This window comes from Schistocerca serialis, chromosome 2 (genome assembly GCF_023864345.2).
Source record: "Schistocerca serialis cubense isolate TAMUIC-IGC-003099 chromosome 2, iqSchSeri2.2, whole genome shotgun sequence".
In the NCBI taxonomy this organism is placed as follows: domain Eukaryota; kingdom Metazoa; phylum Arthropoda; class Insecta; order Orthoptera; family Acrididae; genus Schistocerca; species Schistocerca serialis.
The window spans coordinates 444562857-444684752 of NC_064639.1; the positions used below are offsets into that span (position 1 = coordinate 444562857).

At 42.6% G+C, this 121896-nt stretch overlaps 1 protein-coding gene across 3 annotated transcripts; it reads right to left on the reverse strand.

The window, feature by feature from the left end:
- Positions 1-6373: 6373 nt before the first annotated feature.
- Positions 6374-118689, reverse strand: LOC126457325 (esterase FE4-like). 3 transcript variants are annotated; one of them, XM_050093521.1, is made up of 12 exons: positions 118517-118689; positions 92484-92694; positions 81995-82132; positions 74086-74217; positions 73806-73956; positions 66792-66977; positions 57318-57517; positions 46723-46888; positions 40444-40625; positions 35341-35473; positions 13120-13240; positions 6374-6734 (listed from the first exon to the last, which is right to left on the reverse strand). In XM_050093521.1, exons 2-12 carry the CDS (start codon positions 92550-92552, stop codon positions 6581-6583), a joined length of 1632 nt encoding a protein of 543 aa, XP_049949478.1. In that variant the 5' UTR covers positions 92553-92694; positions 118517-118689; the 3' UTR covers positions 6374-6580. The 3 variants fall into 3 exon arrangements, with proteins under 3 accessions (XP_049949478.1, XP_049949480.1, XP_049949479.1); XM_050093523.1 differs by lacking the exon at positions 118517-118689 and adding an exon at positions 107538-107628; XM_050093522.1 differs by lacking the exon at positions 118517-118689 and adding an exon at positions 107452-107583.
- Positions 118690-121896: the final 3207 nt, after the last annotated feature.

Sequence of the window (121896 nt, forward strand, 5' to 3'; positions counted from 1 at the left end):
AGTTTGGTCCCATAGGAACTTACCACAATTTTTTTCCATATATAGCAAATAGAGAGACATAGACACAAGTATAACTGTTGAAGACTCTAACAAACAAATGTAACCAATTTAGGAAATAGAGTGGTTGGTAAGATCAGCGGGTGGAATGCAGAGCACAAACTATCATTTAACTGCAACAAAATGATGTCTATAGATTTTAATACAGAATTCCCTTACAAAGTAAATTTTATTGCCACTAGGTAATCAAATAATCAATCAGTCGAAACGGAGTGATGCTGTCTTCATTGTAAGAATGATCATCAGTGTCACTGACACTGAAACACGAAAGCTTGTTTACATTGCTCAGCTGCATATGTTTGGCATTTTGCAACTTTTTACATTAAATGTGAATATTTTTAGCAAAAGAGAGAAGTCAGAACGATCTCCAGAATAGTTCACAAACTTCATTTGGTCCGTTGCTCAAGAGACTCGGAATTTTGACGCTGCCCCTCCTATGTATATGCCTCCTCTTGGAAATTCTCGTTACCAAAATTAAATCATTCAGCAGGATCGCAGTATCCACTAAGTGAACACTGCTCTTACAAGAGGAAATTTCGCATGAGTAACACTTCCTTAACCACTATATCGAAATATTTGACTCTGAATCGCAACTTTCTTTCTCTAAAGAACCGAAATAGTGGAAATATAAGCTGAAAGGCTACCTTGTGACACTCTTTTTTATTTTCTTTGGAAATTTTTCACCACTCTACGTAGTTTTACTCATATCTGTACAACGTCAGAAATCTATTACCTTAATTGCTTTAATTTTTTAAAATTTTTATCATCGTTCCGCAAGTTACGTAGGCTCACTTGGCACCACGGAATATGAGAAAGAACGAAAAAAAAACAGAAATATTACTGTGAATGTATACGAGTATGTGTGGTGCTGATAGTTTTCCAACTTGTGCTTGTGCTCCATCTCCAATGACGCCGGCGTTGACGGGACATTAGCGTATGATCCACCTTTTGAAGAGTGGTATCAGTTTTACCTTCAGTTGTAACATTGCGCCCTATGACTGTAGCCTACAATTGCCAACGTGTGGCTATAGTTTCAAACATCGTTTGTCAGTACAGTGAATGTTTTGAATAGCTGCAAAAGTTCAGGTGTTGTATGACGGTTGTTTGATTCATTATTTAAACGTGGTGTTCCATTGCGTTTGTGTACTATTGGAATGCTTAGTCTTACGAATTGTTCAGAATCTACGTCTTTAGTTTCGGAAGAATAATGTACGGTCAACAGAGAAAATGTCAATCCTTAAATGAGCAGACTGTTCGCCTCGAAGCACTGTAGGTGGCGTAGAACTCGCAGCGGAGAGTCACGTGACCCTCCACTGCGGTCGCATAAGTCATTGCGTTGAAGTGCGTGTTACAGTCGATTGCATGGAACTGGTGCAGTAAGACAGGTCTACTTGGAGACACAACAGAATGACAGAAATAAACTGCCGTTTTTAGAGGTGTCCGTGACAAAACTGTGAACGAGGTCGCCCGCTCTGTTGATACATCGAGACGCTCCGTCCAACGCCTCTCCCAAGGAAACCAAGAAAGGGTGTTCAAATTGCAGCCGCATAACACGGCGTGTAAGGGCAGTGGTCACAAAAAAATGTCACTGACAATTGGTTTCAGACAACACAATTTTACCTTCAGTTGTAACATTGCGCCGTATGACTGTAGCCTAGAATTGCCAACGTGTGGCTATAGTTTCAAACATCGTTTGTCAGTACAGTGAGTGTTTTGAATAGCTGCAAAAGTTCAGGTGTTGTATGACGATTGTTTGTCAATGAATGCAGGTACATCTCTGTCAGTTTCGAAGCGAACATAGCGAACGTCACTATACGCAATGTATATATGAGGTCGAGAACCTCGTAGAAGGCTACTGTCCACAGTGTAATATAAAACTGTACGTTTTAAGTGGGTGAGCAACAGAAACTGGAGAGCAGGTGTCTGGAAGCTCGTGGCCCGATGCGATGAGTTGTGATTCTGCCAGAGTTCGAACGATGCAAAGGGTCGAGTCCAGCGACGGCCCAAGAGGGACGTTTAATCAGCAGTGTGTGCAGGTTGCAGATCAGACCGGATGTGGTTCTGTGACGTTTTGAGGCTGTATCTTGTAGCATGACTTGGGTCCGTTCATTCAGGTGCTAGAAAAATGAACCACGATGTATATTGCAACGTCCTCGGTGACGTATTGTTTACCCTTTCACATATATTTCTGTGATGAGTATACTGTGGACATACAGGTATTTCAAGATGACAACAGCTGTGCTCCCAGGGCTGCACTCACAGGACTGCAAGCATACCTTCTTGGTTGACGAGCACTCAGGCCCGTCGACTGTATCATTAACGCCTGATCTTAATCCCATAGAAAGGGTCCAGGTTATTTGGACAATGTGGAACAGCGGTTGAAACGTATCAGCATCACTACAATTTGGCATCTCTAAGGGTTATATCCATCAATGAGTGTCTAATAGCGGATATGGTATCTGAAAAAACTTACGGGTTCTTTTTCTCTTCCAATTAAGGCTGTCATCAAAGCTAGGGTCGGTATTACATGCATCAGTGTGATATCTGCTGAGAATGACTAATTTTTGTCCGACGTGCTTACATAACAAGGTTCCGACAGGGTGTAAGTACCATGCTGCAGCGTTGGACGACACTAAATAACTGCATAGTTTGCTTCAAGCAGCAAGCTATACAAAGGATAGCCAACGAATCTATGTTCAAATGTTCGAATAATGTAGGCTAGAGCCGAGTCCAATTTTAACTAAGCCGTTCGACGTATTTTTGGGGTTATCGCATGTTGTAGACTCGTTTTAACGATAATTAGTGTCAATTAGCTAATAGCTCGCGTTTGAGAAGAAACCAAACGATTGTTCATAACACAGTGAAAAAAAGAACATGAACGTTGGCGAAGCGCGATACCAGATGGCAGCTGAGCAGTTCACAAAGCCTTGTGACATTATGTTTGCAGATATTTTCCTCTTTCACTTTATGTCTGTTGCTTTGTTTAAATGCAGGCAGCAATAATGCGAAAAACGTTCGAACGGCTACTAAACGAGCAAAGCTATCTTTTACTGTTCGACAGCTGCCAGGTTATCATTAAAAATGTTTTGCAAACACCGAAAGGTAAACTTTGCTGAGTGATTTAGAAGGCTACTATGAGACACATGATTCGAGCTGAAGAGAACCGGAAGAGTTAAAATGTAACAAAGTACGTTATCCGGTGATATCCAAGTGGTCTGAAATTTATGAATGTACCATATAACCATATATGAAGCAAATCTTAATCGATGATGGAATGGTAACTTCTTGTCTAGTCGTATACCACACAGCCACATTTCTTTGGTAAGTGACCACGGTCGAGAGATCGGCGTGCTAACCGCATATCAAAGACGCTATTCGCAGATAATGACACAGCGACCGGTTGCTTCTGAATGACCTATCATGGCCAGAACGTGGAGTTGGTTAAAATTGATTTATAAGCTATTTTTTGTACGGAAGTTTATTTTATAGCGATAAAAGATGTGAAGGGAATTATGTGTATATGCAGCCAGTACCAACAAAACCTACAAAACAGACAATGCCGTGAAACAAAGGAAGGAAAAGGGAACCACGTTGTTCGCTCCATGTACCGCCGCTGCGCAGTTACAATACACGAAATAGCGTACTAAAGCGCAAACACAAATAAGAAACAATACTCCATCCACATGCCAAGCAGGAGTCGCTCTCGTGACCGATATGTTTACACGCGTCTGCTCCGTTGTAGTAGCAACCGGAAATTGAGAGGGCAGATTTTGTAGGGTTTCGAAGCCGTAAACGATACCCTTGGACTTATTGCAAGCGAGGAGCATCAACAACATGGTACTCTGTCTTTACTGGTGGCTAATAGTGCTTTTGCATTTTTCGCACAGTTCACGGATTAAATAGATTTATACAGTTTGGACTGTAATCCATTTCCGTTTTCAACGAATGTACTTCTGAAAAATAGCAACTGAATTCATTTGTTTCAGTGTCTTATGATTGGCCTATGTGATTTCCGCTGGTCTTGTTCATGATTTAAATTTGTCGAAGCACAGGCTGAGCTTTCAGCGTCAAAAAATAGTGGAACCTTCTTGCGTTCCGAAAGTAGATGTATCGTATCTCGATGCTCTGTTTTTCTTAGTGTTCTTCCGGGAAGGTGACATGATCTTTTGTAACGATGTCTAGTTCTTAATGGAGACTTTCGGTCATGACTTCAGTGTAAATGAGCGGCTCTTGCATGTAGTTTCTAGCAAAATCATTCTGAAGGAAGTACTTCTCCGCAGTGGGAACAACTTTCCTTGTGGTCCGACTGCTCCTAAGTTAACCTGAAGGAGACGTATGAGAACTATGAGTATAAACTGCTACTGACACTTATCCAGTATTAGAAACACGATGACCTGTATGAGGAGATCTCAAGGTCTTCTTGGCTTGCAGTTCGGCCACAGAAAGCACTGATACCTTGTATGCGACTGGGATAGAAGAGAGAGGAACAAAATACTGTTATGAGAGAAAGATGACCTACTCGGAACGAACTACTACTTGGATGGAATAATGTAAATATTCCTCTTGTTGAACCCAAATAAGTGTACCTACCACCGCTTGACATTAAATTGGAACTCGTCAAAAACGTTGTGAGGACTATGGACAAATCTTCACCTAGATTCATGCACTTGCGAGAAAAGTTTCCACTGATCAATTAAATAAAGCTGTAGGAAAGAATATTTGTAGGATCGAAAAAAGCGAAATAATGTCTCATGAACATTTCCTTGATTTGTTCAGTAATGTTGAAAGAACTGCACGGCTGTCCTTAAGAAATTCCTCCTAGATCTTCTTAGGCGAGAGTAGGGTAGATAACTACTGCGATATTGCACCAGAACTACTGAGACCATACCAATTCATGGAATTTAGCACGTCACTTTAACTACATTTCTTGATTGATCATTTCGACTTCTTCCTGGTAAATCTTGACGCCGCTATTAACGAACACGGAGATCGGTTCCATCAGGACGTTTCTCAGATGTACTCTGATATGTTGTTCTGAGAAGACAGACGCGTTGCTGACGCAGTTACTTATCTGAAGATGATCCAGGGTGATCGAAACGTGTAATCGAATTAAAGTGGTGTGCAACTGATACGGAACAATAAATGAGTATTATCTTAAATATCTCTCTAATGGTAAACCGTTGTCAAGACAAATGGAGTACTGCAGTGTCGTCCGACTGCTGCTAGTTTTACGAAGCGATGTTCTTAAAGCCAAATATCTCAGGAAACCTGGAAGTAAATTTTTTACTTTCTTCCTGTACTCTTGCGTTACTCGTATATATTATTTCTTTGTGTTTGCGTTTGGAAATCTTGTCCCGGGCGAGTGTCATTTTCCGTTTTTGACGCTCGTGTAATCCTTTATAAAATTCATTACCATAGGAAAACCGAAATCAATACAGAAATTCCAAAATTACATTTCAATCAGAGCCGAATTATTTTCTAGAGAAACGCCATATTGTTCTTATAATTTAAAATAAGATTTTTTTATTGTTCACTGCAACCAGAGACTTCTTCTTGTAAAGGAGATATCGATATCTATACATAGTGTCTTTTACTGTTCACGTGTATATGTATCATGTATTACAATTTGCCGATACACTATTCTGGCATTAATGTAGATAAAAATATTTCAAAGCTCGAAAATCTATAACCGTTCTCTTTTCTGTGAGACATGATGGTATGTGGAGTAAATAAACTTTGCAGCACTTACCAGATTCACTACGCAGTTGATGATATATTCATGTGTTCATTAACGACCAGGAGAGCAAAACCCAGAACGAAGAATCATTATATGTCGTGTAAATCATCAGATATGAAGAGGTCCTGTATTTGTACCTATCAGAGTCATCAGTAATGATTTTAGTTACCAGAATGCATGTTTTACGTTTGTCGTGTCGAAAAAATTTTGTTACAAGATTGTAGTAATACATAAGATGTGAGTTGAAGCTGTATTTCTTATCATGTTTACCAATACAGGTATCTCAGTAAATCTACAGTTAAAATTTGCTTTTCCCAGGGAATGTAATGGCTCTATTCTGGCTAGATTTCTCATGAGAAATGTTTTATTGGCTACCAGTATCAATAAAAACGATAAAGAGATTCAGGTACGCAGCACAACTATTCCTCTAATATCGAAAAATCGGATGGGCTCTGTTGTCGCAGTAATGATCAGGCGTTTGCAGTGACAGATATTGATTTTAGCGAGCGTCAAGTGCTATTAACGTCATTTCACACTACGCCAGAGGAAACAGAGGATTGAGGAAACGAAAATAAAACGTATATGTAAAGTAATATTTAATACAAATTCATAATCTTCAACCACAATACATTTGTACAATTTCTACATATGAAGAAAAGTACAATTAAATAATGACGGAAAACTTTGTACCCACTTCCGATAATACGTTGTCCTTGAGGGCTCCAGTGTGATTGGTGGCAGTAAGAGGAAACATACTTCACAAAACTAACTTTATAGTGTTTGCATTCACGACAGTAAGTCGTGCCAGAAGCTCATATAGGGCTCATCCATGTTCGTTCCTGTGCTTAAAGGAGATGTTATCTTTAAATAGAAGGGCGATGATTCACTGTACGTCGACCAAGTCTCAGTCAGATTCGATGCATCCTCTGGAGTTGGGTTACTGGAACAAAAATAATAGCCGTCAGCTTCGTCGGCCCATTGGGGAGCTGCTTGAATAATGATGCAGCAGAATCACCAGGATGGCTCGAGGTTTTGGCGACATGATAATCATGTGGCCCACCATCATAGATCGCTAACTTGTAGGCGGTAGTCGCCTAGTCCGAACGGGAATAAAGCATTACTCGTGATTGTTCGCTCGTTTTATGTCCCAAATATTGTATTTTTGTACAATTCATGGCACAGACATTCGTGGAGATGTGTGGTTTTGTAGCACTGTCAATTTATTACTTCAGCCAAAATTACGTATTTATAAGTTCTGTACCAACTTAAGTTATGCTAGACCGAAAAGTCACGAAAACTCTACGCTCTTTCAGACTCTACATTTTCTCGAGTGAATGAAACGCAATGAATATTATAAACTGTTTCTCGTGCAGTGTCAACACATATAACCGTGTGGCAGCTGGAATGTTTTCGTAAGAAGGAAGTTTAATTGAATTTTACGTTTGCAAGCGTTCGCTTTAAGGCGAGCTAATAAGTGAGTTTTTCCGACATAATTCTGGACTTCTCCGTCGGTTTATAAATCTTCTGTTGATGCAGCCTCTGAATCACAACAGTCAGAGAAGAGCTCCGTTATAGTACGGTTGTTGTAAAATAATCAACGTATTGCATATTTTTTAAGCTTTTTTTATTTTTCAGAATATATCTAGTTGTCTGCAGAGCATGTTTTTCTTCTATGTAGTCAGTCGCTAGCCCACTAACGCTACCTCATAGCTTTTTTTTAGTTTTAATTTTATTTATTTATTTTTTCATCAGGGAAAACGCCTCAAGGAAACAGCGGGTGGGGAGGTAGTACGGGTCACAGCTTCTCCCATTAATATTCTTGTAACAATATCAACCATCTCTATTGCCCCTATAGAGTAGAGTGGTGAGTTCACATTGCCGACAATAGAACCGTGTGCACTAACGCAAGCTGTTCCAAGATTTGTCACCGTTGCGGTAGTGCCCAGTATAACCAGGACGCGTGGCGGGTTAACGTTTCATAGTTACAACATGTACACACGACGATTTGTGTACCGCACTGGTAAGACAGTTAATGTACCTTATCATGGTCGTGTAGGAATGTTATACACAGGGTGTGAGGAAGCATCATTTGCTGCTGCTGTGTTATTGTTCCCCTAAGCTTTTCTTGCAAATATCTTCAGTACCGTAGCATAATTTATACAGCAGCTGCACAGAACCAAAAATATTGAATATTAACTCAGGGCTTATACAGCCTAATTGTATTACCAATTATATTCGTTTGGTTAATTAGAATTCGTTGATGTAATTACACTACCTAAAAACTGTACTAATTACAAAATACAAATAATATAAAACTTCCTTATTTATGTCCGATTAGACACTATTGGAGCACGCAAAGCTTCTTGATTCTTTTTCCTTTTTTTCCACACTTTTGTATGTATTTTAGAATATAGCCTGCTTCGGACAGCAGTCCTTTTGAAGAGGGAGGAAGGATGATGGTGATCCCTGTCCTCAGATCACTGAAAGGGGGAGCGTAGGTGGCGATTCATCTCTTCATCATTGGAGTGGACACTTTACGGGTGCAGCACGTTGATGGGGGTGTGCTGTACACAAGGCAGGAAGATGTCGTGGTGTTTAGTCACCAGTGGGCATTAAGGTTGGTATGGAACGTATGGGAAATGCGGAATGAAGTAAGGAGGCTTGATTAAGTGTTCGAAGAACTTATGCAATGTGCAGAGGGCAACGGAATGCTGAAAGAAGTTGCAGGGGGTATAAGAAATCGCATGAGGCTTATAGGACGCTACGAAAGCAGGTAGGACAGATGGAGAAAGCGGTGCCATGAGTAAGACAGAAACGAGGATGGCTGAACGCAGGGTCTAGGCGCTCAGTCCGGAACCGCGAGACTGCTACGGTCGCAGGTTCGAATCCTGCCTCGGGCATGGATGTGTGTGATGTCCTTAGGTTAGTTAGGTTTAAGTAGTTCTAAGTTCTAGGGGACTGATGACCACAGATGTTAAGTCCCATAGTGCTCAGAGCCATTTGAACCATTTTTTTGAACGCAGGGGGAAAAATTTTAAAGGCAGTTTTTGGAATTGCAGATGAAAGCGATGTAAAAGAACTGAACAACACGGTGGAAGCGGTGAGGCAACTCGCAGAGGAGAGTAGAGCAACGGAAGCTTGGCATGCATCTCAGATAGGAACATCGGAAGGGTAAGTCCTGAACAACTCACGGTTTACAAACATCGGCAGGGCAGGTAGTGGAATCCGCTAAGGCATCGGAAGACGTAATAAATCGTAACCTGGGAACCCTACAGGGGCATCTAGAGGTACTAGATAGCAGGGTGGTGTTAACCAGACTTTTGTAAGGGGTAGCTGACAGTGTGTGGGATGTGGAGGGAGTAATAATGAATCTGTAAGAAGCGCTGCATTACGCAGTGCAAGGCCAGATAGGTACCGATTTGTTACAGCCGGACCAATATTTACCCGGGTTGCGCAAGGCGCAGAAGGAACTACCGTCAGGGTTATATTTAGTAATGGAGACCAGCGTACAAAATTTGCCATTTTTCTACCCTGCTGCAATAGTAAGGGTAACAACTGACCACGCACGAGTGTATATTTTGTTCCAATTCCCGATTATGGGGAAGAACGTGAGGTTTCAGTGTTACACAGTGCACCCATGTCCAGTGAAGTAGGGAGCGTTTAGCAAGTTTGTGGAAGTGAAAACTAAAGAGGTGTTGCTGATCTCCGCAACCAGAAACCGGTACGCCAAAATGGCAAGGGAGGAATTACGAAGCAGCCATAGAGGGAAGGTAATGGTATGTCCAGCCATTATGGTAAGTACCAATCCGGACACATGCACGATGTAGTTATTTTTATCCAAGGGGAAAGTAATAGACTGTCCAAGGGACATAGTGGAGACAGAATTGAGCTTGCGACAGGTCGGAATGCATTGTATCTTCTCCACCTACGAGAATTTGGTAGCAGCAGCAAGCTGCTCTGAGCAGGGAATATTTGCAGAAGCGAAACATGTAGAGCTCGACGGGAGCGGAATTTCAATCAATGGAACTAAGTGTAACATAACAGGACCAACCTTACCCCTGCCAGCGTCAATTTTAGAAGTCACACAATTGAATGTTAAACAGCCACAGCTGGAGCAATGTCTCTTGAGACCCATAAACTAGTTCATTTTACAGCAAGAGGGGCGCATGTCAGCTGAACAGCTTGTGCAACATGTCACTCAGTATAGGGGAAGGCAACGGCAAACAACGATCATTTTGAGTACCTCTGTGCCAATTGTCATCACAGCCTTAACTTTGTTATGTGTTATTTTCTTTCTGATCAGGCAGAGGGCTAATTCCAAGAGGGAACCAAGGGTAGTCCAAGTCCCAGTGGATTGGATACCGAGGACGTGGGACGAGCAGGTAAGTTGTTGATCGAGCAGTGGTCGTTCAGTAAGGAATTTTTACTTTTTGTTTCATGTCATGGATTTAAGGGGCACTAGGACACATTTAAGTTTTCTAATAGTAAGGAAATATGCCATAGGTGCTGACCCAAACAAGTTAAGAGCTAGTTATGGGTCTACCTGGGGCCAGGTCTTTCTGAAGAGGGGAATAATGTAGCGGCAGTACCGTTTAGGATAGGGAAAGTTAGTTTTGTGCAATATTCAGACCACAAGTTACAGCCAGGTGTGGGCCAGATGGCAGTGAGTTACGAATACCAACAGTTGCGAAGTAGAATAGAGACCACAGGGCCATCAAATTGCTGAAAGAGTATACATAACGGTTTTGCATGTCGCAAATCGCAGTAAGAAGGGGCCCACTGACCAACCTAACGTGTTATGAGTATGTGACGCGAAGCGGTGCATATGGAAAATCAGAGGTGCACAGCTGCTTATAAATAGGTGCGGGTTTCTAACGAGATTCATTTAAGTGTGACAACTCTCCCGGATAGTGGGGCATGTCACACCACCAGCTATACGCAGCAGCAGATGGGGCGCCAGCGCTCTAGTCGGTGGATTGACGCTGGTTTGACCCTCTGAAGCCAACGCGGTGTCCGTAGTCAGCCAGCGGTGGGCCACTCCATGGCTCGCTACCACGGGCAGTCGTCCTGGCTTCCAACACATGCCGGAGGCATCCCGAGGCGAGGGCCACAGATTCGGACGCCAGATCGCGAGCTCTTGTTGTTGCTGCAACCTCAGCCATGCCAGTGAGAAGCCCGCAGCTGGCCGCCTGCGGCTCACACTGAGCAGCGCTGAGTCGGCAGTGATACAGACCGCTGAGTCGACAGTTGGCATCCTGACGATACCGCAACTCAGCTGGCGTAGAAGGTCGACACACAGTAGATGCATGGGTCACTGAGGCAGCCATTGTGCACCAAGCAGTATCGCACACAGTGAAGTGGTGTCCTCAGCATTGCAGGACCCAGCGACACACACCAAAAGAAACACGGCACTGTAGTTGGAAACAATAAATCACTAGGAAAACTCAGACAAGTGTTAGTACAGTGCCTTCTACTTCTTCCCGATACATTTGGTCATCCTGATACATTCGGTGGCAGAAGTAGCTACTGCAGATCTATCACAAGTTATATAAACTAACAAAGTAAGAGCGCTTACAGAAAAATGAAACTTGTGGTGTCGGTAGCTTTTCCTAATGCATTCGACTATGGTGGCACATTAGTATTTGGAGATGGAGGTACAAGGAAAGCGACCGATTGTGAGATCTAGTTAGAGATGGGCAGACCAAATTAATGAAGATCACAAGAGTACGAGTAACGTTGGATGCAATGGTGAGAAAAGCTATTCCAGGACAGAAATAAATGGAGGCAGATCTTTCAGTGAGTTCCTACGCCGCTCAATGGAAGGAAATCTTGAAGTAGTTGTTTTTGTTGTGGTCCTCAGTCCAGAGACTGGTTTGATGCAGCTCTCCATGCTACTCTATCCTGTGGAAGCTTCTTCATCTCCCAATACCCACTGCAATCTTCATCCTTCTGAATCTGCTTAGTGTATTCATCTCTTGGTCTCCCTCTACGATTTTTACCCTCCACGCTGCCCACCAATACTAAATTTGTGGTGCCCCAGAACATGTCCTACTAAGCGATCCCTTCTTCTAGTCGAGCTATGCCACAAATTTCTCTTCTCCCCAATTCTATTCAGTACCTCATCAATAGTTATTTGATGTACTCATCTAATCTTCAGCACTCTTCTGTAGCACCACATTTCGAAAGCTTCTATTCTCTTCTTGTCTAAACTATTTATCGTCAACGTTTCACTTCCATACATGGCTAAACTCCATACAAATACTTTCAGAAACCACTTCCTGACACTTAAATCTATATTCGATGTTAACAAGTTTCTCTTCTTCAGAAACGCTTTCCTTGCCATTGCCACTCTACATTTTATACCTCTCTACTTCGACCATCATCAGTTATTTTGCTCCTCAAATAGCAAATTTCATCTCCTACTTTACGTGTCTCATTTCCTAATCTAATTCCCTCACCATCACCCGATTTAATTCGACTATCTTCCATTATCCTCGTTAAACTTTTGTTGATGTTCATCTTATATCCTTCTGTCAAGACACTGACCATTCCGTTCAACTGCTCTTCCAGGTCCTTTGCTGTCTCTGACATAATTATAATGTGATCGACAAACCTCAAAATTTTTAATTTTTCTCCATAGATTTTAATTCCTACCCCGAATTTTTGCTTTGTTTCCTTTACTGCTTGCTCGGCTTACAGATTGAATAACATCCGGGATAGGCTACAAACCTGTCTCACTCCCTTCCCAACCAATGCATCCCTTGTATGTAACCCGACTGTTATAGCTGCCGTCCGGTTTCCGTAGAAATTGTAAATAGCCTTTCGCTTCCTGTATTTGACCCCTGCCGCCTTCAGAATTTTAAAGAGAATTTTCCAGTCAACATTGTCAAAAGCTTTCTCCAAGTCTACAAATGCTAGAAACGCAGGTTTGCATTTCCTTAATCTATCTTCTAAGATAACTCGTAGTGTCGGTATTGCCTAACGTATTTCAATATTTCTATGGAATCCAGCCTGATCTTTCCCGAGGTCGGCTTCTACCAGTTCTTGATGTTGATTACTTTAAAAACGAGTGTTGGTTCGGATGATGTAATTTTATATGTAACCAATTAAAGACTTATTAAATCAGAAAATCATGACAACAGTATTTCATATAATAGAAGTATTTTGCTGTGTATTGAAAACTGTTGATTCAAGTTTTGCACCAACAATGGCTTGTTACTGAGCACACAGTATGGACTATATGGTCACTAAATTATACTCAACAGGTAAGGTGATGACCTCTAATACAACAAGAGCAAAATAAATTTAAGAAAATACATACTTACTCGTATTTTGCAAAATTTGCAAACATTTCTATCATTTGATCCCTGATCATACTTCCATCTGGGTCTGCATCCGGCGTTTTAGTTGTGAACAGAATAGCCACAGTATCATCGTGAGCCGCACCTGGAAACGCATTGTAGACGATCCGTTAAGGTACTCTGTGAATTTTCAGCAGTAATATTCTAATCTTGTTCTATTCCCTGCCTATCTGTGGACAACGTTGTCGTCCAATACTCTCCACAGGTTTAAAGACAATACAGATAGTGCAGTTCTTCCGTCTTTCTGTCCCAGTTTTTCTTTGTTCTCCCTGCGCCCGGCCGTAAAACGCGTCACTACATTACATGAATCGGATTCCATGTACCCCATTAAGAATGTTCCCTGTAATTTAGAAAAAATACATGCATGTGAATTTTACTTAGGTACAATCGGTACGCATAAGACAGAATGCGCTGCCTAATATGCTCCAAAATGCGGCGCATAATAACCAGATCCTTCTGGGGCTCATACCTCTGTTTCTATTGGTGTGGGGTGGTGGCATATTCCTTGGGCTAGGGACAATTTGTATACCCAACATAAGTCGAATCTCTCCGACAGGTATATGGAACTAAAGGTGACCTTTAGAGCAGGTCAGACTGGAACACAATGGTTCGGAAGTGAACAGCCTCTGAGCACCTTAATGCAATGTTTAACAACTATTTTTATATTACACAGGCATACATTGACATGAATGTAACAGAGTTCAATGAGATTCTCTTAGACAAGGGCCTTAAGCCACTTTGTAATCCTACAAATATGCAGCAAAATAGTAATTAAATATTTCGACCAAAATCTTTGGCTAAACTTGAGTTAATCAAAAAATCTTTAAAAACATTTAACATCACTACAAATTTAAAAGAGAAAATTATTAAAACTTCAGCAGATGCTATTAATTCTGAAACGGCCGAATGTAGCTCCATAAGAATGTAAACCAGAAATCGAGAATTGCCCCTCGATGAACTGTCTATACAGTAAACATACAAAATACAGGGAAACATGCAGAATTAGCAAATATTAGGCTTTTCTTAAATTATACGACCATCTAACCATTGAAACTTCTTAATCTGCAATATAATAAACGACTAAGGGGACGTTGCTCTTTCTTAGAATACACAGTCCACATTGAGTCAGGTTGCGGCACTGCCCAATTTTACATCAATAAATCACAGTATGACAAACTGCCGATTGGCTTCTGTCTCGGGTTCTTCGGCCGGCGTTCATCTAATGATTTCACTGACGTTTCGCGAGCATGGGTGGCTGACATTGTCAAAGCTTGACCCTCCATTGCCGGTGGTGAACTGGAGCCGAGCTCGCGGCCGCAGACTGTATGCACCTGGCGCGCCAACGTCCGAGGGCTTCTCCTCGGTCATTTCTGGTGCGGTTCTCCTCTTGCTACCATCGACGGTCGTTTGCTGCAGTAGGGGAAGCCACGATACGTTTACCTTAAGGCTTTCCTCTTTCTTGTTGAAACTGTTCATGTGTTTTTGTATTTCTACAGCTTCTCTGAACAAGCGCGTGTGATAGTGCTTCTCTACAGCCAGAACTTCGGTGTCGGCGAATTTTATTACGTGGTCGGTCTCACTCAGTGCGTGCTCTGCCACGGCCGATTTCTCCACCTGCCCCAACCTGCAATGTCGCTTATGTTCTTTGATCCTGGCGTTGATTAATCGTCGGCCGGCCGAAGTGGCCGTGTGGTTAAAGGCGCTGCAGTCTGGAACCGCAAGACCGCTACGGTCGCAGGTTCGAATCCTGCCTCGGGCATGGATGTTTGTGATGTCCTTAGGTTAGTTAGGTTTAACTAGTTCTAAGTTCTAGGGGACTAATGACCTCAGCAGTTGAGTCCCATAGTGCTCAGAGCCATTTGAACCATTTGAACCATTTTTTGATTAATCGTCCTGTCATTCCGACATAAACTTTTCCGCATGTGCATGGTATACGGTATATTCCCAACATTGCAAGTGGGTCCCTTTTCTCCTTTGCCGATCTAAGACACTCTTTGATCTTTCTTGTCGGTTTGAAAATCGGCTTTACGCCATGTTTGCGCAATATACGGCCGGTTCTGTCCTTCACTCTGGGAATGTATGGCAGAAATGTAGGAGCCTATTCACAACATCCCAAGCACATCGTAACTACGACAGAATGGAACGAGCTTCTCTTCGTGAGCGAATACATACAACACGGAGAGACTTTTCAAGAATGGATCAGGAACTTCTGGACATTTTCTATCAGCTAAGTAGCAGAATGCATCGAGACGACTGGTACAAGATCGACAGCATCACGCACAGGAGCATGCAGGACGAATTCGAGCGCTGCACCGAGCGACAGAAGAAAATGTTTGAAAGATGCCGGAAGCAGGCCGACAAGGCGATTCCCGACATGTCACACACTGTGGTCAACCTCACTGAACGACAATTTACCGAAGAGGAAGTGTCTGTTCTTCAAAAAGCAGGAAATTTCGCTTTCATCCCGAGAACTATACCTATAGAGGACATAATTTCCAACACCGAAGTGGCCATTCGGGCCATTCCTTATGAAAGGGCAGAGGAAATGCGCACTGAAACAGCCAAGGTACTGCGCCGAACAAAACCACCAGCTTGCAACGTGAAGAAAGAAGACGTACAAGCCATTAAGAATCTCAACGCCGACAGGGGTATATTGGTACTGCCTGCCGATAAGGGGAATGCGACCGTCGTAATGAACACCGAAGATTATGTGCAAAATGTCCGAGACCTATTAGATCCGGCGACGTACCGAAAACTAAGCGCAGATACGACGCAGCGTGTCACACGGAATATGAATCGATTAATCAAGGTGTCTTGCCTGCCGGCGGACATACAGAGAAACCTGCGCAACACAGAAGCCCTACCACCTCGGCTGTATGGCTTACCCAAGAAGATCCATATGAACAACATTCCACTAAGACCGATTGTTAGCGCTCCTGGCTCACCGACGTATAAACTGGCAAAACACTTGGCCTCTCTGCTCCAGCCACACGTGGGGAAGACCAACACATACATAAAGGACTCAGGACATTTGATTGAGAAGCTGGAGAAACTGAAACTTGCACCAAACGACATCCTGGTCAGCTTTGATGTTGTTTCTTTGTTTACGAAAGTGCCACTTAGTGACGCTCTGGTGCACACCGGTTCCATTTGCCCGCAAGACATCACAAAGCTCTTCCATGCATATCTCACCACGAGCTATTCCACATAGAAAGGCGATTTCTACGAACAGCTGGAAGGCGTCGCCATTGGTAGCCCTCATAGTACAGTGATGGCCAATCTCTTCATGGAACATTTCGAAGCACAGGCACTGGACTTGGCGACTTGCAAACCTAAGGTGTGGTACACATACGTCGATATACTTTCGTTGTGTGGAGCCCAGATGAAGAACAGCTCGGTGACTTCCTAAGACACTTGAACAGCCTCCATGGCAACATAAAATTTACCATGGAAGTAGAAAAGGACAAAAAACTGTCATTTCTAGATGTGCTGATCACAAAGGATCGCGAAAACGTGGGACACAGCGTGTATCGAAAACCGACACACACGGACCGATACCTGCACAAAAAAATGGTTCAAATGGCTCTGAGCACTAAGGGACTTAAAACCTATGGTCATCAGTCCCCTATAACTTAGAACTACTTAAACCTAACTAACCTAAGGACATCACACAACACCCAGTCATCACGAGGCAGAGAAAATCCCTGACACCGCCGGGAATCGAACCCGGGAACCCGGGCGTGGGAAGCGAGAACGCTACCGCGATACCTGCACAGACTATCAAACCACACCCGAGCTATCAAAGAGGCATGATTAATACACTCGTAATGCGAGCAGGACGAATATGTCAGCCGCAGCACCTCAGACGCGAAATGCAAAACCTGAAAAGTGTACTGAGGAGCAATGGGTACTCCACAAATTATATTAGAAGTGTAACAGAGCCAAACACTCGGCGAAGTTAGGAATCAGAAAAAGAAATGACGGGTACGGCCTTTCTGCCATACATTCCCAGAGTGAAGGACAGAATCGGCCGTGTATTTCGCAAACATGGCGTAAAGACGATTTTCAAACCGACAAGGAAGATCAAAGAGTGTCTTAGAGTGGCAAAGGAGAAAAGGGACCCACTTGCAATGTCGGGAATATACCGTATACCATGCACATGCGGAAAAGTTTATGTCGGAATGACTGGACGATCAATCAACACCAGGATCAAGGAACATAAGCGACATTTCAGGTTGGGGCAGGTGAAGAAATCGGCCGTGGCAGAGCACGCACTGAGTGAGACCGACCACGTAATAAAATTCACCGACACGGATGTTCTGGTTTTAGAGAAGCACTGTCACACGTGCTTGTTCAGAGAAGCTGTAGAAATACAAAAACACATGAACAGTTTCAACAAGAAAGAGGAAAGCCTTCCCGTACTGCAGTAAACGACCGTCGCTGGTAGCAAGAGGAGGACCGCATCAGAAATGACCGAGGAGAAGCCCTCGGATGTGGGCACGCCAGGTGCATACAGTCTGCGGCCGCGAGCTCGGCTCCAGTTCACCACCGGCAATGGAGGGTGAAGCTTTGACAATGCCAGCCACTCGTGCTGGCGAAACGTCAGTAAAATTATTAGATGAACGTCGGCCGAAGAACCCGAGACAGAAGCCAATAGGCACTTTGTCAACAAGTGGCCACGAAAGCTTTAACAATTTTGTAAATCACAGTACATAAAATTCCTAATATTTTAAGCTGTTATCGGTTATTTTAAACAAGTATTTAATATGCAAGTAAGCAATGAATTTTAACGAGCGTCGCCCAGTTAAAAATCAGCAGCTTCCAATAAATTTCACAAACAATGAGTTAAGCACAATGGTAGGCAACTCAAGATGATCAGAACATATTACAGAACGGGCTTTACCAACCCGTCGCTGAGTACACACATACGCTATTTGGTAGAAGCTGTCCTGCAGCTAGGCAAGGACTTGAAGCAGCCTTAAGGTAAATTTCCTTGGCACCAACAGTCTACAAGGATATACATAAACCCTGCCTATTCTCTCACACCAACCAAACTTGCACAGGCTTCTACAGCAGATGACAGACGCTGCCTTACTGTTCCCCGAGTGCAACTCAAAACGGCTACCCAAGGCGCACACAAATAACTGCCGCTGATAATTCCTCTGTGCGCACAGACCACTTGAGCCAGTTTCAAAAACCACGCGAGCGAGCGTACGTAATCCTGTAGAGTCACGAGGAATCCCCCAAATAAACACAGTCTGACGGTCAGTAACCCAAGAAGCCTCAGCCCAGAGAGACGGAATGAATACGCTCACCGAAGTCAGAAAGATGTACAGCGCGCAAGTCCACGGGTGCAGCTTGTCACATCACTCCCGAGCAGGCAGCAAAGCAGCGACCCGCCCATCCACAAGTGACTCCACATTCCCAGCGATCCACTAAGCGGCCTCAGCGACACCAAAATGCTTGCTGCAGTGCGTTAATCAACGCTTCCTGTGTGCTGCGATCGACCACATTTGCTCGATTCGCGGTGGTTCAAAATGGCTCTGAGCACTATGGGACTTAACGTCGGAGGTCATCAGTCCCCTAGAACTTAGAACTACTTAAACCTAACTAACCTAAGGACACCACACACATCCATGCCCGAGGCAGGATTCGAACCTGCGACCGCAGTGGTCGCGCGGTTCCAGACTGTAGCGCCTAGAACCGCTCGGCCACCATGGCCGGCGATTCGCGGTGGCTTAAGAACTTTCCGCACCGGTGCGAGAGCGTACCAGCCGGCAGGAGGATAAAATCCTTGTATCAACGATCCGCTGCTAGGAAGTATCGATGGGCCGTATCAAGAAGGATCGTGTTAGTACCATTATCTTACAGTACAGTGTTGAAATACGAACATTACACACTTGCTCCTGCTTAGGCAAATAGAGCATATCGCTTGGCATTGGCGATTCCTTAAAACGACCCCCTTCCACAAAAAAGGCGCTGTCTTTATATTTTTTTCGTACTAAAACCTAGCCGTGGATTCTAAGACGGCTATGCACAGACAGTGGCTGCAATTTTTACGACATATTCCAAATACCCGTATCACGAACAAGCTTGAAAATATTATTGATATCTTTGTCCGTATACTAGATAAAGAAGTTCTAAATTCCCTATTGTACACTTAAAATACGCACATGAAACCTGGTGTGTGGCGGAAACGTAGGTAATAAAGTGGCGTACCACGGAGATATATGCTGTTAAATGCCTTCTTTATCATCAGTAGGATTCTGAGAACGCCATATGTTAGTACTGAAACACATGCAAAATTTTTGTACACCTAGAATCCGATCTGAAGAGTAAAATTAGTTTTACGTTATTTCAGTTTCACATTAGTAAACTATCAAAATTTTACTGACTCATAAAGTTCCTTTCGTGATGAGTGATATGTCCTGTTGTGGGACGGAAAAGAAGGGAATCATCGACATGTTATTCCTGTCTATTTTCCTTTGCACCTTCAAATATGTTCAGAAGAGTTTCGACATGCAAATAGTTTCTCGCTTTTTTTGTGCTCAGAGAGAAGGGTACAAAGGAAGTGCGAAAGAGAGGGAAAAGTAATAAGTACTGGCACACAGTGGACAGTGCTTATGGTACAGAAAGAACGAAGGAGACAACAGCAATATGAGAGAAAGAGAGGGACACAGTGGCAGTGAATCGTATTTAAAAGTACACACTATTTTATATGTAGAGCGACCACAGCCGAAATATTCCATGATTGGAGAAGAAAATACCGCTGCGACTGTTAGAAATCTTTGTTGGTGAAGAACACCGGTTTCGCAATTTAAATTTGCATGTTCAGATGCTCCAAGTAAAATAATTGAGGTTCTATTAAAACCGAATAAAGCCATTCCCAACATTTATATCCAGGTATTTAAAACTTCTGACTCACGAATGTGCAGTCGTCTATGACAAAATGTATTGGGGACTAGGGCCATCCCCAATCTCCGTTGTACACAGCCTGGGGAGGAAGCGTTGCAGTTGCCGGCGCTAACTACTAGCTGCCGAGCTGATAGGTATGAGCGACTTACAGCGATGGAATAGTGCCGATGTGGCCGTGCGGTTCTAGGCGCTTCAGTCTGGAAACGCGTGACCGCTACGATCGCAGGTTCGAATCCTGCCGCGTGCATGGATGTATGTGGTGTCCTTAGGTTAGTTAGGTTTAAGTAGTTCTAAGTTCTAGGGGACTGATGACCATAGATGTTAAGTCCCATAGTGCTCAGAGCCATTTGAACCATTTTTTTGAATAGTGCGTTGGTCATCAAACTGTGGCCTGTGGGCCACATGCGGCTCGAAACAAGTACTCGTGCAACCTGCGGTTCTCAGTCGAGTCTAAAAACGTCAATAAACCTTAATAGCTACTTAAGAATATAGTTTTCGTGCTCATCAGGAAAGAGATATACCTACAGAGACCGTCATATTTTCGAATGAGGGTAATTTTAATTAACGTTCGCGAAATCGGCAGTGAGCTAAGTGAAGTTGGCCGCTTGTGTCAGGGACAGAGGTGTAAGCAGCACGGCCGCAGGAGGTTTAGAGGATGTGTCAGGGGGAATACTTACTTGTCCGTCTTTAAGTGCTGCCCACACACGTGCGTGCTTGCCTGGTACCGATCAGTTGCAATGGTATAAATTTCAAACGGAAGCAAAGTGGATTCATGAATGATTATTATAGAGGCGGTCATTTTCCAATGTGGTACATATGTGTAGCACGGCATATGAAATTAAATTAAGGGTGTTGCAATACATCGCAATGAGTAGATGCAAAATCACTCTCAAAATCTTTAATAAACATTAGTGATACTATTTCATACTCGTACTGCATAAATCATTTAAATATAAGTACAATTACTGTTTTTAATCAATTAATCAACCGCTCACACAGAAAACACAACCCTTTGTCCTGAAATTACAGTGACGTAGCTGGGTGATAGCAGATGGTGGCAGCAATCTGAAATACGGAACACTTGACACAAAATATTCCGATAGGTGCCGACTTTTAAGGATCATGACCGGTTCTCGGGGCCGGCGGCCAACTTGTCGCTTTCTTACTGTAGCTGGTCTTTTGGCGGTTCAGGGCATACTAACTGATGTACACGCCCGGATAGCTGTGCGTGCCAAAGAGTTGCCCCAGGACGGGGAGGTGTGCTGACGCAGATCGGATCCACCCGTTGGCTTAACGACGAGGGTCGTTTGCCGGCTGACGTAGATGTGGTTATTAGGCGGTTTCCCACATTCCACTAGGTGAATACCAGGTTGGTACCCAAGTGCCGCCTCAGTTAAACTGTTCACAAATATTTAAAATACTTTTGCCCGCTTTAATGTAAATAACACTGCACGCAGAGAGCTGGCGTGCACATGTTCCGTCCCGTGGGTAACGTGGAGGCGACGGGAAGTGTACCTGTCTGTCTTTTGAATTAACCGTGCCAAACCCGTAAATAACGATACGGACCCTGCGCCGATGCGGGACAAAGACACAAGAAAAAGGAGAAGACGTAGTAATGTATGTAGGTTATCAGTAAATAATAAGATGGGAACATATGTGGCCCAAGATGCCACCCCACAATGTCAGTATTGGCTCTTGAGCAAATAAGTTTGACGACTAGTGTGTGAAAGCGATTTACAGTTAGGAGATTTCGCGGAAGTAAGAAGTGCGTTGCATGTTAAAAAAAGGGCGAATGTGTTCTAATACAAAAATTTTTGGGAAAATTTTTAAAAATGTTGAGTAAGGTAGATTGAAGTAGCTGGCACCCCACTTTTCAGTCAATCTCTTAAAGAAGAACATAATCGTCTTTCATGTGTTCCGATAGGAGCATTTTGCCGCGGGTACAGTAAACTGACTCAGCTTTGTAAAATATTCTAGTATTACAATGCTAATATTAGGGTAAGGTGTCATAAAGTGGTCACTGCCAATCCTTTGACCTGAATCATACTGTTGCCTGCCGCGATGTGCTGATACTAGCGCTAATATACTCGTGCATTATCATTCTTGTCAGTGAGTTTGATAGTGGAAAGCTGTTCCGTTATTTCTTAGTAAAAACTTTTCTGATTTTCAGTCGCCTGACATAAGGTAAGTTACTTATATCTCTATTGTTACCTCATTCACACGTGCAGTATTATTATTTCACAATATCAATCTTTAAAAAGCGTTTTTTGGCCTGCTAATGTAGTTCGTTGTTGTTTCTTTCGGTCTGATATAGTCAGTTACTTTCATTATCATACATAATTCCGTAAATCAGAGTGACTTCTAAACCCTTTTATTTACAAAGATATCATCCGGCATTCTGTCCATTTGTTAGCAATTTGAATTAATTAATGTATCTAATGAAAATGGGATATCGTTTACGCGTAAACAACAAAGCATCCAAAATACAGTCCTGTGTTACACCGCGTCAGTTCCGAGCACCTGCTGCTACGTGATCAGTATGGTAATCATACACGCTGCTTTCTGTCAGGCAGATAAAGTAAAAGCCAGGGACAGGCTATATGCACTATTCCATTTTATTTTCATTTTAACACGAAAAAACACACAAGTAATCGTTTTAGCTAGATCACAAATTGTTCTTAACGGCAACAATTTCTTATTTATTAATTCTAATCGATCGTCTGTCCGCCCCAGTAGCTGAGTGGTCAGCGTGACGGATTGCCGTCCTCTGGGCCCGGGTTCGATTCCCGGCTGGGTCGGAGATTTTCTCCGCTCAGGGACTGGGTGTTGTGTTGTGTTCATCATCATTTCATCCCCATCCGGCGTGCAGGTCGCCCAATGTGGCGCCGAATGTAATAAGACCTGCGATATGGCGGCCGGACCTGCCCCGCGAGGGGCCTCCCGGCCAATGACGCCAAACGCTCATTTCCATTTTCCATCGATCGTCTGTGGACAGAACTATAGCATACCCTATCGATAGCCGTTTTCGAACTGTAATTATTTGCTACCGCGAAGTTTTTCTCTGTTGCTCTTTTATAATGTTACTGTGTATAATTTTACCGAAATAATTTGAAAATGCTGGCAAAATGAAGTGTTTGGTAATTCCCTACTGTTTTAGTTCGCCTCTTTTCTGTAAGGGCCTAGTATTATTATATTTATGTCTGAGAGGATACCACTGTGAAGAAATCGTAATACAAACTCAGTTTAAGAGCATTTGACCATGAGACCAGTGATTTTGTCTTAATCGCATCAAAATTTCTTTTAAGGCAGTCTATAACGCTTAATACATTTTGTAGACGTAAGATGCGGATGAATTTTATCAAACTTGTTTTGGAGTCCTTTTCTAATAAATGAAAGATATGTTATGTGTTCAAACCTAAGTTAGTAACCACTGGCAGAAGATGTTAAGCGTGCGTCCATTTGGGCTCTATGTATGAGTAGCCCATTACTTACTTTTAATCACAGGCCATCATACACTTTTCAAAACTTCGTGCAAAAAGCAAGGAGGATATATGTAACTGAAAAGTACTTCAAACTAGATTTTAGTTACCGTACATGAAATTACAAAGATGATCAGGAATATAGAACTGTTCAGATCATTGACTTCAGGAAAGTAGTAGTGTGCAACGGGGCTATGTTTTATGATCAGAATCTCTAAACATATTGCTGATAATTAATCTTAGACGTAGTTTCTGTCTGAGTCGTAAAGGGGTCAACACTGGTTGGTAAGGAACTTAACGGCCAAGTTGCTAACGAAATATATTATAGGTATATCCTATGAGTCATGCCAACATGGCGGCCTCTGAGTCAGCGGTATCCATCATTTTTTGAGCGAGTTGCATACTGGACGCGAAATGTGATCCGCAAACGTCTAGCACAAGTATAGAACATAGAGTTGCCTATAAAACTGGTACTAGATTTATGTCTTCACTTTGTCAAAACTGAGCACCTTGTACAGTTGTTTAGGCAATTGAATCAATCTATGGAAATATGAGGTTCGAATCCCGGTACAACCATGCAGATTTAGATTTTCCGTGGGTTCTCTAAACAGATTAAAACGAATGTCTGGATGAACTATTAAAAACCATTCGGAAAGTTTCTCTTTCCATCCTTTGTAATCAGAAGCTGCTCTCCGTGTCTAATAGTCTCGTCAATTTCGCATAGTTTCAACTGCGAGAAAATCAGTGTGGAAAAATGTAAAGAAAAAAATATGAGATCAGGAATGTGACACTTTTAAGTTGTTAATTTAGCCAGACCTAATTCAAATTATTTCCTTTTAACTGTATCTTATAAAAATATATTCATGCTTAACATCTCCTCCTACACCACTGGATCAATTTAAACCAAACTTGGTACACGCAACACTGTGGGAACAAGAATCTCTTACCTCTCAAAGGAGGGTAGCTCACGTCGCTCAAATAGCCAGCCTATATACATCCAGTATTTGAGAATGAGAACATTTAGTGACTTGCAAGAAACTTTACACATAATTTCAGAACTTCACTAACTCTACTGGCTCCGTTCGCAATATCTTTTGGAGACAGTATCTACATATACTATTGAATGCAACTGCTAAAGTGTATCAATGTACGACACGAAGTTTAGGAGATATGACGTCATAAATATTGACCTGCATGAAAAGGAAACAGCAGGGCACAATTCGCTAGAGAGACACGTAAAATACATGTACAAATATGTATGAAGTGTGATAAATATGAGTCAAATATACGTGACATGTTTGAACCTGAGCAAAGCTCCTCCTAAACTCTGTGATCAATTTCAACAAAACTTGGAACAATGTTACTCACTATCTGGAAAGAAATACTGTGGGGGCGAGAACCACCAACTTCCTATTGGGGTGGGGATGATAACGTGGTGATGGAGAGAGAAGGTGGAGGAGAAGAAATGGACAGACAGTGGGGGGAAGGAGGAGATGGGGGGGGGAAGGTGGTCATGGACAGAGAGAGAGGAAGGAGGAAACAGACAGAGAAAGGGAAGTGGAGGAGCTGGACAGAGAGAGGGGGCAGGAGAAGTTCGAAAGAGAGAGGGGGAGAAGGTGGCGAGTGATATTAGGGAGGAAGATATGCACAGGGGAGGAGGAAAGGGGGAGGAGGAGATGGAGGTGAACAGAGAGAGGGGTAGGGGGAGGCGGAGGTGGACGGATAGAGGGGGAGGGTAAGATTTATTTAGAAGGGAAGGTGACGATGGACAAAGCAGGGGGAGAAGGAAATAATAGCTCTGAGCACTATGGGACTTAACTTCTAAGGTCGTCAGTCCCCTAGAACTTAGAACTACTTAAACCTAACTAACCTAAGGACATCACACAAATCCATGCCCGAGACAGGATTCGAACCTGCGACCGTAGCGGTCACGCGGTTCCAGACTGTAGCGCCTTTAACCGCTTGGCCACACCGGCCGGCAAGAGAGAAGGAAATAGAGAGGGGGGAAGAACCTATGGAGATAGAGAGAGAGAGAGAGAGAGAGAGAGGAGAAGATGGACAGAGAGTGATAAGCGGAGGAGGTGGACAGATAAGATAGAAGGGACCAGGGAGATGATCAGAGAGGGGGGGGGGGGGGGTGGCAGGAGATGGACAGAGAAGGCGGGATGGAGGAGAGGGCCTAATAGAAGATTGGAATAAATACACACCCGGGCAACGCCGGTTACTCAGCTAATCATGGTATAAAATAGAGGTACTGCTGAGCCATATTTGCAGCAAGATTATGATATGAAAATGATGTAGCCTTCAGTCGTACATTATACATGTTACTGACAGAAGTACGTGGAAACTGGTTCTCATTATGTCATTCTAGAAGGAACTCTGAACTGTAGAACGATATTACCCTAGACGGACTTTACTCCTATTTGACTTTCGAAGCACTGTCGCCAGAAATTAGTCGTCCATACAGTGGAAAACGTTGAATAGGATTTCATACTGTGAGATGTAGTCACAATCGGATGCTCACCGTTAAATAGATACGAGAAAAATTGCAATAATTCAGAAACAAGCCCTAAAAGGTTTTACGATTCCTACAGCCCAACCATTGTATGCATATGCTGGTTATTTGTGAGGATTTGAAACATTCTCCAACTCAGCTACACTGATGTTCAGTGGATCAGATGAGAGATGGGGGATGTGCCACATAGTCGATGCTGATTTCGATTTCGTCATCGACACCTAAACATCGATGACCGATAATAATTAACTACAAAACATCGATGTTAAATGATGAATTTTTAAAACCGCGGGAAAAGCAGTTGGTTGGTCGGTTACGTTTTTCATAAACAGCCTTTTTCAATCCACCCCAGGCTTGTTCTATAGGGTTCATGTCTGGAGAACATGCTGGCCACTCAAGACGAGCGATGTTGTTATCCTGAAGGAAGTCATTCACAAGATGAGCACGATGGGGGCGCGAATTGTCGCCCATGAAGACGAATGCCTCGCCAATATGCTGCCGATATGATTGTACGAGATGCATTCAAGTTCTAAGGCCTCCGATTTTTTTTCCAATTAACTATTCACCCGAAATCGATGAAACTGGCGTTACTTCTCGACGTAATCGCCCTGCAGACGTACACATTTTTCACAACGCTGGCGCCATGATTCCATGGCAGCGGCGAAGGCTTCTTTAGGAGTCTGTTTTGACCACTGGAAAATCGCTGAGGCAATAGCAGCACGGCTGGTGAACGTGCGACCACGGAGAGTGTCATTCATTGTTGGAAAAAGCCAAAAGTCACTAGGAGCCAGGTCAGGTGAGTAGGGAGCATGAGGAATCACTTCAAAGTTGTTATCACGAAGAAACTGTTGCGTAACGTTAGCTCGATGTGCGGGTGCGTTGTCTTGGTGAAACAGCACACGCGCAGCCCTTCCCGGACGTTTTTGTTGCAGTGCAGGAAGGAATTTGTTCTTCAAAACATTTTCGTAGGATGCACCTGTTACCGTAGTGCCCTTTGGAACGCAATGGGTAAGGATTACGCCCTCGATGTCCCAGAACATGGACACCATCATTTTTTCAGCACTGGCGGTTACTCGAAATTTTTTTGGTGGCGATGAATCTGTGTGCTTCCATTGAGCTGACTGGCGCTTTGTTTCTGGATTGAAAAATGGCATCCACGTATCATCCATTGTCACAACCGACGAAAAGAAAGTCCCATTCATGCTGTCGTTGCGCGTCAACATTGCTTGGCAACATGCCACACGGGCAGCCATGTGGTCGTCCGTCAGCATTCGTGGCACCCACCTGGATGACACTTTTCGCATTTTCAGGTCGTCATGCAGGACTGTGTGCACAGAACCCACAGAAATGCCAACTCTGGAGGCGATCTGTTCAACAGTCATTCGGCGATCCCCCAAAACAATTCTCTCCACTTTCTCGATCATGTCGTCAGACCGGCTTGTGCGAGCCCGAGGTTGTTTCGGTTTGTTGTCACACGATGTTCTGCCTTCAATAAACTGTTGCACCCACGAACGAACTTTCGACACATCCATAACACCATCACCACATGTCTCCTTCAACTGTCTATGAATTTCAATTGGTTTCACACCACGCAAATTCAGAAAACGAAAGATTGCACGCTGTTCAAGTAAGGAAAACGTCGCCATTTTAAGTGTTTAAAACAGTTCTCATTCTCGCCGCTGGCGGTAAAATTCCATCTGCCGTACGGTGCTGCCATCTCTGGGACGTATTGACAATGAACGTGGCCTTATTTTAAAACAATGCACTGTTTCTATCTCTTTACAGTCCAGAGAAAAAAAATCAGAGGCCTTAGAACTTGAATGCACCTCGTACTATCGGCCGGAGGATGGCATTCACATATCGTACAGCCGTTACGGCGCCTTCTATGACCGCCAACGGCGTACGTCGGCTCCACATAATGCCATCCCAAAACAGCAGGGAACCTCCACCTTGCTGCACTCGCTGGACAGTGTGTCTAGGACGTTCAGCCTGACGGGGTTGCCCCTAAACACGTCTCCGATGATTGTCTCGTTGAAGGAATATGCGGCACTCATCGGTGAAGAGAACGTGATGCCGATCCTGAGCGGCCCATTTGGCATGTTGTTGGGCCCATCTGTTCCGCGCTGCATGGTGTCGTAGTTGCAAAGGTGGATCTGGCCTTGTACGTCGGGAGTGAAGTTGCGCATCATGCAACTTATTGCGCACAGTTTGAGTCGTAACACGACGTCCTGTGGCTGCACGAAAAGCATTATTCATCAAAGTGGCGTTGCTGTCAGGTTTTCTCCGAGCCATAATCCGTAGGTAGCGGTCATCCACTGCAGTAGTAGCCGTTGGGCGGCCTAAGCGAGACATATCATCGACAGTTCCTGTCTCTCTGTATCTCCTCCATGTCCGAACAACATCGCTTTGGTTCACTACGAGACTCCTGGACACTTCGCTTATTGAGAGTCCTTCCTGGCACAAAGTAACAATGCGGACGCGATCGAAACGCGGTATTAACCGTCTAGGCATGGTTGAACTATAGACAACACGAACCATGTGCCTCCTTCCTGGTGGAATGGCTGGAACTGATAGGCTATCGGACCCCCTCCGTCTAATAGGCGCTGCTCATGCATGGTTGTTTGCATCTTTGGGCGGGTTTAGTGACATCTGTGAACAGTCAAAGGGACTGTGTCTGTGATACAATATCCACAGTTAACGTCTATCTTTAGGGGTTCTGGGAAGTGGGGTGATGGAAAACTTTTTTTGATGTGTGTATATCCCACCCAGTTCATAGGTAAAAATTATTTATAGGAAGCCTAGTGTCTTCGGCCTACAGTTGAGGGTTACGTTTTAATTGAACGTACAGTTGTATACTGAACTCCACATATCGAATATACCCTAGTACTTCATATCTCAGTTAAGCTTTTTTTTTTTGAGTCGTCAGTCTTCGAATTGGTTTGATGCGGCCCGCCACGAATTCCTCTCCTCTTCATCCCAGTGTAGTGCAACTCGCAACCGACCTCCTCAATTATTTGGTTGATGTATTCCAATTTCCGTCTTGCTCTACAGTTTTTACCCTCTACAGCTTCCTCAAGTAGTTAGTTAAGTATGTCTGAACAAATCATTTCGTGTTCTAGTTTATAGTGCATCTGTTCCACATATGATTACCATACATAGTCGTATGAGCACAAGTTTGAATTAGGGGAACAAAGGGGAAAACTACATTTCAGTCAGATCTAGGCATGAATCTAACTATGGCGTTTTGAGAGAAGTGGTTTATGGGTAGAGTCCATCTTATTACATATTATTTTCAATACACGTTAAAAGTGAGGTAACATTAACTCTTTTGGGAACCCCGAACGTAAAACGAAAAAAATTACATGTTTCATATTATTCCTGAGTGCTGTACTGAAATGTTTCTCTGACTCTACTCTCCAGTGAGTACCTAGTAGTGTTGAGTGTACATAAGCAGGCGTCAGTTTAAGAATATTAAAGAGGAACTTCGTGATAACCACGTTTTTCCTTGGAAGACATGGAAGACAGTAAACGCGCTGAGGGCTATAGTGATACGATGTAAGCAGAAACTGATGTAGTGGTGAAACATCAGAGGGGCCACCCTGTGAATACAGAGAACTAGCAGACAAATAAAAGCACTTTGATTGAAGGAGGCTGCACAAATTTGCCTTTACGGTCGATCTACTCAAAGTCAAAGAAATAGCTATTCATATTAAAACTTGAGGCTGCACGAACTATTGGATCTGTCTTGTGTGTTTAGCTACAGCACTTCTTCTTGTGTAATTATAACTTTATTTCCTGCGCAGGTCCACTTTGTGTTCAATCCTTCTCTCATATTGGAATATGTTTCACCCAACAGCTAAATAAGAATATTCTTTGGTGTACTGGCCGCCCACCAGCAGGCCTGCTACCCCTCCACACGTGTGGTATGCGAGCGTACTGACCCGTATGACCTAAATCAGCGGAAGACTAGAGTTGCGCTGTAGCAGAACAATGGTTCGGTAATTTTGGCTCACGACATGAATATAGTAGGAAACGGTAGGATTACCGGTGGCATTGGTAGCATTGGTAGGGAAAGCAACATAAATGAATGTGTAAGAAACTTGAAGCAGTCGGTTTCTCTCTGTTTTATTTCACTCCTTTTTTATGCACATAATTACCACCGCACATCATTCACTGCTAGTCCATTCTGTATTCTGTATCCTTACAGAATAAAAATTACATTTTATAACACAAATTTGTTGATCGCTTAGCTTCTACACCTTTATGTAACCAAAGCAATTACTTTTGCTGTAAGTACAGTTTACATGCACGAACATAAAAAATATGTAGAATTATCGTTCTTATTTTGAACTCAATAGAACTTTCTTCATCGTGATCAAAGGCAAGAGTTTCCCATTATTACTGATAAATGTGGAAGTTTTTTTATGAATTGCAGAAACATGTTTGATATAATTCAACGAAGTATTGAAGCGATGTTTGATATGTTATTGTTTTGTGGTTTTTTATGTCATTTTACAGTTTTTGTGAGGAAATTGGGTTTTGTAGCGTTATGTGATAAATCAGTAGTGTTTACTTGATTTTTACTTCTGATTCACGTTAAAAATCGACGATTTTCTTATAAAACCTGAATCAAACATCGACAATTTCAATTTTGCTATGGATACTATTTACTTTTCAGTAATAGTCAGGAGGATAGCCACGTAAAACAAAAATGCTCTGTAGGTTACCGTCCCTGTATACAGGATGGAGAAAAATTGTGTCACGAAATTTTAACCCTGGATAGCTGATGGCAGTAGGAACCAAAATTAATAATGTCGTGTAGGTCGACAACGCATCATTTTTAAAGTACGGAAACTTGGCGCCACTCGCTCCGATTGGCCATGGAATTGCCCTGCTGCCGTTCGTCTGTTTACGGGCAGCGCTATGGTTGTCGGGCACACATACAAACGTCCCTCGCCCCTTAAACTGCCCCAAAGTGTTACGCACACGTGTCGAATAGGGCTTGTTGTTTGTCTCCACCTCACGTCAGAGGCATTCACACGTAAACTTCGCTTCGGAGCACACACACCACCTGCGATTTAGTCATACAGAAAGCACAGCGGCACCGTACTCGTTTGGTTTTTGTTTATGGACAAGTCGACGGTAATGCACATGAAGCTCGACGGTTGTATGAGAAACCATACCCAACAAGACGCCACCCACACGCGCAAACGTTTACAGCAGTTCACCGGCGACTTGGCGAAACAGACTCGTTAGTGGGATATGATGGTGATGCTGAAAGACCTCGAACACGACGTGAATCTGCATTTGAAGGGACTGTTCTCGAGCGCTTCGAGGAAGCACCTACGACAAGTACTCGAGCGGTTGGACACGACATGGGGTTCACTCATCGGTTACTCTGGGAGGTTTTGAGGGATGACGGCCAGCATCCATTTAGTTTCCACACTGTCCAAGACGTAAATCCTGTGGTGGACTAATGAACACAGGCTAGGGTTTTTCCGGTGGTTTCTGCGATGTGTTACAGGAGATCCCGACTTCCCCGCCATTGTGTTGTTTATCGACGAATGCACCTTCCATCGGTATGGACTTTAAACACTCGAAACGTTCATTACCGGGCAAGGGGAAATCCTCACGTGACATCACGACCATCTGATTGGGCCGGTCCGCCTATCTCCTCGACTTGCCGGGGCAAATTACCTTCACTTTTTGCAAGAAACTCTACCCGGCCTGTTGAAAGATTTTCCACTGGACATATGGCTACGGATGTGGTTGCAGCATGATGGGACTCCCGCACATAACTGTCGTGCTGTGCGCGGATATTTAAATGAACTCTTCGACGGCCAGGTAATTAGCAGAGGTGCTCGTAGGACATGGCCCCCGCGATTGCCAGGCCTCATGCCATCGAACTTTTTCCTGTGGGGATTCTTCAAAGTTCTAGTTCACACACCGGGACGCGAACCACCTACAAACGAAGAGGAATTAATGGATCGCATTGAACATGCCGCCAATCACATCAGGGCAAAGCCAGGAATCTTTGAAAGAGTTCGGCAAAACATAGTTCGACGTTAGCAAGCTTGTGTCGCGTCAGAGGGTCGCCAGATCGACCACTCGCTTTAAGTAAACAAAGTCCTAGCTACAAAAGAGGCCCTTTTCAGGGCCGACACAATTTGTAAAATATTTTCTGTACGCGAACTAACAGCTATTCACGGGTTTCTTCTTGGTACGTCTTATCATAAAACGTCAAAGGATGTGTCGGGACGCCGGCGGATTCGCCCCCAGAGTGGAAAGCTGGCTCGCTACGACCGAGCGTGCGGGCCGCCTTGGATGCATCGCGATCTGCGACAGGCAAAGCATTCGCGGTCATGCGTTGTCCGGAGCATACGGCAACAGGGCAATCCCGCGGCCAATGGGAGCGAGTGTCACCAAGTTTCAGTAGTTTAAAAATTGTGCGTTGTCGACCTACCCAACATTAGTGCTTTTGGCTCCTACTGGTATCAGCTATCCAGGGTTGAAATTTCGTGACACAATTTGTCTCAGTTTTTAGACAGTTAACCGCTTCCGGTTTTTGGGGAATCTAGTAAGTATGAATTAGGGGAACAAAGGGGAAAACTGATCACAACCGGAAAGGAAGCGATCGTTATCAGCTAACGCCGGCTAGGTACGCAACACATCTAACGTACAGGTAAAACGGTATGATAACCGATCGAAGCTGATAGGAAAATTGACACAGTCATCGCTTACTAACAATAGTGTACGGTAGTCCATGGTAGTTTTACAACTCTACAGATGACAGAACTACATTCGTACGTACTGACTAGGCCAGGTGGAAACAGTGCGATTGCTGCTAGAGGGCGCCAGCCCTTCGGAGACGAATACTTCTGCAAGACACTTCATCTCAAATTGTTCCTGTAGACTAGTATCTCTACGCTGTCTGTGTTTATAGGGCGGCCCAGTATTGCTCTAAACCAGTCTTCTGCCGAGCCCCAAGCTGGCTGCATCTGCAGTTCTTCAATCACGGTCCCAATTGGAAACTTCACTAGGTATGACGCCGTGCCACTTCAGCTGTCGTCAAACTACAGAGCCGTCTGGATCTGTCTTCCCCTTCATGATAACTTTGCACCTGCTTTGGAGATGACCAGGAACTTGTTATCGACTTTGACCTTCACTACATTACTTTTTTCTACTTCAAAGTCAATATCGAACTTCGTGTGCTTCATCATTACGGTCTTCAGCCCAAATTCAGACTTGTGCAAATTCAGTGCTGATCACAAACTTTCGCAAACTATTGTAGAGAAGCTTTTGGTTGATTCATCCATACAAATTATAAAAATGTATTTATGTATGTATATATGTATGTACATATGTTCAACATTTCCTCCTAAACTACTGGACTGATCTAAACCAAGCTTGGTACATGTATCATTTCCTGTCTGGAAAGCATCACCATGGGTATGAACACCACGCACCTGTCAGAGAGGTTGGGATGAGGATGGAAAGCAGCGTAGTCCACAACGTGAGGATACCCATACTTCAGCCATCCAGTACTTAAAAATGTAAGCACCTTTACTCAACTTTTTCTCGCTCAAGACCCCCACAGAGTGATGAAAGGGAAAAAGTTTATCACTTACTGCATTTTCGTTGTTCTTGCACTAAAACTGCCACATGAAGCACGATGTTTTGATCTATTACCTACTTACTACTAATTGTATTCGTAACGCAGTTTTCAGACCGTATTCACATTCACCAATGAATGTACTAGATAAATTACATCATTGTACGACACTTAGTTAAAGAGATACGACGCCATAAACACTAAGATGCGTGAGTAACTCCCGCATCATGCATGGTGTTTTAATTTATTACTTCATTACTATTAACTCTATTCGCAACACATTTCGCAGACGGTATCCACGTATGCCGCTGAATATACCTACAAAAATATATCGTTATACAACATACAGTACAGGATGTATGACGTCACAAACATTGAGTTGCTCGAAAATGAAACTGCAGGGCGACATATGTCTACAGATATCGTGAAATACGCTAAATATGTGTGAAACATATTTGACTTGTGCGTATGTGGGCGAAGCCACAGGCAAATAGCTCATACTAAACACGTGAAATGATTTCAATCAAATTTGGTACACACATTAGTTACAATCTGGAAAGAAATACTGTAGGTGTAAGAACTACCAGCATTCTATTGGGCTGAGTGCCATAATGTGGAGATAGAAGGGGGGTGAACAGATGGACAGACAGCAAGGGGAAGGAGGAGATATGCACAATTAGGTGGAAGAGGAGATGGATAGAGATAGAGGTGGGAGAATGGACAGAGAGAGGGGAGGACGTGGACAGAAAAAGGAAAGAGGATGGGGAGGAAGATATAAGCAGAGAGAAGATGGAGGGAAGGGGGGGGGGGAGAAGATTAACAGACAGAAGGAGAGGAGGAAATTAACAGAGGAAGGGAAGAAGAGGTGATCGACAGAGATAGGTGAGAGGAGGAGATGGAGACAAAACGGAAAGGAAGGAGGTGAACAGGGAGAGGAAGTTGGAGGAGATGGACCGAGAGAGATGAGGACGAGGAGGGGGAGAGTGGGGAGGAGGAGATAGAGAGTGAGAGGGGAAGGTGGACATTGACAAAGAGAGGGGAAGGAAGATCGAATTAGAGGGGCAGGAAAAGATGGACAGATGGGGAGGAACAGATGGACAGAGGGTGGTGGAGCAGATTGACAAAGAGGAGAATGGGTGGTGCAGGTGGACAGGGAGAGGTAGAGGGCTGAGATAGTCAAAGAGATGAGTGGAATGAATACGTACACCGGGTACTCTTCTATTATTAATGAAACTGTTCTACATTGTTTATCTGGGTTGTGTTCTCATTGCACCTCAACCGCCACAAGACGTATCACATTTCTTTGCTGGTTACTTGTACTCGCACCCACCGCAGTGACAACAAATTATATAAAGACTGGAAAGAATGTCATATATTTATTATTTATCCTCGAGCTCCTTTAAATATCAAAAGCACTTTTACTATACCATGCCACCGCAATGCTTTACTCATGTTTTGTATCCGCCATCTGCTATGAAGTAAATAACTACAAGATAAATATTTATTTGGGCCTCGCTATTTTCGAAGCATGAGATTACATACCGACATTTTTGAAATCTTTAGCAAAATTTGTAATTATATAACTATGTTTAATTTACTTATATAGTTGGCGGCTTTAAAATAGTAATTTGCAAAGTATTGGATCTGAGAAGGTCATTTCTTACCTGGACCACCTGGGAACTGAGTAGTCGGACCATTGTAGGCAAACTGGTAGTAGTACAGAGGCTCTGAAGAGTACTGGGCCATGTTTCTGATCGCAGCGTCCACTCCTTCCACAAAAAAGAGATGCGAACTCAGCTGGAAGAGAAAATCGCAGAGACGTCAACGAAATTACTATACGTTTATCTCACGTACTTCTTTCTTCTAGTCGTCGGTTAACTTAATGACATTGTGAGCAATTGGTCGTGAGATAACTTTTTAGCTATCGCTTACTGTAATAATAAACGTCTCTTTAAGTCAGCTTACTAGGTTACAAAACCAAACTTATGATTGTTACACAAGTATTGCGTGTTTTCTGTTCTTAATTCTGCCAAGAACCAAAGTAACAGCCTATTAAAACAAGACTAAACACTGTTTCTTCACTAACCTTACGCGTGTGTGCACTGTGTATAGCGGCCATCAAAAAGGATTGTGTTCTGACTATAAAGCATGAATTACGCCGACTATTCTCTTAGCTTTGCTAATTCGAAGTCAAATTACTAGAATTTTTACCTGCTTTCTTGCCGTACTTTGCTTTCATCGGCATACGATAGCGCGGAGTTAATGACACCTGCATTATTTCGATTTTAGCTGCCATCTTACCCGGAAAGATTTTAAAAGGCTTTTTTCTTCTCTTCAGTGGGACAGGCAAAGATAACAGTAGACATCATCGACGGCAGTCTGAAGAGCCATGGATGCGGCATGAGCTTATAGGGAGTGTTGAGAAGGGAACAAGCCTCAACGTTAAGTGCAATTTCTTTCGTTCCGCGTAAAAATGACGGGAACAAAAGCCAGCATCCAAATGCAACCTTCGTCACTCCTCATGCGGTGGCCTCCGAATTACATATGTAGATGTAATACACCTTGTGAGACAATCTCAGACGTGCAGTATGACAATGATAGGGGATTATTACTTCGCTGCCGAAAACGATACGAATTTGTAACAGTTGCTATTACCTAGTGCACCTGTCCATCATAGCTAGAGAAAAAATTGTTAAAATAACTTGGCGAAACTCTTACCTTGTTCGACGTAAATACCTACTCGAAACTGTCATTATTCGCGCTCATAATCTATGAAATCACTGCACTATAATCTGCCTTAAACATTCAATCACGAAAGTGCAACGTGATCGTACTTCATTCACAACCCGCCGTCGTATTTCATGTGACAGTTTTTAGATCATATTTATGGTTTTTCATCGAACTCAGAGTGCATTGGTACGAAAATTGTTTCAATGTTTCCAGGCGAAAAAAATTGTAACAAATTTCAATTTATTTTTCACACGAATTACTACATGGAGCTGCATTAAAACAAAACAAAAATAATACCTCTCGTGTAACATTTATCACTGTCTAGAAAAATAGCTTTTTAAAAAATTTCATGTGTAAGTAAATAAGTCTTGTTCATATTGCGGGGGAATACTTTTCTTAGTATCCCTCAAGAAAAGATTGAGCAGAATACGGCGTATCTCTCAGAGGAACAAAGTGACCTCAAGGGCTGGTAGATCACGTTCGGATAACATCCACTGTCCTATATTAGCAACTGGAAAGAATAGAGCTAGTAACAGAGAAATGCATATGACTTTTGTGGATTTGAAAAAAGCGTACAACACCATACCAAGCTCTGAGACTGCATCTGCCATGAACAGATTAAAAGTAAGTGATAAGTGAATTAATATAATCATGAGAAAGTACAAGGAGACAGAAGCCAAAGTAAAGATTGGAAAATGAAAAACAGAAAGCTTTAGAACCACTAAATATCTTAAGCTTAGTTGTAGATTGTCACTTTTACTTTTTAAGATATACACAGAGCAAGCGCTAAAGGCATGGTAGAAAAATTGTTAAGGACTAAGTATGTTAATTGGACAGGACGGAATGCATTCACAATTTTTTTTGCAGATGACGCAATCATTTTCGAAAACAGCAGACAAGAGATGGAACACATCTTACACTACTGGCCATTAAAATTGCTAAACCAAGAAGAAATGCAGATGATAAATGGGTATTCATTGGACAAATATATTGTGCTAGAACTGACATGTGATTACATTTTCACGCAATTTGTGTGCATAGATCCTCAGAAATCAGTACCCAGAACAACCACCTCTGGCCTACTAACGGCCTTGATACGCCTGGGCATTGAGTCAAACAGAGCTTGGGTGGCGTGTTCAGGTACAACTGTCCATGCAGCTTCAACATGATACCACAGTTCATCAAGAGTAGTGACTGGCGTATTGTGACGAGCCAGTTGCTCGGTCACCATTGACCAGACGTTTTCAATTAGTGAGAGATCTGGAGAATATGCTGGCCAGGGCAGCAGTCGAACATTTTCTGTATCCAGAAAGACCCGTACAGGACCTGCAACATGCGGTCGTGCAGTATCCTGCTGAAATGTAGGGTTTCGCAGGGATCGAATGAAGGGTAGAGCCACGGGTCGTAACACATCTGAAATGTAGCGTCCACTGTTCAAAGTGTCGTCAATGCGAATAAGAGTTGACCGAGACGTGTAACCAATGGCACCCCATACCAACATCCCAGGTGATACGCCAGTATGGCGATGACGAATACACGCTTCCAACGTGCGTTCACCGCGATATCTCCAAACGCAAATGCGACCATCATGATGCTGTAAACAGAACCTGGATTCATCCGAAAAAATGACGTTTTGCCATTCGTGCACCCGGGTTCATCGTTGAGTACACCATCGCAGGCGCTCCTGTCTGTGATGCAGCGTCAAGGGTAACCGCAGCCATGGTCTCCGAGCTGATAGTCCATCCTGCTGCAAACGTCGTCGAACTGATCGTGCAGATGGTTGTTGTCTTGAAAACGTCCCCATTGTTGACTCAGGGATAGAGACGTGGCTGCACGATCCCTTACAGCCATGCGGATAAGATGCCTGTCATCTCGACTGCTAGTGATATGAGGCCGTTGGGATCCAGCACGGCGTTCCGTATTACCCTCCTGAACCCACCGATTCCATATTCTGCTAACAGTCATTGGATCTCGACCAAAGCGAGCAGCAATGTCGCGATACGATAAACCGCATTTGCGATAGGCTAAAATCCGACCTTTATCAAAGTCGGAAACGTGATGGTACGCATTTCTCCTCCTTACACGGGGCATCACAACAACGTTTCACCAGCCAACGCCGGTAAGCTGCTGTTTGTGTATGAGAAATCGGTTGGAAACTTTCCTCAGGTCAGCACGTTGTAGGTGTCGCCACCGGCGCCAGCCTTGTGTGAATGCTCTGAAAAGCTAATCATTTGCATATCTCAGCATCTTCTTCCTGTCGGTTAAATTTCGCGTCTGTAGCACGTCATCTTCGTGGTGTAGCAATTTTAATGGCCAGCAGTATAGATAAGTTGCAGAAGTAATACACAAGATCAGGTCAAAAAATTAATTCTGATAAGATACAACAGATGCGTTTTTCTGAAACAGGAACTGATTTAGTTCTCGAAGGTTGGAAATTAAAAACCGATAGTTTCAAGTATTTGGTTTCTGTTATATCCAGTGGCGGAACCTGCGACAGAAATGTTGACACGAAATCAGCGATGACTGAACGAGCGAAAAAGCTGAGAACAATAATATTATTTAACAGAATGAAAAAGGATATTCCGTAGTGTCATTGAGAATACAGCTACTTATGCTGCAGAAATGTGGCCACTTAGGATAAAAAATGAGATAAGTTAGGATAATGGAATTAGATTTCATGACAAGATGCCTCCAGATCAACCGTGAAAATAAAATAAAAAAATCTAAAAAGGAGAAAAATGGAAGTGACACAGTCCATAACGAGCAGACTGGAGAATAAAAGTCTGCAGTGGTTTGCGCATGATAAAGGAATGAACAATGACAGGTGGCTTAAGAAGATGGTAATGTGGGTCCAGAGAAGAACTAAGAGTGGAATCGTGGGAATTCTATATTGATTGTACAGTGGTTGAGGAGGGGTTAACAGCTTTCACGATTGGATCACTTGTAGTGGTACAAGTCGAAGAAGAAGTAAAGAAAATAAACCTAGTATAGAATTTTCACATTTTAAGTTGTACTGCAAGGGATAAAGAGCAATTGGCAATACTAGTCGTGGGTTCTGTCCAGTGACACCGACAAACGTGTTAAACAACACGGAGATCATGTGGCGCCTGTAACGTTTCATCAATAGCGATTTATTCAAACGCAAGAGACACAGTTTTGATTACTAGGATTTACTACATCGCGGAACAAATACTTCGAATTACAACTATTATGATTAGTCACATATAAATAAGATGGACATTTCTTGGAAGGAAGAAGAACCGAATATTATAAGAACAAGCTCTACTGCTGTAATGCACATCACGAAACACAGTACAAGTAAAAATAAATATTAGTCATAAATAAACGTTAGCTAGTGTCGGAAAATTCACTTTACTTGCACTATCTTTTACTATCTTTTCAAAAGTGTCTGGACATCTGTTACTGGACATTAATACGTGAGATGTCCAACCTTTGCCTCTACGACGGATTCAACTCTGCTGAGAACACTTTCAGTGAGGGGTCTGAATGTTTGTTGTGTGACGGCAGCATTTGCCTAAAAGCATGTTGGCTTACAGGTGAAAGTACTGTACCGCCCCCGCATGGCACGGTTAGCATCCTGAACGTACGGTCGGACAACATGTCTGGCGTATCGATAATTTTGTCTGCGGGCCATTGCGTATAGTCATGATTAAAATTCAGGGAATAACGTAAGCAGAAAATATAAATTTATATCCTCACTCTATTGTCGCTTTAAACATTGCAAGTAATACTTTGAAAACCCATTTTCAGAGATTTCATCAGCACATTTGAATCATTAGAATTAATTTACATTTTCTCTCGGAGAAGTTTAGATAACGAAAATAACAAATTCTTTTTCAAGGAAACCAAAATGTACTGGATATCTGCAATTTTAAAAGTATCATACATTTCTGATTAAGATGCATGTACGTGCAGTGGTAATTCCTTCAGATAACAGTGTTCACCGCTTAAGTGATTACAACATAACTAGAGAGAAAGATGAGTTTTTAGTATGATACTTAGCGGTCCTGACTTACCAGAGCCGTGGTGTAGTTTTTCTGCAGTGTAATGTCACTGTCGTTGTAATAGAACTGTTTTATTGACTGAGCAGCGCCTAGCTGTTCCTCCCTCGTCGGAAGTCGCAGATCACAAGCTATTGTTTCGTCAAAGCTTTGACTTAGTTTCGACACTTGTTCTTCTGTGGACAACTGCCCACCAGCTGAAATAAATGCAGTTTACTCAGAGCCAAATGATCTGACAAGAGAGATGAAAATACAAACTTTTACAAAAATCGAATATGAATAGTCTCTGTAAACAAACTGCACTGATATGTAAACAAGGGAATACAGCAAGGCCCGACTCCAGCCGTCTGCTTTGAGCCTTGAACGTCATATTTCGAAAAAAGAGCGTAGTTTGGAAGAGGTACGGAGACAACCACAGATAAAATTTAATAATAGGCCAATTACATACTTCAAGATGGTGACCATAAGATACATCACGGTCGATAACAAATATGAAATACGTGCGAAATATTTCAGTCCGCTATTGACATGAGAGTAACGGGACAAAAGCAGGCATTAAAAGGTTCTGGGAAGGGACAGAAAAAGTAGTAAAGCTAAGATTATTCCAAAGTAACGAAACAACCTAAAAATAACGCAGACGAATACGTCTACAATAATCATAACGAAAAAAGGTAGAAAACCCAAAACTGGAATCGAATGATACGACAGCGATACCAAACGTGCCGCCCCCTCCCCCCACCCCCCTCCCACACACACACAAAACAAGAAGATAATCGAAAAACAACACACATGAATTTCTCCAGAACAGAGGGAACGAAAAACGACAAAAATCGCACAATTACCGAACACACCCCCACAAAACAAAGACACAATCTAAAAATAACACGAACAAATTATTCAAGAATATAAGGAAAATAAGTTTAAAAAGAAACCTACACAACTGGAATTGCAGTGTACGATGGATTTCATTAATTTGTTTTTGTGAGTGGTGAGGTACCGCTATCGTCTACGTGTTGGCCCACCCTTATTATTATTAAGTAAATCGCTTCCGTTGCACGGCATTATGGTTTTCTTTAGTTAATTTGCATGAATATATGGGTTGCTTCCCTTCTCTGTAGGTCACCAGAGATCGGACTTCAGCATCTAGGGATGTGCAAAACAGTGCAACCGACACCCCACACCATACCCCAACGGGTAGGCTGCCCTGCACGACAGGCATTTTGTGTTAAGAGTACTATCAGCCTGTTATCACGATGTTTAGCATAGTGAAGGTTGAGGCAGACAGAACAGGCGATAGACTGGGACAGTTGGCAGGATGGGATGGATAGGGAAAGATGGACAGACAGATGGAGCAAGTAGGGGAGCAGCTTCAATAAATCACTGGGAGATGTGCTCTCAATATACACTGATGAACAGAGCGATCGGAATGTAATACTGACCGTCACGACATTCGTACACAACATATCGAAGCAAGGCACAACCGGCTTCTTAACCTCTTTTGCCTCACAGTCAAGAGGCTGGAACGACAAGGATCCATCGCTCTCCTTACAGCCGGACGGTACTCCAGATGACTGTGTGAAACACCTCATCACCAGGCCCAAAGAATTGATACAGTAGACCCGCATACTGACGCTGGACTCCCAGGAGGAACACCGCGAGCGCTGTAGCGCCAAGCAGCGGACAGTGACATGCAGCCCAGGATACTTGGTACCGATTTTTATGCCTGTGCTGGAAGCAGGATTATCGTTAAATTCACCAAAGCGCTAGTTTGGCCCGTTTTGTATCTTCGTCGCCTGTCAGAGATCGCTTATGTATAAAGTCGGGGATTAAAGCCCTTCATCAAGAAGACAAAAGCACAAGGAAATCGTTCACGTCCTCCGTAGAAAGGCCATCTACAATCCAGAGGTACCCGACAGGCGATAAAAGATGCGAGGAAACTGAAGACCTACTCGACGACTGTGAAGCTTCGACGGGAGGGACTACCTTCGGTCCTCTAGTGAAGAGGATCAGCCAGCGCTACCAAAAGTCAAACTACTAACAAGATCTATATCTAGGATGCTGTAGTGGGCTCCAATGAGAACTTTTGAAACAGCAGGTCGTTTTTTCTCCATGACAGAGATCAATGCCGCTAACTGCAGCACACACGTTGTGTCTTGTTGACAAATACAACACAGTGCCGGAAAAAAATTAGTGTGCCTAGAAACACGACGTCGATTTTGATCCGATGACGGCGTATTCCATCTGAAGGACAATAGATACACTGACAATGGTTTCAACTGCATCTGCCAACTGATAGCGCAGTGACATAGCTAACAGAGCACCTTTAACAGGGCATGCTCACAGCTAGAAAACGCAGAGTGGTGCAAACGTGTGAAACAAGCAGGCAACCCTGCAATTGATTGAAAGGGGTCAAATAGCGGCCTTCCGGGAGGCGGGAAGGTGCTTTTGCACAATTACCACACACGTTGGACGCGCTGGATCAGGTGTGCAACGATAATGGTATCAATGGTCATGTGAACATTTTGAGAGCTGTAGACGAGGTTCTGGACGTCCACTCGGCACAGACGCCTGCCAGGATCGTATGCGCAGTAGTGGCAATCGTATCGCTATCACAGTAGAGATAAGAGGACTTGTGAGCGCAGATGTGTCAACACGAACTGTTGCGAACTGGCTATTAGCTGTGGAACTTCGGACAAGCACACCTCTAGCCTGTCTTCCACTCACGCCACAAAATTGAAGTGCACGGCTCGACTGCTGCCTTGAGAGGATCAGTTGGAAGATCGAATGGAGTGCCGTTGTCTTCAGCGAAAGAAACAGATTCTGCATGCACGCAGGTCATGGTCGTTTGCGTCTACAATGTGACCTGGTGAGCGCTGTCGCGTAGAGTGCATTCATTCAAGACACACTGGCGCCACTCTAGTCCTTATGGTCAGGGGTGTGATAAGCCACAAACCTCCTCCACCTGTGGTGTTTCTGGAGGAAACACTAACCAGCGCTCGGTACGTGCAGAATGTTGTTAGACCCGTTCTTTCGCCGTTCTTGCTACAGGTAAGTAATGTGTTGTTCCAACGGATATTACTCGCTCACACACTACCCGTGAAACTTAACGTGCTCTGCAAGACGTGCAGCAACTTCCCTGACCAGCACGATCTCCGGACTTGTCTCCAGCCGAACACGTGTGTGATATGATGGGACGAGAAGTGAATCGTGCGACTCGTCAGCCAATAAGTCTTACAGAACAACGTGAACAGGTCGAGCAGACGTAGCATAACGTATCACAGGACAGTATTCGCCACCTGTCGGCTTGATGCCAGAATCAGAGCTTGCACAGCCGCCAGTGGCGGCCACACCACGTACTAATATGGGTGTTTCAGTTTGGGTCGATACATGGTACCTCAGAGCCACTTGTGCTATTGATCTCTAAATGTAATCATTTCATTTACTCAAAATGGTTCAAATGGCTCCGAGCACTATGGAACTTAACTTCTGAGGTCATCAGTCCCCTAGAACTGAGAACTACTTAAACCTAACTAACCTAAGGACATCACAAACATCCATGCCCGAGGCAGGATTCCAAACTGCGACCGTAGCGGTCGCGCGGTTCCAGACTGTAGCGCCTAGAACCGCTCGGCCACTCTGGGCGGCACATTTCCTCCATATGTACTGTTGTAACAATCAATCCTGAGTGAACTGGAACCTCTTAATTAATGTGCTGATTTTTTCCGGCAATGTATTTGTAATGTTTGTACATTCTGAACTATTCGATGTCTGTATAAATATACTGTTCAGAGGAGTTATCGGAATACGTAAATCAATGTCTGGGACGTTAAATATATCTTGATAGATTAGATAGCATAGCTTGATATCTTCACTTTCCACGTGGGTAACAATTAAAATAATTCTCCGGTTATTGGCTGTGTTATGCATTGCACTGTGAGGTTACTCTTCAGAAGGAAGTTAAGTACCAGTGTCCCAGTGCTTTCTAGTGAGGTACACATGTAGCAGCTATCATTTGAGTCCTTTTCATTCAACCAAGCACATACAGTCTGACATCTAAATGCAAGGGTGGTCTTTTCGATCCAAAAAGGATTGACTTTCGGTCACGTTGGTTCAGATACAGGGACACAGGCGAGTTGGACACGGTCGCCGACGCCTTACAGCCCCACGTGAAGGCCGATATCCAGTCATCTCCGCGCTGTGGTGACCTATGGGTTCCGCCAGAGCACTGCAAGACGATCTAAGAAAGGCTACTGCCGCCGCTGTGTCCGATCAGACTCTAATGAACAGGTTACAAGAAAGGATCTGAGGAACCGGACGTCCTGTTCGACTACCCCGCTTGACACTGTTGTTACATCTTGCAGTTAGCCTTCATTTTTGCCGTTCCCCTGTCAACTGGTAACTTCGTCACTGGCGAAACGTAGTATTCACAGACGAGTCCAGATATCTTCCGATGCAAGGTGATGGTCATGTTTTTGATGCGGAGGCCGGTGGTGAGCGGTACCTGCCAAGTGTTGTCCAGAAAGTCGACAGATTTCCAAGCTTTCGTGATGTTGTTGGGAGGCTTCAGTTTCGATAGCCATACGGATCTTGCCGTTGTCCATGGTCTCCTTACAATTAGGCAGTACATCGAACAGATGCTGTTGGACCATGAGGTGACTGCTGCATACGGCGGTGGCGCTGAATTCTTTCTAATGCGAGCGGAAGCAGGGAGGTCTTGGGAGGCCTGTCGATGGAATAATGGAATGGCCGGTGGTGAGTCCCGAACTAAGCCAAATCGTGTATATATGGGACATGCTTAACAGACGTGTTCGTGGTCGTCCTGTTCAACCACAGACTCTCCAAGAGCTCTCATGGGCTCTCATTGAAGAACGGGAACGGATGCCACACGGTGACCTTCGTAGACTTACATGGAATATGCCATGCAGATGTCAGGCAGCGATGAACGCTCACAGAGGGCATACACGTAAACATCACATCGGCAAACACGTAATTTAAGCTTTCACAGTCTAGTGAAAAGCAGCTCGGTTGACGGAATGAATTATTCTTTCAACTTTGTTTTCGATACCTGTCGGACTTTTCAATTCTTTGTGTGTAAACGATTGAAGATGTAATGATACTTTGTTGTGTACTTGATTTTTGAATGATAAAAGTATAATTTGGCGACATAGCCAGTCCCCAGCTATTGCTCAATAGAGTATGTCAGAATCCAAAAGTTATGTTCATCCCGCCGGCCGGTGTGGCCGAGCGGTTCTAGGCGCTTCAGTCTGGAACCGCGCGAACGCTACGGTCGCAGGTTCGAATCCTGCCTCCGGCATGGATGTGTGTGATGTCCTTAGGTTAGTTAGGTTTAAGTAGTTCTAAGTTCTAGGGGACTGATGACCTCTGATGTTAAGTTCCATAGTGCTCAGAGCCATTTGAACTATTTTATGTTTATCCCATTTTTTCAGCTCTGGAACAGCTATCCGGACTATTCGATATTTGTATAAATAGCTGCACTCTATGCAGTGGAGGTCAGATCTGTTCTGAATTTACAATGGTGTGAGTAATAAATGCGCTTTCAATTGCTATGTGTTGAATTTCATTGACGATCCTGTATACGGACATGGAGCGACGGTGTTTTAGATATAACAGTATTATTTGTTGTCTTACACTAATATGATTTTTATATTGTCGCAATTCATTCTTCCATTTCTCGTTTAGATCTGAAGATTATCTGCTAGTGAGACCGAAAGCGGTTATCATTAATAAATATAGTGATCCAGGGGTTTCTCATATCATTTTCATTCGTTATGATTCTGTCAGTTCTTGAATCTGTAGACATCCTCAACTGTGTGGATTGTCTTACGTAGAAATGAATATAGTATAGTGTAGAATCTTACTTGATAGAGAAGGTATATTTTCATTGTCTCCAATTCGAATACTCATTTATATTTTACAGTGGTACAACAAGGTATGAATTCTGAAACAGTTTCTTTTTCTCTGAAGACGCAGAAGACATTGTAAAAGAATTTAGTATCTCTTTTTTTAAGAAATAATTGATAAGTCTTATCAGATTTTAATACAGATCTATGATATTGATTGAACAAAGAGAAGGCACAAGGGGCATATTCCAGCAGCGTTATGTGGTCTGATAAAGGGCACTTGCCAAAGAGACCAAACGTTGATTTCTTTGAAAATATGACACAGGCTAGAAGCCAGAAGAATTATACTGAAAATTACTCTGGCTCGGAAACCCTATACACTTACAACTATATTCTCCTTGTATGAACATTGAGGATGTCTGTAAGTACTTACGCTGTGTCTGAGAAAGTTGTTCGAGATCAGTCGATCCAGTTACGTACGGGACGAAATTGTATCGACCCTCCTGCACCATTAAGTGCGGATCCTCCACCAGGAACGCTGACTCGTGCTCCGGTTCAACACTGGGCGCCCACACACAGGTGGTCAGACTCAGTGCGTCCTATCACACACCAGGAAACAAAGTATAACTCATAACGAATAAAGCGAGCAGCAGTATCAGAAAATATATGCAGGGTGTAACGGCTATAAGCTCACATATTTTACATGTGGTACCTTAATATGTACACACACGAGTGTCTTGGTTGTTTCTTTCTCTAAGTCAAACAGTGTTCCCACGAACATGTCACATAATTTACAACCTGATGTTTTCTGCACAGTCGTAACTACACCACTAAATGGACTACGCCGAAGTATACACTAACTGAGTCGAAGTGTCCACGCTTCAACACCTGACGTGCTGCCCAGTGGGAATTAGACATTAACAGTTTGCTCTTGCCATATGTACTTGGAGGTACTAACCAACCTAAAAACATACTACCCCTAATAACTCTGAGTATGAGTCTGTATGAAGTAAATACTGATGTTATACAATGTCCACAGTCATTAACAAAAATTTATGCACATTACCCGTTACACTCTGTATATAATTCCGAGACGGTGTAGAATGATACGGAATTTATAAAGGGTGATTATGAGATGTAGTAGCAGACTTTCAGGGCTGATAGAGAAGGGTAAATGTATCAGTCTGAGCTAAGAGACCCTGGTTCAGAAAAGACCGAGTCGACAGCTATAAGTGGAACAGTTCTGATACCTCTGTCAGTGGAATACATGCACCGGTACTGTTGTTCCTAAAATTTTGCGTGTGCAACTTTCAGAGGTGTTAGTATGGACCTAATAAAAAAAAATAGTCTGTTATAAACATAAGCTCTAAAATGCAAATCTCAAGAGCTATGAGCACTTGTTCATCTTTGAGAATATAAAACACTTCTCTTCTAATGTAAGCTCTTTGGTTTCATTATCTTTGAAGAAGGTATTATGGACTAAAATAAGAAAAGTGCTTCAAATATGGCTCTAAAATATATACCTTCAAAACCATTAGCACATCCTTCATCTTCATTAAGCTGTGACACATCTCCTGTATTGAAAAGTATTCTTTTCTCTCAAGCTGTTCATTTTAGGGCCCATGCTTATTACATTTTTTTATTTTTGTCCATAATTACTCCTTCAAAAATATTGAAACCAAAGAGCTTGCGGTAGAACAGATGTGTTTCACAGGATCGAAGATGAACAATTGCTCATAGCTTTACCACGCATTTTTTTCTTGTTTTGGTCCATGCTACAGTTATGAGAGTTAGCTATCCTACAATGTTAGCAACAGCAGTACCGATATATGCACTCCACTCTCAATGGTATTAGAATAATGTTCACTTATAACTTTCCGTACAAGAGCCCATTACCTCAGATTGACACATTAGCCCTTCTCCACCATCTATGACAGTTTGTAACATAATCACGGACTCACCTTGTACGTTAATTGTCCTTCGTTATCTTATTCTTATATCACAATTTTATTTTCCGCCAGTAGCAGATAAAATTTCAGAATTCCAAAAATTCGTCTTTAAGAAACTGGACTATCAGCTGCGCTTCTGAAAATATGTGTGTAGCTTAAACCGTAGTGGAGGCCTCTTTTTTTTTTAACTGCAGCTTCCTGTCAATATCAGATTTTATCTCGACAAATATCAGTATTGCGGAATTACCGTCAAATGTTAGGGCGGTTTCTTAATTTCGGTGCCGGCATAGCGGAACCTGAAAGAAAGAATATTCTTTTAGCCTGTCTTTCAGACGCTGTTGCTTTCATTGTCTCAGAATGAACTCTTTCCCCATACTCGGGTCAAGTGGTTTCCACTCGTCTTGGTTTATCTGCGAGGCTAACTGTTCAGTCGCCAATTTTCGCTTACTCTTTTTCCTTTTTGTATTTCCTATTGTGTTATCCCTGCACCTCTCATGCCTTCCTTTACTGATGCGAACCATTTTATAGTTTCAGTTTCAGCATTACTGGAAGTTTCGTAGACACTGACAACTTTTCTGGTTAATCTGGTTTTTTCGATTCTTATAAAACGCCTGCGTAATTTTAAAATTTGAAAGAATGTTTTCCTTATTTTGAATTCCTTTATTTGGTATTAACCTGTATATCCCTTCTTCAGGGTACTTTTTACCCAAAATTAATTAATTTACTTGGCTTTCTCTCTTTCGGATTTCTTTAATGACTCTCTTTCCGTTCAAAGACAATCTCTCAGCCCACTAAGGACAGTTTGGTTTGATGACAGTGTTGTAGTGGCGCAGATGAATTTTTTGACTGAATATGTCTTCTGGAAGTCTGAAGAATGTGTCACTTTTGTGGCAACGAATTTCACATTCATGTTGAATGTTTTTACATAATTATTAGAATTGAAACACTCGATTTTCCCGTATTTAGTTTTTATAATTTTTGGGGTCAGATAACGTTACACAGGACCTATTTTTATTTTCAAATGATGTTGGGAGACATATTTTTCATGTAGTTCCTTTAAGAATTTCCATTCCTTTTGTGTTATTCGGATACCGTAACGCAGTACTGTAAGGTTGTCTGTGAAAGTTACGAAGTCTAGCTTGACATTAGCTTTTTCAACTTTCTTTAGTTAGTCAGTTTTTAGTACCGAGTTAAGTTTGCTCCACTCTTGGATTACTTTTCCTTAGATATAGTTGCAGAGTACTGAAGATATTCCATCGTCTTGACTGACTCCTGTTCATTTGTGAGTGTACCGTAATTTCTCGCTTGAACTTAAATTTTTATTTCTCTAATAATTCCTGTGGTTTTGAGGTATTAAAATCGTGCAGATGATTTATTATTATGAGTAAAATCTGTTTAAGGAAAATCTGGTGTTATAATGGAACCAAGTATGCAGTAACTGCAAAGATTTATTTGTGGCAGAGCGGATAACTGTGAGGCAACGACTGCGTACTGAGGTTTTCAGACGTCACTGGGCGGACGCTTATCGCTCAGTGGAAATAGCAAGAGCTGCCCTTTGTGAGTCAACCGCACCAGGTCGGCTGATTGTTTTCGGGCGGTTAAAGGTTTGATATGATCAGGAAGTTTTATTGAACATTTTTTAATTGACACCTGAGAATTTATGAACGACCGTCTACTATCCGCTTCCCAGACAAAATGAAGAGCCACATTTTCACAAGCGCTACCATCGATAGTACAGTAGGCGGAACGGTCGGAAAGCAACAACATAGGAACGGTTTCTGGAACGAAATGAGCGCTGACCAGAGTGACTGAGTTTCTCGACTGGAGACCACTTCCTGTATTTTGTAACTCACGAAGAGAACATGGCAAGTGACGTGCGGGTCAAAGAAAGTGAACACGTGTCTCGGCTTATTTGTAGATATCCGACCGTTTCTGAGAATGCGAAGTTGTCGAAGTAATTTGTGTGCCTGTTAATGAGTTAACAGTCCAGCCGAGGCGGTGGGTCGGTGGCTATCGTCGGGCCTTCATACCTTCAATTCCCGTATTCGAAGCCTGATTTTTATTTTTACTTTTGTTTTTCATTTATCTACTCATTTCTGTATAATATTTCAGTGTGTACTGAAATAACGTTGTCCCTATTCGTCTACTAACTGTTTGTCTGGCGAATAAATTAAAAAAATGAATGTAAAAATTGTTAGAAATTGTTTTCGATCAAATTTCTGTTATGTATCTTGATTCATAATCAATTGCAAGCGCCAGTTTTCGGAAACGTGCTCCTTTATGTGCGTGGTTTGTCGCGAAATTATTACCAACGCATGAAATCTTTAGCAGTGTTAACCTTTTGAAGACATTGTTTTTGTTCATTTGCCTACTTCTCTGGACTGAGTTACTTCGTGATGGTTGAATTACATTGGTTAAAAAAAAAAAAAGAAAAAAACTATTGGCTTGCTATTTTCTCATCAACTCATTTTATTTTATTAGTTGATAAGTATTATATGGAAGCGTAAAATTTTCTTATCGAGATAACGTTTTAAAAGAGCAGTTACAACAGCGCAAAATCACCAAGATCACAAGAACCTTCAATTTATGTTCCTCTTCCTGTGTGCGCTATAATTTCTAAAATAAATCTAATTTCAACATCACACAATATAAACAGCTTTATTTCAAATCTGTACCTCTTGCTTGGTATAAATTGTTTGAAAACAAGTCTACCTTTCCACACAATTAGAGATTCGTTAATGCACTAATCTTTGAATGGGTATAGAACTGTAATTTCACTGTCGAAAAATTCGGAATATATTTTATTTTATAAACCCTATTCTCCCTCTCACTATCTCCCAAAACGCTTGCATGACTGACATGTAGCATTCGAAGTCTGTACGCAAGCATTACATTCAAAAATAAAGGTGTTTCAGTCAATGGGTCTGTAGACCAATAGCCGTTCATTATATTCTTTTTTACGCGATCCATCAGCATTCAGACTGCTAAAAACTGATACATCTCGTCTGCACTTGTACCTGTCTGCTGTATTCACGTGGAAGATCCTTGACATCCTTCATTCACTATTTTGTACTACTTCTAGTTCGTCAATAATTTCAACGTCACTCGATGAATCTTCACTTTCACTTGGTAATTCCTCGCAGGCTTCGTGGTCTTCGAAATCACAACCACATTCCGCAGCTGAGTCTACATTATACAGTAATTCTCTAATTTCATTGTCACTCAATCCTTTCTCACATTCTCCATTCTCACAAACATGAAACACAAGTGAAAGTATCGAATTTGGGTCCCATAAATAGAATGTGTACAAGGGCTCGTGAAAACGCAAGTAGATCCAGATTTCCACAATAGATTTCAGCACCATTCAGTCAGAGAAAGGGCAATCGTACCGATGCGGCGGCAGATTACACATGACAGAAAAGCGAAAACGCATCCGTACGATCGTATGCTGGCGCTACAATATGACCGCCACCGTACTGGTACGGTTGCTGTCCGTAAAGGGTTAACGACTCTTTATTTTCCCGAGTGAGGTTCACACAAAGAAATGACGCTGTGGCAAATCTGCCTTCGCGCGGTGCTTATTGTGTTCCGAGTTTCTATGTTTCGATTGTTTCTATCCGCCCAAGGGAATGCACCAAATCTTCGTAAAAAATAAACTTAAGAATAAAATATAAGAACTAAGAATTTATATCAGAATTAAGTAGAAGAATATGGGAATTTAAAAAGATTATGACCCTGAGGATGCCACACACGTGTACAGTATTACATAGCAATTATTGTGAAACTTAGTAGTAATTTTACAATTAATACAACACCTTGTATCCCCTAACTTGATAAGAATCATTCGTGCAGTGACCTCCCCTGGATGGAAGGCGAAGTTCTTTTTGAGGAACAATACTGGGAACAATTACAGAACCGGCATTTGAAGTTGACCGCAGAACGTTTCTACTGTCGCCTACATACATTACACCTAAGGATCACGAAGGCAAGATATCAGAAATCAGGGCACATACGGAGGCATATAGAGCATGTTTTTCCCTCGCACTGTCTGCGAGTGTAACAGGAAAGGAAATGAGTAATAGTGGTACAGACCACCCTGCAACACACATCGTGCAGTGGGTTACGGAATGTGTACACTGAGGTCACAAAAGTCGCGGGATAACTGCACGCACATACACAGATGGCGGTAGTATCGCGTACACAAGGTATAAAGGGGCAGTGCATTGGCGGAGCTGTCATTTGTACTCAAGTGATTCATGTGAACAGGTGTTCGACGTGATTATGACCGCACGATGGCAATTAACAGGCTTTGAACGCTGAATGGTAGTTGGAGTTAGACGCATGGAACATTCCACTTCGGAAATCATAGGGAATTCAATACTCCACGATCCACAGTGTCAGGAGTGTACTAAGAATACCAAATTTCAGGAATCATCTCTCACCACGGACAATGCTGTGGTCGACGACCTTCACTTAACGACAGACAGCACTGGCGTTTGCCTAGAGTTGTTAATGCTAACAGGCAAGCAACACTGCGTGAAATAACCGCAAAAATCCATGTAGGACGTACGACGAACGTATCCGTTAGGGCAATGCACCGAAATTTGGCGTTAATGGGCTATGGCAACAGACGATCGACGCGAGTACCTTTGCTAACAGATCGACGTAGCCTGCAGCACCTCTCCTGGGTTCGTAACCATATCGGTTGGACCAGAGACGACTGGAAAACCGTGGCCTGGGTGAGATGAGTTCCGATTTCAGTCGGGAAGAGCTGACGGTAGTGTTAGAGTGGGCGCCATGGACACAAGTTGTCAACAAGGCACTTGCAAGCTGATGGTGGCTCCGTAATGGTGTCGGCTGTGTTTACATGGAATGGTCTGGAGCCTCTGGTCCAATTGAAACAATCGTTCACTGGAAATGTCTATTCATGGACTTCAGGTTCCCAAACAACGGTGGAACTTTGATGGATGACAATGCGCCATGTCACTGGGTCACTATTGTTCGCGATTGGTTTGAGGAACATCCTGCACATGTCGAGCGAATGGTTTTTTTTTTATCTCATTTTGTTCGTTTTTGTTCGTTGTATCTGCTCGGGACGGACGTCGAAAGACACCCATTTCAGTTCGTTGTTAATCCATTAACTCAGTTTTTTTTATTACAGAGGGCAGCTAGCCCTCTGACCAAACACGCTGAGTTACCGTGCCGGCGATGGTTTGGCAATGCAGATCGCCGACATGAATTCCAGCGAACATTCATGGGACGTAATATAGAGGACAGTAGTTGCACAAAATGATGTACCGGCAAGACTTCCGCAATTACGGACCTTTACAGAGACAGCACGGCTCAACATTTCTGCAGGGGATTTCCGACGACATGTTGAGCCAATGCCACGTCGAGTTGCTATATTACGCAGGGAAAAAGGACATCCAACACAATATTAGGAGGTATCTCATAACTTTGTTCAAAACAGTTCAAATGGCTGTGAGCACTATGGGACTTAACTGCTGAGATCATCAGTCGCCTAGAACTTAGAACTACTTAAACCTAACTAACCTAAGGACATCACACACATCCAAGCCCGAGGCAGGATTCGAACCTGTGACCGTAGCGGTCGCGCGTTTCCAAACTGTAGCGCCTAGAACCGCTCGTCCACGCCGGCCGGCTCACAACTTTGTCTGGTCAGTATATGTAGATGTATATGTAGACGTAAAGCCTTCTGCCAACATGAGTAGATAAATGAAAAGTTGTGTTTCGAACATGGAACGAAAAAATGATGCTGCAACACTAACCACTGTTCCAGCGCTTCGGCTGACCAGGCCACGTGCTAAAAATTCACCTAAAGTGCTTCGAAAACTTTGACGGCCATTTCCACAGAAACGGTCGAACATCTACGCATAATCAGAGACACGTGTTCCCTTATTTTTGCTCCTCTTCCACTTAGTGTAGTTTCTGGGAAATCGCGTTATGGGCCTTGCCGTATTCCGCTCGACAGAAAATGCAATTTTTCTTTACAAGGAGTTCCTGCTTTCATTTTTTTAAATATTTTTGGTTTGTATTAGATACAGGCCTTTCTAGAGCTATAGGATTTTGGAGTGAGGCACAGGAGCTGCAGTTGGGAATATTTCGGAGAGGATCACCAGTTGCGCCGTTAGCTTTACCACTTAAAACAAAAATAGTTAAAGCGTGTAACAATTTTTATTTCGGTTCTCGAATGATGATCTATCGTTAGTTTGTAGCCTATATGTAACAAAATAAAGTTGATGACTTTCTCGATATATGCTCAAGTATAGGTGCTTCACTAAAAAAATACAGCTTCACTTTACTGTAGTTGCAATGTACTGGAGAGACTTCCCGCTCATTTTCCATCCTGGCTTGACGGAGGAACACGATCAGTATCGCGCACCACATAGCGAACTATTTCGCGAAGGAAAACAATAGTTTTTAATCCTCCTCTACAACTGTCACACAAGTTTCGTGGAAAGTATTCAGCGGCTATACTCCGGAAGGAAAGGTTTCATGGCAAAAATACGTCACCAATGGATTCTCAGTGCTGCGTACATATGTTCGCAATCTGTGCTTATTTTGCACTGAACAGTTTGCGGAATGACGTGCAGCCTACACTATGTGATAAAAATTAGCCAGACACGCCCTATGTAATGCAGAATTGACCACTAGAACTGAAGAGAACCGGACCCGCCAGTATAAAATCAGGCGGGAAACAGTAACAGTACAAAGCGTCGGTCAAGAGAGTTCAGCGACTTCGAAGGCGGGCTAGACTCTAGATATCACCTGATTAACAAATCCATCAGCGATATTTCAACTCGTCTAGAGCTATCCTAGTCGACTTCTGTGATTATGAAGTGGAAATATTTAAGAACAACAACAGCTAAACAAGAATCAGGCACACCACATTTACTGAAAGATAGCGACTGTTGAGTATTGTGGAGGGTGGTTGAAAAAATCGCATGAAATTAGCGGACGAAATCACTCGGAGGTTCAAAAGTGCTACCAGCAGTCCAACCAGAACGTTGACTGTGCTTACGGACTTAAAAAGAATGCAGTGCAGTGGTCGACTAGCTTCTCATAAGCTACATATTTATGCAGTCAAAGCTAAGCGACGATTGAGGTGGCGTAAAGAGCTCCGCCACTGGACATTACATGATGAAACGAGTGATTTGAAGTGATTAATAGCGCTATATCATATGGCATTATGATGCGAAGGTTTCGGTATGGTGAATACCGGGACAACATTACCTGCGGTTCCATCACTGCGCTTAAGAAAACGTTAAATGCAGAAAGCTATGAACACATTTTACAGCATTCTGAGCTGCGTCTATAAGTTTATAAGAAAATTCACACATAGATAATACTGTCTCTGACAGTCACTTAGCAAATAATGACTAGCCTTGCAATATCATTCAGAGATTCAAGTTTAGTCCACAGCCCACAACCGAAATGCGCGATGAATAATTCAAGTAGCCACCTCGTCAGAGTCTTAGAGGGAACTGTTTACTGATAATCCATCCGAAAGCGTAGTTGTTCTGACACCCATGGAACGAGCTGAGCTTTCGGCCCGTGGCAGAGCAGCGCTGTACATCTCGGGCCCCTGGGTGTGTGGCCGATGACGTAAGGCAGAGGTAGGCAACTACTTGAAGTGTTTCCCATGACAGAAAAACAGTATATTGCCCTGAAAGCTGTGGTCGATCGATCATTAGATATTCGCATATTTTGGTACAAGTTATGAAGAACAGAAGTTTCAGTTACTGTTTCTTAAAAACCCTTTGTCTTATTGTGCTACATAACACCACTTTGGTCTCTAGACAAAGTGACACCACTGCAACAAATAAATGATATTTCTGTCGCTTAATGTGGTGAAGAGGAGCAACTCTAAGTAATTATTTTATTCTAAAATCTTTGGAAGAAAGGTAATTTAGTGGATTGTTTATTACTTAGCTACCGAACTCCAGTTGTCTGAGCGTACCAGCCAAAGATGCTTGTACCGAGTGGTTATAACGAAAGTGTAGCTATTCACGGAGATCCAGTGTGGGCTTTAATTATAGTATAGCAGCGAAATTTCGTAGATGGGCTAAAGTGCTAATGCGGAACTGATCTACAGTGGAAATAACATAGTTCAAGTTTTGGCCATCAGGTGCAAATCTGGCGCTTTACAGAATCTGGTCGACGTCCCAGCGCTCATGCTGAACAAATTCTGTAAGCGGTGGTCAGTAATAAAATCAACATTATGCCTCTCTAACTTGTTTGGCATTTTCTGCCTATGTCCATAATTCATTACATATGGAAACATTTACATGCGCCTTCCTTTCATTCACTGCCCCAGATCTACACCTGGTGGCCAAAATTTGAACTTTTTTTCCCAGAGAAGTGGTTCTGCATTAACGCATTAGAAAATCCATCAGGTTTCGCTGTCATACGATAATTGCAGCCCACACTAGACATCTCTCAGTAGCTGCACATTAATTACAACCATACGGTATTTTGTCTCTCGGCTAACTACAACATGGCTGCCAAGAAATGTCATAAGGACACAAAAATGAAATGCTTTTCCATTCTGCATTCAGCCTAATACATCGCATTTTGACAAAAGATTAAAAACGGGAAATAAGTAAATAATTCCTTGTCACCTACAGACCGCTGTAACATTTTTGCCAAACTATAACATGACAGAAGTTCTGTGCTCAGAAATTAGACCTCTACATCAAAGTATTATGGAGATCTACTAACTACCAACTTAAACTACTAACTAGTAACTACCGACTACTAACTATAAGTCTGATTTTTATAGACTAAATGAACTTGTTTTTCATTTGGCATAATTTGATAGGTTTCTTGTATGAGTGTCGCATGAAACTGGATGGATGATCTCCCGTAACGCGTCATCTAGTTTTCTTATGTGAATACATTTATAAGCATTGACACTGGCGTTGTCTGAATAATTTGCAGAGTATATTTTAACTGCTTCTATTACCGAATAAGGTTTCTGCGTACAATGCAATGTGATTTTATCCAGATGTCTTTTCAAAATTATTGTGGATGTAAATTATGAAAAATAACAACGTACCTCGTCGGAAAGAGCTTTGTGAACGTCCTTCACAAGGATATTGGCATCAACAGTCTTGAGGAAATCTACAAGATCAGATGAATTCTTGGCAGTGTATCCCAAGTACTGTGCAAACCGTAGGGCCCTGTCAGTGGCATTCTTGGAGAAGGCCCAAGGGCAAAGCACCGACCCGCTCATGGATATCGCGCTCCTATAAAGACCTGGCAGTGAACACAAGACTAAATTAACGACACAACACAATAACACAACGTAGAAGGAGATCTACGCACCTTGATAATTACCAATAAATTATAACCTATTTAAACATCAGTAATATCACATGTATACAAGAGGTCAAGTCTAACCAAGAAAGAGCTATCATTTGATGACACTTTTATTACGATGCTATTTACACGGAAGGAAATACATTTGAGTGACCTAGATCACATCTTTCTATTACTCTTTGTCTATAAAATAATGCACCTCTCGATACACCTACTTAAATACTTTCCACTTTAACTTTCACGTGTCCATTTCCGGAGACACTTTCGCCAGCAGTTAACTCACAAGGGGACCATGCCTACTCGTCATCACCGATTTCGTCAAAATTTATGATATTTTCAGAGCTTGACCAGGAATGAAACTGGAAGAAGTAGGAACTGCAGTCGGCCAAGCGTTTAGAAAAGACAGCATAGTTGTCGCGGATTGGGCAAGGAATGAGTCATTTGAGTTAGCGTACTTTCCAGGCAGCGGTTGGTGCGGTAGAAAGGGGGCAGAGTGGAAATTGGAGAGTAGTATGGCCGCGGGTATGTAAGGAAGATATGTAATCTTTCCTTTATGTTCAGTTTTCACGTTACTTATCCTGCAAGCAAACCGAATTAGTGCTCAAAATGTTATATTTAATAATAGTTCAAAAAAGGCGTGAAAAGGAAAGACAGTTGAAAATGTGGAACTGCAAACGAATTTCCAGGAAGGGATTGTAAGGCGGACGCGAGAGCTTCTTATATAAAATTTGTTTTCGTTGCAAAAACAGAAAAACAGCAGAAACTGTAATCACCTTGGCATCTTGGACATATTATAAGCGCTGCATTTTTACAATTACACGGTTGTTTTAAAATTTCTATAGAAAAATGAAGTTGGCTTATAGTCATACAAGGTACTCACTAATCGCACAATTTGGCTGGAAACCAGCGATGATGTGTGGTTGTGTAAATGGAATGTATTTTCATCCAGTCTTCTCGGGATGCGATTTATTTTTCTCTGTCGATGACATGAGGGCAAGTTTGAAGCTTTTTGATCAAACTGTTTATCAGATGACTTTAGGGGGAGTCACTTTAATGATGCACGATGTCAGTCCTTCGTCATAAATGATCTCGTCGTATAGTTGTGGATTTGTTTGTCCCTCCACGAGTCAATTAACAGTGAAAATTTATGCTCCTGCACGAAGGGCTTTATTTCCAATCTCAAATTTTTCTTTACTTTCCCATTTCAAGCCCTTTATGAAAAATCAATAAATAGAGTATAATGAGCACTCTTTCGGTTTATTCGTAGTGTAAGTAAGACAAAAAAAAAATTGGCCGACTGCGAGAAGGACTTGCGCACTGGTTGTTCCGTACAAACCTACTTACAGCATGTACATAGACAATTCCGGAAATCGAGGATCACGACGATTTTTGCTGTTCTCGACACTGATACTGACAAGATATCGGTCCCCAGGATTTAAGAAGTACCCACAATGTCTTGATTTCAATTTTAAAATTGGGTAACAAATGATAAAAGAAATATTTTTTCGTGTGATACAATTACAAATTAATAATTTTCTGATTTTTTTCCCTTTAATTGTACTGCAAAACATTTCTTCTCGCCAAATTTCATGACTTTAAATGGCTCTGAGCACTATGGGACTTAACGTCTGAGGTTATCAGTCCACTAGAACTTAGATCTACTTAAATCTAACTAACCTAAGGACATCACACACACCCATGCCCGAGGCAGGATTCGAACCTGCGACCGTAGCGATCGCGCGGTTCCAGACTGAAGCGCCTAGAACCGCTCGGCCACTTCGGTCGGCTGACTTTAAATCAAGAGAAAGTACGTACACTATAGGTTTTAATGAGTGAGTTTGGAAGTATTGAAATACGTGACGTAAACAGTCGTATCTCTTGGCTGCACTGACTAGTATTCATCAATGACCCTGGCCAAAAATTTTCTGAACGCTTCGTCATCTGGAGCTCCCAGTTCTGTCACTTTCGTTTCTGGGCAGGCCTTGCACGTATGGAGGAGATGGGCGGTGACGAGTAAGCGCTGTCCTCTAGTCAGGCGACCCAAAACCACTGCTGGCCCTGCACACTCGCTACTGCAAGCATTGCCTGTGAGACGCGACAGTGCCCCATCCGCCGGAAAAGACGCGTAACAACAACAACAACAACAAAATACTAGAAGGTAGGGGCCACAGGCTAAGCCAAAGAGTGGAAGTGTCAAGACAAGTTCACAAACAAAAATTCAAATGCTGGTACAGTTTCCTCGCTAGTGTTACTTCCTGCTACACCTTATTGGTAAAATGTGATGAGTACAACTCATATCTTGCATTTTGGTATCTTCACACTGTTCAGTATTCCTGTTACCAATATCCCAGACGCACTTCCCAATAGTTTTATTAATTGAGTTATATTCTACATGTTTGTATTACTTTTTTCTGTAAATTATTGCCCGCTATTTAACAGTACTGCCGTCAATACATCCTGCTGTTTTTATACCATTTGTAAAATAACTGTCTCCAAATACGTATAAGTAACCTTACTTTTATAATATAGTGGGTTTGTCGCTCATGGTCAGGTGTACAGCTTGTCTACTCATAGCATCACACATTTGCACTGTGCTTCTTGTTAGTCTATGACCACCTGCAGTAGTTTACTACTGTCACATCATGCAGCAAATAATTAAAAAGTTGTACTAGTATATAAACATTGCACTTGCAAAAGCTGTACACTTGGCTTGAGCCATAGTTATCACTAGCTGAAATAGAATTCGCCAGGAAGTCAGTAATACCACTGTTTCCTTTTCCACATGGTTGAAATGGCTCTGAGCACTATGGGACTTAACTTCTGAGGTCATCAGTCCCCTAGATCTTAGAACTACTTAAACCTAACTAACCTAAGGACATGATACACATCCATGCCCGAGGCAGGATTCGAACGTGCGACCGTAGCGGTCGCGCGGTTCCAGACTGTAGCGCCTAGAAACTCTCTGCCACCCCTACCGGCTGCCTTTTCCATTCTAGCTTCTAAATACACAGTATACACCGAGGGAACAAAAGTCATGGGACAACTCGTTGTATCGTATCGGACCTCTTTTTGCCCGGCGTAGTGCAGCAACTCGTTGTCTCATGGACTCAACAAGTCGTTGGAAGTCCCCTACAGTAGTATTGTGCCACGCTGCCTCTACAGCCATCCATAATTGCGAAAGTGTTATCGGTGCAGGATTTTTTGCACTAACAGACGTTTCTATTATGTCCCATATGTGTTCAATGGAATTCATGTCGGAATATCTGGGTCTCCATATCATTAGATCAAATTATCCATAATGTTCTTCAAACCAATCGCAAGCAACTATGACCCGGTCACACAGCGCATTGTCATCCACAAAAATTCCATAGTTGTCTGAGAACATGAAGTCCATGAATGGCTGCAGATGTTTTTCAAGTAGCCGAACATACCCATCCCCAGTCAGCGGTAGGTTCACTTGGACCAGACTATCAAGTCCATTCCATTTAAACACAGCCCACACCATTAAGGTGCCATCACCATTTTGCACAGCGCCTTGTTGACAACTTGAATCCAAGGTCACGTGGGGAATCCGCGACATTGAAATCCTATATCAGCTCTTCCCAGCTGAAATCGGGACTCATCTGACCAGGCCATGGTTTTCCAGCCGTCTAGGCCCCAACCGATATGGCCACGAGTCCAGGAGAGACACTGCAGGTGATGTCGTGCTGTTAGCAAAGGCACTCACATCGGTACGGGTACCTTTGTCGTACGAGCTATAATGATTTCTGCGGTTGCTCCGCTCACTGTTAGTTGTCTGTTACCACTGAAAACTCTATGTGAACGCTGCTGCTCTCGGTCGTTAAGCGAAGGACATCGGCCTCAGCGTTGTCCGTGGGTAGAGGTAATAAGTGAAATTTGGTATTCTCGACACACTCTTGACACTGAGGTTCTCACAATATTGGATTCCCTAACGATTTCCGAAATGGAATGTCCTGTGCACCTAGCCCCAAACACTATTGCGCGTTCAAACTCTGGTAATTCCCGTCGAGCGGTCACAATCCCGCCGGACATCTTTTCGCATGAATTACCTGAGTACAAATAACAGCTTCGCTAATGCACTACCCTTTTATATCTTAAGTACGAGAGACTACCGCTATCTGTGTATAGGCATATCGCTACCCTGTGACTTTAGCCCTCAGTATGTACAGTCTTAACTTATGAAGTCAATGGTACTCTTTGTAGCAAAGAGTACTATCGAAGTCTCATAGCGGCCTCTCGATATGGAAGGATTATACTAACGTCTCTTGGTCTCGTTCCATCCCCCTTCTTAGCCCTTCCCAGTTCACGTCGTTAACTCCAAAACTGTTCATCGGTAAGAATACTATGTGTAAGGCCAGCTATCGCTGACAGTCCACACCCCCAAAAAATTCACTTAATAGATTAATAAACGTGGCGGCTATGTAAGAGTATGCATCCTGACACAAGCTTACAACAAGGGTGCTATCGGCGTGAGCTTTACCTTGCTCCTCATAGACCTGGCCAGTCTACCACAAAGAAGCAGCAGATGAGGGGGAAGGAGGGGGGGGGGGCGAGAGGGGCTACAAACACTGACATCCTCAGCACATAAGACTTTTACATTGATGCAAATGTACTTCTAATTAGTTAGGTACGTCTATTTATTTATTTATTTATTTATTTACTCGTCAAGTTCCGTAGGACCAAATTGAGGAGAAAAGTCTCCAAGGTCATGGAATGTGTCAGTACATGAAATTACAACATAAGAGTAATAACCGCTAAAAATAAAATTTTTATGAACCCGAAAAAAGTCGAGCCATAAGTTTAAGTAAATGCAGTTAACAATACAACAAGAATCATCTTAATTTTTCAAAGAACTCCTCGACAGAATAGAAGCAGTGACCCATGAGGAAACTCTTCAGTTTCGATATGAAAGCGCGTGGATTGCTGCTAAGATTTTTGAATTCTACTGGTAGCTTATCGAAAATGGATGCAGCAGTATACTGCATACCTTTCTGCACAACAGCTAAGGAAGTCCGATCCAAATACAGGTTTGATTTCTGCCGAGTATTAACTGAATGAAATCTGCATATTCTTGGAAACAAGCTAATATTGTTAACAAGAAATGACAAAGAAAAATACGGTAAAGTATATATACAGGGTTATTACAAATGATTGAAGCGATTTCACAGCTCTACAACAACTTTATTATTTGAGATATTTTCACAATGTTTTGCACACACATACAAAAACTCAAAAAGGTTTTTTAGGCATTCACAAATGTTCGATATGTGTCCCTTTAGTGATTCGGCAGACATGAAGCCGATAATCAAGTTCCTCCCACACTCGGCGCAGCATGTCCCCATCAATGAGTTCGAAAGCATCGTTGATGCGAGTTCGCAGTTCTGGCACGTTTCTTGGTACAGGAGGTTTAAACACTCAATCTTTCACATAACCCCACAGAAAGAAATCGCATGGGGTTAAGTCGGGAGAGCGTGGAGGCCATGACATGAATTGCTGATCATGATCTCCACCACGACCGATCCATCGGTTTTCCAATCTCCTGTGTAAGAAATGCCGAACATCATGATGGAAGTGCGGTGGAGCACCATCCTGTTGAAAGATGAAGTCGGCGCTGTCGGTCTCCAGTTGTGGCATGAGCCAATTTTCCAGCATGTCCAGATACACGTGTCCTGTAACGTTTTTTTCGCAGAAGAAAAAGGGGCCGTAAACTTTAAACCGTGAGATTGCACAAAACACGTTAACTTTTGGTGAATTGCGAATTTGCTGCACGAATGCGTGAGGATTCTCTACCGCCCAGACTCTCACATTGTGTCTGTTCACTTCACCATTAAGAAAAAATGTTGCTTCATCACTGAAAACAAGTTTCGCACTGAACCCATCCTCTTCCATGAGCTGTTGCAACCGCGCCGAAAATTCAAAGCGTTTGACTTTGTCATCGGGTGTCAGGGCTTGTAGCAATTGTAAACGGTAAGGCTTCTGCTTTAGCCTTTTCCGTAAGATTTTCCAAACTGTCGGCTGTGGTACGTTTAGCTCCCTGCTTGCTTTATTCGTCGACTTCCGCGGGCTACGCGTGAAACTTGCCCGCACGCGTTCAAGCGTTTCTTCATTCACTGCAGGCCGACCCGGTGATTTCCCCTTACAGAGGCATCCAGAAGCTTTAAACTGCGCATACCATCGCCGAATGGAGTTAGCAGTTGGTGGATCCTTGTTGAACTTCGTCCTGAAGTGTCGTTGCACTGTTATGACTGACTGATGTGAGTGCATTTCAAGCACGACATACGCTTTTTCGGCTCCTGTCGCCATTTTGTCTCACTGCGCTCTCGAGCGCTCTGGCGGCAGAAACATGAAGTGCGGCTTCAGCCGAACAAAACTTTATGAGTTTTTCTACGTATCTGTAGTGTGTCGTGACCATATGTGAATGAATGGAGCTACAGTGAATTTATGAAATCACTTCAATCATTTGTAATAGCCCTGTATATATATATATATGTATATGTATATGTATATATATATATATATATATATATATATATATATATATATATATATATATATAAGTTGGAGATTAGTAATTGATATATATATATATATACAGGGCTGTTACAAAAGGAATGGGAAGAGTATTTCCAAAAATTATTAAATGAGGACAGAGAAGAATATCTAGAAGAAGGAACAGGGGAAGATAAAGGACATGAAGATGATGAGATCCATATTTTAGAAAGTGAAGTACTTCAGGCGTTGAGAACAGGAAAGAATGGTAAATCACCGGGACCAGGCAATATCAATCTGGAGTGTCTGAAATATGGTGGTGACAAAATTGTGAAACTGGTAACACAGCTCTTCAACAAAATGACACATGGAGATTCAATACCCAACGAAATGAAGCTAGGTTACATTAATACAATATTTAAGAAAGGGGATCGCAAAATTTGTTCAAACTATCGAGGAATTTGTGTTACAAACACATTAATGAGAATTTTTGCGAAAGTAATTAAAAACAAACTGGAAAAAAATTTTAGAACCCAAGAAGAACAATGTGGATTCACGGCTGGGAGATCATGTGTAGACCATATTTTCACATTACGACAGATTTTGGAAAAACATAGGGAAAAATCAAAAAGTATAGGATTAATTTTCATAGATCTAGAAAAAGCGTATGATACTGTTCCAAGAAAATTACTTTGGAGAGCACTACATATGGCAAACATAAACCCTTCCTTGATTAAAATAATACAACAGATGTATAAAGATAACATTTGCCAAGTGAAAGTTGGTAATAAACTTTCACAGAAATTTAGAACAAGCAAAGGCCTTTTACAGGGCTGTCCCATGTCACCATCATTATTTAAAATCTATATAGATATTAGCCTTAGAACATGGTCTCGTAAATGTAATAGTATGGGATTAGAAATAAGAGATGGAGTTTACCTACATCATTTATTATTTCCTGATGATCAAGTAGTCGTAGCACAAGATGGGGAGGATGCTAACTATATGTGCAATCAACTAGCAGTAGCATACAAAACTTGGGGTTTGAAGATTAATTACCAAAAAACAGAATACTTGACTAATGATTCAGATGAGCTTTACATTGAAGGAAAGAAAATCAAAAAGATAAACACTTTCTGTTATTTGGCATCCATTTTAGAAATCGAGGGAAAATCAGACTCAGAAATCAATAAAAGAATTAGTAGCGGACGGAGGGTCATTGGGATGCTTAACTCAGTCTTATGGAGCAGGAATGTAATGAGCAGAACTAAAAAATTAATATACAAATCCATATTAGAGAGTGTGGTTCTGTATGGAACGGAGACCTGGACAATTAACATGAAGCACATTAAAAAATTACAAGCTCTAGAGATGGACTTTTGGAGAAGATCGGCAAGAATCTCCAGGAAAGAAAAGATAAGGAACACCGAAGTAATAAGGAGAATGGAAATAAAAGAAAGAATATATGACGTAATGGATAGGAAGAAATTACAGTGGTACGGGCATGTACGACGAATGGAGGAAGCCAGAATACCAAAATTGATACTGGAGTGGGAACCGGAGGGGAGAAGAAGAAGAGGACGACCTGTGACCACCTGGCTCCAAAATGTACAGCACACAATGAGGAGAATGGGCGCAGAGGAAGAGGACACGCAAGATCGAAACACCTGGAGAAATATTTTGAGAGTATAGTTTAAGAACGTTTATTGTTTGTATTGTCATTTCCAGGTAAATTATTATGTTGGAGATAAGCCTCTGTAATGAGGAAAAGCTCAAAATAATAATATATATATATATATATATATATATATATATATATATATATATATATATATATATATATATTGAGAGGCCAATGTCAAAATACCCAGACTCGTGAACAAACTTCGACAAGGGATTCGTGAACTTAAACAGCTTACTGCCCGAACCGCCCGTTTCTGAGCCAAAATATCCTTTTCGAATGGGAAGAGTTACCCCACAATATAATACCATAAGACATAAGCGAATGAAAATAAGCAAAGTAGACTAATTTTCATGTCGAGCGATCACTCACTTCAGATACTATTCAAATAGTAAAAATGACAGCATTAAGTCTTTGAACAAGGTCCTGAACGTGGGCTTTCCACAACAGTTTACTGTCTATCTGAACACCTAGAAATTCGAACTGCTCAGTTTCACTAATCGTATGCCCACAGTGTGAAATTAAAACGTCTTTTCTCTCTGGTTAAAAGAAAGTACTGAAGGGTCATGATCTCTCTAACGTGTACTAAATGATAAAGGAAAGACGATTTCATCGAATTAAGTAGGACACTTGCTGGTTAAACACGCCAGTAATGATTCCAATCTTTTTCCTGAGAATTAATAATCATCGTTTCGTAATGACAATTTTCGGATTTCATGTTCACTTAATGTAGAGCACGATAAGATAATGAGAACGGCTTCACCTATATCTGCATCATGAAGTACATTGTTAAATCATATAGTGAAATATCATAAAAGTATATCCTTTTATTACAGTGGCCTTAGAAAACGATTAACTTGCATATATTTTCCATTTCTAGACTGGATTCTATGTCCTGGTTAATTACGGAGAAGCCGATTGTAGTTGTCGTTCGATTAAAGAGACGTTGAAAGCGTTTACAGATTAAGCAACTTTTAGCAGTTAAAGAAATAATATTACTCAGTATATTATGCTGATTACCGTTGCTTAGGGGAGACAGAATGTGATAGTGAGCGGATGCAGCTCCAGCACTGTGGCCGAGAAGGGTGACTCGCTCCGGGTCGCCACCAAAGACCTCGATGTTCCTCTGCACCCAGCGGAGCGCCTCTGTTTGGTCCTTAAGACCCATGTTTCCGGGAACGACGTCGTCGCCAGTGCTCAAGAAACCTGCAATAATTCAGGTGTATAAAAACAATCGTAGTGAGACAGATACCTGAAGTTACATTTATTCTAAACAAGTGTCAGAATTTCTGAAACAAATTAATGATTGACTTTTATTTCGAAGTTACATTTATTCTAAACAAGTGTCAGAATTTCTGAAACAAATTAATGATTGACTTTTATTTCGCAATACTGAATTGCTTTTATCATTACTAAAACCTACTAAGGCATAAAAAATACGAAATTATGATTATGACGATTTTCACTAATTATTAGTACATAAAGCAAAAGCTATGAAACTACTTACTACTGAGTTTCTAAGAAGCAGCTCCAGCAGACGATCGTAAAAGTACGCTATAAAAGAGTATAAAAATTCTCTCACTTAATATACATAATGATAACCGTATATCTCATAATTACCGATAAAGTTATTGATGTAGTTTGTCTAGATTCTCAAATGGTTGTCGATTATTCGAGACTGGATTTAGGTGTTTAGGAGAAATAGGTATGATGAAACGCTGGAAAGATACTTCCATATATTTTCTTGCTGGACGGAAATGTGTTTTCAGTTGTAGACGAACATTACGAAGCAGCAGAAGGATGTGGTTGTCTGGAAAAGAGGAGGATGGAATGGAGCGCATTTCCTGGGAGCATGCTCAGCAGAGAGAGTCCAGATTCGGACACAGGAGCAAGAACTAGGTGACGTCATTGGGTCGTTTTTTAAGCCTGGATGATGTCATACGGTTTGAAGGACTTAAGGACTTTTGTAGGGAAAACAGGAGTGTCAGATTAAATGAGTATTGCGTGTTGAACAGTAGAAACAATTTTCGGATTCACGAAAGACCAAGAAAAACAGAGAGGATGTAGGACAAATGCATTGTGGAACACAATTAAAGGGTAACTTTTTCGAATCCCTATAGCCAAGCAAAAGTTTGACATGTGACTCAAAGGTGCCTACAGGCTTCCTCTGTTACGGTGCAAAAGCGTGGCACCCTGTACGTCACCCTATGGCTCATCGGCGCTTCAAACAGCAAGGTTCCAACACATGCGAAATAAAGGTCAGAGCTCAGAAGTTCATGTGAAGCGCAAGGAGCATTAATAATGTCACACTGGCACCAAATTTCACCACAATTCTGCTCAATGGCATCACAGATGTGTAACACGATGGGGAGGTCGTCGTACCCCCTCTTATGCACATCTCACCGCTTCTATTGGTGCCTCTGAGATGAAGGTCAAAACAGCGACTTCCAGGCTTTAAAATGCGCGATGTCCTTATGGATGGCCGAGGAAAACTTTCAAGTATATCGCCGCTAAGGATCACCACGAAAGTGCTTCAAAAGGTGGCATACAAGGAGATAATTAAACCACTTCTGCATTTGGGTTATTGAATCCACACATTTAGCGGTCGAAAACAACAGTTCGCAGTGCGAAGAACAACATAACGACGTTATTGACAACCTTAGACAACGCTAAAACCACCGGAGGAATAATAATTTCTACAGTGTGAAATGTATTTAAACCGACAAACTATGGCAGTTTGTAGGGGACATCAAAACAAATATTTTTCCCTAATGTCATTTTTTCCTATGAGGATTATTTAAACAGGTGGAGGCCGTATTACGCTCTTCAGTTGTTATAGGTCGTATTATGATCTTCAGTTGTTAGAGGGCGTATTACGCTCTTCAGTTGTAGGCAACCGCTGTCCACCAGTGTAGTAGTGCATTGTCTCTGTTTACTAATGTAGCGATACACCTGGAGTGAGTACACTGATATGGTTGGTGCGTACTACGTAGCGCACCACAACGGACGAGCTGCACAGCGGGTTTATCAACAACAAATCCTAATTGCCGTATCCCGCATCATACGACCTTTGCTGCTGTGTACCAACGTCTGCGTGAGACCTGGTCATTTAGCAGATTAGCTGGACAGGGACACCGTCGGACGGTAAGAACGCTGCAATTTGACGAAGCTGTCTTGCAGCATGTGGAGGGGAATCCTTCAATCAGCATTCGTGCAATTGCACGTAACATGGGGTCGAATCAGACGAATGTAAGAACAGTCCTTGGAGACCAATTATTACGTCCATTTCACTTACAGCGTGTTTACAACCTGGAACCAGTTGATTATCCACCCAGAGCAAAGTTTTCGCAGTGGTACCTGGAACAGTGTGAAATGCATCCTTCATTTCCATCCTCTGTGTTCTTTACCGGTGAAGCAACGTTCGGGCGTGATGGAGTCTTCAACATGCACAATTCGCATGTTTGGAGTGAGGATAACCCACATGCCACAGTTACTAGCGCTCATCAAGTGCTGTTCTTCGTTAATGTGTGGGTCGGTGTTGTTCGGGACTGTTTAATTGGTCCGTATCTGCTACCTAGGCCATTAAATGGCAGGCACTATTACAATTTTCTTGCCAGAGCATTGCCAGAATTGCTGGAAGACGTCCCGCTCCCTACAGGACAATGCATGTTGTTCCAACATGACGGGGCGCCGGCTCATTTCAGTCGTCGTGTGCGTCGATTCCTGGACTGACGGTTCCCAGAAATGTAGATTGGCAGAAGTGGTCCTGTACCATGGCCTGCTCGATCCCCAGATATGTCCCCTCTGGACTTTTTTTGTGTGGGGAGAGATGCGCAACCTTGTTTATGCAACTCCTGTTGGATCAGAAGAGGATCTGGTTGCCCGGATAGGAGCAGCAGCAGAAACAATTCAGGTACTTCTGGGGTTTTTGCCAATGTCGGACAGAACATGAGCCGACGGTGTAATCTTTGTTTACGTGTCAATGGAGGCATTTTTGAAAATCTACTGTAACTGAAAATGGGTTGTATTAATGTGTTGTCTCTTGGTCATAAAAAAATGGAAAAGTGTTTGTTGGTTTAATTAATTTGCCGCTAGAGAAATCTTCCTCTACCAGTTAAAATACATTTCATAGGAAAAAAATGACATTAGGGAAAAATATTTGTTTTGATGTTCCCTACAACCTCCCGGAGTTTGTCGGTTTAAATACTTTTCACCCTGTATAAGGGTTTCGTGGGCCTGTAACCACATTGCACGTGACCTTCTTCGCCCTAGGACTATGATACATTTCATGTTGGTATATAAAGATAATAATCCTAACAGACTTCCATCTGCTCTCAGGCTTCATACTTTATCTCGCGTAGTGAACATAGGCAGCCCCTAGTATCCTTTCAGGCAACAGTGCTGCAGAAGGTACGTAAGCGACAAGGGAATGTGCTCTCATTGCACCTTAAAGTGCCAGCACGTCTATTTTAGACGTTGGAATGTTAACGAAGCCTCTGCCAAGTTTTCCCAGCCACATGTAGGCATGTCCACCCTTTCCCAAGCTTTACACATCGCTCTCAAGAGCGCGACAGCAACTACAAGCAAACAGACAGGTAGCTCTCTTACTACAATAACGCGGAATGTAACGCAACCACAATTTTTGCTACTAAAGACCGTTCAAAACCACTAAACGAATTTTGAACGGAATCCAAAGCAGCAAAGGGTGTTATTTATTTTTCGGAGCTCCTTTTATCGCACTCCTGTGACGTGATAAAGTGGTGAGGGGGGGGGGGGGGGGGAGGCGGGAGAGAGAGAGAGAGGGGTGGCCACGGGTGACATAGACACATGCCTGAATAAAACGGATAAGGGTCTCTCCAAGACCATTCGGCAACACTCTCGGGGCGTACGCAGCCATTCATACACAGATTCCTTGGCGTACCTCACTGGATTGGTTCTACGTCGCTGCAGTAGGGGATCTCTTTGATGTTTTATTCACGCACGTGTCTCTCTCGCCCCCCTCTCCACCATCCCGAGATCATTCTACAGCTGGGCACGAAACAGCACTGTAACAGCATAAAGACACTTTGCTGCTTCGGATCAAGTTCAAATCTCCTTGAACGAGTTTAAACGATCGCTAAATTGCGATCGCGCTACACTCCAAAGACGTCAGATCACGTTTAATGGGGTTGCAGGCCCACGATGCCCTTAGAAAAGGGTTGAATCGTCCTGGGGGAGCGTCTGCACAGCCAAAGGTTGTTGAGAACTTCGTCCTGTCGCTCATTGCACTGCGAACTGTAGTTTTCGACAGCGAAATGTCTGGGAACCAAAGACCCAGTGGAAGTGATGATTTCATTGACACCTTTTATGCCAACCCCCGTCTCGTTTTATCGTCGATTCTGAGCCGCGGCTTGCCTGATATGTTTTGCTCGGCCACCCATAAGAAACTGCGCGGTTTCATCACTGAGCGACGCGGCTCTGACCAACGCGGAGGCATCAAGAGAATGTGTGAAATGTTGGTAAGAGGGGCTGTCACGAACTTCCCATCGTCTGACACGTCCGTGGTGGGGTTGGACAGAACTGCGACTTCTTTAACCCACTTTACACTTCACACGAACTTCCGAGCTGTGACGTTTTCCGCATGTGTCGACACTGTGCTGTTTGAAGCGTCGCTGAGCCCGAAAGTATTGTTCAGGCCGCCACGCTTTTGCACCGAGACAGAGAAAGGTTTTAAGCACCTTTTAGCTCATTTCATATTTGTTAGTGATGATAGGAGACAATTAAGTGGTTTCCAAAGAGTGAACCTTTAACTGTGTTGCGCAGTGTGGATGACTTCAGTGAACATTGCTTCAACTGCTATGAAAGAAAATATTTTGTGCGTAGATATCAAGAATCATCACCCACCGTGTCTTTGGGAATTAGAAATAACGTCGTGAATCATAGCAACAACCAGACTTGTGACCAGAATTTCTTTTATCCAATGATACTAAGAAAGATAAACAACAACGCTGGTAGTTATTATTTTGAGGTGTAGCGTTGCATTTATACATTTTCTCTAGAAGTTACCGAACTTATCTAATGAATCATTTGTAAATACTTATATCAAGAGGATAGTGTGTGTTTCTGGAGAGGAAGGATACCGTCTTTTCTAAACATTTACTAATTACAATCGTCTTAAAGGTCATATAATTAACGTATTGTAGACTGTTTTTGTTATAAATGTACCAGGTTCACTAAGGAATAAGAAACTGAATGAATCTGTCTTTCTGTCAATAAGTTAGTTAGTTAGTCAGTTCCTTTCATGTTCCGTGGATCATTTTGCACGATAAATCGTCATGATGTGGAACGAGTCATTTTACATTCATCTTGCAAATTAATCGGTACATCTATTTGTACTACAAACATCACGATATATTTTTTCTCCCGAAATGAAAACAAGATATACAAACTGAGTTAGCAATTCCTACCCACCAGCTTTTACACATTACAAACATTGAAATTCTTCTACGGAATAGAAGGAGTTGTCAAGGAGAAACTGTTTCAATTCATTTTCAAATTTTACCTTGCTGTCTGTTAGACATTTTATATCACTGGGTAAGCGGTCAAAAAATTTTGATGCAGCGTTGTGCACCCCTTTCTATGCTAAAGACAACCTTAGTGTGGCATAATGAAGGTCATTTTTTCTTGTAGTATTGTAATTATGTACCTCATTGTTCCTTTAGAACTGTAGTGGATTATTTATAACAAACTTCATGAGGGAATAAATATACTGTGAAGCAGTAGACACAATGTTCAACTATTTAAACCGATGTCTACAAGATGATCGCGAGTTAACACCACATATTATTTTTACAGCACCTTTTTGGGCAATGAAGACATTCTTTCTTAAAGATGAGTTACACCAGAACATTTTTCCATATAACATTACTGTGTGAAAATAAGCAAAATATGTCAACTTACTGATTTCTCTCTCCCCAAAATTTGCTATGATTCTAAGTGCAAATGTGGCTGAACTTAGTTGCTTTAGGAGTTCCAACATGTGTTTTTTCCAATTTAAATTCTCAGCAATAATCTTTGAAGTTTTCACCCTCTGTATTATTTCATCATCATGTGTTACATTTATCACTGGTGCAGTACCCCTAAAGGTGCAGGAATGAATATGATGTGTGTTTGTGAAATTCAGGGTGAGCCCATTCGCAATAACCAGTCAACGATACTTCTGAGAACTTTGTTCACCATTTCTTCCATTTCTGTTTGTATCCTGGGAGTTATTACAATTCTGCTTTTTCTACATTAGATGGTAGATCTCTTACATATATGAGAAATAATAGTGGACCTAAAACTCTGCCTTGGGAAACACCAAAAGTGGTTTCTCACCAGTCAGAATTATGTCCCTGGATTCTGTTGGTTGAATTACTACTAAGTACAACTTTCTGCTTTCTTTTGGTTAGATACGACATGATTCATTGGTTGGCTATACCACCAATCCCATAAAACTTCAACGTATCTTGGAGTATACTATGATTCACACAATGAAATGCCTTGGATAGGTTACAGAAAATACTTACCATGCTATTTTGTTGTTTAATACTTGTAATATCTGTTGTGTGAACTTGTAAATGGCATTCTCAGTAGAGTACCCCTTCTGAAACCCAAACTGTGATTTGCTGTGGATATTATTTTTGCCAAGGTGAGATACTATTCTAGAATACATCACCTTCTCAAAAATTTTGGAAAACGATCCCAGCAGTGAGATAGGTCGGTAGTTAGTGATGTCTATCACCTTTCTTAATGAGGGGTTTAACAACGGAATATTTTTTTCTCTCTGAAAAAATGCCTTGAGTTAGTGATGCATTACATATTTCGGACAATATCAGACTTACTGTATGGGAACAAATCTTAGTACCCTATTGGAAACACAGTCAAAACCAGAAGAACTTTTATTCTTGAAAGAATGTATGACCCTTTTAATTTCAATAGTAGAAGTTGGTGGTGCATTCATATGATATAATTTTATGAAAGTTACTTCTTCAACATAAAGCTTTTATTCCTTACCCAGTAATCCGAGCCGGTAATTTACGCTGACAAATACTACGTCGTTATCCACAAAGAAGTGTGGTGTCCAAGTGTCACTTCTTCCTCTTAGAAAACACCCGCCATGTATCCAAACAATGACAGCTTTTAGAGTCCCATTCGACGAAGTTAACTGCAAAATCGGAAATCGAGTTACAAAATTAGACTGTATAGTGGCACTCAGTCTACTTTAGCTGTACGATTAACAATTTTCGAGCTTCCCCGACAGACGGAGAAGTAAGTTTTATTGAAGGATGCGTACCGACGGGCTGTGAACATTAAGGTACAGACAGTCCTCGCTGCCGAATGCTGCACCATTGGCTGGCTGTGGACACGCCGATCCAGGCTGGAGTGCGTCTCGAACACCGCTCCATTCTCCCTTGGTCACAGGAGGCTGGAGAAGTACAACTATTTACAAATATATAAATATCTAAGCATCTTAATTATGGGCAATAACATTCATTTTTCAGTTTGTAGAGGCTAAATAATACAGAGAAATAAAATGAAACGGGAAAGGTGTAGTTTAAATTATTTCACAGACAACATGTTTAGTGAATGAGATTTTCATTCTGCAGCGGAGTGTGCGCTGATATGAAACTTCCTGGCAGATTAAATCTGTGTGCTGGACCGAGACTCGAACTCGGCTGTACTTCTGCCAGTATCTCGTCTCCTACACTTCAAACTTTACAGAAGCTCTCCTGCGAACCTTGCAGAACTAGTACTCCTGAAAGAAAGGATATCGCGGAAACATTCCCTAGGCTATGGCTAAGCTATGTCTCCGCAATATCCTTTCTTTCAGAAGTGCTAGTTCTGCAAGGTTCGCAGGAGAGCTTCTGTAAAGTTTGGAATGTAGGAAGACGAGGTACTGGCAGAATTAAAGCTGTGAGGACGGGGCGTGAGTCGTGCTTGGGTAGCTCAGTTAGTAGAGCACTTGCCCTTGAAAGGCAAAGGTCCCGAGTTCGAGTTTCGCGGCACACAGTTTTAATCCGCCAGAAAGTTTCAACATGTATAGTTTCTTAGATGCATAGCAAACGAATGACTGGGTCTGGTTACTGTGTATCGCACAATTAATTATATATGAACCATGGACCTTGCCGTTGGTGGGGAGGCTTGCGTGCCTCAGCGATACAGATAGCCGTACCGTAGGTGCAACCACAACGGAGGGGTATCTGTTGAGAGGCCAGACAAACATGTGGTTCCTGAAGAGGGGCAGCAGCCTTTTCAGTAGTTGCAAGGGCAACAGTCTGGATGATTGACTGATCTGGCCTTGTAACAATAACCAAAACGGCCTTGCTGTGCTGGTACTGCGAACGGCTGAAAGCAAGGGGAAACTACAGCCGTAATTTTTCCCGAGGGCATGCAGCTTTACTGTATGATTACATGATGATGGCGTCCTCTTGGGTAAAATATTCCGGAGGTAAAATAGTCCCCCATTCGGATCTCCGGGCGGGGACTACTCAAGAGGATGTCGTTATCAGGAAAAAGAAAATTGGCGTTCTACGGATCGGAGCGTGGAATGTCAGATCCCTTAATCGGGCAGGTAGGTTAGAAAATTTAAAAAGGGAAATGGATAGGTTGAAGTTAGATATAGTGGGAATTAGTGAAGTTCGGTGGCAGGAGGAACAAGACTTCTGGTCAGGTGACTACAGGGTTATAAACACAAAATCAAATAGGGGTAATGCAGGAGTAGGTTTAATAATGAATAGGAAAATAGGAATGCGGGTAAGCTACTACAAACAGCATAGTGAACGCATTATTGTGGCCAAGATAGATACGAAGCCCACGCCTACTACAGTAGTACAAGTTTATATGCCAACTAGCTCTGCAGATGACGAAGAAATTGAAGAAATGTATGATGAAATAAAAGAAATTATTCAGATTGTGAAGGGAGACGAAAATTTAATAGTCATGGGTGACTGGAATTCGAGTGTAGGAAATGGGAGAGAAGGAAACATAGTAGGTGAATATGGATTGGGGGACAGAAATGAAAGAGGAAGCCGCCTGGTCGAATTTTGCACAGAGCACAACATAATCATAACTAACACTTGGTTTAAGAATCATGAAAGAAGGTTGTATACATGGAAGAACCCTGGAGATACTAAAAGGTATCAGATAGATTATATAATGGTAAGACAGAGATTTAGGAACCAGGTTTTAAATTGTAAGACATTTCCAGGGGCAGATGTGGACTCTGACCACAATCTGTTGGTTATGACCTGTAGGTTAAAACTGAAGAAACTGCAAAAAGGTGGGAATTTAAGGAGATGGGACCTGGATAAACTAAAAGAACCAGAGGTTGTACAGAGATTCAGGGAGAGCATAAGGGAGCAATTGACAGGAATGGGGGAAATAAATACAGTAGAAGAAGAATGGGTAGCTTTGAGGGATGAAGTAGTGAAGGCAGCAGAGGATCAAGTAGGTAAAAAGACGAGGGCTAGTAGAAATCCTTGGGTAACAGAAGAAATATTGAATTTACTTGATGAAAGGAGAAAATATAAAAATGCAGTAAGTGAAACAGGCAAAAAGGAATACAAACGTCTCAAAAATGAGATCGACAGGAAGTGCAAAATGGCTAAGCAGGGATGGCTAGAGGACAAATGTAAGGATGTAGAGGCCTATCTCACTAGGGGTAAGATAGATACCGCCTATAGGAAAATTAAAGAGACCTTTGGAGATAAGAGAACGACTTGTATGAATATCAAGAGCTCAGATGGAAACCCAGTTCTAAGCAAAGAAGGGAAAGCAGAAAGGTGGAAGGAGTATATAGAGGGTCTATACAAGGGCGATGTACTTGAGGACAATATTATGGAAATGGAAGAGGATGTAGATGAAGATGAAATGGGAGATATGATACTGCGTGAAGAGTTTGACAGAGCACTGAAAGACCTGAGTCGAAACAAGGCCTCCGGAGTAGACAATATTCCATTGGAACTACTGACGGCTGTGGGAGAGCCAGTCCTGACAAAACTCTACCATCTGGTGAGCAAGATGTATGAAACAGGCGAAATACCCTCAGACTTCAAGAAGAATATAATAATTCCAATCCCAAAGAAAGCAGGTGTTGACAGATGTGAAAATTACCGAACTATCAGCTTAATAAGTCACAGCTGCAAAATATTAACACGAATTCTTTACAGACGAATGGAAAAACTAGTAGAAGCCAACCTCGGGGAAGATCAGTTTGGATTCCGTAGAAACACTGGAACACGTGAGGCAATACTGACATTACGACTTATCTTAGAAGAAAGATTAAGGAAAGGCAAACCTACGTTTCTAGCATTTGTAGACTTAGAGAAAGCTTTTGACAATGTTGACTGGAATACTCTCTTTAAAATTCTAAAGGTGGCAGGGGTAAAATACAGGGAGCGAAAGGCTATTTACAATTTGTACAGAAACCAGATGGCAATTATAAGAGTCGAGGGACATGAAAGGGAAGCAGTGGTTGGGAAGGGAGTAAGACAGGGTTGTAGCCTCTCCCCGATGTTGTTCAATCTGTATATTGAGCAAGCAGTAAAGGAAACAAAAGAAAAATTCGGAGTAGGTGTTAAAATTCATGGAGAAGAAATAAAAACTTTGAGGTTCGCCGATGACATTGTAATTCTGTCAGAGACAGCAAAGGACTTGGAAGAGCAGTTGAATGGAATGGACAGTGTCTTGAAAGGAGGATATAAGATGAACATCAACAAAAGCAAAACAAGGATAATGGAATGTAGTCTAATTAAGTCGGGTGATGCTGAGGGAATTAGATTAGGAAATGAGGCACTTAAAGTAGTAAAGGAGTTTTGCTATTTGGGGAGCAAAATAACTGATGATGGTCGAAGTAGAGAGGATATAAAATGTAGGCTGGCAATGGCAAGGAAAGCGTTTCTGAAGAAGAGAAATTTGTTAACATCCAGTATTGATTTAAGTGTCAGGAAGTCATTTCTGAAAGTATTCGTATGGAGTGTAGCCATGTATGGAAGTGAAACATGGACGATAAATAGTTTGGACAAGAAGAGAATAGAAGCTTTCGAAATGTGGTGCTACAGAAGAATGCTGAAGATTAGATGGGTAGATCACATAACTAATGAGGAAGTATTGAATAGGATTGGGGAGAAGAGAAGTTTGTGGCACAACTTGACCAGAAGAAGGGATCGGTTGGTAGGACATGTTCTGAGGCATCAAGGGATCACCAATTTAGTATTGGAGGGCAGCGTGGAGGGTAAAAATCGTAGAGGGAGACCAAGAGATGAATACACTAAGCAGATTCAGAAGGATGTAGGTTGCAGTAGGTACTGGGAGATGAAAAAGCTTGCACAGGATAGAGTAGCATGGAGAGCTGCATCAAACCAGTCTCAGGACTGAAGACCACAACAACAACAACATCGTTATTATAGTAAAAGAGCTACATGTCTCTTCGCTCCTGTTTGCCCTTGTCGTGATCTTGAGAGTGTTCTGTCAAGACCTGGGAAAGGAAGGACGCACCTGGGTTTGGTTGGCTAAACTTGGAAGAGGTTTCGTTAAAATTCCAATGTTTAAATTAGACATGCAGACACTGTGAGGTGCAATGAAAGCAAATCGCTTTCTCACTTACGTACCTTCTGCAGCGCTATTGCCTGAAATCATACTGGAAGCTGCCACCGTTCACTATTAACGTTATACACTTCTAGAGGTTGTAGAGGGACATAACTGTTCAATTTCTGCGTAGGACCTCATGTGTAGAAACGTCATACAACGACGCCACAGAGCGTCAAAGTTTCAGTCGCCGGCGCCTGTTTTAGGTATTCAACTTTCAGAGCTCGCAATACGGTCCAAGACAAGAAAAGATGTCCAGCAAACATGGGGTCTAAAATGCATAGTTGAGGAGCTATGAGCACTTGTTAATCTTCGATAGTATGAAACACATCTCCTCTATTGAACAAGTGCTTACTACTCTTAAGAGATGCATTTTGCAGCCCACGTTTAATAGACTTTTTCTTCTTTTGGTCCACAGTACCACTCTGAAAGTTGCCTACTCTACAATCTTACCAACAACAGTATCGATACAGGTATTCCACTGTCAGAGGTTCCAGAATGATTTTCTCTTGTAACTTCCGATCTGTTCGTTTCCGGTACCGGGATCCTTGCCTCCAACTGATACATTTATCCTTCTCCATCATGCTTGAAATTTTTTAACATAATCACGGTATCAACCATTATAAGTACATACAAACCAGGTGTTTCCGTAAGAGCGTGCAGAAATGTAGCAGGACGTAGAGAATGCTCCACTGAACATTTTGAGGTAGGGAACCTGGTGTCGGAGAAGCCAGCTTAAGAAGATGTGGAAGTGAACTTGTCTCTCGCATTGTCTAGCATTACTGTTTCCCAGCTTATTTACAAGTAAAATGCGGACAAGACTACACGAACTGTGCTTTTTGTTTACATATACATTCTTTATTTCCTGCAAGGAAGCCGGCCGTTGTGGCGCTTCAGTCTGGAACCGCGCGACCGCTACAGGCGTAGATTCGAATCCTGCCTCGAGCATGGATGTGTGTGATGTCCTTAGGTTAGTTAGGTTTAAGTAGCTCTAAGTTCTAGGGGACTGATGTCCTCAGATGTTAAGTCCCATAGTTCTCAGAGCCATTTGAACCATTTTTGAACCTGCAAGGAAACAAGGAGGACGAACCTGATTGCTAGGAAGTCATGATGCAGGTTTGTTTACTCTACTAGTCCATAAGATAGCTCTGTTGTACCGTATTTACATTGTGCCATGACAGAACGTACTATGAATCAACAGCATAAATGTGTACCGCCTCACTGCAGTGTGTATGTTCCCAACCATCTCAATATTTCCTGGTCGCTAGATTGGAAGTGGAAGTCGTATTCCATGGCTTGGGAGGTCATCTGATCTGAATGCCCATGATTCTTTCCTGTGGGGATATCTAAAGTCACTTATGTATGAGACATCAGTGGATACGGAGATGGAATTAGTTGCCAGAATTGTAGCCTATGATGTGATTCACAACATACCAGGGATATTTGTCAGGGTACGTCAGGATCTTGTTCGCCGATGTTATGCTTGCATTGAGGTTGATTGCCATGAGTTTCAGCACATTTTGTAAGATACAGTACAAATTGTACGTTAATTGTGTCACTGGTGGTATTAGCCGTAACTAATGTAAATAAAAAAGTACACTGTAATGTGATTTATTCCTATCATCGCCTTAAGCTGACTTCTCCAACCCGAGATTCCCTGCGACAAATTGTTCAGTGGAGCATCCTCTATGCCTTGTAAAAGTTTTACGCGTTCTTACGGAAATTCCCAGTACACAGGCACCGGCACCTATGACTTATACGCTCTGTAGCGTCGTTGGATGGCGTTACCGGAAGTATGTTTCTATGCAAAACTTCATCTATTAAGTCTCATCTACAACCTCTAGAAGTGTGCAACATGAATTGTGAAACACCCTGTACACTATGAGGCCTTATAGCCAAAGGAAGCCACTTATGGCTTTTCCTTTAGATGCTCATATGAAATCTACCATGTTCCAAGGATGAAGAAGACTCATCGATAAAGTGACACAAAGGAAAAAGTTTGAATGAACAGTTTCTACATCAATCATTGGCGGAATGAAAAACAAATGAAATAATCGTATGGCACTGATGGCCGGGAGGCCCTACCTGGGGAAGTTCTGCCACCGAGTTGCAAGTCTTATCAATTCACCGTAGACTGGACGACTTACATGTCGATTATGATGAAATGATGACGACTACACGATACCCAGTCCCAGAGCGAAGACATGGCTGGGAGTCAAACCCGTGCCCGCTGTATTGCCGTCAGATCCGCTGACTCTCAGTTAAGGGAACGGACATTGGCGGAAGAATACATTACTTCTGGCCAATGGCACAAACCGGACATGAACTGTCTGATCAGTCAGAAAGCGTCAATCAGGTAGTATTTGACCACCAAATATTTGACTGTTTGTAACAGTTCCCTTTAGAAAGGTTGTATAAGTTTTTGTTGATGATATTCTGGACCATGAGTAATGTAAAGAAATGAGTATGTGTTTGTTCAAATGACGTGTTACAGATTTAACTTAATAGAAATTAATTTTATAACGAAGTGTGCAGGTGGTCTTGTCAAAGTACCAAAAAACATTTAAGAATATTTTCTGAATGAAGATATTGCGTTGAAGATGCTGTTACCGAAGAAATCCAAGTGCTGCTAACTTGTCGATGCATGTTATTTTTTGACAGTACGACCGTGAAATGTTTTATTGACTTTATTCATTGCAGACGGACGAACAGTAGTTCACGCCACATAATAGTTATTTCAGCATCTGTCTACACTCGGTTATCTACATTCAGATTCCTGCACCGAGATATCGAGATACAGAGCTGAGTTAGCACATGCGTGGCAAATATATGGTTACGAAACTGATACTCTTGTTCCATTAGCTGATAACGTGATCATTGTGATTTTGACATTGAATTACTGAAGTGCGTGTACACAGAAAATGATTTAACACGTCCACACGTCACTTTTGCCAAATTTGTATACTTTTCCTTTGAGCTGATTTTTAATTACTTCACTGAACTCTGCATTTAAATTCAAATAAGTGAAGAAGATTTGACAATACAGTAACTTGTGTTTTCGTAAATGTGAATCTCTAATTACAGCACGTGGTCTCATATATTGTTTAAAGCTAATGTTAACATTTTGCCAAGTCATGCTGGTCATAATTGTACATTTTTTGTCTAGAGAGTGGTGCGTCTGCAGTCTTTGAATGCGGTAACCTTCAAAGGCGGTTTGTACGCAGTACAGAACTTTACAGATAAGTGACCTCAATGTGTGGTAAAACAGACATATCTCACCATTTTAGAACAATTTTATTCATTGTGAGTCGCTTTAGCTGGGGTTCTTGTTGGTTAACATGCGAGACCCGAGATTTAGTGCACACATCGGGCAACGTATTCTTCGTGGCAGGTGGAGACTGCACCAGATATCTAAAAAGGTTTATTTGCATGTCATGGAATAAAAAAGATTGTCCGCCCATTCCTACCACATCGCCAACATCATCATCGTCACCAGCATCGTAAGCATCGTGGAACAGAAATAATGTGCACTTTTCTTCTAATCTTTAGTTTAAATATAACAAAACAAAATATATCTTTAACAAGTTGATGTTCTTTAATTCACTTTATCTACTTGCCTGGAACCGAAGATTATCCACGGGCGGTTCTGCATAAGGTATGCCTTCAAAGCTATACATGGTTTTATTTGTGTACGTTGTTCTGATCTGTCCTCTCAGCGTACCAGCATCGATATCCACCATGACGTACTCCTGTGCCTGCATAGATTGTTATTTTGAAATTCATAACTGCGAATATGTAAGCTTAAGAACCTAAAAGAAATTAAAATTATTTTCAAACAATAATTAGCAAAAAACTAGAAGCTGGTATGTCGGATACTAATCTTCGTCTCTGCCAGCGATAAATGAATGTACTACGTAGAATACACTACAGCGATACCCAAAATGAGTTGTTTTTTCAGCGTTATGCAGTGATAACCCTTCACACGTGCCCTCGTGCTGTCACACAGGTCACACCAACATCTCGTGGTGTCAGGTTTCCACCTGAAATTAGTAGTTCAAACGTAGTGCATGATGGGAACTGTGCGTGCAATACAACTGAATTATTGGGTGTTTCCCCTTGCACGTACCTCGATCTTCATCTCTGATACATGACGTTCCCGATGGATGCACGAGAGTCAGTTGGTCAGGGAAGCATTTGTCTTTCGGAAGCGATTGCTGGAGTATCGAAGCACGGTGTTGTGAGGAAATAGATGTACAGATGTACGCGATATGCTCAGTAATGAAGCGCGTTCGTTTCTACTGTTTCCATATGTCTCAGTATTTAAGCACAGAAGAACGAATCATTAATGCACATGTCACCAGTTAATACCATGGGCCGGATTGGGAGTCAAAAGCGGATTCCTGCCCACCGCGAGCAGAGAGCAGTACACTGCCAACTTAATGCGGACGCTCTGCGCGCAAGTGCAGACTGCTGGTCGCAGTATTCCGGTGGCCATATTTAAAACCGATACTTACGTAAAACAACACGCCTCGTAGAGCCTCGGAATAGAAATGTATTTGGATTGGGCATAGCGTATTGTTCCTGTCGCCAACATCAACCCGAAATAATCACGTAACGTAGATATGACTTCGTTGTTTGAATTTTTCGCTAATTACACACATCTACTCAGTACCAAATCTACATTTGTTAACAAATGTACGATTTCACAGGATATCAAGTGTAATGTGTGATTGGACTGAGGATTTTTGGCAGGGAGGACGCATAAAGTTATGTTGGATGGAGAGTCATTACAGAAGTGCGCTCACGGATGTGTGTTGGAATCCACCCTATACATGTTGTGTTATATTAATGACGTTGCGGACAATATTAATAGAAAGCTCAGACTTTTCGTAGGTTCTGCAGTTATCTATAATGGCCCACTGTCTAAAAGAAGCTGCACAAATATTCAGTGAGATCTTTATAAGATTTCAAAATGGTGCAAAGACTGGCAACCTGATTTAATTGTTCAGCAAAGTAAAATTCTACATTTTAAAAAACGAAAAAGATGTAGTATCCTATGAATATAGTATCAGTGAGCTACGGCTGGACTCGATCAGCTCATACAAATATGTGGGTGTGACAATTTGTAGAGATATGAAATGGAAGGATCAAATACTCGTAAGCTGAGTCTGGATAAAGCAGGTGGAGGACTGCGTTTCATTGGCAGAATACAAGGGAATTGCAATCAGTCCACAAAGGATACTGGATACAAAACACTCAGCGACCCATCCTGGAGTACAGCACAAGCATGTGGAACGCATACCAAATAGGTCTAAATGGCAGTACGAATACAAAGAACGGCTGCACGAATGGTCACGGATTGTTTGTCTTGTGACAGCCAGAGCGACAGCACCAGCAGCAGCGAGTACTGTTTGTATAAAGCGTTTATTTTGCATTTTGTTTACGACCTTCCACTAAGGAAGGGGTTCTATTTGTGTTTATCTGCTCTGCATAGTAACTAACAGTTCTTGATAAAACTTTACGTAGTTTTCGTGTTAGATTTCTTAGTGTTTTCTTGATCGTTTAGAACAGAAAGCGCCCTAAAACCGTCTTTTGTTTGTTTCGCGGCCGTTAGCCACTAGTCACCTGAATCAGCAGTTGTCTTGTGACAGCCAGAGCGACAGCAGCAGCGAGTAGTGTTTGTATAAAGCATTTATTTTGCATTTTGTTTACGACCTTCCACTAAGGAAGGGGTTCTATTTGTGTTTATCTGCTCTGCATAGTAACTAACAGTTCTTGATAAAACTTTACGTAGTTTTCGTGTTAGATTTCTTAGTGTTTTCTTGATCGTTTAGAACAGAAAGCGCCCTAAAACCGTCTTTTGTTTGTTTCGCGGCCGTTAGCCACTAGTCACTTGAATCGGCAGTTGTCTTGTGACAGCCAGAGCGACAGCACCAGCAGCAGCGTGTACTGTTTGTATAAAGCGTTTATTTTGCATTTTGTTTACGACCTTCCACTAAGGAAGGGGTTCTATTTGTGTTTATCTGCTCTGCATAGTAACTAACAGTTCTTGATAAAACTTTACGTAGTTTTCGTGTTAGATTTCTTAGTGTTTTCTTGATCGTTTAGAACAGAAAGCGCCCTAAAACCGTCTTTTGTTTGTTTCGCGGCCGTTAGCCACTAGTCACTTGAATCAGCAGTTGTCTTGTGACAGCCAGAGCGACAGCACCAGCAGCAGCGAGTACTGTTTGTATAAAGCGTTTTTGTACTTATTTGCTGCGCTTAGCTTTTAAATAGTTTTTCTGGGAAAACCTAGCGTAGTTTTCGCGTCTCGTATTTCAGTGAGTGTTTCTTGATTATCAGAGTAGCTCATCAGAAGATTATCTTGGGAATTTGTCACCGTATAGAGTAGGGTAAACATAGTCATGTGTAGGGGCTGTGGTTGTTGTGAGCGGACGCAAGGAGAATTGGCCACTCTTCGGGGGCAGGTGGAGGCTTTGTCTGTTAGGCTCATCGAGCTCGAGGCGCAGGCGTCGGCTCGTAGTGGCGTTGGGGCAACTGTGGTGAGACCTATGCCGACTTCGGTGGCCTTGGAATCACATGGAACCCCTGATGTCGCTGCGTCTTCCGGCAGTGAGCATCTTACCGGTCAGCCATCACTCCAGGGTGAATGGCGGACAGTGGTGGGCTCGCGCGTGCCTGGCCGAAAGGCGAAGGTGGGATCTGGCCGCGTGGCAGCTGCCTTACCCCTTTCCAACAGGTACGGGGTGCTTCCTAGTGGTGATGACATCGTTTCCGAGCCACCACAGGGTGCCTCGCCTGTTGGGCCAGTGGCCGATTCTCCGGCAAGGTCCCGACAGTCACAGAGGGCGGGCCTATTAGTTATAGGGAGCTCCAACGTTAGGCGGGTTATGGAGCCCCTCAGGAAAGTAGCGGGTAGGTCGGGGAAGAATGCCAGTGTGCACTCGGTGTGCTTGCCGGGGGGTCTCGTCCGTAATGTGGAGGAGGCCCTTCCGGCAGCTATTGAACGCACTGGGTGTGACCGGCTGCAGATAGTAGCACATGTCGGAACGAATGACGCCTGCCGCTTGGGTTCTGAGGCCATCCTTGGTTCCTTCCGGCGGCTGGCTGATTTGGTGAAGACAACCAGCATCGCACGCGGAGTGCAAGCTGAGCTTAATATCTGCAGCATAGTGCCCAGAGTCGATCGCGGTCCTCTGGTTTGGAGCCGTGTGGAGGGTCTAAACCAGAGGCTCAGACGACTCTGCGACTATAATGGTTGCAAATTCATCGACCTCCGTTATTGGGTGGAGAACTGTAGGGCCCCCCTAGACAGGTCAGGCGTGCACTACACACCGGAAGCAGCTACTAGGGTAGCAGAGTACGTGTGGCGTGCACACGGGGGTTTTTTAGGTTAGAGGGACCCCCCCTTGGGCGAAACGATAAAATACCTGACGGCTTACCAGAGAGGACATTATCATCGTTGATAAAGAACGTCCGTCCTCAGAGACCAAAAACAGGAAAAGTTAACGTAATATTGGTAAACTGCAGGAGTATCCAGGGCAAGGTTCCTGAATTAGTATCTCTTATTGAAGGAAATAGTGCGCATATAGTATTAGGAACGGAAAGTTGGTTAAAACCGGAAGTGAACAGTAACGAAATCCTAGACACAGAATGGAATATATACCGCAAGGATAGGATAAACGCCAATGGTGGAGGAGTATTTATAGCAGTAAAGAATTCAATAATATCCAGTGAAGTTATTAGCGAATGCGAATGTGAAATAATCTGGGTTAAGTTAAGTATCAAAGGTGGGTCAGATATGATAGTCGGATGCTTCTATAGACCACCTGCATCAGCAACCGTAGTAGTTGAGCGCCTCAGAGAGAACCTGCAGAACGTCGTGAAGAAGTTTCGTGATCATACTATTGTAATAGGGGGAGACTTCAATCTACCAGGTATAGAATGGGATAGTCACACAATCAGAACTGGAGCCAGGGACAGAGACTCTTGTGACATTATCCTGACTGCCTTGTCCGAGAATTACTTCGAGCAGATAGTTAGAGAACCAACTCGTGAAGCTAACGTTTTAGACCTCATAGCAACAAATAGACCGGAACTTTTCGACTCCGTGAATGTAGAAGAGGGTATCAGTGATCATAAGTCAGTGGTTGCATCAATGACTACAAGTGTAATAAGAAATGCCAAGAAAGGAAGGAAAATATATTTGCTTAACAAGAGTGATAGGGCACAAATCGCAGAATATCTGAGTGACCACCATCAAACGTTCATTTCTGAGGAAGAGGATGTGGAACAAAAATGGAAAAAATTCAGAAACATCGTCCAGTACGCCTTAGATAAGTTCGTACCGACTAAGGTCCAAAGCGAGGGGAAAGATCCACCGTGGTATAACAATCATGTACGAAAGGTACTACGGAAACAAAGAAAGCTTCATCATAGGTTTAAGAGTAGTCGAATCATAGCTGATAAGGAAAAGCTGAACGAAGCGAAAAAGAGCGTAAAGAGAGCAATGAGAGAAGCATTCAACGAATTCGAACATAAAACATTGGCAAACAATCTAAACAAGAACCCTAAAAAGTTTTGGTCATATGTAAAATCGGTAAGCGGATCTAAATCCCCTATTCAGTCACTCGTTGACCACGATGGAACCGAAACAGAGGACGACCGAAGAAAGGCAGAAATACTGAATTCAGTGTTCCGAAACTGTTTCACTGCGGAAAATCGTAACACGGTCCCTGACTTCAGCCGTCGCACGGACGCCAAAATGGAAAATATTGAAATAAACGATATCGGAATTGAAAAACAACTGCTATCACTTAGTAGCGGAAAAGCATCCGGACCAGACGAGATACCCTTAAGATTCTACAGTGATTATGCTAAAGAACTTGCCCCCTTTCTATCAGCAATTTATCGTAGATCGCTGGAAGAACGTAAAGTACCTAGCGACTGGAAGAAAGCGCAGGTCGTTCCCATTTTCAAGAAGGGTCATAAATCAGATGCGAATAATTATAGGCCTATTTCGCTTACGTCAATCTGTTGTAGAATAATGGAACATGTTTTGTGTTCTCGTATTATGACGTTCTTAGATAATACAAATCTCCTTCATCATAACCAACATGGATTCCGCAAACAGAGATCATGTGAAACTCAGCTCGCCCTATTTGCCCAAGAAATTCACAGTGCCGTAGACACTGGCGAGCAGATTGATGCCGTATTCCTGGACTTCAGGAAGGCATTTGATACGGTTCCGCACTTACGTTTAGTGAAAAAAATACGAGCTTACGGAATATCGGACCAGGTTTGTGATTGGATTCAGGATTTCCTAGAAGAAAGAACACAACATGTCATTCTTAACGGTTCAAAATCTGCAGATGTAGAGGTAATTTCGGGAGTACCGCAGGGAAGCGTGATAGGACCTTTATTGTTTACAATATACATAAATGACTTAGTTGACAACATCGGTAGCTCCGTGAGGCTATTTGCAGATGACACGGTTGTCTACAAGAAAGTAGCAACATCAGAAGACTCGTACGTACTCCAGGAGGACCTGCAGAGGATTAATGCATGGTGCGACAGCTGGCAGCTTTCCCTAAACGTAGATAAATGTAATATAATGCGCATACATAGGGGCAGAAATCCATTCCAGTACGATTATGCCATAGGTGGTAAATCATTGGAAGCGGTAACGACCGTAAAATACTTAGGAGTTACTATCCGGAGCGATCTGAAGTGGAATGATCACATAAAACAAATAGTGGGAAAAGCAGGCGCCAGGTTGAGATTCATAGGAAGAATTCTAAGAAAATGTGACTCATCGACGAAAGAAGTAGCTTACAAAACGCTTGTTCGTCCGATTCTTGAGTATTGCTCATCAGTATGGGACCCTTACCAGGTTGGATTAATAGAAGAGATAGACATGATCCAGCGAAAAGCAGCGCGATTCGTCATGGGGACATTTAGTCAGCGCGAGAGCGTTACGGAGATGCTGAACAAGCTCCAGTGGCGGACACTTCAAGAAAGGCGTTACGCAATACGGAGAGGTTTATTATCGAAATTACGAGAGAGCACATTCCGGGAAGAGATGGGCAACATATTACTACCGCCCACATATATCTCGCGTAATGATCACAACGAAAAGATCCGAGAAATTAGAGCAAATACGGAGACTTACAAGCAGTCGTTCTTTCCACGCACAATTCGTGAATGGAACAGGGAAGGGGGGATCAGATAGTGGTACAATAAGTACCCTCCGCCACACACCGTAAGGTGGCTCGCGGAGTATAGATGTAGATGTAGACCCATGGAAGTGTGTGACGAAGAAGCTGAAAGAACTGAACTGACATACCCTTGAAGATAGAAGTTACTTAGAAAGCTCCACAACCAACTTTGAGTGATGAATGTAGGTATATATTACAGTCCCCTGCGTATCGCTCCGAATGAAATCGCTACGACAAGATTAGACTAGCTACAGTGCTCTCACAGGCATTTAAGCAATCGTTCTTCCCCCTCTCTACATGTGAAAGGAACGGGAAAGAAGCACTAATAAATAATACAATGTGACGTAACAAGTGCCATGCACCTGCAAACAGTGGAAGGAAGATTAGGCTTTAACGTCCTATTGACTGCCAACACTAAGCTTGATCATCCTCTTCTAAAATTCTGTTAAGCGGTATGAACTCCAAACCAGATAGTTCTGGCGGAGGAAATCAAAAAAGTTCCAAGAAGGGTCGCGCATTTTGTATCATGATGAAATGGTGGTGAGAGTGTCACGGATGTGGTGAGCGAATTGCAGTGGTAATTTTTAAACCAAAGGTGCTTTTCGGTGCATCAAGACCTCTTCACGAAATCATAACCACCTACTTTCTCCTTCAAATGACGAAATATTTTGTGACCCTTACGTAAAAAGAGAGTCGACAAAATATTTTGCTGATTCCCACCTATGACCACCAACATAACATGCAAGTAATCAGAAATGGATCGGAAAGATTAAAATGTTGTTTCTGCCAGGTGCTATCCGAGATTGTAACGGTAGAAAAAGTCTAAAAGTGGTTCTTCGACCGGTAGATACATAGCCTGAAAGTGGTTCTGTGGATTCTCTACCAAAGATTTAGGTGTGAACTGCAGAATAATGTTATAGATGTAGATTTTAAGACGGAGCATATTTTTGGATCTCACAAAAGTGGCACAAATAGGCAGTTATGCCCTTTTCGAAGAATTTATACTTAATTTGGTCTTCGTTTACCTTCTACATACACTACTTCACACAGTGATATGCGTTTGGTCTCGAGTGTATGAAAGGACGCAAGAAGAGTAAAATCGGGGACGAGATGATTAGAGAGCAGCACAGTTCGTCTTGCGAAGTGAGAGGCAAGAAAATTTTACGAGAGCATTGGCCATCAACGATTTAGGGGCAGCTAGGAAAATGTACATGGCTGGAAGGGAATTTCGACCACGCTCTTCCTGAATGCAACATCAGTGTTGGAACGTGAGACGGGAGTCAAATATAACCAGAGAATCACGTTTCGTACATTTAATGACTGAATTCCTCGTATATTCTTCATTTCTGATTAGCGAACACACATGGCATACCTAGGAAACGCGTGAACAGTTAACAGTACTCTGATCGGAATCTTCTGCACTAGCGATGTAATGACATTGAAAATCGTACGTTTACCGGCAAACATAAGCAGCACTATAGTCAGGTGACTTTCGGAGTCAATGATAGCGTCAAAAATTCCGTTCTGTGAATCTCAGTGTTCACTCCATAGGTATTCCCACCCTATGTGTGTAATAAGGGAGAAGAAGTATGAATTCACAGATTACAGCTACTTGTATTTACGAGGTGCATTCACTTTGCAACACCTGAATTTTTTTCTTACAAACAAATCACACGAAAACTGTGGAACTCATGTCAATTCTCGACGTAATTTCCTTGCAGCCGTACACATTTTTCACAACGTCGACACCAAGATTCCATGGCCGCTGCGAGTGCTTCTTTGAGTGTCTGGTTTGACCACTGGAAATCGTTGATACAACAGCGGCGTGGCTAGTGAATCGGCAGACCCAGAGTGTGTCTCTCATCGTTGGAAACAGCCAAAAGTCACTAGGAGCCAGGTCAGGTGAGAAGGGAGTGTGAGAAATCAGTTCAAAGCTGTTGTCACGAAGAAACTGCACCGTTGCGTTGGCCCGATGCGTTGGTGCGTCGTTTTGACGAAAGAGCACATGCCCGGCGGTTTCTCACGCAATGTTGGAAGGAGCCTGTTCTTCAGAACATTTTGATAGTATGCACCTGATAACGTAAAGGGCTTTGGAACGCAATGAGTACGGATTGAACCATCGCTGTCCTAGAACAAGGCCACCTTCATCTTTTTAGCACTGACGCATACCCGAAATGTTTTGATGGCGGTGAGTGTGTATGTACTTCCATTAACGTGACTGGCGCTTCCTTTCAGTACTGAAAAATGAAATCCATGTCTAATCCATTGTCACAATCGATGAAAAGAAAGTCCCATGCATCTCATTATCATGCGTCAACATTGCTGACAACATACCACGCGTGCAGCCCCTTGGTCATAGAGGTGATGTTTTCCACACGCATTCTATCCTCCAAAATGACTTCCTTCTCTTGCTCCATTACGTCAGTAATCACGAACGTTATTAACGGCTGATTTTGATACATAAAATAGCGACGTTTTCATTACAAGAATAGCGTGTAGTCATTCGTGTTCTCGATTTTCACACCGATTGAAATTAATCGCTAGCTAAGTGAGACGTGTGGTGATGGTTAAGGAGACTTATGCCACAGCCGAATAGGACGCTAAAATAACTGGTCACTACTGATGGACGGTTCTTATTGATTGTTGTGTTTCGGAAACAGCCCACCAATCGAACATCAAAAAGAAAAGTCTTCGTACAAAGTATGGAGTCAATCGTCAGCCCTCAGAATCAGTACTCAGCTAGTTGAGTGCTGACGCTGACGGCTGACACATACTTTATATAAAGACCTACGGTTTTTATGTCCTGATAATGGGAATCAATAACTAAGAACTGTTGAACAGAGGTAAACAGCTACTTTAGCGACATATTGTGCAGTGGCATAAGCCTCTGCAAGTTTACGCCATGTTCGCCGGCGTCCTGCGCTACTTCATGGCCAAGTTAAATGTGGTGATAGTGTCGTGGATATCTCTATCACAAATAGTTAAAAAGAGTGCCACTGGACTAAAACTAGAAAATGATATCTGTGGAAAAATATAACATGTTAACTTTAGTGTGGTACTCTAACATACAGCAGAACATATTGTAACAAATGCTTTAACAGAACATTGTAACCGGAAGAAATTACTGACACATCAACTCTAATCTTGTCAGCTACAATTTCATGTGAGTATCTGGAGAAATATCTGCAAAAACAAATGATCTTTGGTTGGTACCTAGTACCCTATGTAGAGGGTGCAGATATTCAAACTCACTTCAGTCTATTGCAGCTTTAGTAACTTAGTACTATGAATCAAAAATATACTGTATTGGAAACAGTGTACAACTGTATCACTATTTTCGTGATTACATCAAGCCTCCAGGATGGATGGTTGTTTCACTATCATAAAGAGACCTAAATCTCCTCATTATCGAGGTCACCAGGAATACTCCTCACCCCTGCCCCCACGGCCCAATCATCAAACAAAAGTAAAAGAATGAAAGAATGTGTTAAGGAAAAGACTTTGCCTAATGATATTTAGTTACACGAATATGAAAATGTATGTAAAATGTTCATGTTAATGAAGGAATTAGTACTGAATGGAGGTTAGCAATTAGCTTTTCTTAATTAGCGAGTGTGTACTATGACTGGTTGACATCCCGTAACATACAGCAGTGCATGTAAGATTAGAAATCAGTGATACCGTGTTTTCCATCTGTAACTGAAGTCAGATATGGTTAACCGAATGCTGCTGAGAAAAAAAGAGTACAATATTATTTGTTTCCAGCTGCCATTACGTATTACTTGGAACTGAATATTGCACTACAGCAGTCTTAGAAAATAAGTATCCAAGCCAGTGTGAAAGTTAACTGAGAAAGATTAATGGTTATTAAATGAATTTTTTTACTTACGGATACGGAGGTCGGTGCCGCAGAAACCATAAATAATACAGTTAGAGGAAACGCTTGTCTGAGGTCCATGTCAACGCAGGATTGTTTCCAAAGTAAATAAATCACTGGTGACAATATAGTGTAAGTTCGTTCTTGTTCCTAGAATAATTCTCTTACTACAAAAAAATTCAGTGATGCAAGATTCAATACTCCAGTCAGCTTCGTGTCATACCTGTAACACATGAGAAAATAAAGATGTTTATCACTATAGCACGTAGGCATACCAGAAATTTTGATGGCGACTTAAAGCTTCTTTACGCATAAAATAACGCTGTCAGTATGGAGTATTACCCTGCACACAAGGATCATTTATCTAACAAGAGACTTACTTAGTATTCGTTCGTATACTGTAATATTGGGATATAATTTTAAGATTGATAAGTAAATTAAATTATAAGAAACTAAAATTCGATAGTGAATTACGAAGCGTGTGATAATCGTCTGCCATTTGATGTTCGCTGGTTGGCTATAAGTTTCAGACTTCAGTGATAAAAATCACCCCGTTGCTGCCATTTTCTAACGTCATTTACCCATCTTCCATTAAGTCGTCGCTTCGGAATTTTTCTTATGTCTCGGTGATTAGGAAAGTAGATGCTTGGTTCACTCACTGTCCATTCGCCTAGCTACACATCCCTCTCAGTCTCCATTTCCAGTCATAAATTCCTCTTCTGCTACAGTTTGTTAAAACTATTTAGCTTATTTGGATCACAACAGGCCTTTTTTTCTGTCAACCCAGTCGCTGTCATCAACTGCCCTAATTACAAGCAACGGTCAGCTCAATGACTTCAACGTTAGTTTGAACTACGTTTTTCAGTAATGAGTATTTTTATACGCATAAGAGAAAGTAAGGTGATTTCATACATTTAATCCCAGTAAATCACAATGTAATATCAACACTCCACTGATCTGAGAGAGACGGCGATATTATTTGTATGGTGCCTAGCTCTGCGCATGGCATACGTTAGTCCTCTGCAGGAAATAAGTAGGTGACCCGGCGTGCAGCTCGACGGTTCATATCTCATCAGTGAAGCTTCTGTTATGCTGATTCTTGGCTCAAATGGCTCTGAGCACTATGGGACTTAACATCTTAGGTTATCAGTCCCCTAGAACTTAGAACTACTTAAACCTAAGTAACCTAAGGACATCACACACACCCATACCCAAGGCAGGATTCGAACCTGCGACCGTAGCAGTCGCACGGCTCCGGACTGAAGCGCCTAGAGCCGCTCGGCCACCGCGGCCGGCGCTGATTCTTGAATACAAGTGTTACTCGCTGACAGGAATGTCAATTGTGTATAGTTGTGTAACATGATTTTTGCTTTATTCATTTGTGCTAACAGGGAAATGTGGATGATCAACACTTGGAGGTAAGAGTATTCTTCAAAATTCGGTGTCTGTCCTCGGCTTGTAGAATGTAGTTCTAATTTCCTTCGGATATCAAGAGGCTGATGTTCGCGCCAATAAGAGGGGTTGAAAAGGGTGTTGATATCCATTCGCTATCAGTTTCCCATACAACTTTGTTTTGTCAGACAGTGCACACTGCTATCTGCGACAGTGCGTGTCTGCAATAACCCCTGTTTCGCCCGCTCCGCACAGATGCTAGTCGCATATTGGGTAATCGTGATGTCATTGAAGCCCGAAAGGGCGGCATGACAACAATGGAACAAAATTACTTACACCGAGGAAATTGATTTTATAATATGGTTTTTGATATCTTTACTGCGAGACAGAAAGGTTTTTTTTTATTTATTCGATGAAGACTTCATAATAAGATAATAATAAATTTTCTTTGCTTTAATTGTGCGCGAGCCGTTGCCTTCTCACAACTGTAACAATTTCGTATCCAATACAGAACTTTCCCACTTCTTAATTAGGTAATATTAGCAACAATTCAGAAATGATGAACTCACTTCGTCCAACCTCCTGTAATCTACGATGAACATATATATTTTGTAACATCATTTCTTTGCAGTTCTTCATTATAATGAAGAATACCTTCGTAAAGTGAAATTTTTAAATTTGCCAATAGACTTTTTAAGGGAATCACCATTAACGTAATTTGTCACGCCATCGTCCGTTTCCCAGTCTTTGTCATTGACTAGATACAGTTTCACAATTGCATTTTAAAATGCAGACACATTAGGTGGACTCATTACACACAGAATTCACCTGTAGTTAGTTAGCTGTTCAGTAAATGAGACAGGCCTTTTTAGTAGCAGTTTCCAGAGTCCTGTTGGCCGAGCGTTATTCATTGCCACAGGTAAGCCAAAAAGAGAAAAAGAAAAAAATATATATATTTCAGATTTCCAGAGACTCCCTTTCATTTGACCAGATATCAATTACATTTTTGTCCAATGTCCTGTCAGAGTAATAAAGAAGTATAAAACAGAGTGTAACGATTTTGAAGCGAACTTAGGTACAATCTGGTTTTTCTTTATTAGGCGATTCGGTACACTTTCTTGGAAATCACGCTGTCAGCTTAACTTCTGTTTCGCCGTTTCGATTCATTGTTTGCAATGGATGCAGATTCTCAGACAAGCTTTCTGGCATTCTAAGCAAAGTAACTGCCAATGCAAAATCAATACATAGAAACTATAATAAAACTAATTTTTTTTTTTTTTTTTTTTTTTTTTTTTTTTTTTTTTTTTTTTGTGGAAGTAGCTTTCAGGGCAGTTCTTCTTAAATATGTTGGGACCGTTCGTTCCTCTTGGTGGATCCCGAGGGAGAATTATCTGGCTTTCATAAGCTGTGCATGAGCTTCCAGGGCTAGGAAAATACTGAACGTCATCTGGTACAATTCCGTGGCGAAGATGGACGGCATTGTTAGGATTCTCTCAGAGCTTACTTAAGCGATGGTATAGGTGCTGTGATATCACATAGGTCCTCCAACAGCATGGAACAACGTGGTACATGTGCATGTAAAACATTAACAGCCGTCTAGATGAATTATAACCAAGTAAGAAGGAAAACTCCCGATGACCCATGGACCTTGCTAAAAGGGAGTAGCTTGCGTGCTTCGACGATACATATAGCACCCACAACGGAGCGGTATCTGTGGGGTGGCCAGACAAACATGTGGTTCCTGAAGAGGGGCAGCACCCTTTTCAATACTTGCAGTGGCAATGGTCTGGATGACTGACGGATCATTGTAGTATCAGCCAACATGGCCTTGCGTGCAGGGCCTGAGAACGGCTGAAAGCATAGGGAACTACACCTGTTACTTTTCCCGAGGACATGTAGCTCTACTGCATGGTCAAATGATATGGTATCCTCTTGCGTAAACTAGTTCCCAGCACAGGTCGCTAGACAGTGCTATTCAGGATGGCGTCTTCATCAAGAAATACAAACGTGGCATTCAACGGGTCAGAGGGTAAAATTTTAGATCCATAATTTGGGAAGGTAGGTTAGAAATTTTAAAAACGGAAATGGATAGACTGAAGTTAGACATAGTGAGAATTAGTGAAGTTCGGTGGCAGGATGAACAGGAGACAATAGGATTATGAATAAAGAATTAAATAAGAGTAATGCAGGAGTATGTCTAACAATGAATAAAAAATAGGAATACGGGTAAACTATTATAAAGAGTATAGTGAAAGCATTATCATAGCCAAGATAAACACGAACACAACACCCACCACAGTAGTTCAACTTTATATGGCAACTAGTTCCACAGATGATGAAAAGACTGAAAGAATGTATGGTGACATAACATAAATTATTCAGATAGTTAAGGCAGAGGAATATTTAATCGTGATGGAGGATTTGAATTCGATAGTACGAAAAGGAAGAGAAGAAAACTAGTAGGGGAATACGGACTATGGCAAAGAGATGAAAGAGAAAGCTGGCTGCGGTATTTTGCACATAGCAAACACTTGGTTTCATAATAATGAAAAAAAGTTTTATACGTGGAAGATACTTGTAGACGACGGAAGGTTTCAGATTGATTATACACTACTGGCCATTAAAATTGCTACACCAAGAAGAAATGCAGATGATAAACGGGTATTCATTGGACAAATATATTATACTAGAACTGACATGTGACTACATTTTCACCCAATTTGGGTGCACAGATCCTAAGAAATCAGTACCCAGAACAACCACCTCTGGCCGTAATAACGGCCTTGATACGCCTGGGCATGGAGTCAAACAGAGCTTGGATGGTGTGTTCAGGTACAGCTGCCCATGCAGTTTCAACACGATACCACAGTTTATCAAGAGTAGTGACTGGCGTATTGTGACGAGCCAGTTGCTCGGCCACCATTGACCAGACGTTTTCAATTGGTGAGAGATCTGGAGAATGTGCTGCTCAGGGCAGCAACCGAACATTTTCTGTATCCAGAAAGGCCCGTACAGGACCTGCAACATGCGGTCATGCATTATCCTGCTGAAATGTAGGGTTTCGCAGGGATCGTAACCACGGATCGTAACACATCTTAAATGTAACGTCCACTGTTCAAAGTGCCGTCAATGCGAACAAGAAGTGACCGAGACGTGTAACCAATGCCACTCCATACCATCACGCCAGTCGATGACGAATACACGCTTCCAATGTGTGTTCACCGCGATGTCGCCAAACACGGATGCGACCATCATGATGCTGTAAACAGAACCTGGATTCATCCGAAAAAATGACGTTTTGCCATTCGTGCACCCAGGTTCGTCGTTGAGTACACCATCGGAGGCGCTCCTGAATGTGATGTAGCGTCAAGGGTAACCGCAGCCATGGTCTCCGAGCCGATAGTCCATGCTGCAGCAAACGTCGTCGAACTGTTCGTGCAGATGGTTGTTGTCTTGCAAATGTCCCCATCTGTTGTCTCGGGGATCGAGACGTGGCTGCACGATCCGTTACAGCCATGCGAATAAGATACCTGTCATCTCGACTGCTGGGGATACGAGGCCGTTGGGATTCAGCACGGCGTTCCGTATTACCCTCCTGAATCCACCGATTCCATATTCTGCTAACATTCATTGGATCTCGACCAACGCGAGAAGCAATGTCGCGATACCATAAACCGCAATCGCGATAGGCTACAATCCGAACTTTATCAAAGTCGGAAACGTGATGGTACGCATTTCTCCTCCTTACACGAGGTCCCACAACAACGTTTCACCAGGCAACGCCGGTCAACTGCTGTTTGTGTATGAGAAATCGGTTGGAAACTTTCCTCACGTCAGCATGTTGCAGGTGTCGCCACCGGCGCCAGCCTTGTGTGAATGCTTTGGAAAGCTAATCATTTGCATATCACAGCATCTTCTTCCTGTTGGTTAAATTTCGCGTCTGTAGCACGTCATCTTCGTGGTGTAGCAATTTTAATGGCGAGTAGTGTATAATGGCAAGACACGGGTTTCGACGTCAGATTTTATAGTGCAACTCATTTCCAGGATTAGATGAGGACTCTGGTTATAATTTATTGGTTATGAACTGTAGCTTATGACTGACATATTTAAAAAGGAAGCAAGTTAAGAAGATGGGACATAGGTAAGTTGAAAGAACCAATGTTTGTTGATTGAAAGGGAAATATTTTTGGAAATTTGTGGTAAGATCCTATGGGACCAAACTGCTGAGGTCATCGGTCCATAAGCGTACATATTACTTAATCTAACTTAAACTAACTAACGCTAAGGACAACGCACTCACCCATACCCCAGGGAGGACTCGAACCTCCGATGGGGAGAGCCAGGGGGAAAGGAATGCAGTAACAGACGAATGGACAGCTTTGATAGATGAAATAGTGAAGCCAACAGAGCTTCAAGTAGATAAAAAGGCAGGGTCTATTGGTAATCCTTAGATATCACATGGCTATTGAATTTAAACGATTAATGGAGAAAATATAAATAGGTAGCAAATTAAGCATACGATTAAAAACTGCGATCGACAGAGAGAGAAGAATGCCCAAGAAGGAATGACAAGATAAATACAAGCGTATAAAAAGGTGTTTAATTAGGTGAAAGAGAGATACAGCCTATAGGAAAAGAAAAGAGGCATCTTGAGAAAAGAGAAGTAGCTATATGAATATCAAGAGCTCCATGGAAAACCAGTACTAAGCAAGGAAGGAAAAACTGAAAGTTGGAAGAAATATATAGAGGGACTTTACAGGAAAATGAACCTGATGGCAATATTGTAGAAAGGGAAGAGGAATTAGGTGACAATAAGATGGGAGATACGATACTGCGAGAAGAATCTGATAGAGCACTGAAAGATCTTAAACGAAACCAGGCCTCTGTAACAGACGGCATTCCCTCAGAACGACATATCCTTGGGAGAGCGAGCCATGACTAAATTATTCCATCTGCTGCACAAGATATGTGAGGCAGGCGAAATACCCTCAGACTTCAAGACGATTGTAATAATACTAATTCCAAAGAAAGAAGTTGCTGTCAGGTGTGAATATTACCGAACTGTCAGTTTAATAAGTCATCGCTGCAAAATATTTATTCAAATTATTCACTGAGGAATGGAAAAATTGTTATAAAACCGATCACGGGAAGATCAATTTGGATTTCACAGAAATATAGGAAGGTTCGAAGCAATACAGACCCTGCGACTTGTCTTAGAAGGCAGTTACAGAAAGGTCAACCTACGTTTATTGCATCTGTAGACTCAGGTAAAGCCCTTGACTGAAATATATTCTTTGAAATTGTGAAGGGTATCAGATAGTGTAAGGTTATATACAACTTGCACTAAAACCCGATGGCAGTTATGAGAGTCGAAGGGCATGAAAGGGAAGTAGTGGTTGAGAAGAGGGTGAGGAAGGATTGTGGCCTATCCCTGATATTCAATCTGCACATTGAGCAAGCAGTAAAGGAATTAAAGCTGAGGGATAAGAAATAAATAGTTTGAGGTTTACTGATGTCTGAGACTTGGAACTGCAGTTGAACGGAGTGTACATTGTCTTGAAAGGAGGACATTAGAGCGACACCAACAAAAGCAAAACAAGGGTGATCGAATTAAATCAGGCGATGCTGAGGGAATCAGATTATGTTATGAGTCATTAAAAGTAGTAGATTTAAGTATTGTGAAGTCTTTCCTGAATGTTTCTCTCTGGAGTGTAAACTTGTACGGATATGAAATATGATCATGAAGCAGTCTAGACACGGAGAGAATAGAAGCTTTTGAAACCTGGAGATACAGAAGAATGCTGAAGATTAGATGGATAGATGACGTAACTAATGAGGGAGTACTGAGTAGAACTGGAGAGAGAATAAACTTGTAGCATAACCTGACTGAAAGAATGGATCGGTAGATAGGATACTTATGAGACAACACAGAATTATCAGTTTATCAGTTTAGTACTGGAGAGAAGTATGCGTGTGAGTGAGAGGGTCGGGGGGGGGGGGGGGGGGGGAGGAGGGCGAGGGGTCCGGGATTGTAGCGTTAAGCGTTAGAACAAAAGATGAATAGAATAAGCGGGTTCAAGTGGATATAGGTCGAAATAGTAATTCTGAGATGAAGAGGCTTACACATCGTAGAGTAGCGCGGAGAGCTGCATAAAACCAGTCTGCTTGAAGTATCAAGAAATTACGTGTTTCCTTATACAGAACACAATATCACCAGATCTTGAACTAAAAGCCATTAATTTCACTCCGTGGTCCCCCAGTAAACTTACTCAATAAGACGGCATAGCGAGTACAGTGGTTGCCACTGTATCTGACCAACTACAGCAGCGTGCTGTAAAGACATCTGCACGGGAAATTTCTTGAATGAGTACGTACCAAGCGAGTTTACGCAGGGGTATCTTTTAAGGTGACGGATTTCCAGTATGTCCCTTCCACGCCACAGACCAGCGAGTGAATTTCGATTCACCTTGGACGAAAAGCAATGTCAAAACATTCTACAACGCATTTCAAATGCCGGCCTTCACACAAGCCTTAAAGGAACGGCAAGGGATTTCATCGTCAAGATTTCTCATGAAGAAAATTTTTACGCTGAACGTAAGTGGATGGACGGTAACTCATCTGCTAACATCCGAAATAAACCTTCGAAATAAATCTTCGCAGCGCTCATTCACAGTAGTGGATTTAGTCCATTTGTGTCCCCTTAATATTTTTCTGTTGTTTGTTTTGTTTTTGTGACACGTTGAAAATAGTCAGACACCAATTGAATACTTTTTCCGTGCGCGTTCTTACACAAAAGAAGTCAGAGATCCGAGAGCGAAATAGAATATGCGTCTTAGAATAACTGGATAAAGAAAAAGCGAACGCAGTGTATAAACAAGAACATAAATTGGTGAAACACTTTTCATTAAATAACCTTTCTCAGCGGGAAACTTTCACCTCTGTTAGCGGAGAAAACAAAATGTAGTTGTTTTTGACGTCATTTGGCAACAGGAAGGAGAAAACAACGTATAACACAAAAACGCTCTGTAAATACCGTTTCAAATAATACTTAAAAGGCGATATACAGAGTGTTTGAAAGTCTTCACATTAAACATCTAGGGGAAATAGATCAGTTCATGTGGGACAACTATATTTAGAGACAAAATGTACACTACGCTTCCCAGTGAGGCTGCATTCACTCCTTGATCGCTCGCCCACGCTTATTCTCTCAGTCGTCTTCTGTCGTAGCGAGATGTCGTGGGCGCTGGAGAAGTTAATATAGACGTTCAGCAAATCAACGGGTGTGGCGGAAAGCCGTCCAGCTGGGCCTTTTCTACCGGCGTCCTCGTCTGGCTTCCGCAACAACAATGACCCCAGCGATGACAGCGGACAACCCTCAGGACACAGAAGTGTGTGGTGCAGAGCCCACACCTCCCGTTGCTGACAGACCTAAGGCGTCGCAGGGCGCACCGAAACTTCGACTGACGACGGAGTCGGCTGCCGCTATCATGTCGGAGTCCTCAGATGTTCGGTAACGAAAAGAGCGTCATGAGTGGCTGACCACCCGGCCGTACACTGAAAATCAACGGGGCAGGGAGCGCCGCATACGTCAACAGCACTCAGAGCCGCCGAAAGGCGAGACTCTGCAGCAGAGGAGTAGACAATGGAACAAATGCCAAGCAACAGTGGCACTCGAAGACGACTAGCGCAAGAAGTAACCCGCTGCTAGCATTTCGCGTGCCAGCAAAGGTTGCAAGCAGAAAGTGGTGGTCGACAAGCGAGGCTGGTCTCCACTCGCAGCCAGTCTAGCAAGGCAGGCACGCTCACCGCAGTTGGAGAGTCGCGCCGAGACGCAGTTCAGAGGCTCCGAAGGCGCCTTCACCCTCATGCAGATGCGAGAAAATGACGCTTCGACATCAGCAGCCGCAATAGCGGACAATCTTAGCCCCAACCATGGTGGCCAGCGAGCTGCCGTAAGGTTGGAGCCGAGGCCACCACCGACCGTCGCTCGATCAAATGACAATATCGCAGATTCCTACATCAGGTACCACAGTGGCTCAAGTCAGACTTCACTGTAAAATCACCAGGAAAGAACCTCATGCAGATTAACCTCCGCAGCTACAACGACTACCGCAGTGTGACCAGTGGAGCACTCACAATCCAGTGGATGTTCTACACTTCAAATGTTCAAATGTGTGTGAATTCCTAAGGGACCAAACTGCTGAGGTCATCGATCCCTAGAGTTGCTCGAACCTCCGGCGGAAGGGGCCGCGCAATGTTCTACACTTGCGCCACAGAACCGGACAAGGTGATCACGGCTGTATTTCGTGGCTTCCCACATACAAAGCAGCCTTATCCCCTACAAGAAGAGCTCAAAAACCTCGAGATCGGGGTAAATACAGTGTTATGTATGAAATCACCAGACACAGGTGAGGACAGACCCCCTGAACTGGCCATCGCCAGGGACGACACTGTAAATCAGATATTGTTCGCCGTGACCAGGATCTCGAAGATGGTAGTGATTGTAGAAAACCAGAAGCCACAGCTTTGGTGGCCTCAGTGCTTCATATGTCAGGGCATCGGGCATGTTCCAGGCAACTCCCGATGCCTGGTGCCTTCATTAACAGTACGTTTATGCTGCAGCCTCGCTATTGGCAACTCACTGCTCACTGCTGGCACATCGTAGCCTTGCTGCTCGCCAGGAGCCTTGCCACAGTTAAGCTGCAACCTCGCATCTCGTCGTTCGCTGGGAGTAATTACCCTGCAGCTGTTTATATACCTGGCAGACTGCTACCAGAGCCAAACATGGTACTGCTGGAGTGACCTCGAAGCAGACAATCATGGCTCAAGTTTCATGATATCCGACAATGGTCGTGGTGCGAAACACAAACAGGATTCATATCATCTCCTGGCGAGCATAGCAGCAGCAGCGCGAACAGCGATCGTGCAGATTAAATGGGCGAGAAGACTCAGTAGGCTTGTTCCATTATAGCCAGGCTATGCTGAAGAGCAGCGAGCAGCGAGGTAGCAGCATAAACACACCCTGTGTGCTGGCGGCCATCCAACCCAGCAGTGCACCCTGAAGAGAGAAGACGAACCATTGTCCGTGGACTGTGGCAGGAAACACGTGGATTGTTACCGCTGGCTGCGAGAAATTGAAACTGCGTTAGCTCGTCAGTAGGGAATACCCTACAGGACGCCACACAAGTCCATAGCAGCAGACTCCCACGGCCGTCCAGGCTCTAGTCAGGGCGACATGCCACGAGCGCGAGTAGGTGCGCAGTCAGACGTCCGCGCCCAGATAAACCTCAGGGTGCAAGCGAGGCGGGCGTCGTCGCCGGCGCAGAGCTGCCACAGCCTCCGGTCACTGACGCAGCAGCCGTGGCCACTCCACACTCTAGAAGACGGCATGCACCCACCAGCAAGCGCATTCTCTAGACGCAGACGGGCTCTCCGCACGAGATGGACTTGCGGAATGGCCCGCATGCAGCAGAGTAGGCGAACTGCGCCCTCACCGCACAGAAAAATACCAGGTGGGACGTCGACACCGAGAAAGGTGGCGACAGTGGCCATGCTGTAGCCGTCGACCGTAATGTCTGAGCTGAATCGCTTTCCGGCAAAATGTTCTTTTAACCTAGGGAACAGGCGATAGTAACAGGGCGCCAAATCAGGACTATTGGGTGGGTAGGTGATTACGTTCCACTGAAACTATTGCAGGAGAGCAACGGTTTGCCGAGCGATGTGTGGGTGAGCGTTGTCATGGTGAATGTGTACGCCCTTGCTCAACATTCCTCTTCTCCAGTTCTGAATCGCCCGTTTGAGTTTTTTCAGAGTCTCACAATACCTGTCAGCGTTAACTGTGGTCAGAGCGATTCAGCTCCGACGAGGTGAAGGAAGAGGTTCATAACTTTCTGAACAGCATGGCGACGAGCTGGTATGACATGGGCATACAAAAACTGCCATAGCGTCTACAAAAACGCATCGACAGAAATGGTGATTATGTGAAAAATAGCTAAATGTTCAAGCTGTAAACTGATGTAAACCATTGTAGAAATAAACAGGTCTATGTACTTATAAAAGAAAGGACTTCTTACTTTTGGGATTACCCTCGTAGTTTAGACAAGAAGAGAGTAGAAGCTTTCGAAATGTGATGCTACAGAAGAATGCTGAAGATTAGATGGGTAGATCACGTACTAATGAGGAGGTACTGAATAGAATTGGTGAGAAGAGGAATTTACGGGACAACATGACTAAAAGACATATTCTGAGGCAACAAGAGATCATAAATTTAGTATTGAAGGGAAGCGTGGTGGGTATAAACCATGTAGGGAGACCAAGAGCTGAATACACTAAGCAAATTCAGAAGGATGTAGGTTGCAGTAGTTATTCTGAGATGAAAAGGCTTGCACAAGATAAAGTAGCATGGAGAGCTGTATCAAACCAGTCTCTGGACAGAAGACCACAACAATAACAACTGCGTGCGCTGCATACTACCTGAGTCCAGTAAACTGAGTGATTTTCAGCAAGAGAGCCTTAAGAATGAGTATTTCTGTATTCCTGACAACCCGCAAGGGGTTCGACATGTCGAAACCTGTACTGAAATTTTTCACAGTATTTAAAAAAATGTTAAAGTTACTTATTTATGTCTCACGAAGAATTTCATAAAAAATAGGTTTGTACAACCCTTCCTGCTAGGCAAGCCAATCTCCGAGTAAGCAAACGCAGCCGTGACAAGAGAACATAGCGGAAAGTCCAAAGTGCATTCACTCGAATTTTAAGCACTTGAACCATACCAAGAATGTCTGAAGTCAATAATTGTTTCAATAACCTGCAGTTCATAATGACAACTAAACTCTTGCAGATGTAATTGCTACATAAGTGACTACCAGAGAAACGACATTCAATTCAGTGTATGTTACATCCCAGATGATTTCCATCAACCGGGATGTTCGTTTATTGACATGAAATGCTTTATAGTAATTCCTATAGCACAGTTCTTATAATAATTTTTCAGTAACGTATATTTTACTAACAATGTCACACATTCTTGTTCATTCCCTGCAGTCGTCACAAAAATCCTAAATGTCTATTGAATGACGAAAACAAACGTTTTCTTCACACCAGGCACATCTGACAAAAGGAAAACTAACGTATTTAGGCACTTCACAGTAATTGCTAGTTTCATTTAGATAAAACTGTTATGTAGTAAATAATAGTCGTGGCCGTTGTTCTGAAATACAATACAGCCCGCTGATAATCATAAAATTACACAGATCTATCGGATACTGCATTGTCAGACAATTTTTGAAATTGCTTTACATCGTCGAAAAATTTCTTTATCGAGAGGCTGAATCAAACTGCTAGTTCCCGGTGGAATTCGAATTATATGAACAGTCTTTTCGTCGTCGTCCTAAAGACAGAAGTGTTGATATGTTCAGGCCAAGTGTCCAACAAAAGCAAAGAATTATTTTCTCCGGCTGCTCAGAAGACGTTTGGGATATAATACTGAAATTTATTCTCTTCCGTTTCTTCAGATTTCGCTACACCGATTACAAGATTTTTGCAACTAAATATTGTATTTAATTTTTTGTCCTAATTGGCCTTGAAGTTCCTGAAGACATTTATAAAGCTGCGTAAAAAGTAATCCACTGGTATTTATCAGCGTCATTGTTGATAACGAATACGTCTTAACTGCTAAGCGACTATGTTTTCTTTTTTCGCTCAAAATGATAAAGTGTGGTTTGCACGCAATTCCTGCACAATATCTGACTGATTGGCTTTACACACAGCACTTTAGGAAATAACAGGAAGCTTAGTCTTCACGTCAGCTACGAATTTCTCTATAGTACTGCCTATTAATGACCCCTTCTCCGCACGTTTATTTGAAGTAATCTTTGCAATTTTGCGACTTTCTTTTCCGTGTAATTTCCTGAATCTGTGTAACCGTATTGAAGAAGCCTGCAAATCAGTAATGTTCACGTCCCTTGCAATTCAGAGCGACCTGTCTGTCTGATCACCCTCGGTAACTGTGCACCGACTCTCAGGAGCAGTTATACCTTTGGAATAGTTTCCCTTCTGCACTTTTGCGAGTTTCGTTTGGCGCATATTTCGTGCTTCGTGTAAATCTTTCTTCCATTTATACAGTTCATGTTCAGATTTTGCGAAACAAAACCGGCTTTGCACACTGCTTGAGTGTTAATCTACGTGGGCGCAGAGAGTCCGAAAATTGCATAGAGAACGAACACGAAGGGGAGCACAATACGCGACCAGAGCGAGGCACTGACAACGGAACACACAGATCAGAGCACTGGGCGAGACGAAGGCCTAGCCAGCGGGTGTTGTTGAAATGAGCGGCACGACAACCCGGCCAGGCCTATTGGAGCCGGCAGGTAAAAATCTGTATCAGTGGCTCTGCACGTGACACACTTCGCACGTACCCTCGCGGATGCATTATGTATTATCACGCTGCGACAGCCACGCCAGCTCTGATGCCTTCATTTCGATGTCCATTTGCGGGAATACTAAAACTGTGATTAATGGAGGGGCAATATTTGCATGAATATTCTGGGAAAAAATTAATTTAAAGTTTTCAAAATTGCCACCTACGTTTCTAGTCCAAAAATAACTACAGCTTAATTAACTACAACATAGAGTGTGTTAATGAGAGGAAAGGACATATTACCACACATTGGGTTCTGATTACAAGTTTATTTTACTGTCAGGCTGAAACCACTGAGACTAAATACTTGATGACAAGATTCTATTTCTTGTGAAGTTATTAAAACAGAGACTGACGCCTCACCAATAGTTCGAATGTTTAACTGCAACATTATGGGTGACTTTTAGGACAACGGTAATAGATTAGATTATTGCGATTACTGTGCGTTTCATTCACGAGTTTCTCGCTTCTGCAACTTCCATGTACGGTAGAATGACCCAAACCTGTATAATTACGAAAGGTTTAGAACAAATAACCTGAGATATTCAAAGCAACAAAATTGCTGCGTCTGATGTTAGCTAGCAGCAGTAAGAAGAAATGCAGTGGATTTCTCGCAAGAAAGTTAGAAAAATGTAAGAACTACCGTTCACGACATAAGAAAAGAATGTTCTTCACTTAATTACGAATTGGCCCTTAGAGAATGTATAGTTACAATTAAGCACTAACAGCTCGTACAGAAGCAGACAATTATTCTTTCAATGCTCCATCTGTTAATATATCGATAAAAAAAGTCTAATGTAAGATACAATAAAAAGTACCCACTGCAAGCATTAATGATGATTTACAGAGTATCAAAGCACATATTATAAAACATGACTGTATACTGATGCATTTCAAATTAGCGGCTCCTCGTCAGAGAAACTAGAGTTAAGTCGGGTTTGGTACTGACTGTCATTGAAATTGTGTGGCTGCTCCCGGTCCCTATCTGTTAATATTTTTTTTACTTATAAAGAAACTTCATGGGCTAAAAATTATTATATTCCCTTGGCAAAAAAGTATTTCTCACGCGCTTCCTCTTGACCCTTTCAGTCAAAGACTGCTTCTGATTGCAATACGAAAGACAGTAGTGTAATGGCGGACATCTGTAGTAATCTTTTCAACATTACTTACACATCGATGTGATCACGCATCACACGGCGTCCCGAAATCTATGGGCGCACACACTGCCACACTTGAGCCCGGCACCCTGTACTTACCGTCTGTGCACTATACAGAGCACGACTGACCGACCAAACAGCTAGAACAAGACACGCCAGCACTTTGGGAACCTGTTTCCAAGAGACCTTTATCACAAATGTCAAGCACGTCGAACAGTACTCGGGTCTTATAGTAGCTTTCAGTTCGTTTCAGTATTATCTACTGGCATAAACGAGCATGTGTTTCCTGTAGTTTGGACGTTACGAGTGCGTCATTAGCCATGATGTTACTGTCATCAGTCGAGCAAACATGCAATATGCTATCTGATTAAGATTCCGTAATAGGCACTCACGTAAGCCTATTGTCTTTCGCGATATGCACGTGCAACGAGGAAAACCTGCCTCTCTGAATACTGAAAAGCCAAAGGGAGATATTGCTGATGGTGGCTCACTACAAACGACGCCTACCAAAAGAAAAGTTCTCTGGAGGTGAAATTTTTAAAATAATTATTTAACCCTTGTAACATCTTAAAACGAACCCTTCTCAATGTTTTAAAACTTTTGGCTGAAGAACGAGTGTAACTATTAACACTGGGAGCCTAAAAATAAATACAGAGGTGCACAATATTGAACTTAGACACATTCGAGCCCCATTCTTGATCTTAGCTGGAAGTATTTTTGAAGTAATAGGAATTTCTCTAATAAACGCTGATTTCCCTCTCGCATACTAATTATTTCATGGAAGTATGTTCCGTCTTCGCGGTTAAATGAAAGGCAGTTTGTTTTTGCCATAGATGTTTCGCATCTTTTATTTGTGAAGCACCTTCAGTGCCCTGCAATACAAGTTTGTTTACGCACACACACACACACACACACACACACACACACACACACACACAAACAAACACACGTACACAAACGAACACACACACACAAACAAACACACAAACACAAACACAAACAAACACACAAACAAACACAAACACACACACACAAACACACACACACACACAAACACACACACACACACACACAAACAAACACTAACACACATTACGTTCTCTCATGTTTTTCAGGTTACCAATAACTTTTGTAGCACAAGTTTCGTACTGTTAAATTACAGTTTGATGTTACGATTTCCAGTGTAGTTAGTCCATGTGTTCACTCCATCCCCGTACTCCAATGGCCGATTTTCGACATTCTTTTCACCCATATTTATTACAACACTGTTTATTACACGTGGGTTACAGAATAAGAAAGACACTCCATTTATATTTACAAAAAAATAGACAAACCTGATAAATAACAAGAAGCAGGTACACAGGATGCGTCACGTAAAACGCAACACGCCTTTTATTTCGTACACATATCGAAACACGGTTTTCGGCAAATGTTAGAGTGTCAAAGAGCAAGTATTCTTTTATTCGGTTAAGCCACTACTAACGGAGATATTGAATCAAGTACATTTGATAAAGGGTACCGTATACTTTTTATAACTGCATTCGATAGCTCTTGAGAAGAAAATTACAGTGACGTAGCGTTTGTTAATGTTGCAGTTGAACCTCACCTAAAAAAATTCGATAAATTTTATACAATCTGAGAGGACGGTGACCGGAAACATCACCCAACAGAGCTCTCGTGCCCTGCTGTGTTAGAATTTCAACACGTTTCCCTGTTTACTTGTCTGAGCTGCAGGCCGCTCATTCCTGCTTCAACATTCGTTGCGTACAGCCATGTACATCCATTATGAGAAGTTGGATATACTACTTGTATATCGTGACGAGTGTCATTCGCATCCTGCATCGACAGAATTTCCATCACTATCATCTGTCACATGATCAGGCACTCGACGACCGTGATTTCGAACGTCATACAGATTTTTGTTGATTTGCCCTTCAGTAACTGAGACGCGACCCTACGTTTTTCCAACGGGTGCTCTTTACCGATGAAGAAGCGTATACTAACGACGCTAGTGTAAATTTGCATAACATGCGCTACTGGGCAGCCGCAAATCCACACTGGCTTCGTCAGGTGCAACTTCAACGGCCGTGGAGAATAAACGTATGCTGCGGCATCATAGAAAATTATAGGACCGTAGTTCATCTCAGGCGTGCTAAATGGACATTCGTACACACACTTTCTGACGAACATTCTGCCGATTCTTCTAGAAGAGGTACCAGTGGATATTCAACAGAGTACGTGGCTCCAACACGATGGTCGTCTAGCTCGCTTGTCCCGTCTTGCAACGCAAATACTCAATGAAAAAATTCTGTTGTCAAATGGCCTGCAATGTCCCCCGATTTGACTCCTTTCGATTTCTTTCTCTGGGGAGAACTCAAAGATGCAGCCTATGACGAAGCCCCAACTACCCCAGACTATACGTGCCGTCGAATTGCCAGTACATGCTCTGCCATACCATCTACTATAATTACATATGTTCATCGTTCTTTCGAAAGGCGATTGCAAATGTTCCTTTCAGACCATAATCAACAGTTTGAACACATGCTTGAATAAAGGATAAAGATATTTCTTTGGGAGACAAAATTTATGTTATGTGAGTTGGTTGGTTACGAAATCATTGTTACTAAACTGTTTATTTCATTTAGATGTGTACGAAATCACATTAAAATCTCAAATAAATCGACAGTGTGTATTGCACGTAGCTGGTAAAACTGTCATTACACGCTAACGTTCAGCATGAAACGACGATTCGTTAAGAAGAATACTTATTCTGCGGTGTACAGGTGGTCACCAAAGAATTTTTAACAAAATGTTTAGTTCATCGAATGAATCCCATATTACATATTTTAGAGCAGTGTAGGTAGAGACAGTTGTCTGACAACTCTACCTCTAAGAAGCACATAGCCACGAGCAGGAAAAGCGAGGTGCAATCGCCCTTCTAACATTTAGATATTTAATACAGTAGTTGCTTTTTACAGTACATAAGACCTCTTCATTTTTAAGAATGACCAACTAATTTCTCTGTTTGTCTGGGAGGACACACAAATGTGAAATAGTTTTCCTAAGTCGTTTGTGGTACACTAGATTCTAGCCTATGTCGTACATATAGAGTATTCGTAGGTGAAACTTTATCTAGGTCGTAAGTTGGTTCAAGGGGACATAAAGCTTTATTCTCGTAGCGCAGGACTACCTTACGGTATACAACTCCGCGGCCTGCTCCAAGACGCCTGTTTGGCAGTGTCTGCACCGCAAATACCGTTTCCGGCCTCTGTGCTCTTACACTGTAGGACATTTCTGAGGAAATGACTAATGGTTTGTTCTGTGATCCTATGTTGCTGTTTACCAGCAACTAATTTAATGCAAAAGACGCAATGGAGACACCTTAAATCAACATATTCCTCACCGTAGCAACATACAGGATGATCAGAAGTAGTATGAATAGCTTATAAGAGTGTTGCATGGGAGGTTCCTCTGAGAAATAATTTTTAAGAAAAAATTCGACACATTGAAGCTTTTCGAATTTAATTATTTTTGAAATTAGCTAATCATATTGTTTCTCGCTCGGATTCAAGCAATCTGCAAGATGAAACTTCCTGGCAGATTAAAACTGTGTGCCCGACCGAGACTCGAACTCGGGACCTTTGCCTTTCGCGGGCAAGTTGGTAGAGCACTTGCCCGCGAAAGGCAAAGGTCCCGAGTTCGAGTCTCGGCCGGGCACACAGTTTTAATCTGCCAGGAAGTTTCATATCAGCGCACACTCCGCTGCAGAGTGAAAATCTCATTCTGGAATCTGCAAGATACCATGTGCGTCAGAAGTTCTCATAGAGTAGATGATTGTGCACGAGGCTGCTCAGTCACTGGCTCAGGTTTAACCCTCACTACCACTCCATGTTAATTTTTGTATCGCTCTATTGTTTGGTTTGACTTTGCGCGCCGACGACCTAATTGGCTAACTTCAGCGCTAATTAAATTGGAAACGGCGCTATTTACCGAATTTTTTTTCTTAAGAATTATTTCTCAGCATAGCCTATACTGCAACAAACAACCGTACAACGTTTTCCCACTGTTTCAGACCATCCTACCGTGTAACATTACATTAGTATTTACTTGACTTGCAGATTCATTATTATAACTATTAGGAGTGGTATGTTCTTAGGTTGGTTAGTACCTCCAAGTACATGTGACAAGAGCAAGCCATTAATGCTTATTTTCCTGTGGAGAGCAAGTCAGATGTTAAAGTGTGGGTGCAAAACTGTTAGTTTACACTGACAGGCACAGTCGACTTAGTAGTGCAGTTACGATCATACAGAAAAGTCATCATCTTCAGTTCAAGCGTTGGGCCTTTTTCTGTTTAGCTTCCATGTCTTCCTTGACGTCTTCTCCCAGCTGCATTAAATCTTCTTACACGCAAAAAACATCAGATAGTAAATTAAGTGATGTGTTTAGGGGAAGACTATCAGAAACAGAGAAAAAACAACTAACACTATAAAGTGGGTGCATATTAAGGTGTCAGTTATCTCATCTGCAGTTATACACCAAACACATATTAAAAGAGCGTGTTGAAAAGTAAAGCACCCAGGTTTTTTCTCTGTTCTCAATACTGGTTGAGGTATTACTACTACTACTATGAAATATTGTAAGCAACACCCTTTACATAATTTTTTGAATAAATACAAGAACAACGAATGTTCAGATACATTTGAACACTCTATACAGTACTCTGAAATTCTGCAATTAAAATAATTTACATAATTTTTTGCATAGGTATGGATATCGCTAATACGCACTATTTTATGCATCACTTATAATCATTCCTATTAAATACAGGTATTAATGTGTCTAAAAATATCTTTGACTTTCATAATGCCTATCATTTACTTTCAAGTGAGGATTATGAATTTTTGCTGCATATGATCGATCATGCTACCATTTCTATACCTCATTTTAATGCTTCACTATGACTTGAATGGATACGAGGGGACTTTAAATTTTCTGCTTGCAAAATTGAGCTTGTTCCACCATCCTGGATTCTGACTGGCTGGAATTAGACGGTGCAGAAGGGAGAAAGCAAGAGGGAATGGGGAAAAGGGACGTTGTTTGATGATATCACTGATAAGGAAGTGTGGTGCTTTATACTACAGTGATGACATCATGCGTTCAGGGTTCATTCTCTCTGTCTCTGCATGTAGGCAGCCCAATGTCAGGATGTCAGAGTGTTCTAGTTAGTAGATATATACATGATTAACAAAAACAGCAACTGTTACGTTTTTCGAAATTCCAATAGCCTCGAAAATTAAAGAAGTAAGGTTAACTGATGAACGACGTATGTCGTAATGGTGCACAGCGCTTCTATAAAATGCGGTAGTTTACCGTCTGTGTAACAACGTTGTTACGCTTTCCTGTTGTTCCTAATGTAGAGAAACCACAGATATTCTCGCCATAGGTGACAATATTATCACTGCTTGTGCCTCTATGGCGCCAGTGGCAGACAGGACTCATTTGTCAATCGGCATGGCGTGGTCCTCTGGGTCTGACACTGTTGTAGAACGTTACATCCCTGATTCAGCTACCCATATCGATGTCGTTTTATGCACCTCGAAATGTATATCTCGCCTTCAGAAACCACGCACGAGATTTTCGTATTCTCTCGATAGCTATGAGCGAACTACAGAAAAAAATGAGCATGACCTTTTTGCAGGAAACTGAATGTAGTTAAATTTTGTTCTGGGATACGTTTTCGCTGGAGGCCGCGGTTTACAAGTCATTCAAGAAATACGTACAAAACTGACCTTCAAACGCACCTCTGCCCCAACTCGTCACTCAGCTGTTAGGATTTCTAATATGTCTTTCGTGGCACTCCCTCCTACAACTGTTCAAAAATTTTCTACTCACAGTATTTCCGGTATTCGACCTTTTCTGGTCTGTATTCATTGGGATATTACCCTACCAGAATAGTCGTGCACTGCGTTAACGTTATTAATTTAAACGGGCCCGTGAGAGTAATGTAAGAGAAAAAGACTTTTGTAAACGTTACGCTGTTGCCATTTCGAAGCAAACTTAACACTTACAAGAACATCAGTTTCGTAGTCACAGGGCCTGACGAATACAACGATGTAATGATGTGATTGTTTAACTAATGCTGTTAAAATTTAGGAAATTGTTAGATAAAATTTTCATGAGCGTCAAATTTATAATTTTTAACTACTCGACTACACCGGTGGCGTAATAAGACCAGTCAATGAAGACCATAAAGGTCGTAATATGGGAAATAAATGGTACAGCCGTAATTTTTTGTACAGTGTTAGACGGAAATGTCATGAACAACGTACTAAAAATTCTGACAAGTGGGAGGTGAGTCTGAGAATGTGGGTGCGTTTGAAGATCACTTTTGTACGTTTTTCTTGAATAACTCGAAAACCACGACCTCTAGTGGGAACGTATACCGGCGCAAAATTTAGCTACATTTAATTTCCTACAAAAGGTACTGTTCCTTTTTTTTTCTAGGACCAACAGTTCTCGCATGGCGAACAGTACAGTATGAAAATCTCGCATGTTGTTTTTGAACACCAGATATAATATTGCTGGTTGCATAAAATATCAGTTAGGACAGCCCTATCATACTGCATATACGAGGGCCTGCTGAAAAGTAACCCTGCTGAAAAGTAATGTCTACGAATTTCCTATGTTAAATCTATTCTTCGCGTCTACATATTTACTTCTGAAACACAGTCATTCTGGCGACGAACACATTTCTCCCGAGAGACCAACTTGTTGATACCGTCACCGAAGCAAATCTGACTGTGTTGACAGAATCACAGCCACAGCTTTGCTTACACAGCTTCATCACTATCAATGTGAAGTCCTCGAAGCCGTTCTTTAAGTACTGGAAACAGATGAAACTCGGATGGGGGTCAAGTCGGGGGATAATCGAAGACAGTGAGTAAAGGCGTCAGATTGTTGCTGATGTCGTAGCACTCATGTGGTCTGGAACTATCACGCTGAAGGAGAGGGTGCCCAGAGTGGGAACGAACTCTTAGAATTTGTGCTTTCTGCTTCTTGAAGATCTCGCAGTACTTTGCACAGCTTGTGGTGGTGCCTTTAGACATGAATTCAAAATACACCAGACCTTGAGCATCCCACAACATTGTGAGCATAGCTATGCCTGATGCTGGCATGTCCTTGAACTTTTTTAACGTCGGTGATTCTTTGTGGCGGGACTCCATTGGTGCTATGTTGTTTTTGGGGTCGGAATGGAGAACCCAGCTTTCATCAGTTCAAAATGCAAAAGAAATTGTTGAAAGATGTCCAGACACCTCTGTTTCATGTCAGGAATAAGTACTCGAGGCATGCACCGTGCACCCAGTTTACTACACTGCAGTTGTGCAATGATGGCCTGTACACGCTCTTCTCGTCATACGCCACACTCACCTGATAGCTGTGTCTGTGTAAAAGTGGCTCAAATGGCCCTGAGCACTATGGGACTTAACTTCGGAGGTCATCTGTCCCATAGTGTTCAGTGTGTGTGTGTGTGTTATCTTTCCTGCTTCTGACGGAGAACCGAGGTATTAAATTTGCATGTACGCCGCCTGTCCGTTGCAGTTTGCCTTGAAAATGGCGGGGTGTTCTTCCGCCGAAATATCGGCGGTCGCTGAAAGTATTACCTGGCTGAATTCCCGGAAGTTATTTGAAAGTTGTATACGCCAGGAGAAACTCAGGTCTCACTTCTATAAGGTTTTGTTATTGCTTTTTTATTTGTCTTTGTCAAATGCAAATGTGTTTATCTTCTTTATTTTCGTTTTCTTGTGGTTGTATCACAGAAGTAAACCAGTTTTGTTTCTTATTATGTCCACTTGTAACAACAAAGCAACACGCAACATTCACTGTGACCACTGTATGTAATGGCTACTTCACTGAGGTAGGGCGTCCACTGTGCTATTATTATTATTATTGTTGTTACTATTATTAGAGGCAATGGTCGAATGCAAAGCATTTGCCACCTGTAGCCTTCCAATTTCCGCTAGTTCAGAAGTAACGAGTCCAGCAATCAAGTGATTTTCAAGCAATACGTATTGTACACACATTTTAACTTAGTTCATTGTAAATAGGATTGCAAAGAGTGGATAAAGTCATCTAGGGAGATGAGTGCTGTAGAGGAACCATGTTATGTAACAAGTGTCTACCGTCAATGTATTTTGTTTTCTGAGAAGGAGCTGTAAGTAGTACTCGCAATGTACTCTGTATTGCTTCATCCATACATATTATAAAAATTGATGTATGTATGACTGTGTGTATGTATGTTCCACATCTCCTCCTAAACCACTGGAGCAATTTCAAATAAACGTGGTACTCATTTCCCTTCCTCTCAAACAATAATCACTGTTTGGTAAGAACTACCTGTCTAATATAGATCAGTAGTTACGATACCATAAACAATGAGATGCGTGAAAAACAGCCGCATGACCTTTAAATTTATTACTTCCGTGTTACTAACTCTATTCCCAATAAATCTGACAGACAGTATCCACGCTTGTTCCTAAATGCACCGACAAAACTATATCATGGTACAACATATAATTTTCTTTGCTACTAACTCTTCTCACAACACAATGCCACTGAATGTACCTACAAATATATCATCGTATGACACATAAGTTAGGAGATATGACGTCATAAACACCGACAAGGGAAACTCCCCATCAAAACTCAACACAGATCAAGCAGGAAGAAGGTGTACTGAACTGTGGAAAAAAAAGCAAAATAGAAAGAGTGAACGGTCCAAGCACAAGAAGTGCAATATAGAGCGGCATGAAAAAGAACGGCTTCGTGGTTAAGTGGTGACTGTGTTCAAACCTCTCTCGTGTCATTTTTTTTCCCTTTTTTTCGCTGCGAGCTGTTTTCGGATTTGTTTATGTGTCGTGGTGTAACGTCCGTCTGCAACAGCGAGGTGTAAGGAAAGGACCTATAATAACAGTTGATTTTGTACAACTACTCTATTAGCAGACGAAAGGAAGTGGCTTTCAAATGGGAACCGCAAACGTTTGATGATAAGACGAAAAGTCAACCGAATCCTCCACCGCAAACCATGTCTGGTGTGCCGCACACAACATTAGTGATGGTGTGTGTGTCATATGATAGAAACTTCTTGCCGACGCACGTAACTTATTCACTTTGTGAGTGCGTGAGATACGGCTCCTTGCCCTAAATAAATGTTCATATAAATTTGAATATGATCACGCCCAACGAAATGATGAAAATATAATAGTCAGTCACTTAAGCTGCAACAAATGAACACAACAGTTTGATAATCATACAGTTTTTCTGTGCCTTATCAAAACATATGTTTTTAATGTTTTTAAAATTAAGTTCCGTTTTGGGAAGTTTGTTGTAACATAGTTCGCACCCGTCTATTTGTCGTTTTCATTTCTGTGAGACGTTTTTATGGTATCTTGCCTGCTCTCACTATTTGTCACATTTACTTGTGGCGGTAACGTTTTCTTACCACATGACTCATATTCCATAACCAATGCATAGTATGACAGTTGCCGAGACTACAGAAAGAGAACAAACATTTCAATGACAGGACCGACAGCTCTTAACGCTATGAAATAAGTAAATAAGCGGCAGGAGGGAATTTCGAACACGGGTCGGCCGGTTTACAGCCCAACACCGCGACCACTTAATCACGACGCCGCGGCTTTTCAGATGCGCTCAATATTGCAATTGCTAAGCTTGGGCCGTTCACTGTTTCTATTTTGGTTTTCTTTTCACAGTTCAGTACACCTTATTCCTGTTTTCATGCCTGACCTGTGTTCGGTTTTTGACGAGCTATCCATCGGGCTATCTTAGCAATAAATCTGATGGGGATGCGATGGAGAGTTTCCATTGTGAGATGCGTGAAGAACTGCCCCATAACGCACGAAGTTATAATACTTTTATTCTTTACTACTAAGACACTCCTACAGTCGAGTCAACTTAAGGAAATCTATATCACCTGGCAGCGTTCTTAACAGCTTTGAACTGTGAAGCGCATACGGCTGCAAGCGAAAACAACAACCGCGTATAGAGAGCTATGAAGAGACATTATCAAAGAGACGTTTATAAAATTGCGTTGTAGACATACGAAGCAACTGCGCCTGGCGTATAGAAACTGTCTGGAATCATCTCACGCCGAGTCTACTTATAAGGTTTCGTTTCTAATGTAGAATTGGCAATGAGAATTTCTGGGTAGTTTCGGGTTTGTCAGACCAATGTTTGGTTAAGCGCTAATGCCGACGATGGTCGCGAGAATGGTGGTCCGTGGGGGGAGGGGAGAGGGGGGGGGGAGGGGGGATAACTAGCTAATATCCGATTGTACTCAGAGGTAATGGTCTCGTAAAGCTTGGAAACCACTGTACTAAAGAGACTGCATACACTACGCTTGGTCGTCCTCTTTTGCAGTACTAGTGCGCGGAGTGGGATACTTACCAAGTAGGATTAACAGAGTACATCGAGAAATTTCAAAGAAGAACAGCGCGTTTAGGTTGAAGCCGACCTACATAAGTAGAAACGATCATGACAATAAAACAAAGGACGTCAGAGTTCCAAGAGAAAGATATAGGTGTTCGTTCTTTTCTTTTTACGCGTGCTTTTCGCAGGTGGAATAATAGAGAATTATTGTGAAGGAGGTTCTATGGCGCCTCTGCCACGCACTGAAGTGTGATCTGCAGATTTGCCATGTAGATGTAGATGGGGGGATTGGGTATAAGTGATTTTTTGAAAAAATATTCAAATGTGTGTGAAATCTTATGGGACTTAACTGCTAAGGTCATCAGTCCCTAAGCTTACACACTACTTAACCTAAATTATCCTAAGGACAAACACACACACCCATGGCCGAGGGAGGACTCGAACCTCCGCCAGGACCAGCCGCACAGTCCATGACTGCAGCGCCTGAGACCGCTCGGATAATCCCACGCGGCGCTTTTTTTAAAATAAAAGTTTGGGGCAGTAAAGAAACTCGCACGAAAGCAGTTAGACGACTCGTGACAAGAATAAAAAATCTTAGAAACAAAGCAAGTAGATACTACGGTCTGACTCACCAGGACGAAATGGGTTGGAAGGGCTGGCGGTCCTCGTCGCGAGACCTGCAGTGCGCCGCGACCGAGTACACGCAGTGACAGCGGCTGCTCCGAGCGCAGACGGGCGCGTTTCGCTAAGGAGGATGTGCCGTAAGTGGTCGTGACGTGGGCTGGCGCGCCCAGCGTGGGCAACTCTGACTGCCCTGCAAAACAAGCTGGTGCCGCTCTGGGAAGGGCGGCCCTCGCTTAGGGAGGAAAGGCCTGTCTCAGCTGGTGACAAGCACTGAGTGACGCCCAACCTTGACCGCTTCGCTCCCGCGTTACGTCCTGACGCAGACTGCTTCTCAAGCATACACCTACACTCATTAATAGTAATTATTCTCCCTGCTATGACAGGTTGTCACTCCCGTCACCTGGGAGTGATAATTACTATTAGAGCCGCATCAGATGATAGCGAGTTTGTAACTCCGGAATACAAGGGAGGTAATGACGTCGGATGACAGCAATAAAAAATATACTTTCTCACTGTGAGCTCACGTAAGGTCCGTCACGTGCCACTCAGGGCGAAGTGGTTATTTCATAACTGCAGAGGAGCACGTGTTGGAGCCTTAATTTAACGAACATGACATGTACAAGGTTTTCTAAAAATAAATACAGTTCTCACAATAATAAAGTTATTACCCGAGGATGACGACGGACCAAGGGGGAATTCTGAAGTAGACTAGTGCAGGCAAAAGGGGCCATTCTCGCCAAGTAGACGTCGACTAGTATCAAACAAAGACCATAATTTGGCAATTATATTTCTGAGAGTGTAGGTCTGAAGCACTGCACTGTGTGGAAGCGACACACGCACTCTGTAAAACTGGAAGAGAACTGAACCCTCTGACATGTAGTGTTGCGTAAGCAATGCTGAAAACGAAGTAGACTGATAGGACAAGAACCAAAGAGGTTCTCCGCGGCATCGGCGAGGAAAGGTATGTGTCCAAAACATTGACCAGAAAGAGAGGTAGAATGGAAGGATAAGTGTTGTGAAATCAACAAGTAGTCTCCATTGTACTAGAGGGGGCCATACAGAGCAAAATTTTCGGGGACTGCAGACACTAAACCTCTTTGTAATCCCGAAATTAGAGCTTTTTCAACGACAGCGTTGAACCAAAAGCTAGGAAGAATTACATGCAGAAATCAATGTAGATAAAAAACGATCTACACTCCTGGAAATGGAAAAAAGAACACATTGACACCGGTGTGTCAGACCCACCATACTTGCTCCGGACACTGCGAGAGGGCTGTACAAGCAATGATCACACGCACGGCACAGCGGACACACCAGGAACCGCGGTGTTGGCCGTCGAATGGCGCTAGCTGCGCAGCATTTGTGCACCGCTGCCGTCGGTGTCAGCCAGTTTGCCGTGGCATACGGAGCTCCATCGCAGTCTTTAACACTGGTAGCATGCCGCGACAGCGTGGACGTGAACCGTATGTGCAGTTGACGGACTTTGAGCGAGGGCGTATAGTGGGCATGCTGGAGGCCGGGTGGACGTACCGCCGAATTGCTCAACACGTGGGGCGTGAGGTCTCCACAGTACATCGATGTTGTCGCCAGTGGTCGGCGGAAGGTGCACGTGCCCGTCGACCTGGGACCGGACCGCAGCGACGCACGGATGCACGCCAAGACCGTAGGATACTACGCAGTGCCTTAGGGGACCGCACCGCCACTTCCCAGCAAATTAGGGACACTGTTGCTCCTGGGGTATCGGCGAGGACCATTCGCAACCGTCTCCATGAAGCTGGGCTACGGTCCCGCACACCGTTAGGCCGTCTTCCGCTCACGCCCCAACATCGTGCAGCCCGCCTCCAGTGGTGTCGCGACAGGCGTGAATGGAGGGACGAATGGAGACGTGTCGTCTTCAGCGATGAGAGTCGCTTCTGCCTTGGTGCCAATGATGGTCGTATGCGTGTTTGGCGCCGTGCAGGTGAGCGCCACAATCAGGACTGCATACGACCAAGGCACACAGGGCCAACATCCGGCATCATGGTGTGGGGAGCGATCTCCTACACTGGCCGTACACCACTGGTGATCGTCGAGGGGACACTGAATAGTGCACGGTACATCCAAACCGTCATCGAACCCATCGTTCTACCATTCCTAGACCGGCAAGGGAACTTGCTGTTCCAACAGGACAATGCACGTCCGCATGTATCCCGTGCCACCCAACGTGCTCTAGAAGGTGTACGTCAACTACCCTGGCCAGCAAGATCTCCGGATCTGTCCCCCATTTAGCATGTTTGGGACTGGATGAAGCGTCGTCTCACGCGGTCTGCACGTCCAGCACGAACGCTGGTCCAACTGAGGCGCCAGGTGGAAATGGCATGGCAAGCCGTTCCACAGGACTACATCCAGCATCTCTACGATCGTCTCCATGGGAGAATAGCAGCCTGCATTGCTGCGAAAGGTGGATATACACTGTACTAGTGCCGACATTGTGCATGCTCTGTTGCCTGTGTCTATGTGCCTGTGGTTCTGTCAGTGTGATCATGTGATGTATCTGACCCCAGGAATGTGTCAATAAAGTTTCCCCTTCCTGGGACAATGAATTCACGGTGTTCTTATTTCAATTTCCAGGAGTGTATGTTCTGCACAGATTTTAACCTAAACTTTGAGTTTGAGCAGTTGTTTCCCAAATTATCCACAGAAATAGCAATGCCCAATAAAGAGAATGCATAGCAACAGGTATAAGAATGTCCTGCCAGACCATGAAAAATCTCAATTCCATAAGAAAAATCCGTTACCAAAAATACAAAAAGATTTGCAAGATGCTGTCGCTTACCCTAAAAATGTGTGCAAATGACAAAACAATACTAAATCCTGAAAGTAAAATTCAACGCAGTCAAGAAATAGGGGGAAAAAAAACAGAATCACAGTACGAAGCCTGAGTTTCTGTCGGCGTGTACAATGTTCAAGTAACTTCCGGGACTGCGACCGGGTGACGTCTTCGACAATCATCGGTATTCGACAAGTGCACAACCTAGATATGCAGGACATTTCTGATAAGATAAAACACACACACATATACATATCGTAATCATTAGCGCCATCACACAACCAAACACGACCGACGTCAGAAGTTATTGACAGAGGAAATTAGTAACGAACGGGTGACGTAGCATTAACCTTGTCCCTCTGTACTTTGAGAAGCTAGACAGCATTCCAAGCAGAATTTAAGCAAAAACCTCTATTGTTAAGGTGACTTCCTAATTTAATTTCAACTGCTTCCTTAATAACGCTGTCCCAATAGCTGGAAGTACGTGCCAGAATTTCACCCTTGCTGTACTCCATAGGATGGCCCTTGCCAAGACAATGTTCTGCTATAGCAGACTTGCCTGGCTGTTGTGAGCGTATG

What these genes read in the sequence shown, in the direction of transcription:
- LOC126457325 (XM_050093521.1), bottom strand. Translation starts at nt 92,552, where the DNA reads ATGGACCTCAGACAAGCGTTTCCTCTAACTGTATTATTTATGGTTTCT. An exon ending in TGGATAATCTTCGGTTCCAG is followed by an intron (nt 74,218 to 81,994) that starts GCAAGTAGATAA and finishes GTACTTCTCCAG; the next exon opens with CCTCCTGTGACCAAGGGAGA. An exon ending in ACAACTTTCTCAGACACAGC is followed by an intron (nt 40,626 to 46,722) that starts GTAAGTACTTAC and finishes CATTTATTTCAG; the next exon opens with CTGGTGGGCAGTTGTCCACA.